This window comes from Oncorhynchus keta, chromosome 14, assembly GCF_023373465.1.
Source record: "Oncorhynchus keta strain PuntledgeMale-10-30-2019 chromosome 14, Oket_V2, whole genome shotgun sequence".
NCBI classification, from domain to species: domain Eukaryota; kingdom Metazoa; phylum Chordata; class Actinopteri; order Salmoniformes; family Salmonidae; genus Oncorhynchus; species Oncorhynchus keta.
The window spans coordinates 29,544,776-29,646,787 of record NC_068434.1 but is presented as its reverse complement, the minus strand read 5'-3'; the positions used below and the strand labels follow the sequence as shown (position 1 = coordinate 29,646,787).

The window sequence follows — 102,012 nt, the reverse complement described above, 5'->3', positions numbered from 1 at the left end:
GGTCTGTTTTATTCAATACACTCTTTTTGCACCACACTGGTGGTGGAAATGCACAGCCGTTCATACACATGCAGGAACATTGCATACATACTGTGTGCTATGTGTGACTTGTTGCTATTCATATCAATTTGAATTTTGTGGATGTATATCCCCAAGGAGAACACTTGTTCTTCCAAGGATATAAGTTTTACTTGACAGGGATGCAGAGAGAATGGCTTAATTACTGCAGTGGCTGAAGTTTCCCATACATGGCATAACTCACACTATATACAGCACATCAATGTCGGGTAACAATTGGACTACAGATGTAGCAGGGCTCTGAAAATATAACTTGGCAGTAGAATTAAGGAAAAACACCTTCAACAAAACACTATATTATAGTCATATTTCACCTTATTAGAAAGCCAACGCCCCAAACTCTGCAGCTGCCACCTCCCTCTTTTCCCCTTCTCTATTTTCCCTGTCCTCAGCTCACCCCATCCTCTGCAGCTCCTCCCTCCATCCTTCCCCTTTTTCCTCCAACAAAAGAGAGGGCGTTGCAATGAGAAAATGAGGAGACTGCATGCATGTTTATCAAACTGATACCAGCACAGATTCTCTATATAAAAAAGACAACAAAAAGGGAAGTTAAGAAGTTGGGCTCAACTTGTTGTTTTTGAAACTCATTTTAAAGCAACCAGGGTTTGCCATGATGGAAATGTACCTCAGCAAACATAAGTCAAAACACCACCTGATTCTCTGTTGGGAAATCAATGTTAATGCTAAGTGTTGTATTGTGTCTATACAGTAAAACTTTTTTTTTAAGGAAACCAAAGCCCATTCTACTTTATGTCATACAAAAGGTCTGTAGGTCATATTGTACAAAATACACAAGTGAAATGTATGTTGCTGGGATCTTATGGACATTCATTGTCATTCACAAAATGGGTTTGAGAGGACTGTGCAAGTCCTCGCAACTGATCTGCTACCCTCTTGCGGAGCAACAAAGTATTAGGAGGGGGTTGTCCACCTTTGCCCCCCTTTGAGGCCTTCCAATAATGAAAAACATGGCATTTTGGGTATATGAGAAATAGACAGCATTCAAGTTACCTGTAAGAAAAACATCTATTTTTTGTACATATCATTTCATATCACATATATTTTGTTGGATTTTGAAGTTTAAGTAAGTAACACCAACCTTGTGGATGATCATTTGGGTCAAAAGCCTGGAAAATGCTCTAAACATGTGGGGTACCTCTCCTGTACTTGATGATTGGACACAATGAACCCCCACACCTAGACAATGTAAATACTACAACTTCAAGAATATTCCCCCATTCACCTTAGTTGATGAAGCCATTTGCTAACATTAATGTATTTCAATACATGTTGACAAATTTACCGACCTGATGACCTTTAGGAAATGGACCAGTCGATAGTGCTGGTGAAATGTTGCTGTGTCCAGGGTTTCTGTGATGCCAGGGAAACCCTGAGTGATCAGCTGCCCATCTAAGTCCTGCAAATCGCTGGAGCAACAGAACTAAATGCCCTTGAGAAATGTCTCCAGCCCTATCCCTCAGCTTTTTACCAAAATGGGTGGGGAGGGCGCACTGTTATTGTTTCAATTGCTGATTGCCACTTTAAAGAAGTAGACCCTGTCATGGTCATGAGGTGGGCATCTACTCCATCCTGAGGAAGCCCCTTCCAACCCTGCTGCACTACTCCTGGGGTTGTCTCAGCGAGGTCTGCCTCTGCGGTTGTCACTGGGCACCTTCCTCAACCAATCAAAGACAGTGTCAAAGGAACCATCACACTGGCCTGAAAGAAGAGACAAATGGGTGTTACATAGTGTGTTTTGTATTCTCCCAGTATACTCCCAGTACACATTACCTATGACCTTGTATGGCCTTTCGGTCCTCCCAACTCATCTCCATAAGGCTGTCATTGGGGTACAGAGAGTGCATCACAGAGTCAGGGGAAGAGAAGTGGGGCAGTCTCAGTACATGTCCTGTCTCATGCAGCAAAACCTGCATTTAAAACAAAAAGCTAAACATTCTGAATTTCACATCACACTGAGAAACAAATGTGTGCCACGTTGAATGTGTATAGCCTACTGTACCAACAGCTGATTGACCCCATGGTTGGATGGAAAAACACTGTAGACTTCATCATCATCCAGGTGGATCTGTCCTGGCTGGGCTGTATGTGCAACTTCTCCTCCTGTTCCATTGAACAACAAAGGACAGCCGAGGTGATGTCCTGAAGACTGAGGGTCAGAAACACAAAAACACACAGACCAAAGGGAGGCTGGTCTGAGCCATAGAGATAGATAGAAGACTCATGGATATAGCGTTTTAACATGGACATTGCGTGTTTCCACCATTTTGAAGTAGGCGACTGGGTAGGGATTCCTATGAGTTGGGAGCAATCAGCCAATGAAGAAGAAAAATTGACTACTTTAAACTAGAGATAGACGCAATGGCGCTGCCCATGTGTCACAGACGCTATAATGGAACAGATACAAAGATGAGTAAATCTGTCTATCGCTATGTTCTGAGCACATCTCTCACAGGAAGGAAGAAAATAGAAAAAAGTAGATTCAATATGTAAGCACTATGGAATAGAATAAACTTGGGGAGCAGCGCCTCTTCAACCTCAGGAGGCTGAAGAAATTCGGCTTGTCACCAAAAGCACTCACAAACTTCTACAGATGCACAATCGAGAGCATCCTGGCGGGCTGTATCACCGCCTAGTACGGCAACTGCTCCGCCCTCAACCATAAGGCTCTCCAGAGGGTAGTGAGGGTAGTGAGGTCTGCACAACGCTTCACCGGGGGCAAACTACCTGCCGATGTTACAGGAAGGCCATAAAGATCATCAAGGACATCAACCACCCGAACCACTGCCTGTTCACCCCGCTATCATCCAGAAGGCGAGGTCAGTACAGGTGCATCAAAGCTGGGACCGAGAGACTGAAAAACAGCTTCTATCTCAAGGCCATCAGACTGTTAAACAGCCACCACTAACATTGAGTGGCTGCTGCCAACACACTGTCATTGACACTGACCCAACTCCAGCCACTTTAATAATGGAAATTGATTGGAAATTATGTAAATATATCACTAGCCACTTTAAACAATGCTACCTTATATAATGTTACTTACCCTACATTATTCATCTCATATGCATACGTATATACTGTACTCTACATCATCGACTGCATCCTTATGTAATACATGTATCACTAGCCACTTTAACTATGACACTTTGTTTACTTTGTCTACATACTCATCTCATATGTATATACTGTACTCGATACCATCTACTGTATGCTGCTCTGTACCATCACTCATTCATATATCCTTATGTACATATTCTTTATCCCCTTACACTGTGTATAAGACAGTAGTTTTGGAATTGTTAGTTAGATTACTTGTTGGTTATCACTGCATTGTCGGAACTAGAAGCACAAGCATTTCGCTACACTCGCATTAACATCTGCTAACCATGTGTATGTGACAAATACATTTTGATTTGATTTGATTTGATTTGATTTACAGTAAAATTCAGAGCGTGTCTGTAAAACCTGTGCCAAAGCCCAGGAGGAAATACATCTCTGCCCCAGGAGAAGTAGGATCCTCCGGAAAAGAGGCTCCCGAGTGGCGCTGCGCTCTAAGGCACTGCATCTCAGTGCAAGAGGCATCACTACAGCCTGGTTTGAATCCAGGCTGTATCACATCTGGCTGTGATTGGGAGTCCCATATGGTGGCGCACAATTGGCCCAGCATTGTCTGGGTTTGGCTGGGGTAGGCCGTCATTGTAAATAAGAATTTGTTCTTCAATGGCTTTCCTAGTTAAATAAAGGTTCAATAAAAAGGAGAGTGGAGCAACCTCAGCCCATCGCTGGGGGGCCAAAGCAATCACTTTCCCCTGTTGGACAGGCAGGTGAAAGCCTCTGATAGCAGGTGATACCTGAGCCTGCGTTTGGCATAGCCCAGCCTGGGCATGGGGCCCAGGGATCCACCTGAACCCTGAGTGCACTTCTGTCACTGGGACCTGAAAACATGATATGGGCTTGAACCCACAGCTGGATCCTCACTACTCATATGTATTTTAGCCTCCTTGGTCCACAGGAGAGGTGCTGAAACATCCTTGGGAGAAGGGATCATATAAGGGATCACTGGTGAACTCATGGTCTTATCTTGGAACAGATGGTTGGAGGACAAGTGTTGATTATGATCGTCTTCTGATGCAGATGCTGTAGTCCGCTACCTTGTTGACGAGTAAGGAACAGACAGTGTTTATAGCTCAGGCAGACTTTACATCCCAGCAGCAATATCTTGCGATTAGGCCTGTGATAAGAAAAGAGAAGGGAAAATAGAATTCTTAATATACAATGAGTGTACAAAACATTACGATCTCCTGCTCTTTCCATGACATAGGCTGACCAGTTGAATCCAGGTGAAAGCTATGATCCATTATTGATGTCACTTGTTAAATCCACTTCAATTAGTGTAGATGAAAGGGATGAGACAAATTAAAGGATGATTTTTAAACCTTGCGATAATTGAAACATGGATTGTGTATATGTGCCATTCGGATGGTGAATGGGCAAGAGAAAAGATTTAAGAGCCTTTGAACGGGGTATGGTGGTAGGTCCCAAGCACACCGTTTTGTGTCAAGAACTGCAATGCTGGTGTGTTTTTCACGCTCAACAGTTTCCCGTGTTCCTAATGTTTGGAATGCTCAGTATATACTGTAGTTACACATGACCAAAATCCACATAAATCCATTTGGTAGACTAAATATGAAAACACCAATAGTTAAGTACTATTTATCTCTATTTGACCCATATGTCAAAATAAACATGTAAAATTCAATAAGTAAAATATGAATGTCAAGTTAGTGTTGGTTTACCACATGTAAGCCAGTCTGAGGCAGAGCGGCGAAGACCCCACCAGACGGAAATGAAGAGAGGAATGATAGACTAGCCAGTAGAGATAATCCTCCCAACCCCATCTCTCTGGGCTCCTATAAGGCTGTTTACTCTCTTCCAGCTCTGTCTTTCACTTGAGACCACAAGACAATGAAAGTGATTGTTCTTTAAGCCCTACAATCCTGGCAGTAACTACTTGTACACCTGTTTCTGTTAACATTGTACCCCCAAAGCACCATAGATAGGGTACAGTACTCACCGTTCAATCTGTTTACCCCTGTCTCTGATAACCATAAAGGTTGTCTTGTTGTTCGGGATGACAGAAAAAGAGTCTGTTCACAGTCATGCTTTCTCTCAAGGAGTTTTTAATAAAAGCAGGCCTGGCGTGTGATGCAATCCAATCTAAACTAGAGCAGTGGGTGAGAAGTGGAGGGTACAGGCAGTTTTTCTAATCAGAGCCTGACTTAAGTGAGGAATGGACACACATCCCCGTCTGCTTAACTGATTCATCGACCTACACCTTTTCGACTCAACCTGAGATGCCAGTACATATCATGCTTACATAATGCTTACAATAAGCTTGCCCCTGAGTTGGTAGAATGTTCCATAAACAATTATACACAATGCCCTATTGAGGCGGAATCTGTCTCTCATAAGCGTATTGTGATTATGAATATGACCTCATAATACCATGACTCAAGCACAATCATAAAATCGGAATAAGAGGTATCCGTTTCATAATAGTTGTAAATCCACTTGCTGTCACATGATGGCAATATTGTCTTCCTTATTCACAGCTTTTCATTTGAATGGTCTCTGGTATGTCTGTTACGTCCATCTTTAGATAAATGAGACCAAAGCGCAGCGTGGAAAGTGTTCATGATTTCTAATACTGAACTTCGACAAAACAACAAAATACAAAACCGAACGTGAAGTTCTGCAGGGCTAGATAGCAACTATGCAAAAACAAGATCCCACAATCTAAGGTGGGAAAAGGGCTGCCTAAGTATGATCCCCAATCAGAGACAACGATAGACAGCTGCCTCTGATTGGGAACCATACCGGGCCAACAAAGAAATAGAAAAACTAGAATGCCCACCCAAATCACACACCGACCTAACCAAATAGAGAAATAAAAAGGCTCTCTAAGGTCAGGGCGTGACAATGTCAAAGGATCTTTTTTATATAAATAAATTAAAGGATTCCACTTCTGTTTGTGATTATATTTGTAGAAGTTTTTTACATGGCAAAAGTTTACACCTGAATATTACTAAAGATCTGCAGACCTAGCCTAGTTGTTTACACTATGCAAAGTAAGGCCTACTCTGAATTTAGAAATGGGCTTTGATTCATTGCTAGTCCAATACATCTGCCTGAATCCAACATGACCTTCTGTTGGCTCACTGTATTTGTGATGCACATTGGGATGTTCCTGTGCATTTTTAAGAATACACAAATCACTCAACCAAAAATGCTCAGATCCAACAAAACTGTGTCAAATTATTCAAAAGAACTTAAGTCCATAAACCCTCAGTGGTCCAGTATTTGAATCGCTTAGATGAGGCAGCTTAGTAAAGCAAAACAGACAGTGAACAAGTCAAACAAAGAGAACTATTGGTCACACTTTTACAATAAGGGAAGGTGTACAGTGTAATTACAGTGTAGGTACGTTAGCTGATTTGTGTAACTGCATGTTGACATTTTTATATGCAATAGATTTATAACAACAAACTTCTCTTCCCCTCCCTTAGTCCAGTCACTCTGTCCCCAGTGGAGTTGTCTGGCATTGACAGGGGATACAGCACCATGGCTCCCTCACCTCTCTCATCTAGAACCTCTTACATGGAGCTTGTGACAGAGCTGAACATTTCTGTAGATTTAGATGTATTATTTTAATCCATGCAGGTCTAAAGCACTCTCTCTCTTTTAATTGTATTCAGCCACATAAATCATGCAGCACAACAGTATATTCTGCAAAAAATGTCCATACTCATTTCCCAAGCAAAAAAAATATACAATAATTGTAGCTAAACCTCCTCTCGACACCGAATAATTGTTTAAGATTAGTTCTACTCAGTTTTTCTCTATTGTGATTTTAATTGCAAATCCTTTGTATTGTGCATGCCACAAACATGCATAGCAGTTGTAAGTGCTATGTAAATATGTACCAGAAACTGTAGCAATAATTCCAAGGGTTGACTACTCATGCCATCTGCAGTTACCCTGCTGTTTCCATGGGAATATAACATTTTGCAGAATCAAATCAAGATATAATCTGTGATGGTTGGAAAAACCCAAATAATGTTTAATGCTTAAAACCTAATAGCAATTGCACAGAATACACAGAGAAATCACAATCCAAATAGTGAGAGCTAAATCAAGTTGTCAAGGGGAACAGCAAAGTAAAAGGATGGCTAATGGTTATTGACAGCAACATTTGGTTGTTCTGTTAATTGCTATCAGCAACACATGATGTGAAGACAAATGGCTAAGTAGAATAACAGGCCTGATCCACTAAGCAGCTGCAGATGGCTTCATTGGGTGGAGAGGGGGAGGGTGTGGCATCTCTGCCCATTGTCATAAATAAAATATCATAATGAATGCATGCATTGATGCAAACATACATAATGCATGAATGGTAACCTCACACAGACTCATCCTCTAAAATATAAACAGTGTGAACCTGATGATGATAGAGCAGGCTACTGTTACAAACACACATACCACACCCTCTGTCAGTGTCCACTAAAGACTGTGCAGTATGATAATGAGTGGATTCCTCACATTCCCGACCCTGAGGAACATAAAACAGTTAATGGTTGAATCACGTCAAATCAAAACGTTTTTATACTTCTAGTTGTGGCAATTACATCTTCTGTCATGTGCCCATACAGTTTGCTTTTGCACCATGTACTCATGGTGAAAGGTAGCCCACTGTACACTAGCCTACTAGACAGTGTAGTGTAGGTTACTCTTATCACTTATTTTGAAGTATGGTTGTGTTACATTGTTCTTATTGACATTGTTGGCATATTGGCACAATTTGGTAATTGAATGACCGTTTTACGCAAATTACGCATCCCTATACCACAACGCTCCGCTGCTGGATTCAATTGCATAGCGTCCTAGATTTCGCCCCTCCCCCTTTTGAAGTCATGATGGCGGAACTGTAGTGTTTAGGACTAGAAAAGTATTATCCGCCCAGCAGTTCACTTATTTATTTATTTATTTATTTATCTATCATTTCCCCACAATGTCCCGCTGGATTCCAACAAAACAAGAGAAATATGGCGTTGGTAAGTTAGACAATTATATCGTCTTATTTACAATAGGGCTGTTTTCACACAGCAGTTTTAATTATTTAGCTTGTTGGCCAAGCCTATTAAACTTGGAAGTTATGTAGGAAGCTTTAGGAAAGGTCGAAGTTAAGCTACCTGGAATTAGTCACACATGTTGGCTGTATCGGGATCACTGAAAGAAAGTGAATGTTGGATAGATATTAATACGTTTCGTCAGAGTGTGCGCCTTATGTCCATACAGTAGCAATCTGTAAATCAAGAGGTTCGACTCTAAAGTGATTTAGAGCCATGCTACTAAACGTTTGTGTGATAACCAGGTGAAACGTTCTTGCGGCCCATATACTGTAGAAATTGTGTAATTAATCTATTACTAGACATTTCAGATATCATGAAAATACCAAGTCACATAGCCTACTACATGAGTCACTTCAGTTTGTGTGTGTGTGTGGATACACGCCCTCAAGGTAAAGCAAAGCGAATGGGGAACCGTTTCAGCGAGTATGTAGACGTCAGTACACTGTAATAGAGCAGTTTATTGGTACCTGCAAGGTTCTTTGGTTGATGTTGTCACTATCAAGCAGTAACGCCTTTCATAGATTCTTATCAAAACATAGTTGAGTGAAAATGTATCAAAAGTTATCACCTAGTTGGTTTTCCTCCATTGTTTACAGAACATTAAGATGTATAAATATAATAGGCATACAGATATCTGTATTCAGCAGGACAGAAAATAACCATAATCTCGTAGAATGATTTAGATCTCATCATGTATGTTCATTTTGTTCTGACACTTATTTGGGGTTTTAACTTTGTTTGTATTGGTATAATTCTAAAAAGAACAATATTCTAGTTAGGAATGCCCTTTACTCGGCTTGCTAGCACCAAAAGTAACATACCTCCGTGGAAGTTCCTGTTCATATTTTGTTGTTTTCTAACAACCACAGACAGAGGTGTCATTTTCTCAGGGTTACTGAAGTCATGGTTTTTCTTGTTGTTATATTATATTTTTGTTTCTATCTTCTCAATTTTGAATATGACAGATGACTCCATGTAACTGCTGATTGGTGTATTCTTATTTGGGTAGATACCGTTTGAAACAGACACTACCTTTAGTTATGTTTGTGAAATGCTGATCGAAGCAGAACATCCTTGAAGCTTGTTACGTGTCCATTGCTGCTAAGCCCTAGTAAAAAAAAGAAAGAAGTCAAACCACTCACTCATGGACTAATGTCTGTGATAGTGTAGAGGGTGTTATTGCAAAAATAGAAGTACAACATGGACACTTTATTGATATAAATGCATACATATATTTCATCATCACTCATCAGCGCACACATGTATTTCAATCTTTGACTAGGTCAGAGAGAGCTGGTAGGATTTTGATGAGTTTTTGTGTTGTTCATCTAATACAGGGATGGGCAAGTTTGATGGGGGTCACAAAAAAATTGAACTCATCATAAGGGTCCCAGTTGCTCGCGGGTCTGTGTACTCACATCCATCCCCCCAGCCAGTAATTCAACCATGAAAACAAGTTTAGATAGCTGGCCACTAAACTAAGTTACCGATCTAAAAATATTTAGCTGACATGGGCTAATTGACCAACTATCAGTGACTGACATAACAAGAGAAAAACTGCTGATGCACTACCAAATTTCGAAATTTAACCTTGTGTATTCTACTATTCTAACTCACACCAGTAAGTTGAGACCCTGACTGAGTAAAAAAAATATATATATATCAGAGGGCCATCCCTGATCTATAACCTGCCAGCCAGAGATGTCACAGGTTGAAGTGCACAACATTGTGAAGGAGCTGCACTAGTGAACCATACTAAGGCACAGACAGTAGCACTTGAGCAGTGACAGTATTGCTGCATCACAACACGCTTGGTTTGATTATTTTCACTGGCACAGCTCTGCTGTTGCCAGCCTGGCCCTGGGCACAGACAAAACTGTGTTAAGTTAGTGAAACGGGCCATTGTCACTATCTGCGTGACAAGAGGGAGATGTCATTTCTTTGTTTTTTTAATATAAAGGCTATTGTTTCTGAGTTGGCAGAGGAAGTTTTAACTATGAATAAGGAAATGGTTTGATGAGGTTTGATGTCATGATGAATTCTATTATTTGCATCCTCTATAGGACTGAATGGCACCCGGGCAATTCCACTGTTACTGTGCGCAGACACTTTAAATGTATGCCAAACAAAAAACATTGATTTCAAAGTTTAACAAACCATACAACTCTATGCACAAGGACTATTTTTAACAATTTACACTGACATTGTTACAAAAACACATTTACTAGAAGAACTGTGCAGATGCTATGTTTGCTAACATAATCTCAGTAAAATCTCCCTCAGCTTTTTTATGTGACCATGTTTTCTGCTCCTATTAAATGGAAACTCCACCCCAAAACAACACTTTTGTATTTGTTTCATTAGTCCATTGTTGATATAGTCCCAAAATATTTTGCTTGTCAGCAATCACATTTTCAAGATATATACTTGATTGCTGACATGCAAAACATTTTGGGACTATATCAACAATGGACTAACGAAACAAATACCAAAATATAGTTTTGGGGTGTAGTTGTCCTTTAAGATTCAAAGGTGTCTGCAGAAAGAACAGGGTGTCAGCTATGACATGACACCATGAGTTTGAAAAAAATATATTTTGGTTTCTGAACTACAGTAAGTGAAGTGGGTTTACATCCGGTAACAGAATTGTGGTAACGGATTTTCATCATGGGTCCCTGATCAATACCACACAGAAATGCATCATTATGGATATGAATGTCATTCTCTTCATAGTGATATATCCTAAATAGGTACACAAAGGTGGAAATATGCAATATCCTAATTTGCATATGTGGGTATTATTCTACCCACTGGCTATTTTTCTAATGAGCTCCGCCACCAAACAAGACCAAATTTGGTTGGTCCTGACCAAATCTTAACCAATCATAGACATCGATCTTTCACAAGTTTGGACTTCAAAGAATAGCACAGTAAAGCTCAGTAGAGTACAGTAAAGTAGAGTATAGTTAAGTATAGTAGAGTACATTATAGTGTACTCAACTCTAGTGTGATCTACTGTCTACAGTACTTAACTCTACTCTAAATTACAGGACTGTGCTGCACTGTACTGAACTATACTCCACTTGTCTTTACTGTACTGAACTATACTCTACTTGTCTTTACTGTACTGTACTGAACTATACTCTAATTGTCTTTACTGTACTGTACTGAGCTATACTCTACTTGTCTTTACTGTACTGTACTTTAATGTACTGTTCTGTAATTCACTATACTCTACTTTTATTTACTGTACTTTACTGTACTGTACTATGCTGTACAAACTTGTAAACATAGATGTCTATGATTGGTTCAGACTTCGGCCGGACCAAATCTGAACCATTCATGGACATCTATGTTTGGTTCAAATGAAGGCCGGTCCAGATGTCTGTGGATGTTGAAATCAGGGCAAGTCCGGACCAAAAACCGACGTCTGTGGATATTGAAATCAAGGCCAGGGTGGACTGATCAAATTTGAACTTCAACACCAATGGACGTCCAGTGTCAATCGGTGCTCACTGGGTGAGGATGCTGGTTACAGTAAATGTAAAGAGAGGGGGCTCATGAGTAGGTGTCAGTAAGAGCCGAGAGAAGTGACATTAATTGGAAAAAGAAAGAAAATAGTGGGAGAGAGAGAGCGAAGGGTTGTCCAGACTTTTCACACTAATGCTTTGACCACCAGACACAGAAAGAGAAAGATAACAGTTATCAGCTGAACATAACAGTATGCTAGTGGAAGGGAGGACAGTAGCAGGTGACCCAACTGTGGTAGGAGTTCACATTGTAGCCAATTCAATTGCAGAAATTACGTTAACGATTGTTATGAAATTCTGTTACCGATTTGGAAAGAGACTTTTTACTTTTAATCACTTCATAATTCATAAACAAAATTGATATCAGTAAAAACCCTATAACTAATTGATAGGTCTACCTTTACTTGTTACTTCTTTGAACTTCCATTGTCCTCCCTCCTCACACGGGAGATAAAATAGAAAATAGAAAACAAACACATTTTTAAAATTTATTTTTTATTAAAATTTTACCCCCTTTTCTCCCCAATTTTGTGGTATCCAATTGTTAGTAATTACTATCTTGTATCATCACTACAACTCCCGTATGGGCTCGGGAGAGACAAAGGTCGAAAGCCATGCGTCCTCCGAAACACAACCCAACCAAGCCGCACTGCTTCTTAACACAGCGCGCATCCAACCTGGAAGCCAGCCGCACCAATGTGTCAGAGGAAACACCGTGCACCTGGCTACCTTGGTTAGCGCGCACAGCTCCTGGCCCGCCACAGTAACCAGTCGCTGGTGCGCGATGAGACAAGGATATCCCTACCGGCCAAACCCTCCCTAACCCGGACGATGCTAGGCCAATTGTGCGTCGCCCCACGGAACTCCCGGTCGCGGCCAGCTGCGACAGAGCCTGGACGCGAACCCAGAGTCTCTGGTGGCACAGCTAGCGCTGCGATGCAGTGCGCCACTGAGCCACAGTGCGCCACTGCGCCACCCGGGAGGCCCCGGTAACATAATTTTAAGGCACAGGGCAATGTTTCATAAACATATTATTGCAAACTAAATATCAGTGTTGATATTAGTTGGCAGGGATCTTTACTTCAACATTATTGTGTTTTCATGTATTTCTAATACCCTTTTCCATCTGTTTGACAAGAAATCAAAGCTTTTGTTTATTCCTAATTTTTAGGATGGGAAATGGTTGAAAAATGCATTCAGTGTTCAGTATTCAGACCCCTTGACCATTTTCCACATTTTGTTATGTTACAGCCTTGTTTTACATTTGATTAAATTAAACATTTTCCTCATCAATCTACACACAATACCTCATAATGACAAAATGAAAACAGGTTTTTAGAAATGATCACAAATGTATTAAAAAACAGAAATATCTTATTTACAAAAGTATTCAGACCCTTTGCTATGAGACTCAAAATTGAGCTCAGGTGCATCCTGTTTCCATTGATCATACTTGAAAAGTTTCTACAACTTGATTGGAGTCCACTTGTGGTAATTTCAATTGATTGGACATGATTTGGAAAGTCATACACCTGTCTATATAAGGTCCCACAGTTGACAGTGCATGTAGAATTATTCTAGGGGTATGATTACTTTCTGAAGGCACTGTATATACCTTTTCCCCACAGGTCTACATATTAAATTAGTACTATTTGTTCTCACAGAAGAAGTGTTGAACAGTCGCATACTAATTTGCATTTGAGGGGAACTGCATACAATTAAATGGGAAGGATACTTACTCAAAGAATATTCATGTTTAGTTTTGAGGTATTCAGAGATGTGATGAGCTTAGCCAGTTGAAGCGTGCAGTGAGACCTATCCTCTGGCAACAAGGATTATCACTGTGCAAGTCAGGACAGAGCTCCTTGCCTTGTTTCTGTGATAGAGGGTGGATGCTGAGTACTAGGCTATGAAAGTCTATGTGTACTGCAGCTCACTCAAGTCATGACGTGTGTATGTGTGTGTGTGTGTGTGTGTGTGTGTGTGTGTGTGTGTGTGTGTGTGTGTGTGTGTGTGTGTGTGTGTGTGTGTGTGTGTGTGTGTGTGTGTGTGTGTGCGTGCGTGCGTGCGTGCGTGCGTGCGTGTGTGTGTGTGTGTGTGTGTGTGTGTGTGTGTGAGAGAGAGAGCATGCTGTGCTGTGTGATCTGTCTCTCACTTGTGTCCTTCAGTGAAAAGGAGGAAGGGTGATGCAGCAAACGCCTCTAGGAAGGAAATTAAGTTAACAAACTGAGGAGCACAGGGTTGCAGCTGAAGAGCAGAGGAGGGCTGAGCACTCTGCTGACCCAGTTGGCTGCCATATACCCTTTACAATGTGACCTTTAACCGATAGGCTCCATGGCTTGGTGATTTAGGAATAAATGATACATGATGTCAATCCCCTCATCACTCTGCTTTCCTCTGTGTGGATGTTGTAATACACTTGGAAAAACATTTTCCATTTACTCCATCCAACACATAGGCTCAGGGAATGAAAAACAGTCATCTCTTTATTTAAAATGTGAGGTAAGGCTGTCCTAAAATAATAATCATGAATACAGGCTATAATTAAGAGTGAAGTGAAAATCCAACAGATTGAGGGACATTTTCAATTAAAACTGTGTTTCCAGTATAAGGCCAGCCCTTGAATTCCACTTGCACCACACAAGAATGTACCTGTAATTTCATGAAACAATGTTTACTCTTACTCGAGCTCAAACATGCTTTTTCACAGCGCAAGAAATACCTGACTACAATATACTGTACCTTTATCAAGATATGACCTGGGAAAAGGCCAAAGTCTATAGGATTTGCTGGGCTTTTCTTATCTTTTTTCTGTTTTCACTTTCTGTATATTGCTGGGGGTTGTTGTTTTGTGTTTGTATGTTGTTTCACATAGTAAAATTGCCATAATAAGACTCTATTTTCTCTCCCCCTCCTATCAATTCTCTCTCAGCAATCTATAATTATGACTCCAGAAGAGAGCAGGAGCTGTGTCTCCAGGTGGGAGACACTGTACACATACTTGAGACATTTGAAGGTGAGCATAAACAGCCAACATGCCCTAACATATCACTCTAGCTTCACGTTCTTACGTACAACAAGCTGTCACGCGCTAAGTAACAGTTTTCAACACTGAAACTTTGTAAAACATTGAACTAAAGCTGTTATCAATACCAGACATGGATTGAAAATAATCAGCAATGTTTAATGAAATACCTTTGAAAGATATAACAGTCAATATCACCATCTGTATCTAGTTTGTCCTCTTCTCATCGGTCTTATGTCTATTATATTTATCCCTATATCTCTGTCATATCTCTATATCAATCTTTAATCTCCCCAGACTGGTATAGAGGGTACACAATACGGAACAAAGCACAGAAGGTATGGCAACAACCGTATATCCATTCATGGTTTTTCCTTAAAATTAGAAAATAATTTGAGGAAGAGGTTTACGTTTCTGTTTCATCTCATAGGGCATTTTCCCAGCCTCGTATATCCATCTAAAGGAGGCTAAAGTTGAAGGGACAGGGTAAGGTGTCACTCGTCATGTCATTAGAAATTGATTGTATTTGATGGGATGTGTGTCTTGAACTATTTGCACAATTTGATGCATGTGATGCACCTATGGGACCCAATATCTGGTACGTTCCTTCCTTCCACCCATCTTACATACAGCCAGCAGGAAATAGTTATCCCAGGAGACCTACCACTGGTACTGGAGTTAGGCGCCACTCTGAGGGAATGGGCACAAATATGGCACAAGCTATATGTGGTACGTTGAGAAAACTAGTTTCTTATCCATCACCCTACTTACATAATATTTACATTAAAGAATTCACTTTACCCTTATGCTGTTATTCAACTCTGACACTTAGTCTGTTTGGAAAAGAGTAATTATGTTAGCCTGGGTGACTGTGATGATGAATATGACTGCTTGTTTGACAGAACAACAAGACCACTCTGTTCAGGGCCGTACAACAGATGGCCTACAGCCTCATCGAGTATCGATCTCAGATAGTGTCTGGAACATTGCCCAAGGATGACCTTGTGGAGCTCAGGAAGAAAGTCACAGCTAAGATTGATTATGGAAACCGGTATAAATTGCACTCTACTTGAATTGCATTGTGACATAAACATGCTTGTAACGTTTTATGTGACTGAGTCATGGTGCTAAGAATATGCCCTTGTAAATCTGTCCTAAGCAATATTTGATGCTTTCTGTTGTACAGGATTCTAGGGTTGGACCTGGTGGTGCGAGATGACGCAGGGAACACTCTGGACCCGGACTGCACAAGCACAGTCAATCTATTCCGAGCCTTTGAGACTGCATCCCGCAGTATAGATGACAGAATACAAGAGGAGAAGGCATGGACCAGCTGTTGTTTGCGTAGATACATGTAGATAAAATACTACATGTATATGCTGCAGAGTTAGCCCTGCCAGTGCATCGTGTTTGCTCATACAGTGTCTCTGTGCCCCTCTGTAGACCCGGAAGCAGAATCTGGAGATGCGGCGCCAGTCCCTGTTTAGCAGAGTGCACACATACAGTCTCCTCATGAACCTCAAGAACTTTGTTTGTAACATCGGGGAGGATGCAGAGCTGCTTATGTCACTCTATGACCCTGACCAGTCAGAGTTCATCAGGTCAGATACCAACTAATTTAAATTCATTGCATTATACTTAACCACCATTACCATTCTGACGCTTGATAGAACAATTTGTCCAGTACTCATGTGTTCCACATTGCATATATATTTAATAACGTGACTGTATGTAGGCATTTTGATATATTTGTGTTTTTGTGTTATCTTGTCAAAACACACAGAGGTTTGTTACAGTGAGGTATGGGAGTTGTGATTCTTGATTGTGAATGCCATGTATGTTTGCAGTGAGAACTTCCTGGTGCGCTGGGACAGCATGGGCATGCCCAAAGAGATTGAGAAACTCAACAATCTGCCTGCCCTCTTCACGGTAACAGAGATGAAACCCTCCCTTCCACTTTCTTATTCCCTGTTGTTGTAAATGTAATAGTCTAGCCTAATAGATGGACCGGAAGCGGGCAGTGACAGTCCTTGGTTGGGGCATGCTATGCAATGCCATGCCATGCCATTTATATCCTCAGACAGGCTCTTCATCTGAACTGCTCTCATTAAAATGCATATACGCAACATTGCATAAGATATTGAATATGTTCTGCCTTGTAACTTTTACTTTACTTTTATTATGTCGTCCTTATCTTTGCATTGAAATTATCTTCTCCACTCTGCCCTCTCTGGCCAGGATCTGAGCAGCAGTGACCTGATTAGGCCACGTCTCTTCCTCGTCTGTCAGATTATCAGGGTGGGCAGCATGGAACTCAAGGAGGGCAAGAAACACACAGGAGGGTTAAGGAGACCATTTGGTGTAGCTGGTGAGATGTCTTTTAATTGAGATGTCTTCCCTATATTTGTTTGCGCAAATTTACACATTCTATTAAATCTGAAATCAGAACACTAACCCATTTACTCAGAGTTTGAGTGAATGGGTAATTGACGGCCTAAACAAACATTTACAGTAGGATCCCTGTCCTGGATAAAAGCCAGACACACCCTGAGCCCACCTGAACCTGCTTACCCTCCTGACCCATAAACTACCTCTACGTTGTCTGCCTTGCCAAAGGAGTCAGGGGAAAGGATTTAAATATCCCTCTTTGTTTTAAGTGGAGGATTACATTTCTGGGTTGGATGAGAAATTGTCTCCTCTGGTGTCACAGCAAATGGACTGAACCCAGAATCATTGGAAGCAATAAAGAGCTCTTATTTCCGTCAGCTATTTCCTAAGAAATTACTAATTGAGAGAGAAAGAGGAATGCCTACTGAACCATCATCTATTGCAACACAAAGCTCAAGATCACACAGACAGGCCTGCTGGAATCCTACCTATGCTCCTGTTGTGGATGTATCTTTTTCTCATTGTCTCTGGTGCATTGGAACAGGTGTCTGAGGGCCCAATAACTAGTTTTTAAACACAAATTACATTGTCGTTCTGCTCTGTAGTTTATTTAATCAGAGTGAAGACTGCTGTGAAATGGCTCAAGCTGAGAAATCAAATACCAAAGATATTAAAGTGATGTCATGCTAGCAGCAGCAGTGGCAATAACAGGATAATTTAATTGAAAGCAGCTTATTAGCTTCGCCTTTGCCACATATCACCACACATTCACAGTTGCCTCTGTTCACAGTGATGGACATCACAGATATCGCCCATGGGAAAGCAGATGATGAGGAGAAGCAGCATTTCATCCCCTTTCAGCAGTGAGTGTTTTAAAATCTCTCACAGGCTCTGTTCATTTTCACAGTGATAATAGAGACACTCCCCAGTCCATTTTAACTCAATCTTCTCTTACACCATCATAGAGTCAGAAATGACAAATGGCTTGAACTGTTTTAGGATAGAGCACTTAAAGGAATGCATTATACAACTGCTTCCTGCTATACAATACTGTAGATCAAGGACAGGTCTAGGCTTGTAGTGCAGTGTAACAAAAATGCAACTGGAGACGGTTCTTATTCTTGCTTGGTCACATGCACTGTTATATTTTGTGGATTTCCTTTTCCAATATCTCAAAATGTCTTTCGTAGCTCTATGTTTTGTGATCAATGGTTCCATCCACTTGTCAGTCCCACTTAAAAAAAATATTTATCCCCCTCTCTCCCTTCTTCTCTCTCCCAGGATAGCAATGGAGACCTACATCCGTCAGAGGCAACTCATCATGTCACCTCTCCTCCCATCCCGGGTCATTGGAGAGAATGAGCCTCTCACTGCCGTCTTCAACAAAGTCATTAACACCCGGGAGGTTAACCACAAGGGCCAGGGTAAAGAGACACACTCACTGACACTCTGTGGCAACAACTCACCAGTTTGCCTAGGATATAGCAGAGTAGAACAGAATATAAAATACAAAGGAATGTAACTCAGAAGTGGCTTTTAAAATGTTGGTCTGGGTTTAAAATAGAAACGTAACAAGTTGTGTATCCATTCTGAACATTCTGTTAGTTTCTCTGTCTTGTTAACTATCTCTTCATTGATTGGCCCTGCTGGGTTCTCAGGACTGTTTGTGACCTTAAAGCTACTTCCTGGTGACCTATCCCAGGTCAGGAAGGACTACTCCCACTTTGTGGATCGCACCACCGCCATTGTTAGAAAGATGGGCTTCCCTGAGATCATCCTCCCAGGTGCCATACGTTTATATGTTCTTCTTTGTAGCTGAATTGCATCTGAAACAAGGGGTTGCATACTTAGTAGCTTCCTTTACAGCAGTGACAGTTAATAGATTGCTTTTCAATATTAACCAACTAATTCTCCTCCTCTAGGATATGTGAGGAACGATATATATGTGACCTTGCTGCAGGGGGAGTTTGACCGTGGTAAAAAAACGTCACCCAAAAATGTTGAGGTGATGTTGAGTGTACTAGATGACGATGGCAATCTCATGGAGGTAAGGGTGCTGTCTTAACATTATGTGTGCCTCCACATTTCTTTCTTTAACCATTTTTACCTCAATATTACCTGTTGGTCAACTCATGTTTGTTGGTTTACTGTACGAAAACTTAAGTTATTACAAAATGACCCAAATTCATGTTTATACATATACATGGGGTTTCTTGTCTGCAAAAAAATATGTTTGACTGAAGCTCATTCCTTCTACTTGAATAGAAAGCAATATTTCCTGGAGCTGGATATGATGGGATCACAGAGTACAAGTCTGTAATTTACTACCAGGTCAAGCAGCCGAGCTGGAATGAAACAGTCAAGGTACAGCTCACTTACCTGCATCCCAGGTGTTTCTGTCAGGACAAGAGAGCTCTGTACTCTCCCCATGGTGGCTCAAGTTCAGCAATTAATTTCCCAAAAAGATTTGTCTCTATACAATTAAATAATCCTTTAGAGGAGATATTGGCACTCATACAAAATGCTAGACAGACACTAGACATGACTTTATCTGTCTCTTGTTATGATACTCTCCTTACTCCTCTCCTCATTCCTTTCTTCTCCCCTTGCAAGGTGACTATTCCGATTGAAGATGTGGGCCACTGTCATCTCAGGGTGATGTTTCGACACAGATCATCTCAGGACTGTGAGTCTCTCATGTTTCTAAAACACTCGACACCCGGGCAGCCTGCCCTAACCCTCTGGGATCTGGTCAGAATGAATATGAATGTGTCCTTCAGAGTTGGTTGATTGGGTTCTCACTGACACTGCTGTGTTTCCTTTAGCTAGAGACAAATCAGAAAAGCCATTTGGCATGGCGTTCGTCCGCCTGATGAAAGGAGACGGAACCACACTGAGAGACGGCAGACATGACCTCATTGTCTACAAGGTGGGACCAACACAGCACTATGCTACTGACGCAGACCCTATATGATGCCCACAGCTTGGTGGAACCAGAGGGTTCAGATACATTTGATTCATTTGAAATAATTCTCTCCCCATAGGGATTCTATTTCATTATCTGTTAAGTAGCGAAGTAGTAATTATTTAGATATTTCATATAAAATAAAAAGCTGAAAGTAAGTAGATCATTCATGGCCCCTCCCTGGTCAATGAATAGCAAATGACATACAGATTAATATGTTTTAGTATTTAATTCCTTTTGTTCATTTGGCTAAGGTTGATGTAAAGAAGACTGAGGATGCAAAGACATACCTGACTCTGCCAGGCTCCTGGGCTGAGGTGGAGGAGAAGGAGAGGCAGACAGGGAGAACCTTTCAGCATTCAGGAGTCATCCCAGTCACAAAGGACAGCTTCCAGATTGGCACTCTCACCTGTTCCACTAAACTCACCCAGAATGGTACTGTAGTAAGACATGATTATCTGGGAATCAATGTATTTAGAATCAAACAGACTTTAACAAATGTAATCAAATCAAATACAACTCTTTCCGCACTTCGGCTCATAATACAGAGTAGAATGATGTTGACATAAAAGTAATATTCTCCTGTTCCTCTTCCAGTGGATCTCCTGGGCCTGTTGAACTGGAGGTCCAACCCTGAACAGCTGGACCAGAACCTGCAGCGCCTAATGGAGGTAGAGGGAGGAGAGATTGTCAAAGTGAGTCTGACTGCTCCAGTGGTTCTTAACTAGTTTAACATACAAGGACACCCTATACTAATGCATTTGTATTTTGTGGTCTTAGTTTCTACAGGACACACTTGATGCCCTGTTCAACATCATGATGGAGACTTCAGAGAAGGACACCTATGACAATCTGGTCTTTAATGCTCTGGTGAGTTCTGGAGTGGTGGGTGAATTACCTGCGTTAAGCTATCAGGGTTAATGGCATCTGTCTTTAATATACCAAAAGACAGTTGTATTGCAGAAACTATTCATGCAAAAACATTTTCCAGCAGGTTTCTATATTACACTGGTTCCTGACTATGCTTTGCTTTTCTTCTAGGTGTTCATAATCACACTGATTGGAGACATCAAGTTCCAGCACTTTAACCCAGTACTGGAGACATACATCAACAAACACTTCAGTGCCACTTTGGCTTATATGTGAGTATAGCCCTCTCCTTTTTCACATTTCCCTCTCTACTCAGTTCATTTTTCTTTCCTCCTGTTTTGACACCTTTCCACCAATTCAGAATGCAGTCATTTATATGCAGTTACTGGTATGCCTGAGTGCCCCATTCCATTACTTTTTCAGGAAGCTGACCAAGGTTCTGAATTACTATGTGGGCCATGCAGATAAGCCTGTCCTAACAGAGGGGCTGTACTCAGCCCTCAAAGCCCTCAAGTACCTGTTCAGGTTCATTGTGCAGTCCCGGGTCCTCTACCTCAGGTATCATAGCTGTGGGCTTCCTTCCTCATACATACTCATACATTTGGTAAACAATATTAGTTTGTTTTGAAATGAGCAATGTCCTTCTTTCTGTTTATTCAGATTCTATGGGACCAGTGAGGATGGGGATGCTTTCTTTAACTCCATCCGGACACTCTTCCTCTCCTTCAACACACTCATGGACAGACCGCTAGACGAGGGAGTGAAGATAAAGGTGAGTTGGTGTAGGGGAGAGACACTGGTATGGACACTTGCATGGTACTTCATCTTCTTTAATGCACTCTCAGTTAACATTGAATAGCCTGGTAGGGCAGCACTCACTGTATTATTCTAATGAAATTGTCAGCTTTACAAACTAGCTTACCCTTTCTATGTTAATTGAAGCCATACGGGCCATCCACACCAAGGATGATAACCATAAAGATACATTATACAAAACTATAACCAGCGCTCTGCAGTACTTAGTAACTTATCAATGCATACTGTAGGCCTGTTAATAAGGTGGTAGCACAGAACATTCAGTGCTTCAGGGTGTGTTCACTATTATTGTGACAACTGCAAATAATACTTAAAAGTACATATAGGAACTAATATTCAAATGTAGTCATTCAACAACAAATACTGTTTAGGCTGCATATCTTTTATATCATGTCATTGCTTGCATTGTTGCTCAAGTGGTTTGGAAGTGATTTCCATGTTTCTAATGGATGTCAATTTGTCTCTAGATCTTATTTTTTGCTGTGCCCATCTCTCTGTCTGTCCTGTGCAACCATTTGCAATGCATCAGTGCAACAATGTTATCATCACTGGCCAGTGTTGACACCAACACACTCTATCTCCTTAACTTTCTCACAACAGTTCATTTGGCCTAGGCCTATTTTACATTCAACAATTAGCTAGAGCAATCATGCTTCTCTCCGCGAAAAGGCTATTAGGCATGGTTTTAAAAAAGGCTAAAAATAAATGGTCTATAGCTTTAGTAGTCTATATCTTTTCCTGGGATTACAAGTGAAGAGGAATAGCGGAGCGGCTCACGTAGCCTAAATGAAATGAAATTATATGTCACATACACATGGTTAGCAGATGTTAATGCGAGTGTAGCGAAATGCTTGTGCTTCTAGTTCAGACAGTGCAGTAATATCTAACAATTTCCCAACAACTAGCTAATACACACAAATATAAAGGGGTGAATGAGAATATGTACATATAAATATATGGATGAGCGATGGCCGAGCAGCATAGGAAAGGTGCAATAGATGGTATAAAATACAGTATATACATATGATATGAGTAATGTAAGATATGTAAACATTATTAAAGTGGCATTATTTAATAAAGTGGCATTGTTTAAAGTGACTAGTAATCCATTTATTAAAGTGGCCTATGGCCTACACTACAGTATATTGAACACCGGAACAGATGGAAGAGAGAGGGTAGAGATGTGTAGCCAAAGTAAGAAACTAGATATTACGTCCTTCAATAGGTAAATAGTAGTGCTATCAATATATATATATTTTTTTACAGATTATTACATGGCAGACCTGTGCGTTCCTCCAGGCTGCGCTGCAGTCTCAGACACGCAAAGCTTCACTATTGATTAGCCTTACATTTTTAGACAAGAAAAGTATTGTACCTAAGCTAGTGCAATGGTGAATGTATTATTGTTATCAAGTGAGTACACAATTATTGTCTTTGGTTGTAAACTGAAGTGATGTGGGCAAATTTGAATAACCGCTTAAATGTCCTGTTTTGAATGCTTCATGCCGAAATAACTGCATACAACCTATGTCCAGAAAGATACATTAGCAGGCTAATCATGTGGTTTATTTTGATCACACCATCGCGCTCCGTCTTCTTTCAAAATCCCCTATTTTACATTCAGCAAGTAAGAGCAAATGGCAATATCTCCTAAATAGGCTAGTAGTAGAAAATAAAATGCTCGAATTAGGTGTACAACAAGATATTGGGATTCAAAGGGAAAGGAATAGCTGTAGAAAGGAATAGCTATAGCTGCGAGGAAGTAGAGGCCAGGTGCGCAATTGTGCAAAAAGAACGGTGAAGACAGAAGACAGAATAGAGATTTGCAGCCTTAGAAGCGTATGCGGCCCATTTATTAACTAAATGTTAGACCCTAATACTGCCGTGAATAGCCTATATGCAATGAATTTACACAGTTGAAATATATTGTTTAATCTGATAATAAAATGGCAGGTAGCCTAGGATAGTGTGCGCCCCAGTCTGCGCTCCAGCTCGACATTCTCCCTAATTGATTAAGCTTTTTGGGGACAAGAAAAACAATCATACCTAGGCTATAACAGCAAAATGCAATAATGCTTTTTGAATGTATTTTTCTAGCGAGTAAATCATTATAGTCTAGGCTGTAAACTGCAGTGGATATGTCATTTCAATAACCGCAACAACAAAAACAGCGTTTTGAATGCATGTTTCATTCCGAAATAATAATAATCTAGCCGAGGCCTGATTAGGCAACCATATTGATCAGTAATGGGTATTGTCTTGACAGTTGACAAGGTCCAGAAAGGCACAATAGTAGACAAGTCATAGTGTGCATTTTGCCAGGATGTATTGGCGTTAACAGATAGGCCTACCATCGAAAATATGGCCTTCTCATGGCTGTTTCTCGTGGATCATCATTCTCCCAAGTCGTTTTATAAGTAACGTGGACACCAATATGCTCACACATGGCCATTTATTCAGGCATGTTTATCTTGCGCTCAACAACGGAATGGAACGCGTTCAATGGAACGCGTTTTTGATTGGTTGTCAATGTTTAATCGTTGGAGGGACAGGGAAAAAAGTCTCTCTGGAAGTGATCGCTCTCGGTGTCGTTCTCCACTATTTTTGTAGTTATCGTTGTAGTCTGACGTTCCTGTTCACTTGAATTAGAACGATTATATTGATTTGTATAGTTGTTATCGTTTTTGTTATAGTTATCGTCCTTGGTCCTATAGTTATTGACTTTTATGCTGGCTTCATGAAAGTTCAAGTTTTACTTAATAAACACTTTATAGTTGACTCGCTCTGTAAAGCATTATCCAGTGATATTTCCTTCATGTTCTTTTAAAAACACTTTTGAGACCTTGTCTTTTTCAGGGGGCGATACTGAAATACCTCCCCACCATCATTAATGACATAAAAAATGTCTTTGACCCTGTGGAGCTCAGGTAACTCCTTGTAATGACATTTTAGCAGTAAAATCTCTGCAGAAATTATACTGTTTCCTGTATAGAAAAGATAGTGACATTGTCACATGTCCTTGCCTTTTTCTGTATGTCTTCCTGTCTCTCCCTCACTAGTGTTCTTCTGACCAAGTTCATCGAGAGCATCCCTGACTCTCAGCTGGTGCGCCAGAAGCTTGGTTGCATGTGTAAGATGGTGGAGAGTGGCCTTTTCAAAAAGCCAGGTACTGTGGCGCCTCTCTGGTTAAAACACAACTTTATAATCATCTCTATTTAAAAACAGAACCACATGATGACACATTTGAATGGTCTCTATTTGTCTTTGACCCTACAGAGTGTCGAGATGTCCTCTTGCCACTGTTGACTGACCAGCTGAGTGGGCAGCTGGATGACCACTCCAATAAGCCTGACCACGAGGCCTGTGTTCAGCTGCTCAGCACTGTGCTTGACAACCTGGACCACAAGGATGTGGTGAGTGGCTAATTGCTACAGCACATCTCTATCTCTGCTTCTGGAAACACTGAAATCAGTCACATCCCTGACTCTAACTGGATGGGTTTTGAAACATATATTATTTATCTGAGCTGCTTGTCTGTGTCCTCAGGGTCCAACCCGGGGTCATGTCCAGCTGATTATGGAGCGGCTGCTTCGCAGGGTCAATCGCACTGTCATCAGCATGAGCAGAACCTCCCCTCTCATTGTAAGACCCTTCATCTAACTCTAAAGTTATTTTAATTTGTTCAGTTGGTAGCCTAATACTTTATTTTAAGTTTCCACGTACAGTGCCTTGCGAAAGTATTCCGCCCCCTTGAACTTTGCGACCTTTTGCCACATTTCAGACTTCAAACATAAAGATATAAAACTGTATTTTTTTGTGAAGAATCAACAACAAGTGGGACACAATCATGAAGTGGAACAACATTTATTGGATATTTCAAACTTTTTTAACAAATCAAAAACTGAAAAATTGGGCGTGCAAAATTATACAGCCCCTTTACTTTCAGTGCAGCAAACTCTCACCAGAAGTTCAGTGAGGATCTCTGAATGATCCAATTGTAACGATCTGAGTGTAATGGGTGAGGAGTCAAGCGCAGGAAGCAGAGAGTTCAGGTGAGTGCTATTTTAATGCACCGACAAACGGTGAACATAAGCCAACCCTCACGAACACACAGGGCGTAATAACACACAAATGCCCCCAAACAGGGGGACTTAAACGGTCTAGGGAAAACCCACAAAATGGGAAAAACACAAAACCCATAGACGTGCACACAAGTACACTAAAACAGATGGTCACAATAATTAATCCCGCACAAGGAACTCTGGGGGCCGGCTGACTAATAAAGCCTACTACCTAATTCAAAACAGGTGCACTCAATCAACACATAAGGAGGGGGAGGAAATAATCAGTAGCAGCTAGTAGGCCGGCGACGACGACCGCCGAGCGCCACCCGAACGGGAAGGGGAGTGTCCTTCGGTCGGAGTCGTGACAGTACCCCCCCCCTTGACGCGTGGCTCCCGCAGCGCGCCGACACCGGCCTTGAGATCGACCCGGAGGACGAGGCGCAGGGCGATCCGGGTGGAGGCGATGGAAATCCCTCAACATTGACGGATCCAAAATGTCCCTGGTGGGTACCCAGCACCTCTCTTCCGGACCGTACCCCTCCCAGTCCACGAGGTACTGCAGGCCCCTCACCCGGCGTCTCGAGTCCAGAATGGCCCGTATCGTATACGCCCGGGGACCCCTCGATGTCCAGAGGGGGAGGAGGGACCTCCAGTACCTCACCGTCCTGTAGGGGACCAGCTACCACCGGCCGGAGGAGAGACACATGAAACAAGGGGTTAATACGATAATAGGAAGGGAGTTGTAATCGATAACACACCTCGTTTATTCTCCTCAGGACTTTGAACGGCCCTACACACTGCGGCCCAAGCTTCCGGCAGGGCACGCGGAGGGGTAGGTTTCGGGTCGAGAGCCAGACCCTGTCCCCTGGTACAAACACGGGGGCCTCACTGCGGTGGCGGTCAGCACTCCTTTTCTGCCGTCCACTAGCCTGTTGAAGGGATTCCTGGACGGCCCTCCAGGTCTCTTTGGAGCGCTGCACCCATTCCTCCACCGCAGGAGCCTCGGTCTGGCTCGGATGCCACGGTGCCAGGACCGGCTGGTACCCCAACACACACTGAAAGGGGGACACATTAGTAGAGGAGTGGCGTTGTGAGTTCTGGGCCATTTCAGCCCAGGGGATGTATCTCGCCCACTCCCCTGGCCGGTCCTGGCAGTACGACCGCGGAAACCTACCCACCTCCTGGTTTACTCTCTCCACCTGCCCACTACTTTCGGGGTGATAACCGGAGGTCAGGCTGACCGAGACCCCCAGACGCTCCATGAACGCCCTCCATACTCGGGACGTGAACTGGGGGCCCCGATCAGAAACGATGTCCTCCGGCACCCCGTAGTGCCGTAAGACGTGGGTGAATAATGCCTCCGCAGTCTGTAGGGCTGTTGGGATACCGGGCAACGGGAGGAGACGGCAGGACTTAGAGAACCGATCCACAATCACCAGAACCGTGGTGTTGCCCTGAGACGGGGGAAGGTCGGTCAGGAAATCTACGGATAGATGTGACCATGGCCGTAGGAGCCTTACTCTGGGCGCATACCGAACAGGAGGAGACATAAACCTTAACGTCCCTAGCCAAGGTAGGCCACCAATACCTCCCCCGAAGGCTCCCCACTGTCCTCCTCACCCCAGGGTGACCAGAGGAGGGTAGGACATGAGCCCACCGAATCAGTTGGTCCCGAACACCAAGCGGCATGTACCTCCGCCCCGCCGGACACTGAGGAGGCGCGGGTTCAGCCCGTAACGCCCGCTCGATGTCCGAGTCCACCTCCCATACCACCGGTGCCATCAGCTTTGAGGCCAGAAGTATGGGAGTAGGTTCGGTGGACCTATCCTCCGTGTCGTAAAGGCGGGACAGTGCGTCCGCCTTCACGTTCTGGGAGCCCGGTCTATATGATAAAGTGAACCGGAATCGAGTGAAAAACATGGCCCACCTTGCCTGCCGCGGGTTCAGTCTCCTAGCTGCCCGAATATACTCCAGATTTTGATGGTCGGTCCAGATGAGAAAGGGGTGCTTAGTCCCCTCAAGCCAGTGTCTCCACACCTTCAGAGCCCTGACCACCGCTAACAACTCCTGGTCCCCCACATCATAGTTACGCTCCGCTGGGCTGAGCTTACTCGAGAAGAAAGCGCAGGGGCGGAGTTTTGGTGGCGTACCCGAGCGCTGTGATAGCACGGCACCCACCCCAGCCTCGGACGCGTCCACCTCCACTATGAATGCTAGAAAGGGGTCCGGATGCGCCAACACGGGTGCATCCGTGAACAGCGCCCTCAACCTGTTGAAAGCTCTGTCCGCCTCTGCTGACCATCGCAACCGCACCGGGCCCCCCTTTAGCAGTGAGGTAATTGGAGCCGCTACCTGGCCAAAACCCCGGATAAACCTCCGGTAGTAGTTGGCAAAACCCAAAAACCGCTGCACCTCTTTTACCGTGGTTGGAGTCGGCCAATTACGCACGGCCTTACTGCGGTCACCCTCCATCTCCACCCCCGAGGTGGAAGTGCGATAACCCAGAAAGGAGACGGCTCGTTTGGAGAACACACACTTCTCAGCCTTGACGTATAGGTCATGCTCCAGCAGTCTACCAAGCACCTTGCGTACCAGAGACACATGCGCGGCGTGAGTGGCTGAGTAGATCAGAATGTCATCGATAGAATGTCATCGTTCTGGGTGAGTTTGGTGCTGACTCACCTGGGGTGATCGAGAAATGTTCCGCCTGCCATCTCGACTCCCAGACGGACCCCCCCAGCACCGATCGGCCGTGTGTCCTCTCCGACCACAGTTGGTGCAGAGGGAGCCTCCTCCTCCGGTACCCCTCGGCAAAGCCCCTCCCAACTCCATCGAAACAGGAGTGGAGGTGCTGGGTGGTGGAACACACAGGACCCTCTCCGAACGCCCGCGGGCAGCCAGCAGATTGTCCAGTCGGATAGACATGTCAATTAGCTCATCCAATGAAAGAGCGGTGTCCCGACACGCTAGCTCCCTGCGGACATCCTCCCGGAGACTACACCTGTAGTGGTTGATAAGGGCCTTGTCGTTCCACCCGGATCCTGCTGCCAAGGTACGGAACTCCAACGCGTAATCCTTGGCGCTCCTTTTCTCCTGCCGAAGATGGAATAGTCGTTCTCCTGCCGCTCGGCCATCTGGAGGATGGTCAAACACGGCGCGGAAGCGGTGAGAAAACTCGGGGTAGTGCTCCTTAGCTGAGTCTGGGCCATTCCAAACTGCATTTGCCCACTCCAGAGCACGACCCGTGAGGCAGGAGATGAGGACATTCACCCTCTCCGCTCCCGAGGGAGTAGGTCTGACGGTGGCCAGGTACAGTTCTAGCTGGAGTAAGAAACCCTGGCACCCTGCTGCCGCTCCATCATAGACCCTCGGGAGCGTAAGACGGAGGGTGCTGGAGTCGGGAGATGGGGAGTCCTGAGGAGGAAGGGCCGAAGGTGGAGAGGGGAGACCGCTTCTCTTCCATCGGTCCATTCTCCCCATCACCAGATCCATCGCCGTTCCGATCCGATGGAGAACGGTGGTGTGATGTAGAACCCTCTCTTCAATCGATGGGAGGGGAGTGGCTGTTGCTCCTGCTGACTCCATTCCAGTGGTGCGGGATTCTGTAACGATCTGAGTGTAATGGGTGAGGAGTCAAGCGCAGGAAGCAGAGAGTTCAGGTGAGTGCTATTTTAATGCACCGACAAACAGCGAACATAAGCCAACCCTCACGAACACACAGGGCGTAATGAACACACAAATGCCCCCAAACAGGGGGACTTAAACGGTCTAGGGAAAACCCACAAAATGGGAAAAACACAAAACCCATAGACGTGCACACAAGTACACTAAAACAGATGGTCACAATAATTAATCCCGCACAAGGAACTCTGCGGGCCGGCTGACTAATAAAGCCTACTACCTAATTCAAAACAGGTGCACTCAATCAACACATAAGGAGGGGGAGGAAATAATCAGTAGCAGCTAGTAGGCCGGCGACGACGACCGCCGAGCGCCACCCGAACGGGAAGGGGAGTGTCCTTCGGTCGGAGTCGTGACACCAATGTTGACCTACATGACTAATAATGATAAATACAATCCACCTGTGTGTAATCAAGTCTCCATATAAATGCACCTGCACTGTGATAGTCTCAGAGGTCCGTTAAAAGCGCAGAGAGCATCATGAAGAACAAGGAACACACCAGGCAGGTCAGAGATACTGTTGTGAAGAAGTTTAAAGCCGGATTTGGATACAAAAAGATTTCCCAAGCTTTAAACATCCCAAGGAGCACTGTGCAAGTGATAATATTGAAATGGAAGGAGTATCAGACCACTGCAAATCTACCAAGACCTGGACGTCCCTCTAAACTTTCAGCTCATACATACTGATCAGAGATGCAGCCAAGAGGCCCATGATCACTCTGGATGAACTGCAGAGATCTACAGCTGAGGTGGGAGACTCTGTCCACAGGACAACAATCAGTCGTATATTGCACAAATCTGGCCTTTATGGAAGAGTGGCAAGAAGAAAGCTATTTCTTAAAGATATCCATAAAAAGTGTTGTTTAAAGTTTGCCACAAGCCACCTGGGAGACACACCAAACATGTGGAAGAAGGTGCTCTGGTCAGATGAAACCAAAATTGAACTTTTTGGCAACAATGCAAAACGTTATGTTTGGCGTAAAAGCAACACAGCTCATCACCCTGAACACACCATCCCCACTGTCAAACATGGTGGTGGCAGCATCATGGTTTGGGCCTGCTTTTCTTCAGCAGGGACAGGGAAGATGGTTAAAATTGATGGGAAGATGGATGGAGCCAAATACAGGACCATTCTGGAAGAAAACCTGATGGAGTCTGCAAAAGACCTGAGACTGGGACGGAGATTTGTCTTCCAACAAGACAATGTTCCAAAACATAAAGCAAAATCTACAATGGAATGGTTCAAAAATAAACATATCCAGGTGTTAGAATGGCCAAGTCAAAGTCCAGACCTGAATCCAATCGAGAATCTGTGGAAAAAACTGAAAACTGCTGTTCACAAATGCTCTCCATCCAACCTCACTGAGCTCGAGCTGTTTTGCATGGAGGAATGGGAAAAATTTCAGTCTCTCGATGTGCAAAACTTATAGAGACATACCCCAAGCGACTTACAGCTGTAATCGCAGCAAAAGGTGGCGCTACAAAGTATTAACTTAAGGGGGCTGAATAATTTTGCACGCCCAATTTTTCAGTTTTTGATTTGTTAAAAAAGTTTGAAATATCCAATAAATGTCGTTCCACTTCATGATTGTGTTCCACTTGTTGTTGATTCTTCACAAAAAATACAGTTTTATATCTTTATGTTTGAAGCCTGAAATGTGGCAAAAGGTCGCAAAGTTCAAGAGGGCCGAATACTTTCGCAAGGCACTGTATAAGGCACAGTGCTGAAAATCTGCTTCTATGCATCCTTTACAGTATATAACTTGGTTAGCACTTATAAGCATTCAACAATATAAGCAGGTTATAAGCATATAACATGTTATAACAGTACCAGTCAAAAGTTTGGACACACCTACTCATTCAAGGGGTTTCTTTATTTTGGTGGTCCTTCTGTAGCTCAGTTGGTAGAGCATGGCGCTTGTAACGCCAGGGTAGTGGGTTCGATTCCCGGGACCACCCATACGTAGAATGTATGCACACACTTTGGATAAAAGTGTCTGCTAAATGGCATATATATATTCCACAATGTAGAAAATAGTAAAAATAAAGAAAAATCCATTGAATGAGTAGGTGTGTCTAAACTTTTGACTGGTACTGTATGTGGGATCCTAAACTAGTTTTTCAGCTAAAGTGACTGATGCTCTGTCTTTTCCATACCAGGGTCATTACCTAGCCTGCATGACTGCCATCTTGAAGCAGATGGATGACATGCACTACGCCCACTACATAAGTACTTTCAAGACCAGACAGGACATTATTGTAAGTGGTCCGCTCCTCTTGCCCTGGGCATCGCTCTTCCTGAGTCATCCAGTCGATAGCTGGCATTCAACCATTGGTGCTTGTAACTGCACCTGAAGTGGTTATTGATTATAGACATTTCATGAGGACTGACTTGGAACAATGTGAGGATCTCCCTGTCCTTGCTTCTTTACTGAGGTGTGTGGGTCTAATATGAGGAAAGCTTTGGTACCTGCTGTGCATAGTTTAACTTGTTACTAATCAATGGACTTGGTTAGAAACACAATCCCATGTTTGTGCAGACATGAAGATGCATAAATCCAGGTACTTGCAGTACAGGTAAGGTAACTGTTCTCCCTGGCCCACTACAGGACTTCCTGATGGAGACATTCATCATGTTTAAGGACCTGATGGGGAACGTTTTCCCCTCTGACTGGATGACCATGAACCTTCTGCAGATTGGGGTGTTTCTGCGGGCCATCAACCAGTACTCTGAGGTCCTCAACATGTACTTCCTAGACCAGACCCACTTTGAGCTGCAGGTGGGTCTCAAGTCTTCACCTCTTAATGGGGTGGACAAAATACATCTGTGTCTCTTTCCTAATATAATCTTAACTCAATAATTGTCTCAATGTCCATGTCAAAATGTTTATCATATTCTCCTCTCTTCAGCTATGGAACAACTACTTCCATCTGACTGTGGCATTCCTTACCCACAAGTCATTGCAGCTGGAATCCTTCTCTCAAGAGAAACGGAACAAAATACTTAACAAGTATGTCCTTTTCTTCTTTATTTTGTGTATGAGTACAATATTTAAATTCCCCAAAATAAATAATTACACAAGAAAAATCCAAATTGCACAGTGTATTTTAATTGATACAGTATACAGTACAGTATTCACACCCCTTTACCCTTTCCAGCCTTTGTTGTGTTAGAAAGTAGGATTAAAATGGATTTAATTTTTAAATTGTTCAACGATCTACAGACAATACTCTGTTATGTCAAAGTGGTCGAAAAATTCCATATTTGTTATAAATTAATACAAATAAATCAGTATGCACCCCACTAAGTCAATAGAGGTTAGAAACACCTTTGGCAGCGATTAAAGCTGTGAGTATTTTTTGTCCAAGTCTCTAGAGCTTTGCCTGAATTTTACAATATTTGCCTAATATTCTTTTAAAGAATCAGCGAGCTCTGTCCCCATCGACCTCATGGTGAAATCCTTGAGCAGTTTCCTTCCTCTACGGCAACTGAGTTAGGAAGGACGCCTGTATCTTTGTAGCGACTGGGTGTATTTATACACCACCCAAAGCCTAATTAATAACTTCACCATGCTCAAAGGGATATTCAATGTCTGCTTATTATTCTTTTATTTTTTTACACATCTAGCAATCAGTGCCCTTTAAGAGGCATTGAAAAACTTCCCTGGTCTTTGTGGTTGAATCTGTGCTTGAAATTCACTACTCGATTGAGGGACCTTACAGATAATTGTATGTGTGGGGTACAGAGATGGGGTAGTCATAGACAAATCATGTTAAACGCTATTATTGAACACAGAATGAGTCCATGCAACTTATTATGGGATTTGTTAAGCACATTTTTCTCCTGAACTTATTTGTGCTTGCCATAACAAAGGGGTTGAATACTTTTGACTTAAGACATTTTCAGCTTTTCATTTTTAATTAATTTGTAAAAAATCTCAAAAACAAAATTATACTTTGACATTATGGTGTATTATGTGTAGATCAGGGTGCAACACAAAACCTTTGGGGAAAAGTAAAGGGGTATGAATACTTTCTGAATACACTGTAAATGCTCCTGTTAGTAAATATGTATTCATGTTCTACTGCATGTAGTGTCATTCTATGATGTGGTTACAGGTATGGAGACATGAGGAAGAGCATTGGATTTAAGATCAGAGACATGTGGTATAATCTTGGTAAGTACCGTCCGGTAGTTGTTATCTCTGTGAGACAGGAACTCCTCAAATAGAGGTGAGAAAATGGCCTGTTCAGTGGAAACATGCTCAGATAGGAGAGAAGCTAGACATTGTTGTTTTATTGCCAGGTTTCATGGAGGCCGCTTTTTGTTTACAGCTTTATGAGTTTACTGTCTTTTTGTTTGCATGAAAAAGCAGTGTGGCTTATTGCCCTTTCAAATGAACCATGTGTAACATTTGCTTCTAACTGCATCCTGTGTGTATCTCTCAGGCCCCCACAAGATGAAATTCATCCCTGCCATGGTGGGGCCCATCCTGAAGGCTACCCTGGTGCCTGAGCCAGAGCTTAGGAAAGCCACCATCCCCATCTTCTTTGACATGATGCAGTGTGAGCACAACTTCACTCCCAGCCGTACCTTTGACATGGTGAGATAGCTGCCCACAGTAGTGTTGCCTGTCTGGCTTTACAGTATAACTGTACAAATAGAGTTTCCCAGCTTTATTTGGCTGAACTGATCCTTGCATTGGCATGTGTGATGTGTTTTTAATATGTCTGTCTGTAAATGCAGTTTGAGAATGAACTGATCACCAAGTTGGATCAGGAAGTAGAGGGAGGCAGTGGGGATGAACAGTACAAAATCTTGCTGGAGAAAACGTAAGCACCCTGCCAATCAGAGGCTGATGCCTTTTTCTTATTCTTATTACCTCATGGTTTCATATTCAAGACCTAAATAAGGGCTATTTATCTATATTGCATTGTTGGTATTGTGTAGGCTACTGGAGCACTGCCGGAGGCACAGATACCTGTCTCAGTCAGGGGAGGAGCTGGCTCTGCTGCTCAGTAGTCTGCTGGAGAAGCTACTGGCATACCGCACCATCACACATGACGAGAGCCCTGAGCTCCGCATGAGCTGCACTGTCAACGTCCTGGTACGCCCTTACAGTACCCAACTAAGATGCAGCGGGGAGCTCACCAGGCACTATCTAATTCATTGGACTGGTTTATGTGGAACTCACAATATAGTCTGAACGATTGATCCACATTCACCAACTCAGAGGAGTAGTATATGAAGATGTTATGTTTCTACATTGAACAAATTCATTTTTTACTAAATGTTATCATCAAACATTTGAACCAAACCTGAGTTTTTCCACTGTTTTTATTTTGGTTGTGACAGAATTTCTATAAAGAGAAGAAACGGGAAGACATTTACATACGGTGAGACAGTTGGATAAATGAATAGTCTTCTTTGCATCCCATTTTGTTAGATATCACTCTAAAATACTGAATTCGTCCTCAGGTATCTGTACAAGCTGAGGGATTTACACCTTGTCTGTGAGAACTACACAGAGGCAGCCTATACCCTGTTACTTCATGCCGAACTCCTTGAGGTCTCACTCAACATTCAATTCGACTTTCAATAAAAACATCAGTCTTTTGAATATTTCCCTAAAGTTACAGTTAACATACTATAACATACATTACTAGAAAACAAAATGCAATTTGTGTATTGTGTCCATCTCAGTGGTCTGACAAGCCCTGTGCACCTCATCTGATCCCCGGTGACGGCCAACATGTCTGGACCCAGCAGGAGCTCAAAGAGAGGCTCTTCCAGGAGATAATCTGTTACCTGGACAAGGGCAAAGTGAGTTCCCACCCTCATCCTCACTACAGTTACCCTATTAGGAACCCTGATCTTCAGATGAAGTTCAATATATTGGCTCCCTTGCACTTTGCAATGGAGCAGAATGTTCTGTTTTCTCTTTTAAAAACTGGTTGAATGGCTATTTTTACCCTGTAGTCACCTGCAATTTACCACAAGTAGGATCACTGCTGAGAATCATCAAGGCCATTCTTTCACTTTGAACTGAAAAATCTCATTTTCAGTTTAGATATTTTTTGGGGGGATGCAGTTGTAAATCAAACAAATACACGTGTGAACCCCATCATTTTTTTCAATTTCAACTTATTTGAGAAGAAATAGTGAATTGTGCAAGAGTGCCAATATATTTGACCGCATCTGTAGGGTTAGAGCTCCTATGCTACTTCCCCTGAACATACCACAAGAGCTACTGCCAGAGATATTTGTGTCAGTTGAATTTGCAACAAAATAATCTGATGGCCATATTCAATCAAACATGGTTACCAGATTTACAGATTACTACTGTTCACCACAGTACAGGGCCATGCACATACCGGCATGTGCTCAAATAATTCCAGCAACCGTGGTCACAAACCCGTTGAGCAGTTATTACAGAAGTGGGGAAAGCAGCACAATCTGCCCACTGGGCATAGACATTAATTCAACGTCTATTCCATGTTGGTTCAATGTAATTTCATTGAAATGACATGGAAACAACATTGATTCAAATCAAATCAAATTTATTTATATAGCCCTTCATACATCAGCTGATATCTCAAAGTGCTGTACAGAAACTCAGCCTAAAAACCCCAACCGCAAGCAATGCAGGTGTAGAAGCACGGTGGCTAGGAAAAACTACCTAGAAAGGTCAAAACTTAGGAAGAAACCTAGAGAGGAACCAGGCTATGTGGGGTGGCCAGTCCTCTTCTGGCTGTGCCGGGTGGAGATTATAACAGAACATGGCCAAGCTGTTCAAATGTCTATAAATGACCAGCATGGTCAAATAATAATAATCACAGACAGGACAGTTGAAACTGGAGCAGCAGCACGGCCAGGTGGACTGGGGACAGCAAGGAGTCATCATGTCAGGTAGTCCTGAGGCATGGTCCTAGGGCTCAGGTCCTCCGAGAGAGAGAAAGAAAGAGAGAAAGAGAAAATTAGAGAGAGCATACTTAAAATTCACACAGGACACCGGATAGGATAGGAGAAGTACTCCAGATATAACAAACTGACCCTAGCCCCCCGACACATAAACTACTGCAGCATAAAAACTGGAGGCTGAGACAGGAGGGGTCAGGAGACACTGTGTCCCCATCCGATGACACCCCCGGACAGGGCCAAACAGGAAGGATATAACCCCACCCACTTTGCCAAAACACAGCACCCCACACCACTAGAGGGATATCCTCAACCACCAACTTACCATCCTGAGACAAGGCCGAGTATAGCCCACAAAGGTCTCCGCCACGGCACAACCCAAGGGGGGGGGGGCGCCAACCCAGACAGGAAGATCACATCAGTGACTCAACCCACTCAAGTGACGCACCCGCCCTAGGGACGGTATGAAAGAGCCCTAGTAAGCCAGTGACTCAGCCCCTGTAATAGGGTTAGAGGCAGAGAATCCCAATGGAAAGAGGGGAACCAGCCAGGCAGAGACAGCAAGGGCGGTTCGTTGCTCCAGAGCCTTTCCGTTCACCTTCACACTCCTGGGCCAGACTACACTCAATCATATGACCCACTGAAGAGATGAGTCTTCAGTAAAGACTTAAAAGTTGAGACCGAGTTTGCGTCTCTCACATGGGTAGGCAGACCATTCCATAAAAATGGAGCTCTATAGGAGAAAGCCCTGCCTCCAGCTGTTTGCTTAGAAATTCTAGGGACAATTAGGAGGCCTGTGTCTTGTGACCGTAGTGTACGTGTAGGTATGTACGGCAGGACCATATCAGAGAGATAGGTAGGAGCAAGCCCATGTAATGCTTTGTAGGTTATCAGTAAAACCTTGAAATCAGCCCTTGCCAGTGTAGGGAGGCTAGCACTGGAGTAAAATGATCAAATTTTTGGGTTCTAGTCAGGATTCTAGTAGCCGTATTTAGCACTAACTGAAGTTTATTTAGTGCTTTATCCGGGTAGCCGGAAAGTAGAGCATTGCAGTAGTCTAACCTAGAAGTGACAAAAGCATGGATTCATTTTTCTGCATAATTTTTGGACAGAAAGTTTCTGATTTTTGCAATGTTACGTAGATGGAAAAAATCTGTCCTTGAAACAGTCTTGATATTTTCTTCAAAAGAGAGATCAGGGTCCAGAGTAACGCCAAGGTCCTTCACAGTTTTATTTGAGACGACTGTACAACCATTAAGATTAATTGTCAGATTCAACAGAAGATCTCTTTGTTTCTTGGGACCTAGAACAAGCATCTCTGTTTTGTCCGAGTTTAAAAGTAGAAAGTTTGCAGCCACATGAAACACATGCTTCTCGCAAGGGCAATGTTTAATTTTTTTCTTTTTTTTTTTTTCTTCACCATGTTTCATTGAAATGTACAGCTGTGTGTCATCCGCATAGCAGTGAAAGTTAACATTATGTTTTCGAATAACATCCCCAAGAGGTAAAATGTATAGTGAAAACAATAGTGGTCCTAAAACAGAACCTTGAGGAACACCGAAATTTACAGTTGATTTGTCAGAGGACAAACCATTCACAGAGACAAACTGATATCTTTCCGATAGATAAGATCTAAACCAGGCCAGAACATGTCCGTGTAGACCAATTTGGGTTTCCAATCTCTCCAAAAGAATGTGGTGATCGATGGTATCAAAAGCAGCACTGAGGTCTAGGAGCACGAGGACAGATGCAGAGCCTCGGTCTGATGCCATTAAAAGGTCATTTACCACCTTCACAAGTGCAGTCTCAGTGCTATGATGGGGTCTAAAACCAGACTGAAGCATTTCGTATACATTGTTTCTCTTCAGTAAGGTAGTGAGCCTTTTCTAAAAATTTTGAGAGGAATGGAAGATTCGATATAGGCCGATAGTTTTTAATATTTTCTGGGTCAAGGTTTGGCTTTTTTAAGAGAGGCTTTATCACTGCCACTTTTAGTGAGTTTGGTGGATAGAGAGCCATTTATTATGCTCAACATAGGAGGGCCAAGCACAGGAAGCAGCTCTTTCAGTAGTTTAGTTGGAATAGGGTCCAGTATGCAGCTTGAAGGTTTAGAGGCCATGATTATTTTCATCTTTGTGTCAAGAGATATAGTACTAAAACACTTGAGTGTCTCTTGAAACTAGGTCCTGGCAGAGTTGTGCAGACACAGGACAACTGAGCTTTGAAGGAATACGCAGATTTAAAGAGGAGTCCGTAATTTGCTTTCTGATAATCATGATCTTTTCCTCAAAGAAGTTCATGAATTTATTACTGCTGACGTGAAAGCCATCCTCTCTTGGGGAATGCTGCTTTTTAGTTAGCTTTGCGACAGTATCAAAAAGGAATTTCGGATTGTTCTTATTTTCCTCAATTAAGTTGGAAAAATAGGATGATCGAGCAGCAGTAAGGTCTTTCCAAGCTAGTCGGAAGACTTCCAGTTTGGTGTGGTGCCATTTCCGTTCTAATTTTCTGGAAGCTTGCTTCAGAGCTCGGGTATTTTCTGTATACCAGGGAGCTAGTTTCTTATGAGAAATGTTTTTAGTTTTTAGAGGTGCAACTGAATCTAGGGTATTGCGCAAGGTTAAATTGAGTTCCTCAGTTAGGTGGTTAACTGATTTTTGTCCTCTGGCACTGCTCACATTCAACCACTGTGTAAGCAGTGCAAAACTATTTTGTAACTGAAATAAATGCTGCACTTATTAACAATGAACAACACAAATCCAGTCAAAATAGAAGATTGTAAGAAATACTGTAGCCACCTTTACTATTATGAACAAAAATATGAAAAAAATATGAATGCAACATGTAAAGTGATCCCAGAAATGTTGCATTTTTTAAACAAATCACAATATATGACATATATTCTTCAAAGTTGCCTTGAAGAAGGCTTTGCAAACTCTTGGCGCCTGGAATGCTTTTCCAACAGTCTTGAAGGAGTTCCCACATATGCCGAGCACTTGTTGGCTGCTTTTTCTTCACTCTGCGGTCTAACTCATCCCAAACCATCGCAATTGGGTTGAGGTCGGATAATTGTAAAGGCCAGGTCATCTGATGCAGCACTCCATCACTCTCCTTCTTGGTCAAATAGCCCTTACACAGCCTGGAGGTGTGTTTTGGGTAATTTTCCTGTTTGTAAAACAAACGATAGTCCCACTAAGCGCAAACCAGATGGGATGGCGTATCGCTGCAGAATGCTGTGGTAGCCATGCTTGTTAAGTGTGCCTTGAATTCTAAATAAATCACAGGCAGTATCACCAGCAAAGCACACGCACACCATCACACCTCCTCCATGATTCACTGTGGGAACCACACATGCAGAGATAATCCGTTCACCTACTCTGTGTTTCACAAAAACACAGCAGTTGGAACCACAAATCTCACATTTGGACTCATCAGACCAAAGGACAGATTTCCACCAGTCTAATGTCCATTGATCGTGTTTCTTGGCCCAAGCATGTCTCTCCTTATTATTGATGTCCTTTAGTGGTGGTTTCTTTGCAGCAATTTGACCATGAAGGCCTGATTCACGCAGTCTCGTCTGGTCTGAACAGTTGATGTTGAGATGTCTCTGTTACTTGAACTCGTTTTTTTGGCCTGCAATTTCTGAGGCTGGTAACTAATGAACGTATCCTCTGCAGCAGAGGTAGCTCTGGATCTTCCTTTCCTGTAGCAGTCCTCATGAGAGACAGTTTCATCATAGCGCTTGATGGTTTTTGAGACTGTACTTCAAGAAACTTTCAACGTTTTTGTAATTTTCCAGATTGACTGACCTTCATGTCTTAAAGTAATGATGGACTGTCATTTGTCTTTGCTTATTTGAGCTGTTCTTGCCATAATATGAACTTGATCTTTTATCTTCTTTATACCACCCCACCATGTCACAACACAACTGATTGGCTCAAACACATTAAGAAGGAAAGACATTACACAAACAAACTTTTGATAGACACAGGTGTTAACTGAAATGCGTTCCAGGTGACTGACTACCTCATGAAGCTGGTTGAGAGAATGCCAAGAGTGTGCAAAGCTCATCAAGGCAAAGGGTGGCTACTTTGAAGAATCTCAAGTATAAGATATATTTTGATTTGTTTAACACTATTTTGGTTACTACATGATTCCATATGTGTTATTTCATAGTTTTGATGTCTTCACTATTATTCTACAATGTAGAAAATAGTAAAAATAAATTAAACCCTTGAATTGAGTAGGTGTGTCCAAACCTTTGACTGGTACTGTAAATCAACCCAACTCCATTTGTTGCCACTATCATGTATCCCAGTTACCCCCAAAAAGGAGTTGTACAGAACTTGCAACCCCCCGCATACACACATGCATGTGCGCACACGAAAACATGCACACACAATCAATGCGCAAAAATGGCCTGCCATTGCATCCATAAACAGTGATGCATTTTTTCCAAACGAAAGATAGCCTACAGAAATAACTCCCATTTTTCACCTGCATTTGGAGCTGAAAATCATTCATGTCAGCAGCCAATATCAAGTAGGTATATATCATGTCACTTCTCTGGAGTCCAGAGCAAGCAAAATCATACAGTCTACTTGCAGTGGAGGTTACAAGCGTTCTGTACCGTGCCAACAATTTCCAGGGCAGCCTGCCTGCAGAGTGCGTGTTGCCAATAGGTAGGCCGGCTCTTCCTTAAACATATCATTATACTTTGGCAGAATATGTTACATCTTCAACCCACAACTTTGAAGACAGTGCAATGTTATAGCTGCTTATCTTTAGACAGCCAGTATCCACCCAAACTAGACCTATCTGAAATATGAAAATGATTAATCAAAATCACCAGATACCCTATTGTACTGGCAGAGATGAGTCAGTAGTAGATTGATAAACTGCATTTTATATAGTTGATGAATGTAGGCCTACTCTGTTTTTGCCATGCAAAACTGAAGGAATTTAAACAAGTTCTTTCTGGTCACTAATCTGGATATGCGCACCCGCCTTTGCGCGCCAATGCTAATGATTGGTCATTGGTCAGCAATCAAGACACCAACTTTTTGGTTTTGAAGCATAAAAGGCACGGCTTGCAAACTATCACGGATTACAAAGGGAAGGACAGCCGCAAACTGTCCAATGACGCGAGCCTACCAGACAAGCTAAATACCTTCTATACTCTCTTCAAGGAAAGAACATTGAACATGCATAAGAGCACCAGCTGTTCCGGATGACTGCGTGATCATCCTCTCCGTAGCTAATGTGATTAAGACCTTTAAACAGGTTAACATTGACAAGGCCGCAGGGCCAGTCGGAATACCAGGACGCATACTCAGAGCATGCGCTGACCAGCTGGCAAGTGTCTTCACTGACATTTTCAACCTTTCTCTGACCCAGTCTGTAAATACCTACATGTTTCAAGCAGACCACCATAGTCCATGTGCCCAAGAACGCCAAGGTAACCTGTCTAAATGCCTATCACCCCATTGCACTCACATCTGTAGCCATGAAATGCTTTCAAAGGCTGGTCATAACTCACATCAACACCTGGATGCTGTTCATTGAGTACAGCTCAGCGTTCAACCGTTGTGCCCTCCAAGATCATCACTAAGCTAAGGACCCTGGGATTAAACACCTCCCTGTGCATCTGAATCCTGGACCTACTGATGGGCCACCCCCCGGGTGATGAGGGTAGGCAACAACACCTGCCACGGGGGCCCCTCAGGAATGCGTGCTTATTCCCTTCCTGTTCACCCACGATTCCAACACCATCATTAAGTTTGCAGACGACATAACGGTGGTAAGCATGATCACCGATGACGATGAGACAGCCTACAGGGAGGAGTTCAGAGACCTGGCCCTTTAGGACGCTGAAAATATTTGGCATGGGCCCTCAGATCTCAAAAGGTTATACAGCTGCACCATTGAGAGTATCTTGACTGACTGCATTCCCGCTTGGTGTGACAACTGCTTAGCTTCCGACTGCAAGGCGTTACAGAAGGTAGTGCGTACGCCCTAGTACGTCACTGGGGCCAAGCTCCCTGCCATCCTGGAACTCTATACCAGGCGGTGTCAGAGGATGGTCCTAAAAATGGTCAAAGACTCCAGCCTCCCAAGTTATAGAATGTTCTCTCTGCTACCGCACTGAAATCGTTACCGGAGCGCCAAGTCTGCGACCAAAGGGCTCCTGAACAGCATTTACCCCCAAGCCATAAGACAGCTGAACAGCTAATCAAATAGCTACAGCTTCATTAAATAGTGCAAATGGTTGGCAGCATCATTAATACCAAAACACCAGTCTCAACGTCAACAGTGAAAAGGCGACTCCGGAATGCTGGCCTTCTAGGCAGAGTTCCTCTGTCCAGTGTGGTGTTCTTTTGCCCTTAATATTTTATTTTTATTGGCCAGACTGAGATATGGCTTTTTCTTTGCAACTCTGCCTAGAAGGCCATCATCGGAGTCGGAGTCGCCTCTTCACTGTTGATGTTGAGACTGGTGTTTTGGGGGTACTATTTAATGAAGCTGCCAGTTGAGGACTTGTGAGGCGTCTGTTTCTCAAATTAGACACTCTAATGCACTTGTCCTCTTGCGCAGTTGTGCACCGGGGCCTCCCACTCCTCTTTTTATTCTGGTTAGAGCCAGTTTGCGCTGTCCTGTGAAGGGAGTAGTACACAGCATTGTAGAGATCTTCAGTTTCTTTGCAATTTCTCGCATGAAATAGCCTTGATTTCTCAGAACAAGAATAGACTGAAGTGTCAGAAGGAAGTTATTTGTTTCTGGCCATTTTGAGCCTGTAATCAAACCCACAAATGCTGATGCTCCAGATACTCAACAAGTCTAAAGAAGGCCAGTTTTCATCTGTGCTGAAGGGTATTCTAATGATCGATTAGCCTTTTAAAATTATAAACTTGGATTAGCTAACACAACGTGCCATTGGAACACAGGAGTGATGGTTGCTGAGGAACCTCCTGGCACCAACAGAGATGGCCGCCTCGCTTCGCGTTCCTAGGAAACTATGCAGTATTTTTGAAAATTTTTATGTGTTATTTCTTGCATTGTTACCCCAGGGAATATTAGGTTTTATTACATACAGTCGGGAGGAACTATTGGATATAAGAGCAACGTCAGCTCACCAACATAATGACCAGGAATTCGACTTTCCCGAAGTGGATCCTCTGTTTGGTCCACCACCCAGGACTATGGATCGAATCCCAGCCAGCGACCCAAAACAACGTTGACGCAGAAGGAGCTGTCTTCTGGTCAGGCTCCGTAGACGGGCACATCGCGCACCGCTCCCGAGCAGACTACTCGCCAATGTCCAGTCTCTTGACAACAAGGTAGACGAAATCCGAGCAAGGATTGCCTTCCAGAGAGACATCACAAATTGCAACGTTCTTTGTTTCACGGAAACATGGCTCACTCGGGATACGTCATCATGGTGACATGGTGTGATCATAACATACAGGAACTCAAGTCCTTTTGTTCACCTGATCTAGAATTCCTTACAACCAAAACCTGCGGGCTCTCCTTCACTGCAGCCAACGTGAGTAAAACATTTAAATGTGTTAACCCTCGCAAGACTGCCTGCCCAGACGGCATCCCCAGCCGCGTCCTCAGAGCTTGCGCAGACCAGCTGGCTGGTGTGTTTACGGACATATTAAATCAATCCCTATCCCAGTCTGCTGTTCCCACATGCTTCAAGAGGGCCACCATTGTTCCTGTTCCCAAGAAAGCGAAGGTAACTGAGCTAAATGACTATCGCTCTGTAGCACTCACTTCCGTCATCATGAAGTGCTTTGAGAGACTAGTCAAGGACCATATCACCTCCACCCTACCTGACACCCTAGATCCACTCCAATTTCCTTACCGCCCCAATAGGTCCACAGATGATGCAATCACACTGCACACTGCCCTAACCCATCTGGACCAGAGGAATATCTTTGTAAGAATGCTGTTTATCGACTACAGCTCAGCATGTAACACCATAGTGCCCTCCAAACTCGTCATTAAGCTCGAGACCCTGGGTCTCGACCCCGCCCTGTGCAACTGGGTCCTGGACTTCCTGACGGGCCGCCCCTAGGTGGTGAGGGTAGGTAACAATATCTCCACCCCGCTGATCCTCAACACTGGGGCCCCACAAGGGTGAGTTCTCAGCCCTCTCCTGTACTCCCTGTTCACCCATGACTGCGTGGCCTTGCACGCCTCCAACTCAATCATCAAGTTTGCAGACGACACTACAGTGGTAGGCTTGATTACCAACGACGAGACGGCCTACAGGAAGGAGGTGAGGGCCCACGGAGTGTGGTGTCAGGAAAATAACCTTACACTCAATGTCAACAAAACAAATGAGATGATCGTGGACTTCAGGAAAAAGCAGAGGGAGCAGCCCCCTATCCACATTGACGGGACAGTAGTGGAGAAGGTGGAAAGTTTTAAGTTCCTCGGCGTACACATCACGGACAAACTGAAATGTTCCACCCACACAGACTGCATGGTGAAGAAGGCGCAACAGCGCCCTTTCAACCTCGGGAGGCTGAAGACATTTGGCTTGTCACCAAAAACACTCACAAACTTTTACAACTTTTATTAATTCCTTTACACTTGTGTGTATAAGGTAGTTGTTGTGAAATTGATAGGTTAGATTACTTGTTACTGCATGGTCAGAACGAGAAGCACAAGCATTTCGCTACACTCGCATTAACCTCTGCTAACCATGTGGATTTGATTTGCTGATCATGGGCCTCTGTACGCCTATGTAGATATTCCATGTAAAAAATCAGCCGTTTCCAGCAACAATAGTCATTTACAACATTAACAATGCCTAAACTGTATTTCTGATCAATTTGATGTTATTTTAATGGACAAAATTGTTTTACTTATCTTTAAAAAACAAGGACATTTCTAAGTGACCCCAAGCTTTTAAACGTTAGTGTATATGTACATATTACCTCAATTACCTCAACTACCTTGTACCCCTGCACATTGTGTCGGTACCGGTACTCCTTGTATATAGCCTCGTTGTTGCTATTTTATTGTGTTACTATTTCCTGATTTTCTTATTTGCACATTTTTCTTACTTTTTAACTCAGCATTGTTGGGAAAGGGCCTGTTGTATTCGGCACATGTGACAAATAAAATGTTATTTAACGACTATTTGCGGGCAGTGGGTTCAGAACAACAATAACAACATGGTCAGGAAATTATACCTCCACCGAAAAGGGCCCTTGGACACTGGAATGGCCAAGGGGCATGTGCTCTGCACAGTACATCACCCCTGAAACCTGCTGTCTGGGTTTGATTGAATAGAGGTGTTAGTGAGGGACAGATGGTGATGTCTCGACCATGTTCACATCTCATGTTCATATTTAATTCTTTTTTTTACCAACTGCTGCATGTGTCTGTTCAGATGTGGGAGAAAGCCATTGAGATGGGTAAACAGCTGGCAAAGATGCACGAGAACCAGATGTTTGACTTCATGGAGATTAGCCAACTGCTGGTAAGACGATTTATCTTCTGCTATTGTGCTGTAGTCTGAGATTTATTCAAAATATTGTCAGTACTGATTATAGATGTTTCTTTAAAAACATGCAAAGTAAAACTAAAAAGTATTATCCTTAGTTTCTTCATGGTAAAAAGGCTTCACCAACATCGCAAGAGAGGGATTGTCAATAGCCCACTGCCAATTTACAGGCCTTTTCAATAGGACCAGGTCTAATGCTGTACTGGCATGCTTTTCAGTGTTCTCAAAGGCTAGGAGTTAATTACATAAAGTGCCTTCAGAAAGTATTCACACCCTGTGAATTTTTCCCAAATGTGTTGTGTTACAGTCTGAATTTAAAATGGATTCAATTGAAATGTTGTGTCACTGTCCTACACACAATACCCCATAATGTCAAAGTGGAGTTATGTTTTAGATTATTATTTGTATGAATTAAAAATGAAACGTGGAAATGTCTTTAGTCAATAAGTATTCAACCCCATTGTTATGGCACGCCTAAATACGTTCAGGTACAAGTCACATAATACATGTCATGGACTCACTCTGTGCAATAATAGTATTTAACATGATTTTTGAATGATTACCCCCATCCATACAATTATCTGTAAGGTCCCTCAATCGAGTAATGAATTTCCAGCACAGATTAATCCACAAAGACCAGGGAGGTCTTTGGGTAAAAATTAGTTGAGTAAAACATTTCAAAAGCAGACATTGAATATACCTTTGAGCATGTTGAACTTTTTAATTGCTCTTTGGATGATGTATCAATATACCCAGTCACTACAAAGATGCATACGTCCTTCCTAACTCAGTATCCGGAGAGGCCTAGTTACAGTTTTGACTTAAATCGTCTTCAAAATCAATGAGAAGACTTGAAAATGGCTGTCTAGCAATGATCAACAACCAACTTGACAGAGTTTAAATAATTATTTTAAGAATGTGATAATATTGTGCAATCCATGTGTGCAAAGCTCTTAGAGACTTACCCAGAAAGACTCACAGCTGTAAACACTGCCAAAGGTTATTCTAATGTATAGACTCATGGTGTGTCAATACTTATATAAATTAGATATTTCTGTACTTAATTTTCAATGAATTTGCAAAAAAATGTATTAACATGTTTTCACTTTGTCATTTTGGGGTATTGTGTGTAGATGTGTGAGAAAATAAATATATTTATTCCATTTTGAATTCAGGCTGTAACACAGCAAAATGTGAAATAAATCAAATGGGTATGAATACTTTCTGAAGGCACTATACAATGTGAATGAATTGTTCAAGATACATTGTCAAAGGCTAGGATAACCATGTCTTGTCTAAGACAGAAGGTCATTTCAGCTAGCCCAATCCAAATAGCAGTAATAGTTAAAGAAAAAAAACAATTCATTACATCAGAAAACAGAAGTTGAGGAAATGGGGAAGAGATAAGAGTTACTGCCAACAGTCTCACCCATGCACTGCCAGTTGACATACTGGCATCTGCCGTTAGGAAGTAATAGTGAATGAATTATGAAGTGATACTCTATTTTATGTCATGTTTTTGTAAATACTGTGTCATTGTGGTATTCAACTGTTCTTCGCTGCAGTGGAGTGGTACAAAAACTGTGTTCTGTCACACTGTGCCAGACAATCTATGTTCATTATGGATCCTTAAATTTCACACTGAACCATGTTTGTATTTGTTTTTTCTACAGTTGTAATGAGATGCTACAGTATGTTGTATGTTGTCTGTGTTCCTGATTGTGGCTTTGTTACTCTCTCTGCTGTCGTCCACAGAAACAGCAAGCCCAGTTCTTTGAGAATATAATGCATGCCATGCGGCCTCAGCCAGAATACTTTGCTGTGGGATACTATGGCCTTGGATTCCCCACTTTCCTCAGAGTGAGATTATTAACTATTTTCCTAAATTCAGCCTACATAGCACATTTCAATGTCTGTTTTATTCACCAGAGATTATGTGTTCATGTGCCTTTTATTAATTTTACTTATGGCACGCTCTATCAAATGAAATGATTGTGTCACGCCCTGACCTTAGAGAGACTTTTATTTCTCTGTTTTTGGTTAGGTCAGGGTGTGATTAAGGTGGGCATTCTATGTTTTCAATTTCTTTGTTGTTTTTGCCTTGTGTGGTTCCCAATCAGAGGCAGCTGTCTATCGTTGTTTCTGATTGGGGATCATATATAAGTTGGTATTTTCCGTTTGGGTTTTGTGGGAAGTTATTTTCTGTTTAGCTGTTTTGTTGCATGACAGAACTGTGCACTTTTGTTTTTTTCAACTTTTTTTTTATTTTGTTGCGGTATTTAGTTTATTGAAAATCATGAACGCCTACCAAGCTGGTCTCCTTCTTCAACCCACGAGAGTTGTTACAGATAGTCAATTGTTGAAAAAAAGATTCACAATGTATAATGCAGGCTATACTAGTTAGCCGTTCCATAAAGCAGTAGGTGATTCTATGGATTGAATACCTTCCATAATCTTGTCAGGTTCTTGTCAGAATGTGTTCTTAACTGATGTGTAAGGGTTAAATAAAAAAATCAAGGACAGAACTGCTTTGATTTGGCATAACATCAATATTTCTACACTGCAGTGGCACATTCCTGTATACCACAGTCATCTTTAATTTATGATTGGACATCTTCTGTAGCATATAGTTCAATAACAACATCATAATTAATCAAATAAAACACAATTTTATTGGTCACATACACATGATTAACATATGTTAATGCGAGTGGAGCGAAATGATTGTGCCACATTAAATCATATAAATCATATAATTCATACTTGATTGGCTACCATATACACTGCCTTCAGAAAGTATTCACCCCCTTATACTTTTTCCACATTTTGTTACAGCCTGAATATTTGTGTCACTGATCTCCACACAATAATACCCCATCATATCAAAGTGCAAGTTTGTTTGTAGACATTTTTTTAAATTATAAAAAAATGTAATGCTGAAATGTCTTGAGTCAATAAGTATTCAACCCCTTTGTTATGGCAGGCCAAAATAAATTCAGGGGTAAAACTGTGCTTAAGAAATCACGGACTCAATAATAGTGGTTAATATTTATCTTTTATGACTCACTGTACCCCACACATACAATTATATATAAGGTCCATCAATCGAATAGTGAATTTCAAGCACAGATTCAAGCATAAAAACCAGGGAGATTTTCAGATGCCTCACAAAGAAGGGCACTGATTGTAGGTGTATTTTAAAAAAAGACGCTGAATATCCCTTTGAGCATAATTAAGTTAATAATTCGGCTTTGGATGGTGCTTCAATACACACAGTCACTACAAAGATACAGTAGTTCTTCCTAACTAAGAGGAAGGAAACTGCTCAGGGATTTCACCGTTGAAACCGTTACAGAGTTTAATGGTGGTGATATGAGAACTGAGGATCGACAACATTGTAGTTAACTTAAATGACAGAGTGAAAGAAGGAAGCCTGTACAGAATACAAATATTCCAAAACAGGCATCCTGTTTTCAATAAGGCACCAAATTAAAACTGCAAAACATTGGGCAATGAAATTAACTGTATGTCCTGAATACAAAGTGTTATGTTTGGGGCAAATCCACAGCACATCACTGAGTAACACTGTTCATATTGTCAAGTATGGTAATAATAATAATAATAATATATGCCATTTAGCTGACGCTTTTATCCAAAGCGACTTACAGTCATGTGTGCATACATTCTACGTATGGGTGGTCCCGGGAATCGAACCCACTACCCTGGCATGGTGGTGGCTGCATCATGTTATGGGGATGCTTGTCATTGGCAAGGACTAGGGAGTTTTTAAAGATAAAGTTAATGGAATAGAGCTAAGTACAGGCAAAATCCTAGAGGGAAATCTGGTTCAGTCTGCTTTCCAACAGACACTGGGAGATGAATTCACATTTCAGCAGGACAATAACCTAAAACACTGGAGTTGCTTACCAAGATTACATTAAATGTTCCTGAGTGGCCTAGTTACAGTTGTGGATTGAAAATCTATGGCAAGACTTGAAAATGGTTGTCTAGCAATGATCAACAATCAAAGCTCTTAGAGACTTACCCAAAAAGACTCACAGCTGTATCCGCCGCCAAAGATGCTTCTACAAAGTATTGACTCAGGGTTGTGATTACTTATGTCAGTTTGCATTTTCTGTATTACATTTTCAATAAATTGGCAAAAATGTCTAAAACATGTTTTCACTCTGTCATTATTGTGTGTAAAAATAAATGTAACCCATTTTGAGTTCAGTCTGTAACACAACAAAATGTGGATTAAGTCAAGGGGTAATGAATACTCATCTTTGAATGGATTTGCTCATACAGAACAAGGTGTTCATCTACCGTGGTAAGGAGTACGAGTGGCTGCAGGACTTCAGTCTGAAGCTGCTGTCTCAGTTCCCAAACGCCGCCAGGATGACCAGCACAGCGCCCCCTGGGGACAACATCTGTAACTCCCAAGGACAGCGTATCCTTTAGCCCTCTTGCAGCATGCCCTCGTTCTCCCAGCTATTTAATGCTATTTAAATGTTAATAGGTGTTAATGCTTCTAATCAGGACATTGTTCCTTTTTACCTTTCTCAAGGACACAGTTTTGAACCTGTAATCCACTGGTGCCCCAGTCTCTGTTTACCTATAGCACTAGGGATTAGTTTCAGTTTTTGAATAATATACAGTCCTATCCTTAGCTGCTCTTCACAGACATCCAGTGTTTTACAGTCAAGCCAGTCCTTACTGTGCCCACCCAGTTCAAAGACAAGGGGGTCCCTGAGCAGATTCTAAAGTAAGGACACAACAGTTTGTGGTATGATTAATTTGTCTTACATATGCATTACATTGTTGGTCCCTCTTCCTCTCCTAGCTACTACAGAACCAATGAAGTGGACCAGTTCCAGTATTCCAGACCCTTCAGGAAAGGTGCAAAGAACCCAGACAATGAATTTGCAGTGAGTACCTTTTACACAGCTCTGACAGACACACCATGCTGCAAAGTCCCAACAAAGCCAGATCCCTCCATTTATACTAAAGCTCTTGTCTTTGAACATCGCTAAGAAACTCAGGAAATTAGCCCTTTTACTTAGCAGTTTAACACAAGAGTTTGTTGTTCAAAATATCTGTGCTAACCATTCCTGCATATTTTCTGCCTCATGTTACAGACCATGTGGATCGAGAGGACAACTTACATCACGTCCTATTACTTCCCAGGGATTCTAAAATGGTTTGAAGTGAAGTCCATCTCTGTTGTAAGTTCTCTCAGTAATGATGATGACAAGTACAGTAAGACAAACTTACTGGTGTTCATGTGCTCTATGTTTAATCTAAACACAGTTGAGTACTCTGCTACCACCCACAGCAAATAGTTCCCACTCAACCAATTTGGTCTTCCACACTTCAATGTCTCCTCACCTCTCCTTGCTTTTCTATTGGTCAGGAGGAGATCAGCCCCCTGCAGAATGCTGTGGAAACCATGGAGATGGCCAATGAGAAGCTCAGTAACCTGGTGCAGCAGCAGGCCTGTGACAGCTCCACGTCAGTCCACCCACTCTCCATGATGCTCAATGGCATTGTTGACCCTGCCGTCATGGGTGGCTACACCAACTATGAGAAGGTTTGACTTCCACTATTATTTTGTAGGAGGTTAAATCCTTTCCAATTTTATTTCACATTTAAGTGAAGATTTGTCACCTGGTTCTTATTTTCAAATCAAATCAAATTGTTTTAGTCACATGCGCTGAATACAGCAGGTGTGGTCCTTAGAGTCAAATGCTAACTTACCAGCCCCTAACCAACAAAGCATATAAAAAGAAATATTTAAAAAATAAAAGTAACAAGTAATTAAAGAGCAGCAGTAAAATAACAATAGCAAGAGTATATACAGGGGGGTACCAGTACAGAGTCAATGTGCGGGGTAATTGAGGTGATATGTACATGTAGGTAGAATTCTTACAGTGACTATGCATAGATGATAACCACAGAGAGTAGCAGCAGTGTAAAAGGGCCCCCCCTGCAAATAGTCTGGGTAGCCATTTGATTAGATGTTCAGGGGTCTTATTGCTTGGGGGTAGAAACTGTTTAGAAGCCTCTTGGACCTAGACTTGGCGCTTGCCGTGCAGTAGCAGAGAGAACAGTCTATGACTAGGGTGGCCCGTGCAGTACCAGAGAGAACAGTCTTTGACTAGGGTGGCTGGTTTCTTCAACAATTTTTAGGGCCTTCCTCTGACACCACCTGGTATAGAGGTCCTGGTTGACAGGAAGCTTGGCCCCAGTGATGTACTGGGCTGTACGCACCTTTCAGTCTCCTGAGGGGGAATAGGTTTTGTCGTGCCCTCTTCACGTGTGCTTGGACCATGTTAGTTTGTTGGTGATGTGGACACCAAGGAACTTGAAGCTCTCAACCTGCTCCACTACAGCCCCGTCAATGAGAATGGGGGCATGCTCGGTCCTAATTTTCCTGTAGTCCACAATCATCTCCTTTGTCTTGATCACGTTGAGGGAGAGGTTGTTGTCCTGGCACCACACGGCCTGCTCTCTGACCCCCTGACTATAGGCTGTCTCGTTGTCGGTGATAAGGCCTGTTATGTCTTCGGCAAACGTAATTATGGTGTTGGAGTCATGCCTGGCCGTTGCAAAGGGAGGTGTTTCGTCCCAGGGTCCTTAGCTTATTGATGAGCTTTGAGGGCACTATGGTGTTGAATGCTGAGTTGTAGTCAATGAATAGCATTCTCACGTAGGTGTTCCTTTTGTCCAGGTTGGAAAGGGCAGTGTGGAGTGCAATAGAGATTGCATCATCTGTGGATCTGTTAGTGTGGTACGCAAATTGGAGTGGGTCATACGGTTTCTGGGATAATGGTGTTGATTACAAGTCTTTCAAAGCATTTCATGGCTACAGACGTGAGTGCTACGGGTCAGTAGTCATTTAGGCAGGTTACCTTAGTGTTCTTAGGCACAGGGACTATGGTGGGCTGCTTAAAACATGTTGGTATTACAGACTCGGTTAGTGACAGGTTGAAAATGTCAGTGACGACACATGCCAGTTGGTCAGCGCATGCTCGCAGTACACGTCCTGCTAATCCATCTGGCCCTGCGTCCTTGTGAAAGTTGACCTGTTTAAAGGTCTTACATCGGCTGCGGAGAGCGTGATCACACAGACCTTCCGGGAACAGCTGGTGCTCTCATGCATGTTTCAGTGTTATTTGCCTCGAAGCGAACATATAAGTAGTTTAGCTTGTCTGGTAGGCTCGTGTCACTAGGCAGCTCTCGACTGAGCTTCCCTTTGTAGTCTGTAATAGTTTCCAAGCCCTGCCACCTTCGACGAGCGTCAGAGCCGGTGAAGTATGATTCGTTCTAAGTCCTGTATTGACGCTTTGCCTGTTTGATGGTTCGTTGGAGGGTATAGCGGGATTTCTTAAAAGCTTCCTTGAATGCGGCAGCTCTGTTATGTTTTCTACTATTTATTGTGACCATATGTCCCAGTAATAAAAATGTTTATTCCACCCCCTTTCTTTCTCTGAAGGCGTTCTTCACTGACACCTACATACATGAACACCCAGAGGACCTTGAGAGCATTGAGGTCCTCAAACATCTTATTGCCCTCCAGGTACAGTATATCCTCATTCTCCCCTTGTTATTGAACCTGACCTTAGACATGCAGTACATGCTGTAAGAACAGAGGCTCCTCCCTCCTCCTCTACCCTCAGATCCCTCTCCTGGCTGATGGGATCCGGATCCACGGGGAGAAATCCACGGAGCAGCTGAAGCCCTTACACAATCGCCTGCTCACCTGTTTCTCTGACCTGCGGGAGAGAGTGGAGAAGCATTACGGCGTCATAACCCTGGTCTGTTGCCAGCAGCAAACTCAATTTAATGTTAGAGGGTGGCAACTTTAGCTATTGGCTCCTCTGACTGCCTCCCTATTAAACTCCCCTCATTCAAAGCAGAGTGTACATTATATAAATCTTTCTTGAGGCACTCCATTGCTGCTAGTGTTTTGCCTGTCAATCCACTCATCCCCTGCCAAGTTTCCTGATGATGTTTAATCCCATTTGTGTGTCCCAGCCCTGCTCGCTGACTGAGAGGAAGAAGAGTCGCGTGGGCTCAGTAGTGATTCCCTACATCCTGTCCTCCACCCTGCGCCGCATGTCCACCGTCTCCATCATCTCCACCACCTCCTCAGGCCTCTCCAGCGGCTCCGCCTCATCTGATGGACCCTCACGGCGCTCCTCCTCCCAGGAGTCAGTCCTTCACCTCCTCCTCTTTCCTCCTTCCTTCTCCCTCCTCCTCCCAGGAGACAGTCCCCCTCCTCCCTCCCTTCTCCCTAGCTGTGTTTCTCTCTTTGTGCTGCTCTGGTGGTCAATTTGTGTTGCTATGTTTGTAAGGAGTATTTGTCTGTGCTTTTCCACATCTCACAGTGTGACATTGTCTGATGTCTTGCACATGCCAATGAATCCCTCTAACTGTACACCCCCTACCCCCCCATTTCTCTCACTCTCTCTTTCTCTATCTGTCCTGATATCCATCATCAGTTCACTGTTGTCCCGTGCCACCGCCAATGATCGCCGGGCCTCGATGTTGTCCCGCTCGGAAGATGACAACCGGATTGGCCGAAAGAACAGAAAAGAATGGAGTGTGAGCAAGTCACAGGTTTTGGTGGAGAGACAGCCAGACATAGATGAGGTAACTTAAACGGGTTTGGGCTCATAAACAAAGGCAACAAAGGTGTAATTTGAGAATGTAAGTAATTACCCATATACTTGATTGATTTCAAGGAGGGCTGTATCTTTGTACTCTATTCCTTAGCAGACCCTTCCAGAGAAGCAGCAGAGACCCAAAAGCCTACAGTTTGGGGACCGTCGCCTGACCCTGTCTCTGTTCCAGGGAGCCTCTTCTCAGCTCAGCCTTAGCAACCCTCTCAGCCCCCTGCCAGCCTCTCCTCACACTCCTCGCAGCTCCAGTACGTAGCTTAACTACGCACGAAGGATACCTTCAAAGCAGCCTATCCCAAACAACCTTTTAGAGATACATACCGGTTCACCCTAAACACAGAAAAAGTCAACTGCACAGGCATAGAGATCAACCCTGTATTGGATCCATGCCTCGTCCACACACAGTTTTACCTGTCATGTAGCCTAAAATATGTGTGTTTTGTCACTCTCTCTCTATGCAGGTTATTCATCTCTCCTTGAAGATAATGATGCCATCACTGACACTCCTGGGACACCCCCACCCATGCCACCAAAGAAACATCCCCACGAGATGTTTGACCTCCCCCAAAACTCCTCTGAGGTACCGCGAAACTGAAAACATCTATATTTTTTGTAAAATGCGCGTTGTGAAACAGATTATTTTAAAAGTTTATTTTTTACCCTGGTCTCTCCATAGTTCCTTCCTCCTCTGCCTCAGAAAATTGAAAGCAAGCCCCCTCCACCTCCTCCTAAGACCAGGAAGTCTATGTTCCCCGGCTCCTACGAGCACAGTCCTCAGTGAGGATCCTCCACCTGCTGCCTGGGATGGCTTGGTTTATTTTGTGGTACTGTAGCACTTTATTGTTACATAACTATTACAGGACCAGTACCTGTTATGTACTTCAGAATTACATGTCAACAATTGATATAGCTGATTCTTACGACAAGTGAGAACCAACCAACTGGTTCTTGTGGTGTATGTGCCCTGTGAATATCTAAGAAACAAGCATACAGTTAAGTCATTAAAACTCTCCCCAAATTTCTTGTTAATAAACTATAGTTTTGGCAAGTCGGTTAGGACATCTACTTTGTGCACTGCACAAGTCATTTTTTCAAAAATTGTTTACAGACAGATTATTTCACTTATAATTCACTGTATCACAATTCCAGTGGGTCAGAAGATTACATGCACTTCGTTGACTGTGCCTTTAAACAGCTTGGAAAATTCCAGAAAATTATGCCATGGCTAATTGGCATCTATTATGATAGGCTAATTGACATCATTTGAATCAATTGGAGGTCTACCCGTGAATGTATTTCAAGGCCTACCTTCAAACTGAAACCAAGAACTCAAGAACTCAGAAAATAATTATAAACCTCCACAAGTCTGGTTCATCCATGGGAACAATTTCCAAACACCTGAATGTACCACGTTCATCTGTACACACAATGGTACGCAAGTATAAACACCATGGGACCACGCAGCCGTCATATCGCTCAGGAAGGAGACGCGTTCTGTCTCCTAGAGATGAACGTACTTTGGTGCGAAAAGTGCAAATCAATCATAGAACAACAGCAAAGGACCTTGTGAAGATGCTGGAGGAAACAGGTACAAAAGTATATATATCCACAGTAAAACGAGTCCTATATCGACATAACCTGAAATGCCGCTCAGCAAGGAAGAAGCCACTGCTCCAAAACCACCATAAAAAAGCCTGATTACGGTTTGCAACTGCACATGGGGACAAAGATCGTACTTTTTGGAGAAATGTCCTCTGGTCTGATGAAACAAAAATAAAACTGTTTGGCCATAATGACCATCGTTATGTTTGAAGGGAAAAGGGGGAGGCTTGCAAGCCAAAGAACACCATCCCAACCGTGAAGCACGGGGGTGGCAGCATCATGTTGTGGGGGTGCTTTGCTGCAGAAGAGACTGGTACACTTCACAAAATAGATGGCATCATGTGGTAGGAAAATGATGTGGCTATATTGAAGCAACATCTCAAGACATCTTAAGTCAGGAAGTTAAAGGTTGGTCGCAAATGGGTCTTCCAAATGGACAATGACCCCAAGCATACTTCCAAAGTTGTGGCAAAATAGCTTAAGGACAACAAAGTCAAGGTATTGGAGTGGCCATCACAAAGCCCTGACCTCAATCCCAATAACATTTGTGGGCAGAACTGAAAAAGCAGGTGCGAGCAAGGAGGCCTACAAACCTGACTCAGTTACACCAGCTCTGTCAGGAGGAATGGGCCAAAATTCACCCAACGTATTGTGGAAAGCTTGTGGAAGGCTACCCGAAACGTTAAACAATTTAAAGGAAATGCTACCAAATACTAATTGAGTATATGTGAACTTCTGACCCACTGGGAATGTGATGAAAGAAATAAAAGCTGAAATAAATCATTCTCTCTATTATTATTCTGACATTTCACATTCTTATAACAAAGTGGTGATCCTAACTGACCTAAGACAGGGGATTTTTACTAGGATTAAATGTCAGGAATTGTGAAAAACTGAGTTTAAATGCATTTGGCCAAGGTGTATGTAAACTTCTGACTTCAACTGTATTGCTGAAAAAGTAGTAATAACGGTGACCGTAACACATTTCCCAAGGGACTTTGAAATGGTGTTGTATATATTTTATATCACTGCTAGGTAAGGGAATGACCAAAGCTTCAATTTTATCATTTGTCATTATGTGTTAGAATCACACTGAACTGTTAATAAATTCCGGTGCATTCTTCACAAAAAAGCACAGGCAATGACTGCATTTTAATGTTTTATTATGTGATATAGCTAGGTGAAAACCTTTTAATTAGAATCACTATTACTGATCAAAGGCAGGGAATGTGTGGTATGTGATTCACAACTGGTTTCAGCACGCAGAGGCTTGGATTCTGTTGTTGTTGATTATATAGTTTACATCTATGGTTGCATCAGCACTGACCTAAAATGACAGTAAATGCCACCCCTTGACGTTTTGGTTCTCTTTGCCCCGTCATGGTCATAGCACATAGTACATGCATAGTAGTCCTTTTTGAAGGAACTGAGATTGTAATCAAAATGGCATTTTCCCCAAATCATTGAATCAGTAGTATTTGTCTAAGATAAAGTCAAATTGAATAACCTTGACTGACTCATAATACTGTGTAGCTATGCATTAAATAAAATCAAATGTAATTTGTCACATGCTTTGTAAACAACAGGGAAATGCTTACTTACGGGGCCTTCCCAACAATGCAGAGAGGAAAAAAGAGAAATAATCAAAAAATAATAGCACAAGGAATAAATACACAATGAATAACGATAATTTTACTATATACACAGGGTACCAGGGGTATGAGGTAGTTGAGGTAGATACAGTATGTACATATAGGTAGGAATCTTACATAATTCTGTGATGTAAGCACACTAAGATATGCAAGTACCTCAATGATATCACATTTTTTAGAGACATGCACTGGATTGAATTCATGTAAATTTGATTTTATTGTATATTTTTATTTTTAAGAACCAACTTCTTTATATCTTGACCTCTTGCTTTCTATACAAATCAGCTTAATCTATTTCGTTGAAGCAAGTTCTCATTTATGGTAGAGAGAGAATGTTTTTTTGTACAGTTTTTTCAACAGAACATTGTACAAATGGCAGCAACATGCTGAATTGTGAGTACAACTTACATTTGAAAATAAGAATTGTCAATACTAACTAAAACACAATAAAAAACAGATGTAGCCAATGAGAAATGTACAAATAATGTTCACCAACAACTATTAAGCAGGCGAACAATGGCTGGGATGGCGCTGCAACGGAAACACTCAGTCCTTCAGTGGATCAGTTAAGTTGTGGAGTGGGTCACGTGTACACTAACAGATGATCGTTTAGAGCATATGGTGGTACGGATGGGATTGCGAAGGATCTTGAGAGACTCCTTGCGTGTGTAGAGTGATGGTAGGTCCAGATTGGTGCATGTATCGGAGTAGGAGGTGTAGTCTGCCCATGATGATCTGTACTGCTCTTCTCTGGTCCCTCTCAATGGTGTCCCTTGGTTAGCCCTGAATGCCACACTGGAGCAGCATATTCCTCCACTAGTCGGATGTAGGTGGTGAAAACCATTACCAGGTCCAAATATATACATTCTATACTTTTTTTAAAATTCAGTCTTGTTTTTTTATGCAGTGCTCCTGTTGTCTGCTGAATTGCTCATCCATGCATGTGATGTATTTCAGGAATTACAGGTTTGATTTATATAGTGCAAGAATGAGTCTTTTATTTTCGAAGGGAACTAACCTTTTTGTTTGAGTTTTTCTAACAATGATCAGAACAGATATTTGGTAAAGAGATTTATAGCTATGAACTAGCATGAAGAAATGTAATATACATTTTTGACCAATAAAACTTGTAAAGCCGACCATAACAGAAATAAATAATTTAATAAATGTTATTTGTTTGGTGACTTTTGTTTGTTATAATATGTATGCTGATGAGGTAAAATATTCAGTTGAAATGAAGTATTGTTACAGAAGGCTAAACTCTCAGCCTCTAACCTGCCAGCAGAAGTTCTTAGAATCATTATCCTTTACTCATCTATTGCCTTTATCATCCCTTATATCTCTTATCAAGGACATAATAGGCACTAGACGGGACATCATTATAGCTTCTTTGATCAATAATTGTGATAATTGCGATGATAATGTGGCTGCTGAGATTGTTTGACAGTGAGATAGTTTTCATTCTGTCACACAAAGCCTAATTTTCTTTCCATAAATAGTGAGAGAATGTATGTCTGTCAGTAATTTCATTATGATACCATCGGTTATGCATGTTATACATATGATTCTGTTTCAGTTATATTTATGCTTTATTTGTATGTTCTATATTGAGAAGAACATTTATTTTTTTACATAGCATTATGTTGAAGTGGACTTAAGTAAAACACAATAATGTTCCCATACGTGAAAGCAGTTTGTTTCTGTACAGTAGTGTGGGCTGGGCTGGGGAGAGAGGTTTAGTGTCGTTTATTGCAGTAGGGCCTGTGTGATATTTAGCTACTGGGCATGTTAATCTAGTTTGCTAATGGCCTGTTCCTTCCTGTCAGATACTGGGGGACAGGATATCACTCTCCCTGCAGTCCCTTCGTCACATGGCCACAGACTACTGTAGGGATGTTTCCAGGCTGCCCTGTGATGTGTGCTCATCCATGGACGAGTTTAGCTGGGCTTGGTTTTTACCGTCAACATTTACCCATATCTTCTTGGACATAAACAACATTCCTGACCACATGCCATTGACAGACATAAGTAGACTTGAGTGCAGCTGTCTGATAATAAATGCCCCTGTGTATTTCCGTATTAGACTTCACTAGATGGTGCTAGAGGGAATGTAGCGGTGGGGTATTTATTGTCAGTGTTGCCGAAATAGGACAGTTGGTTTTCACATATTTTAAGAGGTGTAAAGTGACTAATTATAACTACTCTTGTTTTCAAAGTACGTAATTTTACTTCTACTTGAGTAAAATTTCATTAAAATAACAGTACTTCTACTTGAATAGGATATTTCAGTACTCTTCCACCCCTGATGAGTGAGTGAGTGAGTGAGTGAGTGAGTGAGTGAGTGAGTGAGCGAGCGAGTGAGTGAGTGAGTGAGTGAGTGAGTGAGTGAGTGAGTGAGTGAGTGAGTGAGTGAGGGAAAGAGTGTGTGGGTGAGTCAGTGAATGTCGGCCGGTCCTCTGGACAAGTAACAAGTATCAGAGGGGTGAATGAGGGATTGAATAGGTGAAGGATTAGACATGTTTATTTATGGAGTATATTGAAGTCTGGCAACTTCATTGTTTATGTACTTTATTTTGTATTGGTTTTGTATTTATCAATACATTTTAATTGCTTAGAATGTTTCATGTATTTTCAAATGTTAATAGTATATTATTTTTACAAATCCTTCATTTTTATCTTGTAGCAACTCATAAATTCCTTCTGTACATTAATTTCCTCTCTTCCTTTTCAATTTAATGCATGGCAAAGATAATGTGTAACAACTTTCAAGTAACCTTAGCGGAGGTCGCTAATTATTAAGGTTTTTATATAAAATTGTAACTCAATTATTTTCACTCTGAGTACTTTTTTGCTACTTTTTTTTACCTTTACTTGAGTAGTTTTTTTTGCACCAGTAATTTTAAATCTACTTGAGTAAAATGTATTTAAAGTAACAGTACTTCTACTGGAGTAGGATATTTCAGTATGCTTTCCACCCCTGCATATTTCCCTTAATATTCTAGATGGTTTGTGAGCAGAGGTTATACAGAATGTGTATGCAACTACTATACATCACATCGTACAGATTTTCAGCAAATATTAACCACCCTTTCCAAATGCAGTTTGATTGGTAGAGTGTCTTGTTTGGTTGTTATCTAGTAATACCTTGGTATAGATGTCAAAGGAATATACAGAACCATAAGAATCCCATTCGCTATGCTCTCAACTGAAAAAGATAGAAACTGACACTGGATATTAGCTATTGAGATGAGAGAAACAAAGGCGAAATAGAGGCATTTATTGTAGGCTATGGCAAAGCCCTATAATGAGTAGCCATGATATTAATATGGACTGTAAATCTTTAATCAATATCTGTAATGGCAAAAGACATAGGTTATTCATGAATTAATAACTACACCACATTGAAAAATATTCTTAATTATACTGAGAAGAACATTAAACAACAGACAGGGCTGTTAGCTAAAATACTATAATATTTATTCACATGTTATTTTATATATCTAATATAGGTTTATGCCTGGAAAAACAAGCCACACATTGAACCTAATGATGAAGTTAAGTGGTCAGACAATAAGATGACTCTAAATCCATACTATCCAAACATATATATAATGCTTTTCTTCTAACAGAGATACTCAAAATGCTTTACATAGCAGGGGGAAACTCACCTCATCACCACCAATGTGGGTCACCCACCTGGGTGATGCACGGTGACCATTTTTGTGCCAGAATGCTCACCGCAACATGTTAAATTAATGTACCCAAGGCCATTGTGGCTACCCTGGTCTGACTCAGTGTTTGACTGTGTGAGCAGAGCTTGGTTTGCATTTGGTCTCTGGCACCTTTAGGCAGGAAAGACAGGGAAACTCATCCAGTCCAACATTGTAAGAGTGGAGGAGAACCTTCCAGAATGTCTTCTTACCGTAGATAAGAACCAAGGCACTGAAAGTGGTATAGATGGAGGTGAAGAGAAAAGAGAGCAGAATAGCATTCTCTTTCTTCACTGTCACCTGATAGTACGCATATAGATCAACCACCATGAAACAGAGGAAAACAACCACCAGGGCGAGGGTCATGCGTATCACCCGCATCTCAGAGCCCAGCTTGGGTGCGTGGGAACCATTGGTACTGGCCTTCATGTGCTGGAGATGGATGCCCAGGTGAACAGAGATGGATATGCAACACTTTACCATCAGAACTCCCGGTAGGATATTAGAGAGGACTAGATAAACAGTGTTATAGATCATGCCAGGGGTGTCATTAGGCATGATGGAACCGCAGTCCTTGTTATCCGATGTATTGTTCTCAGGGACGAGGACAGTCAGCATGGGCAGACATGTGCTGAGACCACACATAGGGATGGCCAGGACCACAGTGGTGACGTGCTTCAGGATGGCCTCCTGGATCTTGGTGTAGCAGTGGATGGGCTCGATCACTAGCTTGGTGCTGTAGTAGAAGGTCAGGAAGGAGGTGGTCCACATGATAGTGAACTTGAGGCTGAACACTGTCAATATCATTAAGGAGTAGAACAGCTCTTCCAGTCGGCAGTCTTTGTCTATTTCGGTCATGGTCATCCAGAGATAGCAGAGCAGCTGGTGAGCTCCATTGGCCAAGGACAGGGCTGTGATGATGGTCTCACAGGGGGTCCAGTGTTTGTTCTGCTTATAGCTCTTCAGGCTCATCAGGAAGATGAACAGGTTGAAGAACATGGTGAGGACGGCCATCAGGCCAGTTATGACCCAGATAGTCACCTTATTAGGTCCTTGCATGGTGCTGTTGGTTCTTTAAACAACGTCCACCAGCTAATTTGAGGTGTTTTAAGGTGTGTTTGAGGTTGAGGGGGAGGTAGTGCTCGAATGTTTCAATACCATATTTTGCAAGCTTTTTTAATATGACATTTACTTTCAAATTCTTCACTTAACACAGACAGTCAAGGTTTTTCTTAATTTGAATCAGACCAACACATAGCCAGGAGGTTTCTGTTCTCTGTAGAAGAAATGTACAAATAGAAAATGAATTGGAAAACATGTTAAAGTCCACAAGGGTAAGGTAAGCAATTACACCATGTTGAGTGTGGCTATTTTGGATGCAGCTTTACCTCAGAAAAAGATCCCTTTGCATCTGATGTTTTTTCTTGGATATTTTAGTACAACTTGAAATAGGTTGTCTGATTCAAAATCTTGGCATTGAAGATGAAAATATATTTTTGAAAAAAGGTCAAAGGATGGCTTTTAGAAGTTGCCTGAAGATGTTGACTGAGAACGGCATCGCAAGTTGAGGCACAGACCCTTTGATTTCAGAGTAGCCTGATCGGAATTTATAGAGAAGCATCAAACTCTATTCACAACAGTATTTGCATGGTGGGGATGGCAAAAGGCAGTGGTGGCAGGGTATTTGCATGGGCCTGGGGTGAAGATGTGTGTATATCCGGTGGAATTACTGTACGAGAAGTACTGCAGCATGACAGGTTTGCCAAACCACAGATACTGAACAAAACCTCTCAGGCAGGAGGTCCAATGTCCATGCAAATGTACTTCCTGGAGCTATGGCCACAGATTTACACATCGTCCCACAAGGTCAATTTACTTATCATAAAGGGGGCAACCTGCCTTTGGCTCACCTTCAAATTCTGTGTTAATTCATCACTTTATAGCAGGGCTGTTCAATTCTGGTCCTGGAGAGCCGAAATGCTTCAGTACCTGGTAGTTAATTCCACTCACCTGGTGTCTCTTGTTTGAATCAGTCCCTGATTAGAATGAGAGGATGAAAACCAGAAGTGTTTTGGCCCTCCAGGATCGACATTGAACAGCTCTGCTTTACAGGGTCAACCTTGTAAAGCAATAAAGCCTTCTGCTTGGCAAGAGCACAATGAAAACATGCTTATTTATTTGTGGCAGGCTTGAATCTATACTGAATAGAAATATGAACGCAACATGCAACAATTTCAACGATTTCACTGGGTTACCGTTTATATAAGGAAATCCGTCAATTGAAATAAATAAATTAGGCCCTAATCTATGGATTTCACATGACTGGGCAGGGGCGCAGCCATGGGTGGGCCTGGGTGGGCACGGGCCCACCCACTGGGGAGCCAGGCCCAGCAAATCAGGAGTTTTTTTTTATTGTCCCCAGCTCAATGTGCACCCGTGTAATGATCATGCTGATTAATCAGCTTCTTGATATGCCACACTTGTCAGGTGGATGGATTATCTTGGCAAAGAAGAAATGCCCACCAACAGGGATGTCAACAAATGTGTGCACAAAATTTGAGAGAAATAAGCTTTTTGTGCGTCTGATTTTTTATTTATTTCAGCTAATGAAACACTGTACATGTTGTGTTTATATTTTATTCAGTATAGAAAGAGGAGTCTAAGTTACAGGTGTCAAACTCATTCCACAGTGCCAAATGTCTGCGGGTTTTCGCTCTTTCCTTGTCCTTGATTGATGAATTAAGGTCACTAATTAAGGTCACTAATTAAGGTCACTAATTAAGGTCACAATTGGTTGTCTCCGGCGTAATTGAAAGGAAAAACAAAAACCTGCAGACACTAGGCTTTCCACGGAATGAGTTTGACACCCCTGCTATACTAATGCTGCGTTCAAAACTACTGGGCGCTCAGAACTTGGAAAGCTTCGACATCCGACTTCAGTGCACTCAAACCAACTTGAGAAAAATCGATTTCAACGGTCAATCCAACTCGGGGCCTCTTTCAAGAGCTCCGATTTTCTGACCTAAAGATCACTGACGTCATGATTTGACCTCATATTTTTCAGAGTTTCCAGTTGTTTTGAACCCGGCAGTAGATCCAGTATTATGCTCTATGGCAGGGATGTCAAACTCCTTCCATGGTGGGCCAATTAAGACCTAGACAATCAGGTGATTGGAGTTCCTTACTAATTTGTCAACTTAATTAATCAATCAAATACAAGAAAGGAGTGAAAATCTGCAGACATGCGGCCCTCCGTGGAATGAGTTTGACACCCGGTCTGGTCTGTAGTATGATAATGCACAAACCAAAAAGAGAAAGCAAAAACCCAGAGATCCTTGCAGCCAAATCAATCATTGTAGACATTCCACACTACTTCTACATAGATTGAAAAAATTCTTTGATCATAGACTTTCTGCCAGATTTTCTCCCCTGAGCTGTCTACTTCTGAAGCCAGTCTGCTTCATACTCTTGTTTTCTACCAAAATCAATATCATATTCACATATCTGACTGGCTCACGATGTTATTCCATCTCATCATAAAAAAAGATTTCCAACGAAAGTCTGTCAATCAAATCTGCAGCATCACTAGTCAAAATTAGTTCCCTCGTGAATTTGGCTTGGCGTGTTGAGGGTGGGGTCATTTGTTTTTTTTCAGTTGGTGACAGATTAATCACATTTGTTAAGTTAGTAAAAAAAAAGTGCTTTATTGGGAAATTATAGAAAGGATGACAAACATTTTAGTTACTTGTCTCCTGGGCAAATTAAAACATACATAGATTTTTTAAAAATACATCTGACACTCACATACATCTGACACTCACTGCATACATACACTTTAAATATAACCTTTTTTCTCATTTGCAAAATCATGAATTTAGCTACACGTGACTAAAATATTATCCATTGCACTATTGCACCAATAGTCCCCAGGCTAAACTTCGGGTGGAAGTGGCTGGGAACAGAGATTGTGAGCAGAGCGTTCCCAATTCGACTGGAGCGTGATTCCCAAAGGCTGGAGCAATTTCGCTCTCACTTCACGAGCTCAGGCCAGTACCACTCACTTCACAAGCTCAGGGCATGCCCGGCCCAGCATGCATTTGCAGTCTACTTGTGTGCTGCTAACTATAGCTACTTTCATGGAGTTCGCTAAATATTTTCAAAAAGAAACTGATGAAACACACAGGTGCTTAATGAAGGTGACTTACCAAGACGATGACCAAGAGCAAGAGAGGGAGTGCGGTGATATAGTTTACACAACTAAATAATCTTTGTGGAATCTGAAAAGACACGTATTCTGAAAGTATGATCGTGTACTTACTGCATGCACATGCTAAAAGAAAGGTACGAGGTGGGTAGATAACTGTGTCATTGTAGCAAAGTATTTCTAAACAAAAAATCTGATCTCTTAAACCTTAAGTGTATTTTTGTTCTATTATCTATACAACAGGCCATAATTGATTTTGGCCCAATAGGCCTGGCATATTCACACATTCAAGCAGCTTTCTGTTTTGATTGGGTTATTTTGCCTAAAAACATTCAGGCCTACCTATTGCCCAGCAAGAGTGGCCAAAGGGGTGTTTAGCATCCCCTGGGGCTCTGCACGTGTGGGGAGGGTATTCTCCGTTGCTGGCCGTCTATCCAGGCACCATGCATAAGCCTGAAGCCACAGACCGGCCAAACTTGTATTTAAAAAAATTCAAAGTCACTAATAGGTCATTTTTTGGTGTATTTTGTATTTAATTCTAAGTAAGTCACAGCCTATATATGCAATTAATAAACTACAATGATTTAATACAACAAAAGGTTGCTCTTTATGTCCCTACCAGCCTATTGTGTCGCACTCGCAAATGCTTCACTATGTATTTTTTGTAGACTATAGCCTTGAAATGATTTAGCCTAAATAATTCATTTTCGTTCCTTCTTAGGCTCCCTGTCTGGATTTCCAACCGCTCAACTCCCTCACATGCTCTGGCTGGGAACGAGATTATACATAAAACATATCCTTTAATAGAGTACCACAGTATGAATCTCAATACCCATAAAACCTAGCGGTCAAACAGGGAAATGGTTCCAATCGTTTTTCCTCCATTGTTTCCATAGGGGATTTTAGAAACACTTCAAATAAAATAAGAGCTGTGTTTCGTGTAGGCTTACCCTGGTGTGACATTTTGATAACCGTGTAAATATCTCTTGGACAAGGTGACTTTTATCAATATATTTGCCTGTATGTGGCTATCATAAAGAACTACAAATACCATGATGATCTGGACAAAACTGCCGAATCGAGGCAAAGGTAAGAATCTCTCGATTAACTATCTAAATGTAGAATTGAAAAAAATTGCTAAACTCCTTTATACTGACAATTCTGTGAACTGTCTTGTGCAAGTTTTAAAATTGACACATTACCTGTTAGCAAAGGTGTCAGGAGCTTTCACTGATTTGTAGTCTTGCATGATGTCTACTTTGATGCAAATTAGCATTTTCAAACAGAGAAAATAGAGCCAAATATTTTGATAAAAGTCACCTTGTCCGAGACAAATTTAAATGCTTATCAAAACGTCATGCCAGGGTAAGCCTACACAAAACACAGACCTTATTTTAAGTGTTTCTAAAATCCCCTATGGGAAAAATGGAGGAAAACAATCGGAACCATTTCTCTGTTTGACTGCTAGGTTTTTGTGGGTATTATGACATCTCAACTGTGGCGGTCTATGCCTGCATGTGATAGCTGTTTATACTGAAGTTTGGTAAAATGTCCTAAACCGCCATTTCAAAAATGCGATGAGGTTTCTTATCCCAACCCAAATTATTGTTACACAGGATAGCCATAACTGCTGTCATATTTCAACAGAGGAGGGGCCTGCTGTCCGCTGGGGGCGGGCGTGCCTTTGCTCCTGTCTGTGTAGATGCTGCTGTGGCCTGATTCTGTCCTCTTGGGCTGGCCCTTTCTTACTGAGCTGTAGACCACCCCTGGGTGGGAGCGGTAGCCTAGGACCGAGCGGAAGCTGGAGTTCCTGCTGGCGGGGCGACTCTCTGGGGCTGGGGCATCCTCCCTGGTGGGCAGGGGTAGTGCCAGGCCACAGAGGAGAAGCACAGAAAGGTAGAAGTTAAATTAATTTTCCAGTTTGTCTGCTGCAGCCTGTAATTCTTGGAATGTATGGAATGTCATATTTCATACCTGATTTCATGGGCAACCTCCTTCTCATAGCGACGCTTGTGGCAGCAGCAGACCAGAAGCCAGATGAGAAGCAGGAGGAGGAGCAACAGTAGCAGGCCACCAATCACAGCACCCACTATGGTCCCTGCCTTGTTGGAAGCTAAAAAGGTCCTGATATTCAGACAGGTTCCAAGGAATAGGTCCACACATATGCACCGTTCTCACTTTCTTTCTCCCAATTAAAAGGCTTAAAGATATTTGTGGTTTTAAACTTACGGTTGTATGCGTGCAGGGTGAATTTACACTGCACTTTGCCAACAGGATTCGACACCACACAAAGATAGTTTCCCATGTAGCTCTCTGAGTGATTTCTTATCATCAGTTCTCCAGTCTGAGAGTCTAAAAAAAAAAACACAAAGACAATCACTGCCAGCTTCAAGCCACACCTTACTGCAGTATATCAACATGTACAGTAGATCTATGGTTATGTGTGCCATGTCTTATCTAGAGGCTTTAGTTCTTGGTTCCTACTTTGTGTTGCTGTGGGCGGGATGGCCCCTCCACTCTCTCTGGTCCAGACATAGTTGATGGGGATGGATCCCACGGAGGACTTGCATCGGAGGGCGACATCGCTCCCCTTCTCCTCGCCACCTTCAACCCAGCACTTAGGCATTGATGGTGGAACTGGTGCAAGAGAATAGAGGTAAAACAGTGTCTTTAAACAGTGTCTTTGGAAAGATTTCCTTTTATGTACCGTACCAGGGGCGCAACTTTCACTGGGGACATTGCATTTTTGCCCCCCCCCCCTCCGTTTTATCATTGGAATGTGATACAAAATGAAGCAACGGTGTGCTTTAGGACCATGCGGAAACCTCCGAGTGGTCGGGTAGGCTGTTTGGTGTGTTAATAATCTGACTGGACAGAAAAATGTATATAATAATGTTCCCCCCGCTTCTAAACCCCCTGTACTGTACATAGGCATTTTTGCAACCAAATGCAAAATGGGCCAATGTGTAAACTTGTTGATTTCTTCTAAGTGTATTTCCACCAAAGGAATTGTGGTATATTGATAGGAACAAAGGAAAGAGGTGTGGCTGCTGGATGGAAGTATCGGAGATAACAAGGCGTTAACAGGGTGTTAACATTCCATCTCGGTGAGAGAGCAAATTTTAAAACGGCACACAGGACAGTGGAATGATGAAACTGGTAAAACAGAAACCAGTCTGGGAGGGGCGGCCTTCCTCACCCATCACTACCAGAGTGACTTTTCGCATGTCGACACCCGGCACTTTCTTGACTTTGCACTGGTAGGTGGCTGTGTCTGAGGCTTTCACTGCAGAGATGGAGATGGATGCGTCTCCCAGTGTGGGGGCTCCTGTGAAGTCCATCCTGGTAGACAAGCTGGGGTCCCCATAATGCACTTTTTTGCCTCCTGAATAAGATAAGATCTAAGAGATAGAGTCAGTTCAATGACAAAAACTACAAAAACACAAGTATTGATAACACATATTCAGAACACGTTTTTTTTTACTGAAACAGTGAGGATAAGATCTCCAAGACTAGTCTGACCTAAAATATATGAGTGGATGTTAAGACTAACATATTAATTTGATAATGCATGTTTCATCTCCAAACCCTCCCCATAAGTTATCCATATCAAGGATCCCCTCTGTCCCCTGCTCTGTAGTCTCACCAGCTGGTCTTTCTGGGTCATGTCTGGACGGACGTTCAACCACTCAATGTCCAGTTCTCCTATGTCAGAGGGGTCAGGGGTGAAGGTGCACCCCAGCGTGACTGTCTCCCCCTGGGCTTTCTGAATGGTCTGAGGCCCTGTGGATGTTATCTGAATACCCTCTATAAAATCTAAGAGTTCAGAGAAAAACACACATTCAGGATTGACACTTACAAAGAATGTGGAGTCCCTCAGGCAGGGACAGACTAAAATGACAACTTCTAAATGGGGAAAAACTGCATTAGCAGTTCACAGAAGTGTAAATGCATTTCTGATAAATTTGATATATCCAACATGTAGGACAGACACTGGCTATTGAATGCAGCAGAAACTGACGTTGTTATGACCTGGGACACTGTCTGGGCTCCACCCCAACTGCTGTTTACATTGAGCGAAATAAACCTGTTGCGTAGGAATGTACAGTCAATGCCTGTCGCACAGGCACATCTTACATCCCCTGACAAAGATAAATGGACAGAAAAACCTTGATATGAATTAAACTAAAATGTGGTCTTGCGCAGTGTGGACCAGAAGGGCCCAACATAATGGATAGCATGGGGAGACTAGGTTAGGAAACCCTGATTTATTTGACAGCTCACCTGTGTTGAGATAAACTGTTAGCACAAACATCACAGCCAACTGTAGTCTTGAGCATGTCAGGCACTTTCGCATAGTGACCATATTGGTAAACCTGTATGGCACATCAAGAGAAATATGATTACAATTATTAACTGAATTGTTTGAATGTGTACTTCCTCATTGTGATTTTAATCTAGTTTTATGGAGGAAACATTACTCAGCTAACAGATATGTTGTCTTTATCATGTACTGAAACTACAACGATAAAATATGCTCACTCTTTCTGAGGGGCGCTCTTTCTGAGGGGGATAGATAACTCTGGACAGAATGGCATATGGCCATTCTGTCCAAGACTAGGGGAGTAAATACTACAAGAGGACATATACTCTACAATATAACCAACTGTATTTTACGTAGGTGTTAATTATCCCCCTCTCCAACTTAGTGGCTGTTGCTGAGTGAGTGAGGAATTTGAACATTTAACTCTTGATTATATCAGCTCATATTCATAATATTTTGACAGTATTCAAGACAACAATCAAACAATGAATTAATACAAATTACCTTTCTGTTCAGCAATATTCCAAAGGTAAAGTTGTTCCCAAGAGTCCTGACAGACTGAAACAGCACAACACCTTTGCTTCCCTTCAGTTGCTCTCACCTGAAACTGTAACCTCAGGTCACGCCCTCTCTATTTCCATACAGTCGTTCCTCTACTTCTTCTTCTACGGTATTATGGCGGTACGCAAACATTGTTAGAGGTGCATGCCACCACCTATTGTGTGGGCTGTGTATCAGCCTACTGTTTTGGGAGTGTGAATTCTTAACATTTTGTGACACAGAAAGGAGAGGGAAAAAAGGATGGGAAAAGTGAATAAGAAATTGCCCTACCAACTAACCCTATACCCATTAAAACCTCACTCCTACTTGGCCCTATTTTATCCTATACCAGGCTGGCAGCCGGGAAGGACGGGACATTATCGTTAAACACACCTTGTAACTCTTCTGCAATAACATCTCGTACACCCAAGTACTTCTTTGCAGCTGCCACCACAACATCTATTTTCAGTTATTTACATCCTATGCCTGCTATACAGTTGATAATAACCAAGGTATGAACACTAAGTAACCAACCTTACTGAAGCACATGTTATTCCTATCACTCTCTTTTGGCCTCGGCCTACTCACAGGGAGCCTCTTAGGATTCCTCGTCCTTGACCTATCTACCTATCAGATGTTACTATGGAATACTGAAGTATAATTACAAGCATTTCATAAGTGTCAAAGGCTTTTATTGACAATTACATGAAGTTGATGCAAAGAGTCAATATTTGTAGTGTTGACCCTTCTTCTTCAAAAAAACTCTGCAATCTGCCATGGCATGCTGTCAATTAACTTCTGGGACACATCCTGACTGATGGCAGCCCATTTTTGCATAATCAAGTCTTGGAGTTTGTCAGAATTTGTGGGTTTTTGTTTGTCTTGAGGATTGACCCAAAGTTCTCAATGGGATTAAGGTCTGGGGAGTTTCCTGGCCATGGACCCAAAATATCGAGGTTTTTTGTCCCCCGAGCCACCTAGTTATCACTTTTGCCTTATGGCAAGGTGTTCCATCATGCTGGAAAAGACATTGTTCGTCACCAAACTGTTCCTTGATGGTTGGGAGAAGTTGCTCTCAGAGGATGTGTTGGTGCCATTCTTTATTCATGGCTGTGTTCTTAGGCAATATTATGAGGGAGCCCACTCCCTTAGCTGAGAAGCAACCCCACACATGAATGGTCTCAGGATGCTTTACTGTTGGCATGATACAGGACTGATGGTAGCGCTCACCTTCCCCAAACAATCGTAAAAGGGGATTCATCAGAGAAAATTACTTTACCCCAGTCCTCAGCCGTCCAATCCCTGTACCTTTTGCAGAATATCAGTCTGTCCCTGATGTTTTTCCTGGAGATAAAGTAGCTTCTTTGCTGCCCTTCTTGACACCAGACCATCCTCCAAAGTCTTTGCCTCACTGTGCATGCAGATGCACTCACACCTGCCTGCTGCCATTCCTGAGCAAGCTCTGTACTGGTGGTGCCCCGATCCTGAAGCTGAATCAACCTAAGGAGACGGTCTTGGCGCTTGCTGGACTTTCTTGGGAGAAATATCTTACTGGCAGCAATATCCTTGCCTGTGAAGCCCTTTCTGTGCAAAGCAATGATGACGGCACGTGTTTCCTTGCAGGTAACCGTGGCTGACAGAGGAAGAACAATGATTCCATGCACCACCCTCCTTTTGAAGATTCCAGTCTGTTATTCAAACTCAATCAGCATGACAGAGTGATCTCCAGCCTTGTCCTCGTCAACACTCACACCTGTGTTAACGAGAGATCCTTTTGTGGCAGGGCTGAAATGCAGTGGAAATGATTTTGGGGGATTCAGTTCATTTGCATGGCAAAGAGGGACTTTGCAATTCATCAGATCACTCTTCATAACATTCTGGAGTATATGCAAATTGCCATCATACAAACTGAGGCAGCAGACTTTGTTAAAAATTAATATTTGTGTCATTCTCAAAACTTTTGGCCACGACTGTACTATTTAGATTTAAATTTGGATAGAAATGTAGATATTAAGCTGTTTGAAATTTGGATAACTAGATGGAAATATGGATTTTAAATTGACTTACTTCAACCCATTTGGAGTAACTGTCAACCATTACCAACATATTTTTTTTCCTTTTACAGGCAGGCATGTGAATAAAATCAGTTTGCATATTGTGACATAGAGCAGGGCAGCCAACAGGGGGAGACTCATCAAGGCCTGGTGACAGATGGAGTCTACATCACGAGGCAATGGCTCCCTCTGATGGACATTCCAGGTCTCAACAGGCTCTCCTGCCAGGACTTATTCAGTTGTCCAATATATTCAACTGAAATGCGTCTTCTGCATTTAACCCAACCCCTCTGAATCAGAGAGCTGCAGGGGGCTTCCTTAATTGACATCCCCGGTGACACAGAACGACAGGTTTTTACCTTGTCAGCTCAGGGATTACGGTTACTGGCCCAACGCTCTAAACACTAGGCTACCTGCCACCCGGGGCTGATTGTGGTTGGTGAATAATCAAAGGGCTGATTGGTCACCAGCTGGATGAGTCCCATAAAGCTACCAAGAGGGGATTAGGGAAGGAGAGGTTACTCCCATATAGTCATGCTCAGTTCCAGAGATAATGGAGGGAGCTCAGTTTTGTTTCCCCCAGGATACAGCAAGACCCCGGAGCCCAAGAAGACGGTATCCCGGAGGAGGTCTCCTGGAGGAGACCTATTATTTTCTTTTCATTTGTTATTTAAATAAACACCCTTGAAACCGAGCTAATCCAACTCTGTCCGTGTCTGATCGGTTTAAACATCTTGACCAAACCCCCCTTGTCTGCCATAAGTGGTGGAAAATGCAGGCATTCTGATAATGTGGTCAGATCAGGGTTGAAGTTTACGTAGCATCAGCATGGATGAGTTGATAGCTCAGTTAGTCCGGGCCCAACAAGCACAACAGGCGGTTCAGGAACAAATCCTGGAGGACCAACGGCTGTCCGCCTCGTAGAGGAAATCAGGAAGCTACAAGGCTACTGAATCGCATCCAAACCAGTTTTTAATCAAGCTAATGGAAGACGACAGCATTGAAACATACCTCGGCACATTTGAACGGACAGTGCCACAAAAAGGATGGCCAAGGCCAAAGTGGGCAAGTCTGCTGGCCCCGTTCTTCTCCTGGAACGCCCAAAAGGTCTATTGGGTCCTTAACGACGAAAAGTCAGCTAACTATGACGGTCTCAAATGGGAGATACTCAGCCACTACGTGTACAGCCTGGCCCATTGGGCCATACTGTTCCACGACTGGAGGTTTGTGGCCAATGCCTCCCCACGAGCCCAGATGAGCAACCTACTACACATCACCAGGGAATAGCTCCTAACCGATGTATCCACCCTCTCCATCCTAGACAAAGTGGTCCTGGATCACTTTTTACGGGCGCTACCCCATGACAAGCGAGTCTATGAGCGCCGCAGACCTTCGAGGGCCTTCTGGGAGCAGTAAAGACACATCAGAACACTGAGGCCCTGCTGAGGGGGAGCCGGGCAGAGTTGGGGACTGCCGGAGGGGACGGAATGACAGCCCCACCGCTTTATACCCTGAACAGACAGTAGGCAGGGCCAAAGGGCTGCAGACTCGTGGAGAGATGAGGGAGTGCCGACCCGCCGCCACCGACCCCAGGTAGATGGAGACCAAAGGAGGTGTTTGAGTGTGACGCCCTAGGGCACCTTGCCTGGAATTTCCCAGCTCGAGAGGAGTCGATGCCGTCTGCAAGCCTGGAGCCTGGAGGCAAGCCTCAGGGAGTGTGGTTACACTTGTAGCCACGAGCCTGCTGGCCCAAGGGACCAAACGTGGTAGGGAGATTCCTGTGTCCACGGTGACACAAAGCGTTATCCAACCGTACAGGCCAATATCGCAACGCCACAAGGGAGAAGCCAGATGATAGTGGGTGCCGTACCGGAGTTGCCGGTACCCCTCCTCGTGGGACAAGACTGGTTACGACACTGGATGCACGAGCTGAGGAAAAAGGTATGAGCCGGCCGAAGATGAGAGCGAGGACGACCCGTCACCTGCGCAAACCCGTATCTATGGGTCCGGAGTCAGAGGGGGTGCTTGAACCCGACCCCCCCTGGTGAACAACTGGAGGCGGAGCCCATCCTCCCCCTCATCGATTTAGAGGGACCAGCCGAAACACCCTCTGGGGGCCAACTGAGGGGACAATTTGGGACTGCCCAGAGATAGGATCCGAACTTGAAAGCCGCTGCAGCAAAACCTCTTTAGCCGGGTGGGCATCCCGAATGAGATCCTGACGGACCAAGGTACTGAGTTTATGTCCCGCCTAATGAAAGATTTGTGTGCTCTCCTACAGATCAAGCAGATCTGGACCTCCGTCTTTTTCCCGCAGACGGATAGGCTCATCGAGCAGTTCAATTAAACACTTAAACAAATGCTGCAGAAGGTCATCAAGCAGGATGTGAAGAACTGGGAGCAGCTACTACCCCACCTAATGTTCTCGGTCTGAGAAGTGCCCCAGTTATCCACCGGGTTGTTCCCCTTTTGATCACCTCTACTGGAGGAGAACACACGGCCTACTGGACCTCGCCAAGGAGGTGTGGGAAGCCCAACCGACCCTCCTTATGCAGCGTGGTAGAACACGTGGAGAGGGAGTGGATGACAGCCATATAGCCAGTGGTAAGGGAACATATGGAGAAGGCCCAACGCGCCCAAGTCCAGGTCTAGAATCGGGGAACCCAGCCCTGAGAATTCCAGGTGGGAGACAAGGTGTTGGTCTTAATCCCCAAGGCAGAAAGTAAGTTCCTGGCAACATGGCACGGGCCGTACAAGGTGATAGAGAAGCTGGTCAATTACCGCGTATGGCTGCTGGGAAGACGGAAACCCCAACATATTTACCATGTGAACCTATTGAAGAAGTGGCATGAGAGGACAGCCTTGGCCGTGTTATGGTTGGGACCCAGGATGCCAAAGGTACCAGTGGTGGTCGCAAGCAATGAGGACCTCGACCCGGCCCAGAAGCAATCTCTCCAGGAGCAATCTCTCCAGGAGCTCATCAATTGGAACACGGCGGTTTTCTCTGAGAAGCCGGGCTGCTCATTGAACACCACGTCACACATCCGCACCCAGCCCGGGGAAAGAGGCCATATCGGATTCCCGAGGCATGAAGGAAGGCTGTGAAGCAGGAAGTGGAGACTATGCTGAGGATGGGGGTATTTGAAGTCCCACAGCACATGGTGCAGCCCCATCGTGTTGGGTTCCCAAACCAGAAGGTAGCCTGCGCTACTGTAATGATTTCCTGGGTGTGAACGACATCAGCGTGTTCGATGCCTACCCTATGCCGAGGGTGGACAAGCTCATCAACCGATTGGGAAAGGCCCGGTACATCAGCACCCTCGATATTGCCAAAGGATATTGACAGGTACCATTGGCAGCCTGCTCCCGGAAGAAGAGGGCATTGTCGACGCCGGATGGATTATATCAGTACCAGGTGCTCCCATTCGGTCTCCACGAAGCCTCGCCCATGTTCCAGCGCCTGATGGACAAAGTTCTTCGACCCCACCAACAGTACACAGCGGCCTATTTGGATGATATCATCATCCACAGCCAAGGTTGGGAAGAGCACCTGACGCGCCTCCAGACAGTGCTGGACGAGTTCAGGCAAGCCGGGTTGACGGCGAACCCCAAGAAATGCAAACTAGTGTTCGATGAGGTGGAGTACCTGGGGTATTTGATCGGACAGAACGTCAATCCCCAGAAGAGGAAGGTCCACACGGTACGTGACTGGCCCATTCCACGCACCAAAACACACATTGTCCTTCCTGGGACTGGCAGGATACTATAGCCGGTTTATCCCCAACTTTGCGGCTATAGCCCCCCCCCTTACCGATCTAACCAGAGCCCAACTCCCGAAAACAGTGAAATGGACAGGCGAGACCGAAGCAGTGTTCAGGCACCTGAAGGAAGCGCTGTGCTCCCATCCGATTCTCGTATCGCCTGATTTCCAGGTGCCATTGTTGGTCCAGACAGACGAATGCGACAAGGGACTAGGGCCCATCCCTAGTCCACTTCCCAGGAGCACCCCATTGTGTACATAAGACTATTTGGAGCTGATTGTGGTTGGTGAGTAATCAAGGGTCTGATTGCTCACCAGCTGGACGAGATCCATAAAGCTGCCAGAAGGGCAACACATGGGAGAGGTGACTGGGTGAATAGAGGTTACTCCCGTGTAGTCACGCTCAGTCCCAGAGATAACGGAGGGAGCTCAATTTTGTTCCCCCCATGATACAGCAAGACCCCGGAACCCAGAAGACGGTATGCCAGTCTCCTGGAGGAGACCTTTTCTTTTTCTTTGTTATTTACTTTAAATTACCACCCTTGATACCGAGCTAATCCAACTCTGTCCATGTCTTGTCACGCCTTGGTCTTAGTGTTTTGCGTTTTCGTTGATTGTTTGGTCAGGCCAGGATGTGACATGGGTTTGTTTAGTTGTATTTCGTATTGGGGTTTTGTGGTTATTGGGATTGCGGCTGAGTAGGGGTGTTGTATGGGCTTGGCTGCATGAGGCGGTTCTCAATCAGAGTCAGGTGATTCTCGTTGTCTCTGATTGGGAACCGTATTTAGGTAGCCTGGGTTTCGCTTTGTATTTCGTGGGTGATTGTTCCTGTCTCTGTGTAGTTTCACCAGATAGGCTGTAATTAGGTTTTCATGTTCCGTTTGTTGTTTTGCTTTTGTAATAGTTATTTCATGTATCGCTCTTCATTTATTAAAGACATGAGTAACCACCACGCTGCATTTCGGTCCGACTCTCTTTCTACAAACGAAGAACGCCGTTACATGTCTGATATGTGTAAACGTCTTGACCAAACCCCCTGGTCTGCCACAATATTTACCAAAGGGTCCCAGGGGACTGGCAATTCCCCCTTTGGACACATGACTCACATTGTGATTCAATGCATCCCAATAAAACAACAACGCTGCCTGTTAAATAAAAAATAAACAAATTAGAATAACAAATCAAATTAGAATTACAACTCTTGATAACTCCATAAGGAAATAATTGTATCCCATAAGGTAATGGTAAAATAGACCAGAGACGGCTGTCCCTCATTCAGGGGCAGCGTTCTCTCTCTGTCTTCTTGTGGGACAAAAGTTCTCACGATAACTGACGCATCATACAGTCCTATTGGCTTAGGATCATTTTAACGTTGTACTATCTATAGCAAATGTAGGTTATAATAGTCAACAATAACAACAACATATTTATTATAATTTGATGCATTGTGCTGGGAAATTGAGCATAAAAATACAAATATACACTGTGTACAAAACATTAAGATTACCCTTTGGGTGGTGGACCATTCCAGATATACACAGGAAACTCTTGAGCGTGAAAAACCCAGCAGCGTTGCAGTTCATGACACAAACCGGTGCGCCTGGCATTACTACCATACCCCCTTCGAAAGCACTTAAATATTTTGTCTTTCCCATTCACCCTCTGAATGGCATACAATTGTCTCAAGGCTTAAAAATCTTCTTTAACCAGTCTCCTCACCTTCATCTACACTGATTGAAGTGGATTTAACAAGTGACATCAGTAAGGGATCATAGCTTTTACCTGGATTCACCTGTTCAGTTTATGTCATGTAAAGAGCAGGTGTGCTTAATGTTTGTACACTCAGTGTATGTTTTGCTTTTGTATGAAAACCGCTGTTTGTGGCAAGTGTTATTGATGAGATTAATAATTACCACGTTGTTACACAAAGTTACAAATTGTATTGAGCCTCAAACATACAACATTACAAATCTACAACAATTACAATTTAGAGTGATAAAGATTTGTGGAAATATTGATGTACCACATACTTGATCTATATTACATTTTTCTAATGTGTATGTAATGGAAGATTGTGGGAGTTTCTTCTGTTACTGCTAACAGTACCAAAGTCACAGTCACATGCAGCCTGTTAACTCCTTATCAGCTGTATTTGAGCTGGAAGGCTGGTGTGTAAACCCCGGGATGTGATTTTCCACAGGAGGTTGGTGGCACCTTAATTTGAGCAGGACGGGCTCATCGTAATGGCTGGAATTGAATGAATGGTATCGTATCGAACTCATCAAGCACATAGTTTCCATGTGTTTGATACTCTTCCATTTACTTCATTCCAGGCATTATTATGAACTGTACTCTCCTCAGCAGCCTCCTGTGTATTTTGCATAATGTATAATGTCATGTACACAGTATTGCTATTCTCTGTAGTCTTTGCAGTCAACTCATATTCAAAGTGTCAATTCACCATCACTTGACACATTTGAGTTTGTAAAAATGTATGATATTATTGTGTCCAATACCATAATGAGAAACTCCTTCGTGTCTTCATTGAGCATTAGAATCAGCGTCATGGAGGCCCATCTGAACTCAACAAACAGGATATGTGACTCAGATGATGTGTGGATCAACGTGACAGTGCCGGGGACTGCAGATAGAAGACATTAGTCATAAAGTGTAATAATAGTGACATTACAAGTCTATAGAAAGTGTTATTTAATGAATTAAGATTGTATATATAGATATTTTCCAGACTCTGACATTGCTCGTTCTGATTTTTTGTGGATATGTGTGTATTGTTTTGTATTGTTTGGTATACTGCACTGTTGAAGCTAGAAACTAGTGCTTGTTGAGTTACTCGGGAGCGGCGTTCAAAGGCAACTAGTTAGTGTTGCAATGCCTGCAGCGTGAACTGAATCTACCCAGGAGCGACTGAGGACAGGACGGTTGGAAGATGGCGAAAGTGGATGCTGAGTTCGATTCAAGCAGCGCGTCGAACAAATTCGGTGAAGATTAATGTTCTGAATGGACAACCGTAGTATCGAAAACTGAAACAAAAAGGAAATTGATTAAATTGGAGTGGAGGATAATAATAGGATAATGAATCACTTCTCTTCGTGATGTGTTTGTTGAGTAAGGATACATGTGGGAAACCCGTTTGAGGTGTCAAAAATGGTAAGTATGCGCATGGAAAAGTGGAGTCTGAGTGACCAGGAGTGGTCTTGATTCATTGTATTTTTATAGAGCAGAGGAAGATTGCAGTAGGCCTCTAAAGAATTCGGACAACAAAAGTTTTGTGTTTTGAACTTCAGGGTAGGGGTGATGAAAGATGTTCAGGTTGAATAACTGAAGAAAATTACTTGTGTGATTGTTTCCCGACGTCTGACCCCCTGGATGAATGGAGTTAAAGAAGAAAGTCTGTCCTGTTGTTTTTTGATTAAGAGCAAATACCTACGCATGTGAAGCTTGGTTATGTAAGATACAGCGTATGAGTGTTACGATTAGCGAAGGGGGGGAAACCAAGAGTCGACTCAGCAGAGGAAACCGGGATGAATGTACAAAATGTTTATTGAACACAGCCAATGGGGAGTACAGAACTGGGACAGCTCACATGAGTGTCAATAACCAGGAGTGTAGGAGTGAGGTTGGAGTTGGCAGCATGGAACAGGGAAACAGGTCCTGAGGGGAGTCCAAGGTGATGGTGGTGAATAATATCCAGAGCAAGGTGGTTGGTGGTGAAATGTAGAACAGGAGACAGGAGCGGGAGACAGAGCAGTACTGCAAGGAGAGGACAAAATAAGGTGAGACAGGGAACAAGAACTGTAGAGCAACCAGGATCTATAGCTAAGCCAAAAGGGTAGAATCCTTACTAACAGATCAGAGATTACGATCGGGCAGCATGGAGATGGCAGGAATGAGTTTAAGTAGAGGTCTTGATTATGGGATGATATGCAGCTGGTAGAGATTTGCTCTGATTCCAGAACACCTGTCTCCAACCACACAATCACAGAGAGAGAGAGAGAGAGAGAGACTATACAGGGGGAGAACTGAAGGTTATGACAACACCGGATGGACACCAGAGGGCGTAGTGGGAGCAGATGTGACAATGAGCTTTCATCCCCAGACCACTCCAGTGTATGAATTGTAAAGGATTTGGCCATGTTTCAAGTGTGTGCAGACAAACAAAGTATACTGAAGAACGGTGTGTAGAAGGATGATGGTGTTGCAATTGTGGTGGGGATCATGATCCTAAGTTCCTGTAAGAGTGAAGGAGATTGAGGTGGCAAAAGTTAGAGCGGTCAATTGAATCTCCTATGCTGAGGCTATTAAAAGACTTTAGAAAACAAGTGATGCCAGTGAAGATATGGTAATGGAAACAACACAGCCTGTAGTAAATGTTTGCTGCCAGACAAAAGATACCCTGTGTGTTAAAAAGGGGAATTTTGTTACATTTATTGCCACAATTATGAACTATACAGCACAAGTCTCAAAGAAGTCTAAGAAACTGGATATTATTGTAGCTGCGGCAGAAAAGTTTTTGGGACTTAAGGATTTTACATCTGAAGACTTACTGGCGCCAGAAGACCCACCCTCCCAGGTTCCCCTTGAGCCTGTGTAGGGATCAGATCTGTTTTTTTGTGTTTTTTTCCATTTAAAGTTTTATTACGTTTTTCAATCAACCAACAAAACACATTCCACATTCACAGATGTGACAGGCTTAAAAAAATAATAATACATTTAAAAAAATAATAAATAACGTGTGTGTGTGTATGTATATATATATATATACATATCCTACATACATGTACATATACATACACATACATACACACAAAGAGCAATTAAAAAATAAGCAGCACTATCAAGGTTCTATTAGCTATTTCTAGCCTTAGCTGAGACGATGAGCAAATCATTCGTTTTTAGATTTTACAGCACCTTACACAACATGTATCTGCTCATTTCCCTAATATGAAATATAGTTGAGTAGTGGAGAGCAGTCTATCAAACTTGGGATAACTCTTGTGGAGGTTATAAGTGAGCTTTTCAAGAGGGAGAAAGTCAACAATCTGGTCAATCCACATTTTAAATGTAGGAGAGATATTAGAGGCCCACAATAGAAGAATACATTTCTTAGCAAAGTATGTAATAGTCATAAGCAAATTTTCTCTGTCAGGATCAAGAACAAAGTCCTGCTGGGCATTAAGAAGATAGATACACGGGGTCATATCAAACTGTACATCCAGTTTTTTCTGTGCAGCAGTATGTATAGATTGCCAGAATCTGACAATCTCTCTACAGCTCCAAAATACATGCATATAGGTTCCACTTTCAGACGTACATCTTTTACAGTTTGGAGACATGTCTGTTTTCATTCTATGGAGTCTCAAAGGAGTGTAATAAAATTTGTACAAAAATGTGTAATTAGATTCTTTCATTTTTTCATTAGTAGAGGAGCAATATACACTGTCGCAAACCTCCGCCCATAACTCATCACTGATAGTCAGACGTAGGTCCTTTTCCCAGATTATTTTCAAAGGAATAAAGGAGGAGCCTCCTTTCTCAGAAAGGAGCCTATAGATATATAAGATATTTAGCCTTTAATGGATTGTGCTGTGACAAGAAGGGTTTCAACTTCATTCAACTGAGTTCTAACCCTTCTCTTGGAAGTAAATGAGGAAATTACATGTCTAATTTGAAGATATAAAAAAAAACACATTGAATTTCACTGCAGAGCTCTTGAAAGGATTTCAGTGTAGTGGTTTTCTGATGAAATAGATCTGAAAAGGTCCTGATTCCTAGAGTATGCCAAAGATTAAAGTTGGCATCCCCTCAGGGCTTTTGGCAAATCTGGGTTGCCTACTATAGGCGAGTGAGAACATATTTGGGAGGAAATGCCCAGGTATTTCTTTACAGTCCATACACGCTAGTAGGGTGCTGTAAATCACAAAGGTTTTGGCTATGTTGCCCACTTCACTAAAGTTATTAATTAATATAATTGAGTTTAGGGGCAATGAACCACAGGATTGGGCTTCTATCTGAATCCACATTGACTCTTGTCTGTTTGTCATCCATGTTAGCATGTTGCGGATTTGGGCAGACCAGTAGTACAATTGAAGGGAGGGAAGGGCAAGACCACCCTTAGATTCAGGTTTCGATAGAGTGGAGAACTTGATCCTAGGTTTTTTATTGCCCCATATAAATTTGGTGATGCTTTGGTTTAGTTGTTTTGAAAAAGGAAACTGGGACATAGCATGGGAGCATCTGAAATAAATAGTTCAGTCTAGGGAGGACATTCATACGGATGACATTAATTCTTCCTACTAAGCTAATTGGGAGGGAGATCCAGGTTTAGAGACCGTTCTTGATTCGATCCAGGAGTGGAAGATAATTTTCCTTGAAAAGGCTATTCGGATCTGGTGTTATGAAGATCCCAAGGTATTGAAACCCCTGTGTTTTCCATTGGAAAGTACATAGTGTCTTCATAGAGCTGGTGAGTGTAATATTGAGAGGGCAGACGGTGGATTTGTTAAAATTGATTTTATAATCTGAAAACTTGCCATACTGAGCAATTGTATCTAAAATGGGAGGGATTTCTCAGGGTTGGATATGTAGGGCAATACATCATCCGCTTAAAGCGAACTCTTGTGCTGCAGGACACTTGCAGAAACACCCATAATACTTGGATTGCTCCTTATCAACTCTGCCAGAGGCTCCGCCCCCAACAAGTAGAGCAGGGGGGACAGCGAGCACCTTTGTCTTGTGCATCGTCCAAGAGGGAATCCGTCAGAATTCAGTCCGTTAGTAGTCACCATGGCATTTGGATGAGAGTATAGTGATTTGATCCATTTAATAAAGTTTGGGCCCATATTTAACTTTTCTAAGACTGAAACCAGAAAACTCCACTCCATCCTGTCAAATGCCTTCTCAGCATCCAGTGAAGCCAGCAGGACAGGGGACTTCTGTGCGTTTACTTTATCAATAATATCAAAAAGACAGCAAATATTATCAGAAGAGTATCTGTCTCTAATAAATCCAGTTTGGTCCGCTTTTATTATTTTGGGAAGAAGAGTGTTTCGTTTTTTGGCGAGCAATTTTGTCATTATTTTGTAGTTGAAATCTAACAAGCTTATGGGCCGGAAGGACGAGCAGGATAGAGGGTCCTTGTCTTTTTTGAGCAACAATGTAATGCGAGCTGTGTGCATTGAGTCTGGGAGAACTCCGTTTTTGCAAAAATCCTCCAGCATTGGCATGAAGATAGGGCTGAGCTGGGGCCAAAAAGCTTTGTAGAACTCTCTGGGGAATCCATCTGGGCCTGGGGACTTATTAGGTGGCATGGAGGTAATTGCCTCCAGGATCTCCTCAGGAGTGAAGGGGGAGTTGAGATCTTCTTGGTCGGTCTCTGATAGTTTAGGTAGCAAGATTCCCTCTAGGAAGGAGTGGAGTTCTGCCTTTGTGTGTTCTCTCTCAGATGTATATAGTTTGCAGTAAAAATCAGGAAATGTTAAATGGATCTTTTTTTGGGTCATATGTGACCTCGTCCTCTGCTGTTCGGATAGCCATGATTGTACACTCTCTGACTGCTCTTTTTTTAAATTGGTAAGAAAGCAATCTACTCGGCCTATTGCTATACTCATGGTTTCTGTTTAGTAAAGAAAACGTTTTGTTTTTATCTCCCGAGTGTAGTCCAAATTCAGTTTGGCTTTGGCTACTTTGAGTTGACTCCAGGAGGTGCTGTCTGGGGATTGTTTATGTACTTTTTCACAGCATTCCAGCTCCCTCTCAAGATCTAGCCTGTGTGCTTCCATTGCTTTTTTCTTTGAGGAAGCATATGCAATTAGATGACCTCTTAGTGTGGCTTTAGCAGCGTCCCACATTGTGGCCGGAGAAACAGGAGAATCTTTGTTGTCTTGTGTGTAGTTGTCTATGCATGTAGTTACCAATGTATGGAACACTTCGTTTGATAACATGGAGGTGTTGAATTTCCAGCTCTTTGACCTCGGGATGTTTTTGCAGAGGTCAAAGCGGAGGTGGACAAAAGGCGTGATCTGAGAGTGCTATGGGTCCGATTGTACACGTGGCTGAATTTATGAAACTCTTTGGGATAAAAATGTAATCTTTAAGGGAGTAGGTGTTATGGACATTAGAGTAGTATGTATAGTCCATAGATGAGCTATTAGTCTCTCTCCAGATATCTATCAGTCCCATCTCTTTAGTAAGAGAGTTCAACATCTTTGCAGATCTAGGATTTGTGGTGGGGACTTGAGATGATTTGTCTAGGGTTGGGTTAAAATCTCCAGCCACCACGCCAAAGAAAACACAATGCTCATTGAACAGGGTTATCATTTTTTACATGAAAGCAGGAGTATCTGTATTAGGGGTGTATATGTTTAAGATAGTAATTGGTTAAACATACAGTGACCCAGTTATCAAAATAAATCTCCCCTCCGGATCAGATATGTTTTTGTCAATTATGAATGGAACATTCTTATGGATAAGTATGGCTGTACCTCTACTGTTTGATTTGAAAGATGAGAAATACACCTGTCCCACCCAAGCTCTGTGGAGTTTGGCATGTTCGGCATCACAGAGGTGTCTCTTGTAATAGCGCGATGTCCGCTTTTTCCTTTTTTTGAGCACATAGTATCTTTTTATCGTTTTATTGCATGACCTAGACCATGGCGGTTCCATGTCAATAGATTTAAGGTACTAGTCATCGTCATCAAACAGTAATCAAACTTTAGTGCAAGTAATCTCTGGGTAAAAGGGCATAATAGTTACAGCTGCGTTCAAATAAAAGGAAATAAATGGTGTACATAAAATAACAATCTCTGAACAAATGCCTCATCCTCTCCGCCCCGCATTGAGCAAATGACAACGTAGCCCCCGTCCAGACCACATTAAAATAGGGAGAAAATAAAATCAATAGCCCAGCCGACATATACATCCCCCAAGGGACATAGGGAACCACAAGTAATAATAGCAACAAAAGAAAAGGGAAATAAAAGTAGGCTGAAACGTTAGTATGCCTAGGTTAGGCTATAGAGCCTATCCCTCTCAGCTAAAGGAACATAAATATAGATTAGATGGCTATTATGACATTTAGCGGGGCGGGTGGGTCTTTGGATATCGGCTATATGTTGTCTTACATCCTTTAGTAATAGCATTAATTGCATTTAGTCATTGGTCCGTTTCTCATTGACCAGGATTGTCTTTCAAAAAAGACAATTTGCCTCTTCGGGAGTTTTGAAGTGTCGCAAGGCTCCTTGGTGAACAATCCTCAGCTGGTTTGGGTATTTGAATCCCCTGAAGATGCCTCGGTCAATGGAGTATTTCTGCACCTCGTCAAACTCTCTGACAGGTCCTGGTGTAAAGTGAGTTTGGCTTTTCCCACTGTGATGGTGTAGATTTTCGCCGCCTGTAGGACTCGTTCCTTGTTGGCGAGTCTCAGGAAACCTATGGTGATTGGGCGCAGTGGTTGTCTGGCTGCTGGTGGGGGCCTCAGTGCTCGGTGAGCTCTATGGGCCTGTCGATGGACAGGTGGAGACACTCGGGAAGTTTGTCTTGCAGGTAGCGGATTAGTGGCATGTTTCCCTCTTCTTTTTCGTCCAGATTTAATAGAACACAATTATTCCTTCGCCCCCTGTTTTCCAGGTCCTCTGTTTTCTCTTCCAGATGCTATATTTTCTTTTTAGCATATGCTATTGTTTCCTTGGCATCTGTCAATAAGTTTTCCATGGATAGGATTCACCCCTCTGTCTCGTCCAGGTGCCCCGCGTTTATGGTTATCTTGTTGTTGATGTCAGGCAAAGCGTTTTCCAGGATTGTCACCTTGCCCCCTATCGCACTGAGCTGAGAGTTAATGGCATCTAATTTAATGTTGAGTTTTGTACGTTAGGATCTCAACTCAGAAAGGATGTCTTCGACAGAGTGCGAGGTTGGCATTCGTTGGGTCTCGGGAGGGAACGGGACCTCACAAATCTCACAAATTGCACTTGGCTGTTTCATAAAAATGCACAAATCTGACTTTATGGCTGTCGTCACTGTTTAAAGATGAGTTGATGTGATTTGTGGCTTTGATGATGTTGTGTACAGGGTTGTTTGATTACCATGCTGGTTGATGATGGGTGAATTAGGAGAGAGAGGGGGATATAAGCCAATGGACTTAATTAGTCAGGGCTGAGGATAACATAAAATTATGCAGCATCGATCGACAGGGAGAGCATTCATTGATCACACTAAGCTTTCAGAACAGGATATTGGCCATTGTAAACTCTCAAAGGGCAAAGCCATCATATCAGTGTATATTAATAAAGATTAACAAGAAAATGAATGCATCGAACATTACAAAAATTTAGACGGGATTGTACACATTACCATAGACTTTCTCTCTCTGGTTTTTCTTATCACCATTCTCTCCATAATTATGTCTTTCTCTTTCAAAATGTACCTCTTCTCTTTACCAATGTAGCAAAATTGGGGGGTAGCCCTGACCAGGACTAGAACCTGGGTCCAGCAACTGTCAAGCCAACACCATAAACATTACGCCAAGAGGTCTGTACTTGTAGACAATGTCGCTCAGTGTTGGGTTGATAGAATATTAATTAACTCTTTATTTTTATTTTTATGTAAGCCTTTATAAAGACTAAAGAACTGACAGTGGACAAACTTGAATTAACATAACCATAGACAACCAACTGGTATAACACTTCCACTCACAGTTAGCCTAAATGAACTTACTGAAAGCCAAGCCCTCACTAAGCCACACCTACAATGATTGTACCTTTTATATTCAAAATATTTTGTTAAAAAAATAAACCCTAAAAGGTTCCAAACAGTACCATTTGAGTTTGTATGTGTACCTTTGTCTATTTTGATATTTTTGTACCCCAGGAAACAATACTGTACCCTAACTGTATAATTTTGTCTGAGAATATATGCTCTGTTAGTTGTCCTACCAGGCCTAACAGATGAAAAGCAGCCAAAGTGAATCTGTCCACCAGCCACACCTCAGATAACCCTATCTATCTTAGTACATTTGGCAAGGGGGGCACCTAATGACACCACAGGTTAGCAAACAAACCATCTTGACAGATGTCCAAATTACAAGTAAACAACCTAACAGGGAAAGCAAACAAATGACCAAACTGGAGAAGCCAGGGAGGCTGCAGAAGCATGCTACTTGCCAACAGCCATACTAAAATAGCATGTGTGAGTTATGGTGTGTCAATGGTGTGTCAATGTCAGAGGCAGTTAAGCACATATATTAGTTTTTTTAAGGTGTGATGTCACTGAGACAAGGGGGGCAGGGGGGCTGCAGTCACTCACTGCCTCAATGACTTACGTGACTGGAATACTTGCTCATATCTGTGTATTCATCATTCAAAGCATCTCAATGAAATGGCACCGCTGAGAGCGATGATTTAAAAAATAAATGATATATTCCTTTTTCCTTTGAATTACACATTTACATTATCAAGAGACCACTTGACTATCATAATTATAAACTAGTCCCGGGAGCCTTTTACCTGACATGATGCACAGAAACAACATCTTTGTCTTTGTCAGTTGTCTATCATCAACACTCTCACCTCAACCTTCTCTCTGTGTAGCTAATTCTCTTTTATGATTACAGTTGTCTCCTTTCCAGCTATGGTGACTCATTTTGTGCCCACACACTGTGTGACATCCATGTGACCACATCATAAAACCAATTATCAGCGGCCAAGTAGAGGCTCAGAGTTCCCTTATCTCATAGGCAGAGACCGCAGCGAGGGATAATATTACATATTAAACCCAGGACCAGCTTTATACAGAATTGTATGATACACTATTAGAAAAAAAGATTCTGTCTATAACCTAAAAGGGTTCTTTGGCTGTCCCCTTTGAATAACCCTTTTTGGTTCTAGGCAGAACCCTTTTGGTTCTAGGTAGAACTCTTTTGGGTTCCATGTAGATACCCTTTCCACAGAGAGAACCCAAAAGTGTTCCACCTGGAACCAAAAAGCCAAAGAACCCCTTTGGAACCCTTTCTTCTAAGAGCGTAGGGATAGGAATGCTGCATTTTACAGCATGAAACAATAAGTCTCTAAAGATGGAAGATTACTAGTCCTTATCATGCTAATATCCAGTTGGCTTTCACAATCACAAAGTATCTCAGTCGTCATGTGTGCCTATTCAAGCCTTTTCATTAAGCTCATCTTAATAATAATCTTAGCAGGTTAAGGTCACAGGATCTGATTTGAGGACTGATCATAAGCTTTAGGGTGGCATCAGAGAGGAAAAGGCGAAGCAAGAGGGCTTACTCTGCCCAAAATCTGTCCATGTTGAGCAAATCATTAATTATTAAGCAAGTGAGTTTTTTTTCAATGGGGGCAATGAGTGTCGAATTTAGTCAAGATAAAAATGAATAGCTATTTGAGACGTGAAGCTCATTTGATCTAATAGAGGTTTCGTAATGCCTAGGTTGTTACGAATGTACTCATATAAGTGTGAAGCACGTGACATCCCAGCCATTAAAACATATATATATATCAGTTGTCCCTGTTTAAATTCGAGATGGATCATGCATATTCATGAGGCTAGCATAGCATCTCACACTTCACTGAATACAGGCGGCTGATATCAAAATATTCAAAAAAGTATTCGAATAACGAGATGTATCCACCAATCCAAAGAGAGCTTGATAGCCCACTGTTCCACTATGTGGACAACACATACCATTGTCAGGGCAGAGACAAAAAAATCTCTATATCCAGTGTCTCAGATGACATTCCGTGCCACAATGCAGGGAGTTGTGGGAAAAGGATCTCAACATTTTTTTCAATATCTGCTTAAAATGACATACCCAAATCTAACTGCCTGTAGCTCAGGACCTGAAGCAAGGTTATGAATATTGTTGATACCATTTGAAAGGAAACACTTTGAAGTTTGTGGAAATGTGAAATGAATGTAGGAGAATATAAAATATTAGATCTGGTAAAAGATAATTCAAACAAAAGAGACAGCAGGGGTTCAAACTGTAGAACCCAGTTCCTACATTTGAATATAAAAATGGATTTGATCAAAAAAAACAATGCTACATTTTATCTCTGGGACCCTCGGGATGACAAATCAACGCAAGATTACTTTATGTAACTACATTATTTACCTTCAGAGGTGAATGTATCAAACCAGTTGCCGTGATAAAAGTGTTTTGTTGTTGTGCACTCTCGTCAAACAATAGCATGGTAATTGTTCACTGTAATAGCTACTGTAAATTTGACACTGCAGCTAGATTAATAATAATTTAAGCTTTCTGCCCATATAAGACGTATCAATGTCCCAGAAAGTGGCTGTTGATGACAGCGTCATTCTAGTCACATTAGCAACAACCATCGTTTAGGGACACCGATCCCATAGAGCAGTGATTCCCAAACTTGTTATCGTCCCATACCCCTTAAAACATTCAACCTCCAGCTGCGTACCCCTCTAGCACCAGGGTCAGCGCACTCTCAAATGTTGTCTTTTGCCATCATTGTAAGCCTGCCACACACACACACTATACGATACATTTATTAAACATAAGAATGAGTGTTTTTGTCACAACCCAGCTCGTGGGAAGTGACAAAGAGCTCTTATAGGACCAGGGCACAAATAATAATATATTAATAGTCAATAATTTTGCTCTTCATTTAACCATCTTACATATAAAACCTTATTTGTTCATCGAAAATTGTGAATGACTCAGCACAAGTTAATGAGAAGGGTGTGCTTGAAAGGATGCACATAACTCTGCAAAGCCTCTGTTGGGTTGTATTGGAGAGCACCTCAGTCTTAAATCATTTTCCAAACACAGTCTGTGCCTGTATTTAGTGTTCATGCTAGTGAGGCCCGAGAATCCACTCTCACATAGGTATGTGGTTGCAAAGGGCATCAGTGTCTTAACAGCGAGATTTACCAAGGCAGGATACTCTGAGCGCAGCCCAAACCAGAAATCTGGCAGTGGCTTCTGATTAAATTAAATTTCGCAGAACCGCTTGTTGCAGTTCTTGGATAACGAATCCTGGATTCTTGGATAACGAATCCAGTTGTTTGCGTCATCCTTTTTGGGAAAGTACCTGTGTAATTGCGCACCCAACTTACTCAGGTGCTTCGATATATCACATTTGACATTGTCCGTAAACTTGAGTTCATTTGCACACAAAAAAAATCGTACAATGATGGAAAGATTGTGTGTTGTTCTTGTTAATGCAGACAAAGAGCTCCAAGTTCTTAATCAGAGCTTCAATTTTGTCCCGCAAATTGAATATAGTTGGAGAGTCCCTGTAATCTCAGATTCAGATCATTTAGGCGAGAAAAAAATATCACCCAGATAGGCCAGTCGTGTGAGAAACTCATCATCATGCAAGCGGTCAGACAAATGAAAATTATGGTCAGTTAAGAAAACTTTAAGCTTGTCTCTCAATTTAAAAAAACGTGTCAATACTTTGCCACTTGATAAACAGCTGTTGTAAAAGCGTTACATGGTCGCTGCCCATATCATTGCATAGTGCAGAAAATTCACGAGAGTTCACGGGCCTTGCTTTAACAAAGTTAACCATTTTCACTGTAGTGTTCAAAATGTCTTTCAAGCTGTCAGGCATTCCCTTGGCAGCAAGAGCCATTTGGTGGATGCTGCAGTGTACCGGGAGCAACTGCTTGCACGCGCGTTACCACTCCACTATGTCTGCCTGTCATAGCTTTTGCACCATCAATACAGATTCCAACATGAGCAGCAGCTACGTTTGGCTACATTTGGACCATTAGTGGAATTCCCGCGAGAGAGTAGCTACCTGTATTTGACATTGTTGTTATTTCACTGAACACTAGATGGTTTAATTGTATTTTTGGCAGTGAAATGAGGCTACTCAGGCGAGGGAAAAAGCCACTGAAATGTATAGCCCTGTTGGAAAATATAAATGGACTGTTTGAAAATGTGAAAGAAAAAAAAAGAAAGTTGTATTTTTTTAATGTGAATCACGTTTTTATTTGGCATACCCCGAAGGCATTGCGTGTACCCCTGGGGGCCATAGAGGATATGGAACCCAAAAGCGTTCTAACTGGAACCAAAAAGGGTTCTTTCTACCTGGAACCAAAAAGGGTAATCCTATGGGAGACAGCCAAAGGACTCTGCAGTAGTAGAAGTGGTGACTGTGGCAGTTGTAGTAGTATTTACAGTATAATTACTGTACAAGGGACATTGGTAGTGACTGTGGTAAATAGTAGCATAGTATCAACATGTACTATTCTAGTCCATGGAGCTTTTATGCAAATGTAAAATGGTTATAGTTGAAAGTATAAATAGTATCAGAAATCTGAAAGCAAGCAATCGAAGTTGAGTCTATCAAGGCACAAGGTGAGACCCAAATGCAGACACAGGAGCCAGATGGTTAGAGTCTTACAATGTTTATTAATCCAAAACCAGTCAAAGTCCAGGAGGTACAGAGTGGCAGACAGGCTCATGGTCAAGGTAGGCAGAATGGTCAGGCAGGCGGGTACAAAGTCCAGAAACAGGCAAGGGTCAAAACCGGGAGGACTAGAGCAAGGAGAATTTTATTTTTTATTTTATTTCACCTTTATTTAACCAGGTAGGCTAGTTGAGAACAAGTTCTCATTTACAACTGCAACCTGGCCAAGATAAAGCAAAGCAGTGTGACACAGACAACAACTCAGAGTTACACATTTAGTAAACAACAAACAAGCCAATAACACAATAAACAAGTCAATGACACAGTAGAAAAAATAAAGTCTATATACATTGTGTGCAAAAAGCATGAGAAGGTAGGCAATAAATAGGCCACAGGAGCGAATGAATACAATTTAGCAGATTAACACTGGAGTGATAAATGAGCAGACGATGATGTGCAAGTAAAGATACTGGTGTGCCAAAGAGCAGAAAAGTAAATCAAATAAAAACAGTATGGGGATGAGATAGGTAGATTGGGTGGGCTATTTACAGATGGACTATGTACAGCTGCAGCAATCGGTTAGCTGCTCAGATAGTTGATGTTTAAAGTTGGTGAGGGAAATAAATGCAAAAAGCAGGAGAACGGGAAAACCGCTGGTTGACTTGGAAACATACAGTACAAACTGGCACGGATATAGACAGGAAACACAGAGATAAATACACTGGGGAAAATAAGCAACACCTGGAGGGGTTGGAGACAATCACAAGGACAGGTGAAACAGATTAGGGCGTCACAGAGTCCTTCTGCACATTTCAAGGTTGGTTTGGTGTTGATATTGTAGCTTATACGGTTCAAGAGGAGTAGCGTCTAGTATTTGTTTTTGTTTACCATTCACACTAATGAATTCATTCCCCTTCCACAGCCCTTAAAATACCAGACCTGATATTGATATCACAATTCTTCCTTAGTCTTCCTCTCCCTCATTCTAAGGTGTTCCCTTTAAATTATAAAGTATATTTTTCCCTCTCCCATGCATCTGATTGAGGAAGAGGAGGGGGCGTGGAGAGAAAAGAGAGGAAAGGGTATGTAGAGGGAGAGGAGAAGGATAAAGAGTTTAGACTTCTTATGAACAGTAAAAAATATGTATTGCATGAGGGTACCTGCGGAACAAATAAACTCATGTAGTCAGCTACGCTAGGAGAACTAAGAAGGTAGACGGTAAATTGTATAAGGGGTGGACATACTGTACATACAGTGACAAGAAAACGTATGTGAACCCTTTGGAATTACCTGGATTTCTGCATAAATTGGTCATCAAATTTGATCTGATATTCATCAAAGTCACAACAATAGACAAACATTGTGTGCTTAAACTAATAACACAAATTATTGTATTTTTCTTGTCTATATTGAATACATTATTTAAACATTCACAGTGTAGGTTGGTAAAGTATGTGAACCCCTAGTCTAATGACTTCTCCAAAAGCTAATTGGAGTCAGGAGTCAGCTAATCTGGAGTCCAATCAATGAGACAAGATTGGAGATGTTGTTAGGGCTGCCTTGCCCTAGAAAAAACACTCACAAAATGTGAGTTCGCAATTTACAAGAAGCATTGCCTGATGTGAACCATGCCTCAAACAAAAGAGATCTCAGAAGGGCTAAGATTAAGAATGGTTAACTTGCATAAAGCTGGAAATGGTTACAAAAGTATCTCTAAAAGCCTTGATGTTCATCAGTCCATGGTAAGACAAATTGTCTATAAATGGAGAAAGTTCAGCACTGTTGCTACTCTCCCTAGGAGTGGCCGTCCTGCAAAGATGACTGCAAGAGCACAGCGCAAAATGCTCAATGAGGTTAAGAACAATCCTAGAGTGTCAGCTAAAGACTTACAGAGATCTCTGGAACATACACACATCTCTGTTGACAAGTTTACGATACGTAAAACACTAAATAAGAATGGTGTTCATAGGAGAACATTACGGAGAAGACACTGCTGTCCAAAAAAAAACATTGCTGCACATCTGAAGTTTGCAGAAGGGCACCTGGATGTTCCACAACGCTACTGGGAAAATATTCTGTGGACAGATGAAGCTACAGTTGAGTTGTTTGGAAGGAACACACAACACTATGTGTGGAGAAAAAAATGCACAGCACACCAACAACAAAACCTCATCCCAACTGTAAAGTATGGTGGAGGGAGCATCATGGTTTGGGGCTGTTTGCTATCATCGACGGAAAAATGAATTCCCAAGTTTATCAAGACATTTTGCAGGAGAATGTTAGGCTATCTGTCCACCAATTGAAGCTCAACAGAAGTTAGGTGATGCAACAGGACAACGATCCAGAACACAGATGTAAATCAACAACAGAATGGCTTCAACAGAAGAAAATACGCCTTCTGGAGTGGCCCAGTCAGAGTCCTGACCTCAACCAGATTTGAGATGCTGTGGCATGACCTCAAGAGAGCAGTTCATACCAGACATCCCAAGAATATTGCTGAACAGAAACAGTTTTGTAAAGAGGAATGGTCCAAAATTCCTCCTGACCTTTGAGCAGGTCTGATCCACAACTACAGAAAATGTTTGGTTGAGGTTATTGCTGCCAAAAAAGGGTCAACCAGTTGTTAAATCCAAGGCTTCACATACATTTTCCACCCTGCACTGTGAATGTTTACACTGTGTGTTCAAAAAAGACATGAAAACGTATAATTGTTTGTGTTATTAGTTTAAGCAGACTGTGTTTGTCTATTGTTGTGACCTAGATGAAGGTCAGATCAAATTTGATAACTAATTTATGCAGAAATCCAGGCATTTCCAAAGGGTTCACATACTTTTATTGCCACTGTATAGTTATCTGTGCCAATAAATTGCTTCCCTTGTGTTTTAAGGACTGCTTGGGCATTGATTTAGTTATTTTATCTAATCAGAGGAAACTACTACCCAAAATGAGTGCCGAGCCTTATTCTCCACAGACAGGGAAAACATTGTTTATTTAGTCACAAAGGACAGTAATTGGAAAATTGTTGTCACGTGTGCTCCCTCTCCGGCCTCTAGGTCACCAGGCTGCTCGTTATGGCGCATACCTGTCACCATCGTTATGCGCACCTGCGCGTCCTCAGACTCACCTGGACTCCATCACTTCCCTGATTACCTTCCCTATATATGTCACTCCCTTTGATTCCTTCCCCATGCGTTATTGTTTCCAGCCTGTGCGTTGTTCGTGTTTCTTATTACGTTTAGGTTATTCATAAAAATGATTCACTCCCTGAACTTGCTTCCCGACTCTCAGCGCAGATCATTACAGAATAACGCCTCACCTATGGGAAGTATCAGGGAGTGTGTTTTTTTGTGTGTCAGGTGGAATGACTTCGGGTTCTGGAGCCGCTACAGGTTTTCATGCCTCAGCCAGATCGCCAGGCTCCCCTGCCTCAGCCGGCTCGTTGGGCTTTCATGCCTTCGTCGGAATGCCAGGCTCCCCTGCGTCCACCAGCTCATCAGGCTCTCGTGCCTCAACCTGGATCGCCAGGCTCCTCTGCCTCAGCTGGTCTGTCAGGTTCCCACGTCCCAGCCGGCAACAGGTTCCCGCGCATCAGCAGGGGTGACCAGTCTGCTCCTGATCCCCGGGATCGTCCCTTGGGTTGGCGTCCTGCTGCTGGAGCCGAATGCGCTGAGGAGGGGGTACCGGCATGTGTGCTCCCTCTCCGGCCTCTAGGTCACCAGGCTGCTCGTTATGGCGCACACCTGTCACCATCGTTACGCGCACCTGCACATCATCAGACTCACCTGGACTCCATCACTTCCCTGATTACCTTCCCTATATATGTCACTCCCTTTGGTTCCTTCCCCAGGCGTTATTGTTTCAGTTTCCTGTCTTTGCGTTGTTCGTGTTTCTTTCATTAAATGATTCACTCCCTGAACTTGCTTCCTGACTCTCAGCGCACATTGTTACAATTGTGGTAATTTGGAATTAGTAAAGGTCACAAATCTTTAAAAAACAGGACATAGAGTACATTCGGAATGTATTCAGATCCCTTGACTTTTTCCACATTTTGTTACATTACACCCTTATTTTAAAATGTATTAAATAATTTGTTTCCCTCATCAATCTACACAGTTTCCCTACATCATCCTTGAGATGTTTCTACAACTTGGAGTACACCTGTGATAAATTCAATTGATTGGACATGATTTGGAAAGGCAGAGCAAAAACCAAGCCATGTCCAATCAATTGAATTTATCACAGGTGTACTCCAAGTTGTAAAAACATCTCAAGGATGACCAATGATGGAAACAGGATGCACCTGAGCTCAATGTTGAGTCTCATAGCAAAGGGTCTGAATACGAAGGAATTGTCCGTAGAGCCCCGAGACAAGATTGTGTTGAGGTACAGATCTGGGCACGGGTACCAAAAAATGTCTGCAGCACTGAAGATCCCCAAGAACACAGTGGCCTCCATCATTCTTAAATGAAAGAAGTTCGGAACCACCAAGACTCTTCCTAGAGCTGGCCGCCCGGCCAAACTGAGCAATCGGGGGAGAAGGGCCTTGGTCAGAGAGGTGACCAAGAACCCTATGGTCACTCTGAGAGAGCTCCAGAGTTCCCCTGTGAAGATGGGAGAACCTTCCAGAAGTATAACCATCTCTGCAGCACTCCACCAATCACGCCTTTTCGGGAGAGTGGACAGACGAAAGTCACTCCTCAGTAAAAGGAACATGACAGCCCTCTTGGAGTTTTCCAAAAGGAACCCAAAGGACTCAGACCATGAGAAACAAGATTCTCTGGTCTGATGAAACCAAGATGGACACTTTGGTCTGAATGCCAAGCATCACATCTGGAGGAAACCTGGCACTATCCTCACAGTGAAGCATGGTGGTGGCAGCAGCATCATGCTGTGGGGATGTTTTTCAGCGGCAGGGAGACGGGTCAGGATCGAAGGAAAGATGAACGATGATCCTTGATGAAAACCTTCCATCAGGACAAGATAGTATTTACTCCACCTGCCTGGTTTAGCATCTGATTGGTATGCTTTCAGAAAATGGTCACACCCCTTGACTTTTTTCACATTTTGTTGTATTACAGCCTGAATTTAAAATGTATTAAATAGAAATTGTGTGTCACTGGCCTACACCCAATACCCCATAATGTCTCTCTTGTGGTACTCTGTTTTTGTTCTCGTTGATTTCTTTTGGATTATCTTTTGAGGCTTTTTTTCTGCTGTACCTACCACCTTCTGGATTTACCTTTTGACTTGGAGGATTATCTTCTTCTCTTGGAATTACTTTTTGACTTTGTGGATTTATATTTTTGCCTGAAGAACTTTCCTTTTTACTTTATTAAAACACCGTCTCAAGTACTGCTGTGTCTGACTTATCTTCTGGGTTCTGCTGTCTATTAGTGGCTCAGTTTGCTAAGTGACTGTTTCTCACACCGGAGACCTGAGTTCATAACTGGGTCTTGACAGATTACAGCCTTGAGTCTTCTTGGGTATGATGGGTTGAGCAGGGAATTTCAAACACAGATTCAACCATTAAGATCAGGGAGGTTTCCCAAAGCCTTGTAAAGAAGGGCACCTATAGGTAGATGGGTATAAATAAAAAAGCATGCATTGAATACCCCTTTGAGAATGGTGAAGTTATTAATTACACATTGGATGGGGTATCAATACACCCAGTCACAACAAATATATAGACGTCCTTCCTAACTCAGTTGCCGGAGAGGAAGGAAACTGCTCAGGGATTTCGCCATGAGGCCAATGGTGACTTTAAAAGAGTTACAGAGTTTAATGGCTGTGATAGTAGAAAACTGAGGATGGATCAAAAACATAATTGTTATTCCACAATAGTTTTTCCCCCCGGATAAAGATAAATGGAATATAGCTAAGCACAGGCACAATTCTAGAGGAAGATCTGGTTCAGTCTGCTTTCCTACAGACACTTGGAGACAAATTCACCTTTCAGCAGGACGATAACCTAAAACACAAGGACAAATATACACTGGAGTTGCTTACCAATATGTCATTGAATGTTCGTTAGCGGCCTAGTTTCAGTTTTGAGTTAAATCGGCTTGAAAACCTATGGAAAGACTTGAAAATGTCTGTCTAGCAATGATCAATAACCAACTTGACCTTGCTTGAAGAATGTTTTTGAAGGAGCTCTAATCTATTTTTTCAATAAACAAAAAAATCATCCATTTTATGTTCCAAACATTTTTGTGTAAGAACAGTATTTCAACATTGAGCCACATGGTAGTAAAAATCAACACTTATTTATCATAAACATAAAGTATATAGTATGATCACAGGACATGATGACCTCTGACAAAAAGCTCTGCTCTAAAATGAGTTCCCAACATCAATCTCACATTCCTATTCTACACACATAAAAATGTACACAAATACAACACAAACACACATTGCCTCCAGCAACAGTATTAGAGTTGTGATGGTGGACATCAGAATCCAAGAATGTATGCTTAATCTGCCAAAGACAGTGTAGTTTGGCAGAGAGGGAGGATCCATTGAGAGTGTGGTCTCCCAAGCCTTGCCTGGAGGAGAAGTGGAAGGAAGTAGGAACTGCCACTTTCTGATAAACAATTTCACATGACTTTCTCCATCTGTTTCATGTTCACATTTCTAAGAATCTGCCTGTCACAGATTTGAGGAAGTATATTGAAAAGTGGACGGTTAAATCAATCATGTAAAATGGCTGTCTCAGTAATACAGACATGCTCAAATTTGTTGGTACCCCTCCACAAAATACGAAGAATGCACAATTTTCTCTGAAATAACTTGAAACTGACAAAAGTGATTGGCATCCACTATCGTTTATTCCATATTTAATAGAAATCAGACTTTGCTTTTGATTTTTTTTATACAACATAATATTGTAAATCATAAAACACATGAAAGTGGCATGGACAAAAATGATGGGACCCGTAACTTAATGTTTTGTTACGCAACCTTTAGAGGCAATCACTGCAATCAAATGTTTTCTGTAGCTCTCAATGAGATTTCTGCACCTGTTAACAGGTAGTTTGGCCCACTCTTCCTGAGCAAACTGCTCCAGATGTCTCAGGTTTGATGGGTGCCTTCTCCAGACTGCAAGTTTCAGATCTTTCCATAGACGTTAGATAGGATTCATATCAGGACTCATAGAAGGCCACTTCAGAATAATGTTTTGTTCTTATCCATTATTGGGTGCTTTTAGCTGTGTGTTTTGGGTACATTATCATGTTGGAGGACCCATGACCTGCGAATGAGACAGAGACAGAGCTGGGCAGTACGTTTCACTCCAGAATGCCTTGATAGTCTTGAGATTTCATTATGTCCTGCACATATTAAAGGCACCCTGTGCCAGGCGCAGCAAAGCAGCCCCAAAACGTAACCAAGCCTACTCCATGTTTCACTGTACTGTAGGTATGGTGTTCTTTTCTTTGAAACCTTCATTTTTTAGTCAGCGAACATAGAGCTGATGTGACTTGCCAAAAAGCTCCAGTTTGGACTAATCTGTCCAAAGGACATTCTCCCAGAAGGATTGTGGCTTGTCAATATGCATTATAGCAAATTCCAGTCTGGCTTTGTTATGTTTTTCTTTCAAAAGTGGAGTCCTCCTGGGTCTTCTTCCATGGAGCCCACTTTCGCTCAAAAAGCAACTGATGGTGCGATCAGAAACTGACGTACCCTCACCTTGGATTTCAGATTTGATCTCTTTTGAAGTTATCCTTGTTTCTTTTTCTACCATTCACACTCTCCTTCTGTTCAATCTGGGGTTGATTCTCCTCTTGTGGCCGCACCCAGGGAGGTTGGCTACAGTTCCACGGACCTTAAACGTCTTATTAATATTTGCAACTGTTGTCACAGGAACATCAAGCTGCTTGGACATGGTCTTGTAGCCTTTACCTTGCTTGTCTATTATTTCCTTTCTGATCTCCTCCTTTGCTTTCTCTGGTCCATGTTCAGTGTGGTGCACACAATGACACCAAACAGCACAGTGACTAATTTTCTCCATTTAAATAGGCGAAATGACTGATTTCAAGATTGGAGACGTGTGATACTGATTAAAGAAACTAATTCGTTTGAAATATCACTATAGTCCAATTATTTATTATATTTTCTAAGGGGTACCAAGAAATGTGTCCAGGCCATTTCAGAATATCTTTATAGAATAAGCAATAATTCATCTCTTTTCACAGCTTCTTCACTTCATTCTTTGACATACCAAAGGCATGCAAGTATACATGATAAAATAGGTTTTAATTTAATCACTTTTCAGGAGGAATGAAGCATTATTTCAATGAGCTGTAAGGGTACCAACAAATTTTAGCACGTCTGCAAGTAAATTCCTCTTTACTTCCCATTTACAAAAGCCATTTTCTTCGCTATTGATAGCAACATTTTTATTGTTGTCATTGACCACTGCCAACTAATGTGGGACATCTGGCAACAACTGAATATGAAAGTAATTCCATGTTATTGAATGCAGCTCATGTTGCATAATCTAGAACTGTTTATGTTCCTACACAAACCAAATGTTTAATTATGTAGCCATTGTCTTCTTGTTATTTTAATTGAGAATGCAGGAATCTATTTAATTCCAAACTCAATATTGAATCATTTGAACAGTATGAAACTGTCACTTGCTTATCAGAGGTGTCTCCAAAGGATGGAAAAAAAGTATTGTTTGAAAAAGCTAGCCTTAGCTTTCCTAACTGCCTGTGTATATTGGTTCCTAACTTCCCTGAAAAGTTGCATATCACAGGGGCTATTCGATGCTAATGCAGAACGACACAGGATGTTTTTGTGCTGGTCAAGGGCAGACAGGTCTGGAGTGAACCAAGGACTATACCTATTCCTGGTTCTACATTTTTTGAATGGAGCATGCTTATTTAAGATGGTGAGGAAGGCACTTTTAAAGAATAACCAGGCATCCTCTACTGACAGGATGAGGTCAATGTCATTCCAGGATACCCCGGCGAGTTCAATTAGAAAGGCCTGTTCGCTGAAGTGTTTTAGGGAGCGTTTGACAGTGATGAGGCGTGGTCGTTTGAACGCAGACCCATTACGGATGCAGGCAATGAGGCAGTGATTGCTGAGATCTTGGTTGAAAACAGCAGAGGTGTATTTGGAGGGCGAGTTAGTTAGGATGATATCTATGAGGGTGCCTGTGTTTACGGATTTGGGGTTGTACCTGGTAGGTTCATTGATAACTTGTGTGAGATTGAGTGCATCAAGCTTAGATTGTAGGATGGCCGGGGTGTTAAGCATGTACCAGTTTAGGTCACCTATCAGCACGAGCTCAGAAGATAGGTGGGGGACAATCAATTCACATATGGTGTCCAGGGCACAGCTGGGGGGAGAGGGTGGTCTATAGCAAGCGGCAACGGTGAGAGACTTGTTTCTGGAAAGGTGAATTTTTAGAAGTAGAAGCTCAAATTGTTTTGGTACAGACCTGGATAGTAAGACAGAACTCTGCAGGCTATCTCTGCAGTAGATTGCAACACCGCCCCCTTTGGCAGTTCTATCTTGGCAGAAAATGTTATAGTTAGGGATGGAAATTTCAGGGTTTTTGGTTGTTTTCCTAAGCCAGGATTCAGACACTAAGACATCCGGGTTGGCAGAATGTGCTAAAGCAGTGAATAAAGCAAACTTAGGGAATAGGCTTCTAATGTTAACATGCATGAAACCAAGGCTTTTACGGTTACAGAAGTCAACAAATGAGAGTACCTGGGGAGTAGGAGTGGAGCTAGGCACTGCAGGTCCGGGATTAACCTCCACATGACCCGAGGAACAGAGAAGTAGGATTAGGGTACGGGTAAAGGCTATAAAAACTGTCCGTCTAGCACGTTCGAACAGAGAGTAAAAGGAGCAGGTTTATGGGCACGATAGTATAGATTCAAGGCATAATGTACAGACAAGGTATGGTAGGAAGAGAGGAAGAGACTTGATGGAAATTAGCAAATTGTATGATGGTAAAATAAAAATGATTATATACTGTAGGTAC

At 42.5% G+C, this 102,012-nt stretch overlaps 3 protein-coding genes and 1 non-coding gene across 5 annotated transcripts; 2 read left to right on the top strand and 2 right to left on the bottom strand.

Annotated features, from left to right (window-relative positions):
* Positions 1-6,650: 6,650 nt before the first annotated feature.
* On the top strand, positions 6,651-6,783 carry LOC118394332 (small nucleolar RNA SNORA49). Its single transcript, XR_004827750.1, has one exon. It is a non-coding gene; the product is annotated as a small nucleolar RNA SNORA49 (small nucleolar RNA).
* A 1,283-nt stretch (positions 6,784-8,066) lies between these two features.
* Positions 8,067-59,172, top strand: LOC118393165 (dedicator of cytokinesis protein 5-like). Of its 2 annotated transcripts, XM_035785545.2 has the most exons (51): positions 8,067-8,210; positions 14,751-14,834; positions 15,141-15,181; positions 15,274-15,329; positions 15,476-15,572; positions 15,746-15,894; positions 16,030-16,165; positions 16,287-16,444; positions 16,691-16,772; positions 17,082-17,211; positions 18,022-18,094; positions 18,513-18,655; positions 18,890-19,015; positions 19,154-19,278; positions 19,497-19,595; positions 19,845-19,917; positions 20,057-20,160; positions 20,451-20,631; positions 20,794-20,891; positions 20,977-21,066; positions 21,238-21,338; positions 21,490-21,624; positions 21,727-21,838; positions 24,739-24,809; positions 24,942-25,048; positions 25,159-25,295; positions 25,429-25,524; positions 31,788-31,886; positions 32,237-32,407; positions 32,538-32,638; positions 33,747-33,805; positions 34,077-34,231; positions 34,375-34,460; positions 34,579-34,735; positions 34,984-35,024; positions 35,107-35,197; positions 35,332-35,451; positions 45,953-46,042; positions 47,822-47,926; positions 50,375-50,516; positions 50,750-50,831; positions 50,910-50,994; positions 51,205-51,291; positions 51,480-51,656; positions 53,562-53,645; positions 53,746-53,883; positions 54,104-54,279; positions 54,571-54,721; positions 54,848-54,998; positions 55,212-55,330; positions 55,427-59,172. In XM_035785545.2, exons 1-51 carry the CDS (start codon positions 8,168-8,170, stop codon positions 55,529-55,531), a joined length of 5,619 nt encoding a protein of 1,872 aa, XP_035641438.1. In that variant the 5' UTR covers positions 8,067-8,167; the 3' UTR covers positions 55,532-59,172. The 2 variants fall into 2 exon arrangements, with proteins under 2 accessions (XP_035641438.1, XP_035641437.1); XM_035785544.2 differs by having other exon boundaries at positions 54,104-54,721; positions 54,845-54,998.
* Positions 59,173-60,962: 1,790 nt separating this feature from the next.
* LOC118394226 (uncharacterized) lies at positions 60,963-63,686 on the bottom strand. Its single transcript, XM_035787447.1, has 2 exons — positions 63,103-63,686; positions 60,963-62,990 (listed from the first exon to the last, which is right to left on the bottom strand). The coding sequence occupies exon 2, from the start codon at positions 62,771-62,773 to the stop codon at positions 61,796-61,798; it is 978 nt and encodes a 325-aa protein (XP_035643340.1). The 5' UTR covers positions 62,774-62,990; positions 63,103-63,686; the 3' UTR covers positions 60,963-61,795.
* A 1,703-nt stretch (positions 63,687-65,389) lies between these two features.
* Positions 65,390-70,899, bottom strand: LOC118393164 (coxsackievirus and adenovirus receptor homolog). Its single transcript, XM_035785543.2, has 8 exons — positions 70,747-70,899; positions 70,203-70,294; positions 69,565-69,734; positions 69,118-69,319; positions 68,403-68,555; positions 68,148-68,270; positions 67,893-68,031; positions 65,390-67,767 (listed from the first exon to the last, which is right to left on the bottom strand). Exons 2-8 carry the CDS (start codon positions 70,282-70,284, stop codon positions 67,527-67,529), a joined length of 1,110 nt encoding a protein of 369 aa, XP_035641436.1. The 5' UTR covers positions 70,285-70,294; positions 70,747-70,899; the 3' UTR covers positions 65,390-67,526.
* Positions 70,900-102,012: the final 31,113 nt, after the last annotated feature.

Excerpts from the sequence above, each read along its gene's own strand:
- LOC118393165 (XM_035785544.2), top strand. The coding sequence starts at position 8,168 with ATGTCCCGCTGGATTCCAACAAAACAAGAGAAATATGGCGTTG. Across the intron at positions 32,408-32,537 it reads AGACCCACTTTGAGCTGCAG|CTATGGAACAACTACTTCCA; the intron begins GTGGGTCTCAAG and ends TCCTCTCTTCAG. Across the intron at positions 32,639-33,746 it reads CGGAACAAAATACTTAACAA|GTATGGAGACATGAGGAAGA; the intron begins GTATGTCCTTTT and ends ATGTGGTTACAG.
- LOC118394226 (XM_035787447.1), bottom strand. The coding sequence starts at position 62,773 with ATGCAAGGACCTAATAAGGTGACTATCTGGGTCATAACTGGCCTGATG.
- LOC118393164 (XM_035785543.2), bottom strand. The coding sequence starts at position 70,284 with ATGGTCACTATGCGAAAGTGCCTGACATGCTCAAGACTACAGTTGGCT. Across the intron at positions 69,735-70,202 it reads AACAGTTTATCTCAACACAG|ATTTTATAGAGGGTATTCAG; the intron begins GTGAGCTGTCAA and ends CTGAACTCTTAG. Across the intron at positions 67,768-67,892 it reads GAGGTTGCCCATGAAATCAG|GGAGGATGCCCCAGCCCCAG; the intron begins GTATGAAATATG and ends CCTGCCCACCAG.